Source organism: Acanthochromis polyacanthus, chromosome 18 (assembly GCF_021347895.1).
Source record: "Acanthochromis polyacanthus isolate Apoly-LR-REF ecotype Palm Island chromosome 18, KAUST_Apoly_ChrSc, whole genome shotgun sequence".
Taxonomy (NCBI): domain Eukaryota; kingdom Metazoa; phylum Chordata; class Actinopteri; family Pomacentridae; genus Acanthochromis; species Acanthochromis polyacanthus.
The window spans coordinates 1,845,386-1,989,564 of record NC_067130.1 but is presented as its reverse complement, the minus strand read 5'-3'; the positions used below and the strand labels follow the sequence as shown (position 1 = coordinate 1,989,564).

The window sequence follows — 144,179 nt, the reverse complement described above, 5'->3', positions numbered from 1 at the left end:
TTGACAATCCCCAGACTAGAAAAGAGACAGTTTTGAGAGGTAAGGTGAAGACCGGAATACAGAAAGGAATAAAAACAGCACAGGCGGATTTCGATATGAGGGTCGGAGAGGGTAAAGAGAACTAAGAAAAATACTGTAATCCACTGAGGAAGATGAGAGTAATCTGGCAGGTGCACTGGAACAAGCAGATGTTTATTCTCTGCCGGAGCGTCTCACCTCTCTGCTGATCTGAAATCCAGATTCCTTCTGGCCAACTGATGTTTATTTCACCCTAAAGGCAGGGAGGCAGAGATGGAGAAGGTAAAGGTAAGGGAGGAGTGAAAAGAGCACATTCAGGGGGAAGTCGGAGGGATTGGATGCAGGGTGAGGAGGGGAGGGAATGGTGTAAGAAAGAAGAGAGGGGGCAAAAGAGGTAAGGCTGCAGAAAGGAGGACGGGGAGAAAAGGCAGAAGGGTGGATTGAAAAAAGAAAAGGACGAAAGGGGAAACGGGAGTCAAGAGAATGGGAAAAGGTGAGGAAATGAAGAAAATCTGTATCTCCTATTTACTACTGAAGCTCTCTGTCTCTCTCTCTCACACACACACACACACACACACACACACACACACACACACACACACACACACACACACACATTCAGATAATAAACACATGAACCAGACTGTAGATAATTGCCTCATGGGAGAATGAGAACCTGGATTGACAGGTGGACTGGTGTGCAGAGCAGCAGAATGAGGAACGATTTCGATAGCAGAACACCGACACACATTTACACGACTGCAAGTAGACTCACACACACATATATAAATCTATATATTACATATAACTCACAGCAGTCAGTGATGCATAAACTGCAAGCAGCATACAAACGCATGAACACAAATCCTCGCAGCATATTGGTCACAAGTGTCCTTTATGGGAGACGGATAGATGGAGTGGATGGGATAGAGTGCAGGCTGGAATAAGAAGTTCAAATGATTAACTACACACACACACACACACACACACACACACACACACACACACACACACACACACACACACACACACACACACACACACAGAAACGCAGATGAATGAATGTGGACAGACCGGCCAGCAACCTTGTATGTCAGCATGAATAGATGTACACTGCAAACACAAACAGACACGTGCACGGCGAGGCGCATGTGAACACACACTGGTGTTTGATTCCCAGTATTGACAATCATTCCGTCAGTGAGGAGAACCATGGCTCATCAAAGCCTCGTTCAGAAAGGCAGTGTGAGCGTGAATCCCATGCAGAGGTTCCTTAAATATTTTAATCATCTCGGGTCAGTTTGCCAATTACAGATTCAAGAGGGGATTGTGAACAGAAGCCATGCGGACTCACAACTAGCTTGTTTATTGAACTGTTTAGGTGAATGGTAATCACACCCTGTTTAGCATATTTAGCTCTACAGTTTTTTTTCACTGTGATTCTAAAATATTGGAGCTGTTTCAGCTCATCTTGTCTAAATGCTTATCCTGGCTGGGTTCTGCTGGTGTGATTAACTCGGCACATGCCAGCACATCTGCTTCTCTGCCAAACTCCTATCAAGCTGAAGTTGTGGAGTTTCACTTTGCGTGTCGGTTTGGTTCATTCGGTCTAGAAAAAAGCAGAAAAAAAATGTTGCTTTTTAGTTCTGACGTGTTCACACGGGCTTTTTACAAGTGAACCAAAAGCTGCAAACATGGAAGTTATACCGACTGACAGGTGAAGTCATGCTAGGGAAAGTTTGCGTCATCCTGCGTCACCAGTTCTACACAGGTCCACGTGGAGGGAATAAAAATCAGGTGGTCGACATAAAACATGCAGGACTTTCTTCAACTTTCCTAGTGTCACGCAGCTCTACAAGAAGCTGCCTTTAAAGAGAGACCGTCTTCTGGAGATTCCTCCCAAAAAAAAGAAGAGCAGAGGCAGAGGAAGGTTTCAAACCAGTTTCTGTTTGTTAGTTTGTCTGTCAAAATCAACCAAGATGAACTCCATGGAGGATTCGAGAAAAGACATATTGCATGCAGCTTGTAAATATTGGTGTAAAGGGGGTGGGAGCTTAATAAGTTTTACTTACTGTTCACAACATGTATAAACTTTACCTTGTAAAAGCTCCAAATAAACTCAAACTCAAACTCAAACTCGAAAAGTTGTGCATCTCGAGAACTTTATTTAAAATTGTGAGATATATTCATGGAGTTTGCATGTTCTCCCTGTGCATGCGTGGGTTTTCTCCGGGTACTCCGGCTTCCTCCCACAGTCCAAAAACATGCTGAGGTTAATTGGTTACTCTAAACTGTCCGTAGGTGTGAATGTGAGTGTGATTGTGTGTCTGTATATGTAGCCCTGTGACAGACTGGTGACCTGTCCAGGGTGTCCCCTGCCTTCACCCGAGTCAGCTGGGATAGACTCCAGCACCCCCCATGACCCTAGTGAGGATAAAGTGATGTATAGAGAATGGATGGATCTTCTTGGCTGTGGTGAAGAACTGAACTCTCCAAGTGAACTTCTAGTCGTCAATCTACTGTAAACAAACCCATAGAACTGAGGAGATAAATGATGTCTGGTACATCTGAAGTGACAAGTACACACTGCCTTAGGAAGGCTGGTCCACATGGTGAAGCTCAAATGGTCTGTCCTTAAACGGCCAATTAATCACAACATACTCAGAGCTCAGTTCATCTGTTTTGGCATTTTTAGGTCTTCTTATAAAGCTGCTATAATCAACCAAGCACAACTTTTTTTTTTTTTACATTAAAGTAAAGAGTCTGTGGTTCTTCTAATGCAACAATTTCATTTTTTTATTGTGGAAAAATTGAAAATTTGGAGTGGCTTTCTGCACTTCATTCCCATTATGTTCCTATTTTCTGACTAAACACCTTGATGCTGTTTAGATTTTTTGGTCCAGTTCAAACAGTATTCTCAGCTGGTCAAACACAAACTGAAAGGAAACCGGTTCCATATCGGTGTGAATCCATCTTTAAGGTCAACAGGGAGAGTTCTTATGTCAGCACGTCAGACTGAGGCTGACGTTATTATGTAATGAAGAAAAAAAACGTAAAGTGAGGGAACACGGCAGTGTAGTAGGGGATGGGTGAAACATCTCTCATCACATAGGGCTTCAAAAAGTCACTGAAGCACAGAGCGAGAGACTCACAAAGAATGCGAAGGAGGAAAATCATCAGAGACGGAATGAAACTGACAGACACAAACAGAGAAACACGGAATGAAAGAGTAAAACAAAACAAGAGAGAGATGCAGGAGCACTCTGAGACAGGAGTTTAGAAAAAAAAAACACCCAGAATGACAGAGAACTAAAGAGGAGGCAGATGAGCTGGTGGGAGCAGTGGCTGAGTTAATTTCCTGAAGGATGTGTGGTATTTTGGATTGTAACAGAGTATCCTATAAAATCAATAATCAGGATTTTAGAGCAGAATAAAAGCTGCTATAAGTTGCTTTTCTAGTGGTAATATTGGCTTCTTGCTCTGACAAATGTCTGATATTGTAAAATCCATGTGAGGATTTGTTGCCTAATCTTGCCTGTGGTTAGTTTCATAGCTGTGGTTTTGTGTAATTTAAATGTACTATGTTTAACTGTAATTAATATGTAAAGCGCTTCATCGCGGCGACGAGAATTTCATTCTGCCAAAGGACGGCAGATGAAAATGAGTCAATCTTGGCAAAAATTGGGCTCATTTACATTTTTATTACTGCTGAAATATTTACACTGTGATAAATAAATACAAACAAAACGGCACAGACACAAAAAGAAAATGGGAAGACTTCATGTTTTGTTTCTTGTGGCTCTAATAAAATGATTACAGTGCAGGTAAACACACTAAGGGGAGGAAAAAAGGCAGGAAGGTCGACGGAGACGCACAGTTCTCCTGCACTTCACACTGTTCGCTGTCAAAGCCCTCTGACCTGAAACTTAAACATGTCATTTTATCACTCTGCCCTGAGCAGATATACTTTTTACATGCACTGTGGTCCCGCAATGCGACAGGAGAACCACAGCTGTCACTGAGAAACATGATGCAGTCGCCTGAAGACAGATGGGAACACACCTGAGCCCCCGTAAATTGCTGCTGGTAGCGGGAGAATGTCACATTTGGAAAGTGCTCATGTCTGTTCTGCTACGTCAGATATTCTCACACGCCACTTTTTCATTACTTCAGTGGTTTACTCAATGGGCAGCAGCAGTTAGAGTGATTATTATGTAGCTGCTGGTAGAGATAGAGGCAGGTGTTGGCGAAAAAAGCTTGAATGAGGTTTTTCTTTTCTTCAGTTTACAACTATATCAACAACTCGCAGCAGGGTCAGTCTGTAATTGAGGGGCTTTTGAAGGTCATGGTCATATATCTTGCATACATTTTTATTAAAAGTTAAAAAAAATTATGTTTTTATTTTTATTATGATCATGTCTTTACAAATTCCATCATTATTTATTATTGAAACAATCACTTGCCTGAATCACTTGGACAAAACTTGTCCAAAATGACTCGAAATTTGTCCAAAACGAATCAAAAATGAGCCGTAATTACAGAAAATTAGTCCGGAATGACATGAAATTTGTCCTAAATGACTCAAAAATGATCCCAAACACAGAAATAAAGGACGGGAAAGTGTTGCTGTCTCTGAAAACATGCGGATTGTGGAGAGAAATCCTGAGCAGCAGGAAGATAAACAACTGGAAAACATGTCTGCCTGTTCAAACATTCAAACCTTTGCAGCATGATTTCTGTTATCACACACACACACACACACACACACACACACACACGTTTGTTTTTCTATACCGGTGGGGACTTACCATTGACTCCCATTCATATCTAACTCCTAACCCTTACCCTAACCCTAACCTTAACCATCACCAAATCAATGCCTAACCCTAAACAAACGTTTTTGCACTTTTACATTTTTTATTAACAACAATATGGCCAAGAAAACGGTGTTGCTACCCGTGGGGACCTCATTTTAGGTCCCCACCGTAAGACAAGTCCCCACCTTTATAGCAAATAGTCAGGTCAAAGTCCCCACCGGAATAGCAGAAACAAGTACACACACACACACACACACACACACACACACACACACACACACACACACACACACACACACACACACACACACACACACACACACACACACACTCACATATTATGTTTTTCTATCATTGTGGGGACTTACATTGACTCCCATTCATATCTAACCCTAACCCAGACTAAAACAATGGCTAACCCTAAAGAAACATTTTTGCACTTTTACTTTTTTCAGTAACAACAACATGGCCAAGAAAACACTGTTTAAACTTGTGGGGCCCGAAATGAGGTCCCCACAAGTGACATAGTTTTCGGTTTTCCTACCGTTGTGGGGACATTTGGTCCCCCACAATGTAGCAAAAGCTAGAACACACACACACACACACACACACACACACACACACATATTGTGGGCATTCATAAACTAACATTCAGTCACAAACTACACACACTGTAAGGAATATGACTCTAATAAACAAACCCGATATGGAGGGAAACAAACAAACAGACACGTGTGCACACAGAGGTATAATGAACCCTCTCCTCAGGTAGTTTTCTCTCTCACTCTTCCACCCACAGCGCCTCCATGCAGTTTAATATATTAGATCTAAAATCTGTTTCCTATTCCACAGACTGGAGTTAATCCTCACTCCAAAGACTGATCATCTCACTGAGACACTTCACAAGCTCAAGTGAAAATCCAAATTAATTACAATCACTGGGTTTCCTTCACAGTCATGCGTGTCCGTATTTACAGTCAGACTCACCCAAACAGAATCTCATCCGTCTTTATCTCCCACTGCTCACAAGTACTGTGTTCTCAACGTTCACAAATCTGAAATATCACAACTCGGCTGATATTTTATCATGTTGAGACGGCATTTAAATATTAATACGTCAACAGGAATATGATTAGTAGCAGTCACTGGAAAGTGTTTGTATTTTTGAGGTGTGTTTGTGTATCTGTAGCTTCAGCCTTTTCAGCTCTTTCCAACAACCTCTCCCTGCATCTGTTTCCCCCTCTGTTGTACTCTCTCCATGTAAATATTCATTGGAGCTCTTTGTAACACTTAGTTCAGCTTTCTTTCCCTCCCCATCTGCCCCCTGAACACCGCTGCCTGCGCTACATGCTGATGAAGTTTACTTTGTTTCAGGAAAGTTGTGGGATACTTAAAGAAATATTTCTTTAACCCACAGAGTTTGACAATAAAAGTGGCCGTCAGCTTTGGTTATTCAGTGATCCTTCTTTCTTTGAGGCGTTAGAACACGTGCACTCCCTCACTTCATGGTACTTTCTTCTGAGGCACTGATCAAACTTAAATTAAGCGTGTGCAGGGGCAACATCTCCGTCATCCTCTGAGATTCCCCTCATCTCTTTTGTGTCTCGCTGCAGAGATGTTGCGTTTTGTAGAAAGCAAGCGTTTCATTGCGTCAAACCATAAACATCACGGTACTGCACAGCATGTTGTCATGGAAGTAGCTGAATTAATCTGTCATTGCCAAAAAGTTGAAAATCCAAGCTATAAAGACAGTAACAGCTTTGTATTGGTTTGGGAAAGTGATTAGCCTCAACAAAAAGAAGTGAAATGATGTTTTAAAGTGCATCATACTCCCTCCCTGTCCCGTCTTGGCTCTGCTTTGTCTCCTTGATAACATTAGCTACTAGTAAGCCGAGATTTAAAACAGTCCCCCATAAAAACACGACAGCATAGGTCACTTGTGCAAGCAGCTTATTATGAGCCCCGGCCATGCTTCATTGTGACAGCAGCACCCTGCAGTGGCTGTGGTAATTACGATGAGGGCAAAGGAGGACGTGAAGTGATGTAGCTGCACTGAAACACAAGGGGGCGCTGTTTCACACTTCCTAACATACAGCTAATAGATCACACCAATGATTTATGGGGAATTTAGATTTCTTCTGGCTGGGAAGCCATAAAGAGGTGACAGAAGGCAGTGAGGTCTTATGTTAAAGATGTTAAAGACACACATTTATTCAGTTATTCAATTCATTACCTTGAAATTGTTGCAGATTTGTGATAAAATGTGAGCTTCCATAGGTTCTTGGCATTTTCCATCATGTTTTACAGTCTAACCAACTATAAATTGAGAATTCTAGTGCAGAAGTTCAGTTTCTAGTCATTTTTTTTGGCAAAAACTAAAGAAGTTAGCAAGTTTACCTCTAAAGTCCATCACTGAGAGAGTTGTGCACTGCAGCTGCTTACAAGTCCAGCTAAAGCTGCAAAACCGTATTCAAGTGTTTTCAAGTGCCTGTGGTCACTATGCAAAGCACAATCAAAAAGAACGAGGAGTTCCACAGTGAAATAGCTCAAAAGTCATGGTCCAAAGCCAGAAGCGATCCCTGTCCTGGTGAGAATCGTGGTGTGAGAAGCAGCCGAGGTTCACCACCAAGGCCTGCTGATAAATACGAGCAGTTCTGGTACAAACAACAAGGCTGTTACCTCACTGAATACTACATGAGCCTGGTGTCCACAGACGTCGACCACAGAGGACTTAAGTTTTCCAAGATAAGCATCGAAAGCTGGACTAGCATTTTCAAAATCTCATGCATGATTAGAAAAGTGGAGTGAATTAAGATTGCATTAAAAATAACAGGTAGTCTGCAGAAAAACAGCCTAAGGCAGCATTGGACCTTCAAGACAATGCCCTGGAACATGGAGCCAAAGCAGTCAAGAAAAAAATAACAGTATCAGTGAGTCCAGACCTGAATCCAGTTGAGAATCTGTGGAGGGAACTAACACTACAATAATGACAAGGAAACGCTAAAACCTCAAAGACCCGGAGATGTTCCCTGAATAAAGGAGTGGTCCAGAATCCCAGTGGGGATTCAGAAAGTTTGCTACCAACTATAAGAGACATTTGATTACTGTGGTGGCAAATATAGGCTTTGCGACTGATTACTGAGAGAGTATGGATGTTTCTGGACATGACATTTTAAAATGCCATGTCAGTTAAAACAAAAAATGACGAACCACAGGAAGGACACGCAATACGTAATTATGATGCACAGAGTCAAGGGGAAATTAAATAATACACGCTGATTGCTATCGTAATATGTCAGATTTGATTGATTACATGCGGAACACATGCCCAGAGAGTAACTGATTCCTCTGATAAAATGAATAATGTCATCATGTTTGCAGCTCTGCAGGACGTAACGTCTCCTTGACCCGTGAGACCTGAGACAGGACCGAAAATGAGAGAGGAAGCGGAAAACGAGCGAGACGGCATGGGATTAAAGACCAAACAGAATTCCTTTCCTAAATGAGATCTTAATGTAGGAAATGACAATCTCTCCAACGCAGTGATGGATGGCAGCAACTATAACAAAAGATGACCTCAAAGAAATGGAGCATTTTTAGTGAAAGCTTTTGAAAAATAGAACTTCTGAGTAAGATTTTTGAAAACTGATGGATACCACTCGATATACATAAACTGCAAGTTCAATTTCAAAAAATTTCAGCCTCAGTTTATCATTTACACATTACAACTTCCAGATCACAAAAGCACAGAACATTCAGCGTCAGGTAATCTGGAACTACTTTATGATCAAAACAACAAAAGACAGACAAAAGAAGAGACGCAAAACAACAAAAAAGAAAATGAAATATTACAAAAACAAAACACAAAGCGACAAAAAAATGGACAAATGACATAAGCGAGACAAAAAAAGACACAAAATGAAAAAAACAAGACAAAAAACACAAATGAGACAAAAAGGAAACATAAACCGACAAAAACATGAGACAGTCGACGAAAGGCAGGCTAAAAACAGCACAAGAAACCAAGAAAAAAGATTACAAAAATGAGACGTAAAATGACAAGAAATGAGAAGAAACATTCGACAAAGTTACAAAATGACAAAAGCAAGAAACAAAACAACAAAAATGTGAGATGAATGACAAAAGTCAGACAAAAAACAACAAAACAAGATACAAAACATCAAAATAACAAAGAACAATCTAGTATTTCACTTTATGATCAAAACTTGTCATGATCTAGAAATTATTTTAAATTTATAGTTTTACTAATTTACAATCTGCAGTTAATGTCTTCTCTGTAATTTTTACACTTTGAGGGCCAGATTGGACCCTCTGGAGGACCGCTTTTGGTCCGTGGGCCACATTTTTGACACCCCAGACATAAACGATGCCGTGTTTCAGGAGTTGTACTACACAGGCTCGCTGCCATCTGTGTAAACAGTTGCTCCTCTGACTTAGTGGTTCGCCGTTTGGCTTCTGCAGCCATTACCAGCTGGTGACTGATGGAGCTAGCATGATGGTTAATGAGAAATGACTTCCCACTGCACTGGAGGGCTAGCTGTGAGTGTGTGTTTGTAGCTCTTAGAGGCTGTCTTCTGGTTCTAACACAGGCCCACTTATAGGTGTGTCACAGGGAAATGCATGCAGACGTTGTACACAGTGGATCTCAAATTTAGTTTAGGAGGAGGTTTAGTGGAGCAAAGCAAGTTTATAGGAGATGGAGATGAAACACTGGTGGTTATCTAACTTCTGTTTCTCATTCTGGTTGGAAATCTATGCTGTCATAAACCACTCTTATAGCTCTATTTTATATAAACTGCAAGAAGCCTCCCTGGCATAATAATCATATAGTATTCTCCCATTAGCTGGTATCATCATTCACAGCTGTTCCCAGGTGTTTTGTTTCCAACGTAGTTCTTAAAGTCGTTTTATTCTCTTCTCCTTTCGCTGTCTGCTGCCTCCTCTCTTAAAATCTTAAAATTTTAATTCATTACATCACCTCTCCTCGCTGTCTCCCCTCCTTTGTCGTTCTTCTGGTGATGGCACTCAGCTCTGACATTCTCCACGAGTTCACCAGTGCTATATGTGACTGATCAGCATACTCCCTCACATGTGAAACCCGCAAGATTTAATCCCGCCAGGACCTCTCCTGCCACTGCAGGCGAAAGCACAGTTTGCCTTCGCGCATGTTGTGTAATCAAAACCAAATGTGTGTTTTGTGCCGTTGCAAGCACAGTTACTCTGCAACATTAACATAAATACATTCCAAATAGGATGGAAGCAGGGAATTGATTTCTTGAAGGGAACTGGGTATCATGAATAATGACTTAGCCTGGCCCAGTCCTTGAAGTCCCTGATGGAAACCAGGCCAGCGTCTGGTTGATAAGACGGGCTGTTTCTGACATCTAGTGGTGGAACTTGCTGTTGCATTGAGGACACACTGAGGATGGATGACAATAGATAGCTGAATAAATAAATCTTTGGACGGTTGACAGTGAGTGCAGAGCTGCCATATTAGAAAAGAAGTGCAGGCAGAATGCTTTTTCTCCTCTCAAAAGGAAAAATCCAGAACTGACACCAGTTTACTAGAATTAGAAGTATTATTATAATGCAAATATATGCTTAAAAATACTGTTTACACTGTTCATACTGTCTATACTTTCCACAAAGTTTATACTCATTTTAGTTCAGGTTCCACTTTCAGCCCAGTTTGATCTCCGCTGGAAGTAACCAGTAAAACCATAGCATAATAATCAATAAATAACCACAACCCAAAATTTTTCCTTTGTTTTAGTGCAAAAAAGTTAGTTTTGAAATTGTTCACATTTAAGGAATTGTCGTTTTCAAAAAAATCATGAACAACCTGAAATTTCTTAAGAAAAATAAGTTCATTTTCAATAATATTCAGTCTCAGTTTATAAATTTAACATTAAAACTTCCAGATCACAAAAGCACAGAACATTCAGTGTCAGGTATCTGGAACTACTTTATGATCAAAACGACAAAATTCAGACAAAAAAAAGAGGCAAAAAACCACCAAAAGAACACAAAATATTACAAAAACAAGACACAAAATGACAAAAATGGGACAAAAAACAACAAATAAAGGCAATGACAAATGACAAAAGCAAGACAAGAAACACAAGCAAGTTAAAAAGGAAACAAACTGACAAAAACATGAGACAAAAGTCAGACAAAGGTCAAACAAAAAAGCGAGACAAAATACTAGAATGATGCACAAAACGACAAAAGAACAATGAACAATCTAGTATTTTATTTTATGATCAAAACTTGTCATGGTCTAAAAATGATTTTAAATTTATAGTTTTACTAATTTACAATCTGCAGTTAATGTCTTCTCTGTAGTTTTTACACTTTGAGGGCCGGATTGGACCCTCTGGAGGACCACTTTTGGACCACGGGCCTCATGTTGGACACCCCTGGTTTATGTTAATGACTATTTCTACTGTTTGCACTGCTCAAACCACTATTTTCCCCCTCTGTGAAGAGATTTAGATTGTCTATTTTAAGTTCTATCCACATCTATGTATTCTTATCCCCCTCTGTCCATTCTGTTCATACTGTAACATAACACTACTTCTGGTTAGAAGTTCAACTGCATCGTCTTAATATTCCATGCAATAACAATGAAGTTAATCTAATCTAAACTAATCCACTTTATTTGTCCCCTTTAACATCTTGTAAGACCTGGCCTACGAGTTTGTGCTTCAAATATCAGGGATTTGTCCCAAAGCCATGCCAGAAAGTTTAATTTAACTCCAGTTTCTCCTGTAGCCTGAGGCCCTGCCTGCTTAAACCATCTGATTTGGTTGCCTCCTGACACCTTCCTCTGGAGGTATTACAAGCATGTCAGAGGGATCACATATCTCATCTAGCCGGAACATTTTAGAACCATCCAGGTGTACCGTCAGTCTAAGAACAAGGATGCAACAACGCAACCTGCTACCACTGAAACCTGGATGAAGCAGAATATACAGCAGATAGACGCTGCATACAAAACAGCATCTCTTACATACTCAAAGTTATTATTTGAATATTATAATGGGGGTCTTTTAAGAGCTCCCATATAATTCATTTGTTTGTTTATGTCTTTTGATGTGAATATTATAAGTTAAGAAAATGTGTCATTTTAGATCTTCTGTTAGCTTTTTTTAGGAGGGAAATGTCACGTCATAATAGCACCAGCTCTGTTTGGTCTCCTGCAAATGAGATAGCGGACTGTCTCCTTATCAGTGAGCCTCCTGAGCTCCTGATATGTAAAATGCTGTAAAGAAATAAACAGGGTTTTAAAGAATTTGCCTATTATAGTGACAGTAAGGAAAGCTCAGAAATTCAGAGTTTTGCAGCGATGTATAATTGGCTGAAAATGAATCATTGTCATAATACTTTGACATGAAGTGAATTTATTCAGCGTACCTTTTTAAGCTCAGCAGCAGTGCCACTTAAAGTCTAACTCACCAGAGGAGGCAGCGGTGTAATTAAAGAAGGGTGCTTACTGCTTAGAGGGGTACTTCAGCTTGAATGATACAAGGTGCTCGTTATGGAGGATCGTTTAAATCAGGAGTTAAAGCAGCATAAAGAATTACAACTGGGAGCAATAGAGTCCACAAGTGAAGAGAGTGGAGTGCATTGTGTTTATTAGTTTTTGTGTGATGCAGTGGGACGACAGTACAGTTTTAAAAAAAGCTTGTGTATGTAGTTATATATCTATATTTATGACCACATACCTTTTTATTTTGCAGCTGTTGGCAGATATAAGTTTGCTTGATGATTGGAAATGAACTATTTTTAATTCCTGAAGAGTAGCATGCCAAAAAAACACTGTTCTAGATAAATAAAAGGGAAAAACAATAATTGCAAGTAATAATTTGACTTCCTCTGCTGTCGTGCTTTGCACAACTGTCTGAATCATAGCAGTTTTCCATGTAAAAATATACATTTTCATATATGTTTATCTGTATGAAAGATTGTAGTGGTTGTGCAAGAGAGTTGTGCAGAAGAGAAAAATAGATTTTTTTAAAGATATATCAAGATGGACACACGACATTACCTATAATGAACTCTTCAAACGACAAGATGACAAGATGAAAATGACAAAATTCTACAGTAAAATTGTACCTTTTATGGCACAAACTGCCAATTCTGTAGAAGTACCACAGTAACATGTGATGTCTCACCAGTAGGGGGAGCTAGTTGTGCTTCAATGACCTATTTCACCTCAGACACATTCTTCTTCTGCTTCAAGAGGCAGCAAATAGGAAAAAGTCAAGGAAAAATTAACCCTGAACTAAATTGTACAATTATATGTATCAACTCATAAGACATAAAAACAATGACTAAATGAATCATTTTTTTTAAAGAAAACACTATAAAACAAAGAAAAATACAAGATAAAGCACAATAAAAGAAGAGAGAAGAGGTGTGTTTTCAGCAGTCACTTAAAAGATTCTGAAATCTCAGCAGTTCCTATCTGAAAAGAGAAACTATTAGCAGCAGCTACTGCAAAGACTCGGTTATGTAAATTCTTGGTTCTGGGTCTTGAAACATCTAAGAGCATCTCGTCGAACTCAGCGCTGTAACTGGTGTCGAGTTCTGCTAAATAAGGAGCTTCCAGAACATTTCAAACCTTAAAAAAATAACATTTAAATCTACAAATCAACCCTGAAACACAAAGGAAGCCAGTGGAAATCTTAAATTACTCAATTAAATCACATATGGAGACTTATTTTAAGGAAAACCAATGAAATTCAATATGGAAGATGGTTTAAAATTCACAGGTTGATTTAAAGTTTCTAAATCTGTGTAGATTCTAAGGAATTTTATTTTATTTTGTTATTTCTTTTTGCAGTTAATCACAGGAGCCAAATGACAGCAACTCTTTTCTGTTGCTTTTGCTTAATCAGTGCTCTGAAGGTATTTCTTGTATTTTTTTTCTTTGAGGTAATCAAAAATAGACATTTTTGATTCAGTATTTTCTATTCTGAGTGCAAAGTATTTAAATCTGTATCCACACATGGACTACTAAAATACATGAAGTCTGTATATTTGTAGCAACATTTCGGTGTCTCAGTTCTAACCTAAGTGTCCCTTTTGTTAATTTACTTAATCTTCATCTGTTTGATTATCCTGCCTCACAGCAATTAGCCTTGGAGCTAGAAAATAACCCCGGCGTAATGCATGAGACATCTGTGACATAAATCCAACACTCCAGACAGACCATTTCAATGCATGAATCTCACTGGACCGGGCTAATTAATGGATCTAATTAGTATTTTATGGGTAAAAGCAGGTCAGTGGCTGATCTTCGGAACAACTGGAATGGACAACGATCTGTGCTGTGCTCTCAGGAGAAATGTTCCCATGATGCTTTACATCTTTCAGTGGTTATAAAATGGTTCAGTGTCATAAGAACTACTATGGATTAAACATAATGGCCAAAGCTTACATGAAATCCCGTCCAGCTCCTACAGATTTCCTGGGATATGGATGTTGATCCTTTTCAGTATTGGTCTTTTGGATAATCTTTTCAGTGCCTTCAGTTGTTTTTTTTTTTCTGTCCTTCTCCTCTTTTTCTCCTCCCTCTGTGTGATCACTGTATTCAAACACCCCAATCAATGTAAAAAAAAAAAAAAAAGCCCCTCCATCTGTCCTGCTGGCAAAGCATTCGCAAAATATGGTGTCAATAATTTAATTACATCTCAGTATGGTTCTCCAGTTGTGTACATGACATTTTAAATTGTTATTAAAAGGGACAGATTTTGCTAAATCCATTCTTTGATTGTTTTTTAGCCAAATGATCCCCAGTGTATCTAGAAGAACCCCAACTAGGAGAAACACCCATCTTCTAATTTCTTTCCCTTCTTTGTTGATCAAAAAGAATGAGATATTCAGTTTTCCAGGCTGTTATGATGTCTACAAATGATAAGTGTCTCCCCCATTCAGTAGCTAGTATAGAGCCACTTTAAAATGTCTCAGCTACTAGCAGCAAACACCAAATGCTTCTTTTTTTCTGGCTGCGTCTTTATGCACTCACAGCATCTGAGGGACTGAAGACTGAATGACTACCTTAATTTTTTATGGGAATGTCCCCACCAGAATACAGACAATACAGAACTAATGTGGCCAGCATTACCATTTGCTGCAGCAGAGGTAGGTCTACATGGTAACGCTGAGGGACAAGCAGAAATGGAGGAAACTCTAGGACCAGTAAAAAACTAATAATCAAGGGCTGGATGTGTGTTTTGTACTATATTGCAACCTAAACTCAATTATCTCTACTTCTTTTCCTTTGGTCAGTATTCACTGGCACTAGAAGTTTGAAATATAAACAGTCATGATGCAGGAACTTAACAAATGGAATCTCCATTGCATGAAAGCGTTGTTCATTGTGTAATGTGGAACCAAGCTGCTAACTTGCTTATACCATAAGTTAAAATGCTTTTATGTTGATCCTGGTTCAAACATGTTGTACTCCTGAGTTTTGTTTTTCTGCCATATTTGTGGTTTGTTTTTTTAGAAGCTGTAATTCAGGTGCTTTTAAAGCTAAAACCCAGCCTAAAACCAAGATTATATAAACCCCCTGTCAAAAGTTTTAGGACACTTTCTCATTCAAATAAAGTAGAACCTGTCCTACAACTTTTGACAGGGGGTGTATCTACCAAATTTGGTACACATATGCAGCACATCAGGCTGAACAAAAAAGTCAGTGACAGCCACATTCCAAACCCAACAGGAAGTGAGCTATTTTGCGTTGAATGTCAGATTTTGCCCATTTTTCATTTTTTTCTAGAGCGAACTCCTCCTAGGGGGAAACTCCAATTCACCTCAAATTGGGCCAGTACATACAGGAGGCCTTAATGATCCAAAGTTATTAAAATCTTTATCCAAAGTCAAAGGGCGTGTCCGTGGCGGCCTCTGGAATTTTGATCCTTCACCATGAAATGTCAAATGCTGTGTAAATGCCCTGAACATGCTCCAATCTGCCTGAAACTTTACATGTATGATCAGAGTCCTGCCCTGATCACATCCATATGATGAAATACACCCCCTGTCAAAAGTTATAGGACAGATTCTACTTTATTTGAATGAGACAGTGTCCTAAATCTTTTGACAGGGGGTGTAAGTAAGGTTAAGTGTGGTATTTTAAGCTAAAACTTGCAAGACACATTTTGGGAGCATGTAAGACTTAAATTAACTTGTTGAAAAAGAATAAAGCTTGGGACCTTTACCATACTGATTGTGCCTTTCATTTGATAGTGTTTGGCTATGAGCTCAGAGAATCTGTACATCCTGACACTCTGATTAGACCTCCTTTCAGGAATGTGTCGACATCTCCATTATACTGCCGTCACACTCAGGAAGACTTAACATCTCACCACACTTTTATTGGTCTGGAGACCTTTTGCAGCCTAATTCCTAATAAAATCCAATCAACTTGGGCAGAGCTTGAAACAACTGGAAACACCTTTGTGATGTGCAGGACTTTTTTTTTTTTTAACTATCTGAGCAGTAAAATGGGTCAGATGGCTTCAGTAAGCAAAAATCTTTCTTTCTGGTTCTATCGGCACAGCTCTTACTTCTGCTTCTTTCTGAAAGCAACTCATTATAAATCCAGTGACACTTCACTGCAGATTAAAGCATCTCCACATTCTACTCCTATTAATTAGGCTGGCAGTGTTTTGATTTACTGTGCAGGCGTATGCGTCTGGATATTCTGTTATCTCAAGGTGGTTCTACAAGGTTTTCTTCCTTGTTTGAGCCATTAGCTGAGCCATTTTTAGCGGGGAGGATTTTCAAACACTTGAGGCACTAATTAACCACAGCTTGTAAATAAAACTCGCGAGGCGTACCCAATACGTTTGAATGGGCGTTGTGGTCTCACAGATGTTTTGCTCTTTGGTGGCGCATTGATGCTGTGTTTGTGTGTGTGAAAGCGTGCCCATGTGTTTATGGTTTCAAGTGACAGTTAAAAGGCAGAGTGAAGAGCTCCATCTGGATGAAAGACATGTGAGCCAGTATTTCTTCTCTTTGTGAGTGTGTGATGCATGTGATAAAACAGGCCCATTACCACCCAATTAACTGGGCGTCCTCCACACATAGACACCATGCAGAATGGTAGAAATACGTATATATACCCTCAGACATACTTGTGTCTCTCTGCTCCACACTTCACCATTCAACTCTGAAGATTAAGGGGAAAAAAAAGCAGGTTATTCATCATGAGCCTGGAGACATGGGATATGGGACTGAGACACAGGTGAGCTCTGGAGACTGAAATACATGATAAATGAAGAAAACCTGTTATAATATCTACCTATTAATATACCTTTGATAGGATATGTTCTTACCTGTTCATCCAGCCGACCATCCTGAGGGGTTAGAAGATAATTACGCCTCACTGATGGACAATGTGATTGGGAAAGGTGGATGGAAGAAAGAGAAGAGAAACAGAAATCCAACCCTGTGGGTATGGCGACATTAATGACTACTGTGGTCACTCAGAGCCAGATACCACTCAAATATAATATATTCTACCTGGACATGAATGCACTAATCAGACCATGGTCTCATCATCGCTGGATGAGCCGTCAGTTTGAACCCTTAATGGAGTTGACCTAGAAAGAAAGAACTCTTTTCAGAATATCGTTAACAGGGAAGTTTTCTCTGCTACGAGTTACTTTCAGACTTGTTCAACTCCACTTTTTAGCTGATCATGGCACATTATCAGTGCCCTTAAGATGTGGCATGTTATTTTTTATGTTCTATTGATCAGTCACTGCAGTGCCAGGGTGTCCAACATGAGGCCCGCGGTCCAAAAGTGGTCCTCCAGAGGGTCCAATCCGGCCCTCAAAGTGTAAAAATTACAGAGAAGACATTAACTGCAGATTGTAGATTAGTAAAACTCTAAATTTAAAATCATTTCTAGACCATGACAAGTTGTTTTGATCCTAATATAAAATACTAATTTTCAGAAGTTTGGGTATTTTTTTAATTTTTTATTTTTTTTGCTGAATTTTTGGATTTTTTTTGGAACAATATTTTTTGGTAAATGAAGACAACAAGAGGGTTAAAATAACCACATACCACAATGTCGTATGTTTTTATTGTTCAATATAATAAATATTTTTGTTTGAAATATGTGAGCAAACTCTTGACTTTCCAATAAAGTATAAGACAATATATTCCATAAATCCAAGCTAACAAGCTAATTTAGTTTAGATCAGAGTATGATTAGTTGGTCAAGACAAAAGTCCAGTCTGACATGTTGTCATTCTGACATGAAGCATTTATGACGTTGAAATAACAGCTCTGTAATTCCAATAGTCCATTCGCTTTGCAAAAAAGAACTAAAATTCTAAATGAGAAGTAATTACATGTGTGGACTCTTCTGTCTTCCATATCACACTCTTGGACAAAAAAAAAAAAACGCTCATTGCTACACTGTGCAGTGAGCATCTGCTGTGCTGAATACAAGCCTATGTAACCAACACTGATCGGTGTCCAGAAGCAATTAACATGTTCCCAGAGAGAGACGGAGAGCCTTTGCAAAGGACAGGAGGACGGAGAGCCCATAGGCACTTGCCAAGCCCACAGAAGGAGGCGACGCTCACCTGAGACCGAGAGCAGCGTACTGTGGAGGAAAATTCACAGTTCACACTCTCCTCAGAAGCACATCGAGAGGCAGGAACGGAGAGAGGGAAGAGGGATGGAACAAAGGGAGGAGAAGGCGTCCCCAGATGGCGGGGCATACGGCGAGATGTGTAGAAGACAAAGCTGGCAAGCTGATGTGACACGGAGAGGAATACAGGGATGTGTGTGTGTGTGTGTGTGTGTGTGTGTGTGTGTGTGTGTGTGTGTGTGTGTGTGTGTGTGTGTGTGTGTGTGTGTGTGTGTGTGTGTGTGTGTGTGTGTGTGTGTGTGTGTGTGTGTGTGTGTGAGAGAGTGTGTGCAGGCCTTTGATCACCCCTCAGAGAATCATCACTCCACATTCCTTGTTTTTTAATGAAGATCTCCATTGAAAAATAAAAATCATGCACAGCATTGCCATTCCCTCTAACACATCTGAATCCAGCCCTATATATTCTATTATGTACTGTTGAAATAGATGCTTTCAAAGTTACTTATCTTCTTTCTATGTGTGGTTTTTGTTTGCCTGCAGAGGGCAATGAAACACTACTCTCTCCACATTTGTTCAAGCTCAGTAATTCTTGCACATTCATATGCAATTCCATTAGAGTGTAGGTATGCATGCGTTAAGGTTAAAGGTTTACACATTTATCCCAGTAACTCTGGATAACAGCAGTTTCCTCAGCAACAAGGCAGAAAGTATTGCAATGCTAACAAGATTTAATTTTTCCCTCCTGGTATTTGCTTGTCTTTTTTTTTCTCTCCGTTGTCTCTCGATATCCATCAAACTGTTCCTTAACCTCTCTCTGGGGGGTGTTTACCAGTTTAGTCTGACGGGCTGCTGTGAGGTAAAAACAGAACCTTTAATCGATCCAGCACTGATTGAGCTCCTGGCTAATTAATAATGGATCAGGTCGGCTCTGCGCTTTGCTGCGAGGTGCGAGGTTTCAAAACAGATCTCGAGACCTGATGGGGGGGAAAAAAGGAGAGTTTTTCATGCCCAGGCCCCATATTTACCTGGGTAATGCCACATTTCTGTAAATGTAGGTCAGGTGTGTGAAGAGGGTTCACTTGTGTCTTCTAGCCTGAATGCCCCCGAGAGGAAAACCATTCCTGAACTGTTTAAACATGTATTATCAGAAACAAATGCAGGCCAGGAACTGGACAAGTTTTAGAATTAAAAAAACAGACTTTTGCAACATAATCATGGATGCAGATAAAACACAATTTGATTTGATTTGCTTTTAATTTTAACATTAGAATTCATCTGTACATTTCTGACTAAGCTGAAATCTGATGACCCGATCCTGCTCAAAAACTCAGATTACCCTTCATCCCTTTATATTGGATTAAACCATTTCAAAATATACTGAACCTTAAAAATGACGGCCGTTTCATTCTTCTGTTGCGGTGAGCTGTTTTATACGATTTCCTCTTCCTCTTCTCCTTCACACCAGTCATACGCCATGTGTGCAAAAACTGTCCATTAGTCTGAAAAGTAGAAGAGAGCTCAGACGAAAGGTCAAGTGGTGTCAAAGAGGGCAGGAGGTGGTGTAACAGAAGTCAATTATTGATTAGTCCAGTGAACTGATATGAATACAGACGACCCAGACCGTCTGAGGACTTGATTCATGAATATGAAGAAGGGAAAAGAGACTAGACGGTATTTTTTGCTTAAAAATTCTATTTCCTTCATTTCTATCCAAGCTGTTTGTGTTCGTCTGGTATATCATATGTTTTTCTATTCACTGTATTTCATGTCGGCTGCACAGTGGGGTAGTGGTTAGCACTTTGGCCTTGCAGCAAGAAGATCCCTGGTTCAAATCCCGGCCTGGAATCTTTCTGCATGGAGTTTGCATGTTCTCCCTGTGCATGCGTGGGTTTTCTCCGGGTACTCCGGCTTCCTCCCACAGTCCAAAAACATGCTGAGGTTAATTGGTTACTCTAAATTGTCTGTAGGTGTGAATGTGAGTGTGATTGTGTGTCTGTATATGTAGCCCTGTGACAGACTGGCGACCTGTCCAGGGTGTCCCCTGCCTTCACCCGAGTCAGCTGGGATAGACTCCAGCACCCCCCATGACCCCAGTGAGGATAAAGTGGTGTATAGAGAATGGATGGATGGATGGATGTATTTCATGTCAGTATGATTCAGTGTGATGCTGTTATTGAACAGCCCTGAGCACAGATTTCACTCCAACTTGAGGTCTGTTTGTTTAATGACTCTCCACAGCAGATGGAGGGCCAGTGTCAACCACATTAATGCTGTTTTTATGGTCCCTGCTCGTGCAGACATATACTGTAAGTGCACATCAGCATGATAGTCCGCCTCAATCTCATCTAAACCGAAAACGATGCTAGGACTGTGGAACGTGGGGTAAATTCTCAAAATCACCTCCTAAAATTCTCAACCTTTGTCCATTCCAGGGGCAGAAATGTGAATGCTATTGAAATTCTGAGCAGCTGTGTTTGATAACTGATGTAAGGCTAATATTTTTTGACAAACCCAGATGGTTTCACACCTGTTTCTGTGGGCATAACAGGTTTTATTATAATGCACTATTATACGTTTGAATAAGCTACACATTTAAACTCTAATCTCGACAGTAAACAAGTCAAACATCAAGGTTTCTTTTTGGTAGCACAAGATGAGAAGATGAGATGATAAGCAGTTCAAAATTGGATTTAAGGCCTGGATGTTTCCACAAGCAAGAAAATGAAGGTGTATGATGCCAACGTGAGCAGGTGTGACCATCATGCCAGTCCATGCAACAACATTTAGGAATCATGAAGAAGATCAGTGTGTGAACAAACATGTCGGGCAGGGGGTTTAGGGTGTGCTTGTGTGGTTCGGGTGAATTCATGAGACATCTGGCATCCCTGAACCCCCGGCCCTCTATTACCAACACACACACACACACACACACACACACACACACACACACACACACACACACACACACACACACACACACACACACACAGACCTGAATAATGAGGTGTCATGTCTCTCTCACACCCTGGGACCTCCATTCATGCCTCATCCATTCACGTCATCTTCCAAATCCATCTCTTGTGCCGCAACTGTCCCATCTTACACACTCTTTCTCTTCCTTTTACGCACACACACACACACACACGCACGCACGCACGCACGCACGCACGCACGCACGCACGCACGCACGCACGCACACACACACACACACACGTTTGTACTTCTATCTTAGTGAGGACATCCATAGGCGTAATGCATTTCCTAGAGCCTTACCCTAACCTTAACCATCACAACTGATTGCCTAAACTTAATCCTTACCCTAACCCTAACCAAACCTCAATTCATACCTGTTCTCTAAAAACAAGTCTTCACCCTCAAACATGGCTGTTTCAAAGTGAGGACCGGACAAAATGTCCTCACTTTGTAAAAATGTCCTCACTTTGATAGTTAAATGCAGAAAATGGTACTCACCATGTAGCAAGTACAAGAACACGCACGCACGCACGCACGCACGCACACACACACACACACACACACACACACACACACACACACACACAGAGCATCAATACGGGGGTCAGATCATGGTGCTGAGAGATGACTCTTCTATTGAGAATAATTACAGCTGAGGATTGGCTGCTCCCTGGCCCCTTCAGTATAAACCGCTCCTATTGGTCAGGCCGGCTCACGCCTGGCCTACCAGCTGCCCTGTCTGTCCCGGGTGGTGTAGGTGATTATTATGAGTAATGAAGACATTATTTATCATAGCAGATAATTTGACAGCAGGGCTGGCTCTAGCTGCTTCCCTACAATGACGTCCATTGTTGAGGTGCTCCTAATTTATCCTTTCGTCTGTCTTGTGCTCTTGTGTGAAAACGACCAAACACTGAGGCGAAATGGGAGGAACACAGACGTGACACCAGGAATTACCATCTAGCAGCTTGATAGTCATTTAGGACACTGAGTTTAAAGTTTTTGGAAGGTATACACAATTTAAGAATGTGGCAAAAGTAATAATTAGGATCAGAATTACAGTGGGAACTGTTTTCCATGTCCATATAGTATGTTACGCTGCATTTACTGCCACAACAATGATGCAAAAATATGAAAAATACAACACCAAATAGAACTAATAAGAATCAATATGTAATTTCTATTAGCAGAGCATTTCTAGAAATGAAACCTACAAAAACTGCGAGTCTTCATTATAACAAATTGCTGATTTTACTATCCTATAATAAGCTTTATTGTTTCCTATATTGTCGTGATGGATACTAGTAGACAATTACCATTTTATCAAGTCCTTGTCCTAATGTTCTCCGTGGAATTGATTCAGCTGAAAAAAGGTGTTTATGAAACAAAATGTGCTAAAAATGTGGTCTCACACATCCAGAATGTGTTTGGAACTTTTAGCGTTTATCTATAGGACTTCCAACACCATTAAAGGAGCAAAGTGGCATCAAAAACGAAGCCAGAAACCTGAAATCTCTCAGCTACCTACCACCATTGTTTAAATATTCAGACTTTCTGACATCAAAAATTCACAAAGAAAGCACAAATAATATATCAAAACTATGTCAACACTGAGTATAAATGCATTAGAAGATCTTCTATCAAAGACTGGGGAGGTTTTTCCATCCCCTGTTCCCCTTTAAAGGGTAAGAATTCATCCCAGTGGCTAACAGAGCAGGAATGTGTGTGTCTTTGTCTTTAATGTCATCAATATTAGCTGTACGATTCAGTAGGTTAAAGCGACAAGGACACATGAAGACACACATGCACACAAGATGCCGTGTTCCTCCTGCCCCGTAACCCCGGTTACCTGCCGGCTGCTTCCTGCTGATGACAGCTTTATAACACTGCAAAAACCCGCAGATCCCTCATCACTGGCTGTAAGTTATGTGTGTGTGCTTCACCTGAGTCCATCCATCTGTGACAGCACACATTACTGAGTGGATAGACCGATCTAATCTAATAGACTTATTTTCTTCTTTATAGGCTGCTGAAATATTAGGGAACAGACAAAAAGCGAAACAATGAAAGTGGTCATAAATAAAGAAGAAAGGGAGGCCAGGTGACAAAGGAACAAACAAAGGGAAGGAAGCAGCAAATGCACAGGTGTAGGAGAGCTGGTAGATCGGACAGGGCAGGATAATTTATTCAGCCGGTATGTATGTGGTGTGAAGTATAATGCTATTAGCTGTGATTATATCAGGCAGCTATTTGAGAAGAGGATCTGCACCCAGCTGCTATCACAGATGTGAGGAGAGGAGAGGAGAGGAAATGAGGAGAGGAGAGGAAATGAGGAGAGGAGAGGAGAGGAGAGGAGAGGAGAGGAGAGGAGAGGAGAGATTTATATAACTTACCATGCATGCAACCGAGGATTTATTGTATGTATGGGGAGGAAACTTTTTCACTGTGTCCACACTCCTCCATAAAAATTTGAGTGTCCGTGTGCTTGCATCTCTTTCAAAGGAAGATGCTCTCCTATGGGTAAGTGCATGTGTGTTTGCATCCCTGATGAGCCCTGATGATTGTGTGGTTTTTCCGTGTGTGGACTTCATGCATCCTTCTATAGCAGCAACCTTTTCAAACCATGTACTTGCACACAAACCTGCACATTTGCCATGCATGTGTGCGTCGGTGTGTGACGATGTGTGTCGGTGTGTGCGTGCATCCTCACCACCTCCCCCCCCCCCCCCCCCCCCCCCCGGTTCCTGTGTTGAGGTATCCTTGTTCTCTGTATTGTGATGTTTTTATCTGTGTGTGATTGCTACAGCTCCCCTCAGCCAAAACACACAGCTCTCTGAAGGCACACACAGTGCCAGCTTTAGCCGCCCTCCGAGGAGTTTACGTCAATAAAATATGAGCCGCGGCGTACACACAGCCTAACAAACACTCACGCTAACTCGCACATTAACACACACACTGAGGCCTGCCTCGGCCTGTGCGTTTACACTGCTGTGAACATCAACACTAAGTGGAAGTTTGCACGCAAACATGGCGGCCACGGGAGTTACCTCAGGCCAGCTGCTCTGTCAGCCAGTGAATCAAGCGCACCCCCGTGTTCCCTGTCCATCATTGCTGAATCTGATTTGACTGTGCAGAATGTTTAATTGATGAGCACCGTTTGTCCTTTTATATCTCGGCCTGATCTTTCAAGACCTTCCCATCGCTGCCATCCGTGGAAGAGAAAGAAGAAGATTGAGGAGGAGCGGTGCGTGTTAAGTAAGAGATGGGCAGAGTTGTTCCCACATGGGGATGCGTGTGTGTTGGCTTAGCGTGGGAACTGTTGGTGCAGCAGGCTTGTTTGTTGGTGCATCAAGTGACAGCAACAAACTTCATGTGAAAGCTCTTCAAGCTGAAATGCTTTAAGTGGGCATTTCAGCACAACAGGGGATTGGAGGAAGGAGAGGGCACACACGGCATGCACACGCACAGGGCATGCACACGCACAGGGCATGCACACGCACAGGGCATGCACACGCACACGTACAGCAGACTAACACTGCTAAAAGAAGTCCATCACATCAGCTTGACAATTCGTGATGTAAAAAAAGACTTTTCACAAATGTAGGAAGTTATACTAATTACTAATAACAGAAAATTCATGGTGTGATAACAAAATTAAAGCTAATATTTTAATCCAAATTATTTTGAAATGCCTGTTTCGTATTTTTAAAAATGTTTTTTCACATTGATCTCTTCTCTTTTCTCCTTATTCTTCACCCTTCCACTTGCATTATTAGCCTCCCTTTGTATTTTTCTACTTTTAATTTTTCATCTTTTTTTAAGCAAGTAAAAGTCGATAACTGATTTGCAATCAGTATAAAACATTGGAGTCTGCTATTTTTCAAACAGACAATAAGAAAGACATTTACATAGAATTTGCTTGAGAGAAGACATTCCTTCAGTTTCTAGATCGCTTATGATTGAATAATGTCACAGAGATCTCCAGCCACCTCCTTTTTAGCAGACAACCAGACGATAAGTGTCTTCCTCTTACACTTTATTTGGTTTTAGTCGAAACAGACGCAGTAGAACAGTCTTTCTTGTGGTTTGCAGTGTTTCTTAGATGTGGTGATTTGGCTTCATGAGCTGATAAAATTTCATTGCCACATACTTTCTGCTTCTTTTTCCCATATCTTCTCATATTTGTGAAATTGAAGTTGTGATGGAACTGTTTCCTTGCAGAGGAAAAAGAGACGATAGTGTTATTAGAAAGTGCAACAGCTTTTATTTTACTTTTTTTAAAATTGTTTTTATTTAATATTTTTATTTCTTCTTTTATTTCATTTTTAAGGTTTGGATATCCTTGAACACTTATTTGAACAGAATATAGATTCTGATATTGTTGTAAAGAATCATGTTGGAGATGTGCACTCATGCTGGAATAAATCCTAATTGTGAAGCAACCCTTACCTGCAACGAATTGGAAATATTTTAGAAAAACACACTGAATTACAAGACTTTATAGAACAGTGCGCTAATTCAATTCAATATACTTTATTGTCCCACTTGGGGAAATTTGTCTTGGACTCAGAGCTGTGCTACCAGTATTGTGCAAAAAACACATAAAAAACAATATTGCACATAAGACACATTAAAAAAACAATATTGCACATAAAACAGTATTGCACATGCAATGCTAGAATTAAATGATTTTAATAGTAATAGGTCATGATCTAAAGTGAGCCGGTCTGAGACATGAAAGTCCAGGGCTGTAAATGAATCCCACTCCGGCCCTGCTCTTCCCTATGGGGACCTCCTCATTTTGATTTATTGTCAGGAGTGGAACTACCTCAGAGGTCCTCGAGCATGAATTTCTGATGAACTCAGACACAGTAACAAATAGTTTCTTTCACTTTGCTCTCAGTTTTCCTCTCAAATGGCGATGGGACGATAATTGTAACTGCAGCCTGAGGTGACATCAGCGAGCTTCCTCTTTAAGACACGCCCACAGTGAAACGGCATGATCCCTCACTGGCTTCCGACACAGTTAACTGTGTTTACCGGAACACGTTTAACAAATCAGAGGCCTTTTACTGCTCCTGAGAATATATGTGTCCTCCTTAACAGTCTGTCCACATTGCCAGTTACATCTGACAGTTACAACCTCTCTGGATTTTTCAGATGTCCATCTTGCATGTTTCTTACACAACCAATCCACGCCTGCCAGCCACATAAACGGTTTGTGCTTTACATGCTTAACTGCAAACTGGAGGATTTGGAATCTTTCTGTATTTGCCAACCCCAGCCTTATATAGCCTGTATACATGCATTCAATAAGTCATCTTAGCAGCAGGTAATCTATAATAACAGGTAGCAGTTGTCATGTCAACTAAAAGCATCCTGCACTGTGGCAGTTATTGTGCTATAAAGTATTTGTTACAGTGTTTAGTACTCTTTGCCAACACAGAGATAGAAAGAGAAAACCTGGGACTGCTAGGGTAGAGAAGATGCATCAAAAAAAGAAAAAAGCTCTGCTGGCTGATGCTGCAAAGAGTGTTTAAGATGTACCAGATTTATCTCACGATAAGGACAGTGGCAAAGAGGCAGAAACATCAAAGAGAGAGCTAAATATCTGAGTGAAACTTGGGATTCCAGGTGTAGAGTCCCAGTGCAGGGCTGACTATTTGTGAGGTTTAACTTTCTAAGTGAACAAATTTGTCCACTTCGACAGTCCATCTGTCCATCCATTAACTATACACCACTTCATCCTCATTAGGGTCACAGCGGGGCTGGAGGAAGTCTAGGTACCCAGAAAAGAAAAATCCAGGAAAAAGAGCTTCATCATTTTATATTTTAGCCTTACACATACAGTCCAGATAAATAGATGGTGTGTTGCTTTCCACTTGATTGACTTGTTTTGTCATAATGTGCCAGTTGAACCTCTGGATATACTTGGGGCTGCTTGACAACAAATTCTTTGGCTGCTTTTTCCCTCCAGTCTGCTCCTGCATAACTTTGACCACAAGTATAGTTTCAGGTTTCATGTCTATTTTCTTCAAACTAACAATAACTGTGTATTTGAGAGTGATCTCCTTGACAATACCTCTGACTGCACAACAGCACAAAGTATATATAGTATGCATATAATTTTCCTACACACCCAACACAACAGGCTTTGGACCCTTTCAGCAGCAGAAATGCTTGTGAAAAATGCTGTACCTTCTTCAAGTTTGAAGCTCTGCGCCCTGCTACAGTTCTGTCAAACTTTGCTAATTAGTATTGACAATGAGAATTGGATTAGTATTAATGAGTGTGTTATCACTTTAGATCCAGACTATTGGGGTATTTCATGGTCTGGCTGGGGGGACATCAAGCGTGGACTGACGTTTGCAGACCTTTATGAGAGTTAACAAGAATGGGTTTCCGGCCATATGTAATATCTAGTCAGACACAGAACTTTGTAGCCAATCAAAGTTATTAATAGTCAACTTTTTAATAACACATCCTGACTCCTTTCTCTTTACACGACCCATCCACCCTCTCTCATCCTCTTCTTTGCATCTTTTCTCCTCAGTTTACTTGTGTGTCAGTGTGAGGGTGGATTCATTTTACTTCACCCTTTCTACCTCTTCTTCTTCTTCAACTTACTCTTCTTCTTCATTTCTTTGTTACCTCAACCTTTTCTTCAGTTCTTTCCTTCTTTCTTTTCTTTTTTCACATGCACCTCTCTGTGAATGGACAGGGGCACTCATTAAAGCCATTCTTTATCATTTAATGAAGCCATTGGATTAGAGGTGATGCTTTGGCCAGTCGAAGAGGAGAGACGAGGAAGGGTGAGGGGAGTAGGGAGGACAAAAATAAAATCAGATGCAGGTAGCACCAGCTGAACAAACATTTGATCTCTAGTAACAGACAAAATGGTTTTACGATGTCTTTATTTATGTAGTTGTATGTATGTAGATTGCATTTTTTTATTCATTATTTTTGTCTGTATGATATAAAATAACTACACCTTTCATGGTTTCTATTAAAATATCCCCTCCACTCACTTTTGTGCAATTTGCACAAATTTAAAAACCACCTGCTGTTGAAAACTAACTTTGAGCACATACAGGTTATTTGGTTCATTAGCGCAATCAAATGAAGTTTCTGGATTCAGGGTGCAGTTGATTGGTTGGTTTGCTGGCTGGCTGGTTGGCTGATTGGTTGGTTGGATGGCTGGCTGGTTGGTTGGTTGGTTGGTTGGTTGGCTGGCTGGCTGGCTGTTGGGGTTGTTGGTTGGTTGGTTGGCTGGTTGGCTGGCTGGCTGGCTGTTGGGGTTGTTGGTTGGTTGGCTGGTTGGCTGGTCGGTTGGTTGGCTGGCTGGCTGGCTGGCTGGTTGGTTGGTTGGTTGGTTGGTTGGTTGGTTGGTTGGCTGGCTGGTTGGCTGATTGGTTGGTTGGATGGCTGGCTGGTTGGTTGGTTGGTTGGTTGGTTGGTTGGCTGGCTGGCTGGCTGTTGGGGTTGTTGGTTGGTTGGTTGGTTGGCTGGTTGGCTGGTTGGTTGGCTGGCTGGCTGGCTGGCTGGCTGGCTGGCTGGCTGGCTGGCTGGCTGGCTGGCTGGCTGGCTGGCTGGCTGGCTGGCTGATTGGTTGGTTGGTTGGTTGGCTGGTCGGTTGGCTGGTTGGTTGGTTGGTTGGCTGGTTGCTGCGAAGCCCCAGAGCATTGTACAGCTGTTGCTTCAAAACATGTGATTGGACAGCTGCACTTGTTGGTTAACAAGTCATAACTTCATATCTGAGAATAGGAAGACGTAGCCCTACTAGAAGCAGCTCTGCTGAGGAAATAACATCTGTGGATGTGGCAAATAGTTGGCAGGTATTATGTAAATATGTTACATGGTGATGTCTACAAGTAACAGAAGAAGAGCATGGACTTCAGACCAGGTGTTTCAGGCAGGTAAGGAGTAGTGTTTTCTTCAGGTGAGAACAAATCTCTTTGGTGTGGACCTTTAACTTGCACAAAAACCTTTCTACCACACTAAAGAAAAGGGAAGATCTACAAAGTGTAATATATACTAGAATATGTGCTCTTTAAATTGTAGTCAGGTAAAACTTTTGCATACTACTTCCATATGCAGAAAAATACAGAGTATCTATTTTTAAACAGACTTCCCCTCTTTATTTTTGAAGTTGATTGTCTCACATTGAAATGGAAAGTCAGATTTTACTGAGAGTTAAACCTAAAAAATAAGACACACATCTTTCAGTGACTATAGTTGCTTCTAAGGAGGTGAGGTAAAGAACAGATATCTGATCTGATATTCATATTCAGACAACATAAGAAAAAGTTTTGATATTCAGTTTGAAGAAGAGCAGGACTTCAAGTTTTGTCCTGATGTCGATCCTCGGGGGGACAGAAACATCAATGAGGTGTTGGAGCTTTTAAGTGTGGATGCAGACTGTGCTGTATCCTCCTGACTCCAACCAAGGAGACTGTGCTGTGTACACGCCGCAGTGTCAATATTGAGATATCTCAGCTTAAAGAAACAAGAGAGTAGGCCGGCTCGTCTCTCTACGTCTAATTTTCCTCTGCCTGTCTGTTTCTTCTGCCTCTCTTGCTGTCTTTTTTCCCACCTCATGTCTCATTTTCCACTTCCATGTCTCTACTTTCTCTCTTCTTGCATTTTCCATCTGTCTCATTGTCCCCCTCTGCTGCTGTTCATATACCTGAGCCTTTCCTTTCCTTTTTACCATCTTTTCTCCAGTTCTGTCTTATTTAACTCCATCATGGTTGAGACCCCTCATCTTCTGTCATAACTTCTCTCCGATTGACCTTTTTTTTCTTCATTTGTCTTTGTTGTCTTAAGTTAAACTGGACAATGCAGCCAAAAAGTAGAGCTTGTATCACTTACAATGACTGTTGCAGATTTTTTTTGGTTGCTACACAGCAATCTGAGCCGGATCAGTCGGCCGACAGCAGCAGGTGTCTGAACCTGCTGTTGCCAAAAAACAGGGAGACAGTGAAATGGCCGGCGGCACTGGAAATGGCAATCTGTCTGTGACGCTGCTATTATCTCCAAGCACTAAGTTACACAAGCTGCAAATTAATTCATTTTGGGCAGTTGGATATCACTTTCTAGACACTTTATAACCACCGTCAGAACGCACAGTGATCTGCAAATGAGTAGTTTTTACACTTTCTGAAGAGGATGAAGCATTATTTCAATGAGAAAGTGTAAAACCAGAAAGATAAAGACTGATAAACAAACTTGGGGTATTTTAAGGTATAAACTTGTTCCACTTTTGTAAGTTAGGATTATTTCGCATCACCTACATTTGAGACATGTAAATGAGACTTCAGCAGGGGATTAACTCCTCACAAACCCTTACGCAAGGATCAGACTACATCATCCTGATAACGGTACGATCCAACAGCGCTCGTGTGTCGAAAATGAGAGTTGGTCCTGACGACTTTTATCCTCTCCTTTCATCTTCCACAGAGAGTCACAGCCGCCATGTCACACCTCAAAAGGCCCTGACAGTAAGATGGCATAACTGAGTTTTCTAACCTTCCCTCACCTACTTTGACAACCATGTGGCACTCTGGGTCTCATAGCTGAGTTTATGAGCCCAGAAATCTCTGTGTGGCTCCCTTGGCTAATTCATCATTATGCAATCTGTGAAAAACTGCAAGCTGTTATAACAGGGGTTTAGTCTGGTGTGTCTCCCTGGAAAGTTATGCAGCAGTTTAAGGCACCGCAATAAAAAAAAAGACTGCAATGTCAAGTAGTCCGAGGGTGGTGTTAGTTGATTGTGATAGACCTCTTCTGGCTTTTTGATCAGCATTCTTTAACAAGAGGAAACTTTGCCACTTGTGAGCAAAAATCAGTTATTTCTGGTAAATGTTGGTGCATTTGCACATATGATCTTGTAATACTGGGTCTGAGAGTAACCCTGAGCCCTTCAGTGGAAGCTACAGTCAGAGCCTGCAAGACAAACAGTCCAGAGAATGAGAAATGAAGTCTTTTTATTAATGGAAAGAGGCCCCATAGAAGACCAGGACACATGCAGGGGTTGAATGAACGCATTAAAGTGGGAGGTGAGAGAAGAGCGAACGGTGCTTGACCTTCAATAATCTTCCAGTAATATTCACAAAAATGTACTGGCAGCACTTATTCTGTTTTCATGAAGCCATCAGGATGTTCTTATAGTTCTGACTTCCACTGATGGATTGTGCTTTCTCATACTTTACCTGCTTTTAAATCACAAACGAGACTGACTGGAGAAGTCACAAGTTAGTTTAGGGAAGATAATTGAATGCAGTAAATAATGATTTGGTATTCATGGACAGACAGACAGATGCTGCCTGCTGGTGAACACAGTGGACTTCTGTCTGATTATGAGCTTATGAAAGGCTATTTTTTTATCTCCATCTAATTCAGCACACACTATAAAGCTCAATACTTATCTCATAGAAACTGAAAGTGAATATTTAAAACGAAAATAAAAAACATCCAAAAGAGATTATATTTTCAGTCCCTTTCCTTTTTTATATACTTTTGTTCTGCGTCCTGATCTACTTCTTCTGTTTCCCTCCCTAAGTCTGCCTTCTTTCTCTCTCCTCCCGCTCTTTCATTCTCCCCCTGAGTTTCTCTCTCCTCTCTTTCTCCCTCCTCTCTGCTTCCTCTTTCACCCCCACCCCCAACCTATAGGGATAGAGACTCAGTAGAATTACCATCCTCTTGATCTATAATTACCACACAACTCTCTCTACCCCTGGCTCTCTTTCTCCTTGCTTACTTGCCAGCCGGTCTCCGATTGTACACAGGATACATACGTACAGCATCATTTAAACATTTTTTTTTCCAGCGCGGATTTCAACCTCGTACTGTTTGCGGAAAGGAGAGTTGGTGAGAATTCAACAGAGGATGTCGAACACATGTATGACAAACGCATGGTGCCGTGACCTATATATCGCATGAGCCATGAAGAAAACAGTTTTAAAAAATGATGCCATCACATATTTCCTCCTGATTAAAGGACATGTACCAGATACATGCTAACACTGAGTATAGATATTATTTAATAGTAGCTGCGAACAGGAATGCTAATTGCAATATGCAAGTGCTCCATTATTCAGCTATCTCAGATGTCTTCCTTGTCAGCTGTGCCTTCCTTTCTGGGCTAACAATTTCCCTTTCATGTTAGCTTGTTATCTAATCGTGGTATAGTCAGCTAATACCCTCTTAAAGCGTGTGAAGTATGTATTCGGCTCGCTGTCATAAATGCGATGGCTTCAGTGTTAAAGCCGTACAGTTTTGGGTTGAGTATGGATTTTTTTGCTCAAGCTGAAACTTTGCAAAGTTCATGGATGCACCCTTAGCTGAATTTCGCTGTCTAGCTCTCACAACTGTCAGGCCATGCATCATAGACATTTCATATTTTGGCTATTTGACAGGCTATAGGCTAGCTACTAAGATACTTTTGGAGCGAGCGGATTTCATCATGACACATTCTGTGAGAAAGATGTTTTTGTCCCTTTCAAACACGTCAAAACAGAAAAGTAATATCTATAGATAGTGCCTGCATGATCACAATTTGCATCCATTGCCAACATTCAGATCGTTCTCCACTCCCACCCCTACATCCCCCCAACATATCACAAATCTTATTTTTACATTATACACCAAATCTGAGGTAAAATTTTAAAATACTTAGGCTGCGTTACAAGAGAAATGGAAAGAATCTTCAGGAATGGCTTCCTATACCTAATATTCTTTCACGTCAGCTGGCATTTGGCATCTTTTATTAGACCCTCCAGAAAAACGCAGGCAAAAGTCTTTAATTCCGCGGGCTAAAATCCTTGATTAAGTGAATAAATATGCGGGGTTTTATGCCATTTTATGCGGGGAAATTGCGGAAAGTTGCAAAGTATGCGAATAGCTGTGAAATATGCAAAAAGATGCGAAATATGTAAGAACTGTGAAAAAAAGGTGATTCTTCTTCTACATCCTGTTACTAGGCTACCACTGAGTTGTTGTTTGAGTCCTTTGTGTTCAGCAAACCTTTTGCTGTGTTTCGTAATGGAGAAGTGCTGCAACACGGTTGATTTTCTTTGGTGCTCCAGAACGATGTTGCACGGGGGGCAAAAAAGCTTCCCCCCACTTTCGTGCAGTAAATCTGGGTACTGTTTTGCCCGGTCTCTGGCTGAAATATTCGTAGGTAAATGTGGTCTTTGAGCATTCGCCATTCTTGTTTTTTGTCTCTGAGCCCCGTGCTCCGCATCAGCTCGTGCTTCTAGTGTGTGTGTGAATGCGTGAACTGATGACGTCAGGCCGGGCGTCACATTAAAAACTCACAACTCCATTTATATTGGTTATAGTTTTCTCATTTTATGTGGAAATTGTGAAATCAAGCGGGACCCGCTTATTTCTCTTTTTTTTGTGGAAATGTGAGATTCTTGCGGGAATTATGCGCTGCTTTGCGGGGATTATGCGGCCTTTTGGGAAATAATTGACCCCCGCATAATCAGCGGCATTTTGGTGATTAATGCGGGAATTCATGTGATCGCATAATCGCGTTTTCCTGGAGGGTCTATTTTATGCTGTCTGGAGATGAAGACAGTGAAAGACGTGGAAACAGCGACTCAGTCATGCAAGTTAAATTTTGTTTATGTTACAATTTATATGCCTTAACTCTTTTTGAAAATGTAAAAAAAATACCTCAAGTTAGAGTAAAAAAGACTTCATGAGGATGTTTTTCTTTTTCTTTTCTTTTTTTTTTTTTAGAATTTTGCTGCTCACATTAACTTACTTCAAAATACACACAAAAACACATTCTGAAAACACATTTGCATTGTGCAATTTAGCGTGAAGTCACACTTGGCAGTGAAATGCTCTCCTGATTAAGGTGTAGGACAGAAAAACACCAACACCTTTGGTACATAAGGGAGCATCTGTGGCAATTTACGCTGCTATCCATCACCTGATGGAAAACTGTTCCGTTTTAGTTGTATTCACACATTTACAACACAGAGAATGAAGCGTTTCTTCCCACTTATCCTCATTCTTTTACGCTTTATGTTCTTCAACATTGGCCTTTACAATAATTAAACTATTAATGATAGTAATGAACATTGTTTCAATGCTGTTAGAAATACAACACATGTGCAAACTTCTTTACAAAGAAAAATGTAATAATACAATTCTGTAGCAATAATTTGTTTTGTTTACGTGTATAATTTACAATTGCTAAATAGTTGCACTGACGATACTCCATAGTGGACTTCAACAAGTATCAGAACCAATATTTACTAAAGCTATTGTACTAATTAGACATTCCTGTGATTACACAGATTGGTAGAGCTATGGAAATGAGCAGACATGCATGGTTACATGAGCAGAACACTGTTTTTTGCATTTACATTATGAACAGACCAGCTACAATTACAACCTGTTTTATATCACATTTTTATTTCACAGAATCCTGATTCATCTTTGCTCTAACCTGTCTTGCATGTTTACATCGACCAAGCGGACCAATCACGGCTGCTGTGGTTGCATTTTCTGGAAGATATCTTCCAGAGTTGGAGAATATGTCGTACCTACAGCAGAAGTCCAGATCAAACTTAGGCTTGCATCAGGGCAGACTGTGTTGGACGGCTTAAAACTCACTCCCACTCAACACTAGTTAGTTTGGAATCACACTTAATGTGGCAGACCGTCCAGACAAGCCACAAACAGAGTGAGAACGAGCAGAGAGAGGGAATGGAGTTGAGCCATCGTTCACTTTGCTGCATGTTGTGAGATGGAAAGTTTGGGTGTGAAGGTCAGCCTGTTGTAAGGCAACATGCAGAGAACCAGAGCCTGAGTTCCAGCACACAAACATTCACCTTTTCATCCGTGATAGTGGTGTTTCTCTAGGGATAGCCATGCCAGTCAGTCCTTTCATTTCAGAGTCTGGACCTGTTTCAGTCTCAGGAATTATTTGATGGATTGGCATGAAATTGTGTACAGACATTTGGGATTCCTAGAACAGGTATCCTGCTGGCTCTGGTGATCCTCTCACTTTTACTCCAATGCAACCAGCAGAGCGTCATTTTAAAGTGTCCAGTTTTTGGACAGTGAATAGTGAAATGTTGGTTGAGAGACGGCAGGTATGGCACCCAACATGTTTGTGCTGCAGTGTGACCATTTGGCTGCCAAAGAATGACTTAATCTGGTTAATAACTCAACTCTGCCACACAAAAACTAAATACCATTCCAGCTAAACTGCATTCTCAATTAAGTTTTGAAAGGAAATGATTGTAGGAAATGTTTCTACATCGAAAAACCACAGTCTGTGTTTAGGGTGGTGCTAGCATAAGTCCAACACAGGACTTTAACCCAGAGGAGTTTTGTTCCAGTTTTACAAAAATATCAAAGTTTAGATTCAAATAGACCCTTCAACAGCATGTTTGAAGCTTCTTTTGCATTCCTAGGGTCACCAAGATAACAAGACCAACTGCATCTAATATATATTTGGTTAGTGGAAATGCAGCAAAAGTCTGGAAAGCAATAGAATAAATGGCAAATACTACTATGGCACCCAACATGTTTGTGTTGCAGTGTTACCTTTTGGGCTGCCAAAGCGCCACTTAATATAGCTATTAACACAAAACTGTCCCACAAAATGTTAATTCCATGATAACGAAACTGCATTCTCAATTGGAAAGAAATTGGTAGTAAGACACATCTGAACTTTAAAAAGCCTCAATGTCTATGAGGTGGTGGCATACGTCCAACTCTGGGCTTTAACCCAGGTGACTGGAGTGATAGTGTTATTTTTAGATTTTCATTTTCACTTCAACATGATCCTTTAATAACATGCTGAAAGCTTCTTCTGCATTCCCATAGATAATGTGTGGCTAATATAGATTTGTTTGGCTGAAATGGAGCAACAGTTGCAATAGAATAATACTAATACTAGTATGGCACCCAACACTGCAATGTGAACATTTGGGCTGCCAAAGTACCACGAAACCTAGTTATTAACCCAACCCTGTTGCATAAAAATTGAATTCTATTACAACTAAACTGCATTGCCAAATGCATTTTGAAAGAAACACATTTTGTCCCATTCTGGTGGTAGCAAACGTTTCCACTTTGAAAACGTCACAAAGCATCTGTTAAGGCTGGTGGTGGCATTAGTCAGTACTTTAATCCAGGTAAGTGGACTTTTTGGCCCATGTAAAAGGTTTAATTTTACAAAAATATTAGGCTTTTAATGTGTTTGGGTCACCAAGATAGGAACTCCCACCCTACCTAATACGTATTTGTCTTTCTGAAATGGAGCAGCAGTCTGCAAAGCAATATTATAAATTGCAAACAATATCATTGGTTGAACAAAAACATCTTTGTGATATGTCACTAACAAATGTAATCCAGGAGGAAATAGGTTTCTGTCCAAACATAATGCAGAATCCAGTTCAGTTGCACAGGCGGCAGGGCTTTCAGGGTTTTACAGGATTGTCTGATATCAGGATTCTTATTTGTCTATAAGATTTCCCAAATAGAAAAGACATGAAGCTACAAATATGATTCAACTCATGCAGGAATCCATGCGCAAAAGCCGGACATGCACTCCGATTTTACATATGCAATCAAGACAAACAAGCTGCTTAATGACATGTAAATTAACTGCATTTTTTAAAACATTTTGCCTCTCATCCACCCACTTACATACTGATGTACGCTGCAGCTTATCTTTTCAGAGGGCAGATAATGACTCAGGACAGGTTTGTCTGACATAATACTCGACTCTAAGCTGATATTAGGAAAACGGAGGATGACAGTTTTACTGGGATGGAAACGGAATAAAACTGGTCTTTTGTATGATGGATTCAATAAAGCCGTATGAAGCAGTGACCCAGCTTACTTCCAATCTGCGGCTGATTCGAGACCCAAAGCTGCTGCTGGTTTTTAATCGGTGTGTCATTGGATAAAAAAAAAACGAGTCAGTCAGTCAGTTGTTTAACTATGACGAAATTAATAAGACAGTAGATGAGGCAGTGAGGGTAAACACAGTTTGTAACCTACACTTCTATTCTCCTCAGCATCTATTATTCATCGGCCGAGATGATTCTTTCATGAGGCAAGCTAGTTGCACATAATTCATAACGCAGGCTGTGGAAACTAGGACAGAGTGAGATACAGGCAGAGAGAGGAGGGAGGACGGGGGAGGAAGGAAGGGGAAGGATGAGAGGAGCTGACTGAGGAAGAGGGTGACGAAAAGGATGAAGACAGAGAGGGTGTCAGGATGAGGGGAGGTGAGAGGGAAAGAAGACGAGAGGCAACAGGATTTGGGTTTACAGAAACACAGTTGAATGAAGGGGGAAACATTGCTGCATAGTCTGCTCCGGTTCAGCACAGACAGGGGGAGAGAGGAGCAAAAAAAGATGGGAATTGGAAGGTGAAAAAGATAGGAGGGGGAGAAAGAACAAGAGAAAGATGGGGATGAGAGAAGAGAAAGAAGAGCTTAAGACAGAGGAGGGGGCTGTGTCTCGTTGATGTGACAGACGTCTCTATCAGGCAGAGGGGGGAGGAGTCTGCAGCAAAAAGACAAGTTCATCATTGGCGCTTTGTTTTACCGAAGCAAAGGGACAATACATTTGTTCGAGCTTAACTATGCAGCCTGGTGGGCACACAAATGGATTCCCTGCACGTTTAGCCCCCCCCCCCCCCCCCCCCCCCACACACACACACACACACACACACACACACACACACACACACAAAATCTGTAGCGCGGAGAAGCCATCTTATAAATATACCAGCAATGAAAGCTCCATTATCGTCCTAAATTTGAGATGATTCCAGTTTCAGTTGAACTCGACTCTTTCCTATGTTTGAAGCATCTTCTGTATTCTTTGCTTCACCAAGACAGGAAGTCGTACCCCACCTAATACGTATTTGTCTGGGAAGCAATATAATAAGTTGCAAACACTAGCATTTGTTGACATTTGTTGGAAAAAGAAAAGTTAATCATTGGCGCTTTGTATCACTGAAGCAAAGGGACAAAACATTTGTTCGAGCCGATAAAAATCTGTAAAATCTAAAACAGTTTAAGACAACTTATTTTTTTAACGTGGAAACACCGTGACTGGGTTAATCAGGAGAAAAATGTATTTTTTTTTATTGCTTTTGTCTTGAAAAAAAATATTTCCTGACTCCTGCGCAGTTTCTAATGGAAAAAAGCCGTAATATGTAGAACAATACTGTAATTTTTGCATTTAGTTCTCGAAAGGAATCCAGTGTTTCCCAGTTAAATGTATATATTGCTGTAGTGGTAATGGAAACATATTGGAATATTTATAACAAGTAACATGGCAATTTCTGCATTTATTACATGATAAAAATACAATTTGTTACTTTTGTGTTAATAACAGACATGCTTCAATATTTATGTCAGCTTTAATCGTAATTTTTGCTAAAAATACACACAATAAATGTTACATGCACTAACTGTTGTGAAGATATTGGAAAAATGTTGTAACATTCATAATAAGTTACACAAATTTTATTTCATATGGTACTTTCATGTTCATTTTCAAATGTTTAAAGGCTCAATACTTTTTTTTTTACAGTAAAATATGTAATGAAACATGTTTATTCCCCTTAAAATCTGTAATACTGATACATTTCTTGACCATAAATGTAGAAAATGTTTTGCAGTAATAGTACGGTAGCATTCTGCCAACCACAGCTGCCAGAATTTTCCTTAAAAACAACTTTTTTTTTTTTACAGTATATAGTGAGGAGAAGGCAGTAATGAAAGTTCCATCATTATAATTTGAGACGATTCGCCTTAAAGCAATTGTGTCTCCTCGTCTTGTAAAGCACTGCTCGGGAGTAAACTAATTTTTAAAAAAAAAGTCTGCATGGCGCGAAACAGTCGACATCCTCGTCGGTGTGAATGAAGAAAGAGACGAGCAGTTGAAGAGGTGAGACAAAAGTTGGGACTGCTTCTCTTTGGTCTGATGCCAGGAGCCGAAAGATCAGAATTCAAACATCATTCAGCAGCAGCTCTGTGAATGTATGTGTGTCTGATAGGGAGATAGCGATGTGGGAGGGGGCAGACAGACACACAGAGATCACAGAGAGTGTGCACTTTCTCCACCCTGCTATACAGCTGTGGGCCATGTACACAGCAGAAAGTCACGACCCCAAAGTACGGCACACCGTCTGAATCCCAATGACTTTTTGACTGAGATGGAGCACTTGTGACTTCGCATGATGCATGTGTGTGTGTGTGTGTGTGTGTGTGTGTGTGTGTGTGTGTGTGTGTGTGTGTGTGTGTGTGTGTGTGTGTGTGTGTGTGTGTGTGTGGATGCTCCTGTGCAGGCGTATGGGGGACAGTATTCCTCTGGGAGCTGAGAGCAGAAAAAATAGAATGCTGAACTGTGACAATGACACACTACCATGGCACACACAAGCATGCACACGTACACAACAGCCACCCTCAGAAAGAGGTGTGAGCGTAGGGCAGGACAAGGTGACCACAAATAGAGTTGGAACAAGGCTAAGCATCTTGGCACACGCTTCTGTATATTTGTGCCATATCACTTGGGGAAAAAAGTTCTTGAGATCGTAGAAAATCACAGACAGATGTATCCCAGAATGTCTATTTTCAAAAACAACACTCCATCTTGAGGAGGGCGCCGCAGGTTCAGGAGAATATGGCGACACCACGCTGAGGTGTTGTTGAGCGATGCCTTCCAAGTCCATGCTGTATTCTTAGCTCTGGAAAGTTGACGAAGGCCAACGAAATTCTCTCAAAAGAAAATTTCTTTTGAGTGCACTTTTGATGGAAATTATTAGAAAAAATCCACTGATGCAAAAATGACTTCTTGACACCCAATAATTGATGTCTCACATCTATTTGTGTTCATTTAAAATGGATAAAAAGCAACATTTTATAAAAGATATTCCATTAAATACCAAAGGCACTTTGTGAAAGAGTTCTGTGCAGCTTTATTGGATATTAGAATACATTTTAGTCTATAAGTTTTCTGCTGCTTACTGTTCTGATTAACTCTCACTATTCTATTCATATTTTTTGGCAATTAAACGTTCTGTATTTTCCCTTCAGACAAATTCTTCATATTAATCATAAATTTTCTCCCTACTTGGTGTAGATTGCCCTTCTATATCTAATCATCTAAAGCATGGATGTAATTAGGCAACTTCATAGGTAATGGGGTTCACAAACTGCTTCCACCGCCCTCAAGTGGCCAAAAAAACTGTTGTTGCAGGTTTGAAAGGGAAAATTCATTGATTACTTTAACAGTAACTACAAGAATAGTTCATCCATTTTGCCATATCCAAACTAAGACAACATAAGAAACCAAAGGTGTCCTCTTCGTCTTCTTTTCCACAGCAGTGGTCACAACATTAAAACCACCTGTCTAACACTGTGTAGATCAACAGAACAGCTCTGAGCCACCAGACCTCTGAAGGTGTCCTGTGGTATCAAGATGTCAGGAGCCGATCTTTGAGGTCAGTGAGGTGTTGGCTTGTTTTCCCCACACATCCCACTGATGCTCGATTGGATTGAGATCTGGGGAATTTGGAGACAGAGTCAGCACCTTGAATTCTTTATCATGTCCTGTGCATGTGGTCTACAATAGATAGGTGGTATGAGTTATCATCCTGAATGGCAGGACTCAAGGTTTCCCAGCAGAACATTGTCCAGAGCATCACTCTTCTTCCTAAAGGGCGTCCTGCTGCCATCTCTTCCCCACATATAAAACACACCCAGCCATCTACATGACATAAAACAAAGCACGATCCATTAGAAAAAGACACTTTTGTTCATTGCTCCATGATTAAGCTCTAATGCAGACTTGCTGATTGTGTTTTTTTAGAGTTGTCCACTGACCAGTCTGCAGCTCTAAAGCTCTAAAGCAGCAAACCTGGACACAGTGTGTGTTCTAGCATCTTTCTATATTAGCCAGCATTAAGGCTGTTAGCAGTTTGGGCTACTGTAGCTGGGTCAATATATAATTGCGGGACGTTTTGTACCATAGTTGAGATTTTTGATGTTTTCAAGTCTAAAACCAACATGGCCGCCTATAACCAAACACCACATGGCATTTTAGAGAAAGATTCTTCTAAATATTATATATACAGCTGAGTAAAATTGAAACTGAAAGTTATTTCTAAATATATTGTATAAACCTGTTGACTACTTCATATTAAACAAGTCAGAAAGCCTTGGAGTCTTCCAGTCTTTTCTTCAGGAGGAAATGACATCATGTGGAGCAGGTCATGTGATCTGGAATTAACACTTCCTGGAGAGGAGTTTTTGGAACAGGGAACTTAGTTGGAAGTGATATCTTGGACACGGTTACAATTTGTTATTTGATATAATGCCAAAAAAGAAATATCTGTCATGATTACCTCACAGAACACAATCAAAAACAATTCTGAATCAGCTCATTTTATTATTGTTTAGCTCATTAGAAGGTGGTTGGTATTAAATTGGGACGGTTATTTAGTTGCCATTTTAGTGATATCCAGTCATTTTTTATTAATAAGTGACTGTTTCCATAATAAATAATGATGGAATTTGTAAAGACATGATCATAATGAAAATAAAAAAACATTAGTGTTTTACTTTTATGTAAGATATATCCCATGGACTTCAAAAGTCCCTCAGATATATACTGACCCAGCTCTTCTATGGGAGGAGACAACATCAGCAAGTATTTGTTTCCCACATGCATCACTGAGCTTTCAGTGCCCATGATCCTGTAGCTAGTTCATTAGTAGTCCTTCTTTGGACCAGATGACCTGCTGTACTGTTGTGGAGATGCTCAGATCCAGTCATTCATGTCAATACCAGCCTTAGCAAAGTCACTCAGATCCTTCCACTTGCTGTTTTCCCTTTTCTTTTCAACATGTCAATTTCTCGACCTGATGGCTCACTTGCTGTTTAATATATCCCACCCCTTGATAGGTGTCATTGTAACGAGATAATCGACACTATTTGCTTCATCTGTCAGAGGTTGATTGTTGTGACTGATTGGATATACAACTGTGAGCAGGATTTTACATGTGTTTAAACAAGAACGACTTCTTTCAAAAAGGGACATTTTCTCGTTTGTTTCTTTGTTTGCTACAAACACAGACAAAAAATTGCCGTGGAGCAGTTACTAGATGCAAAGTCATTACACCACGGCTTTGTTTTTCCTCTCCTAGATACATTACATCATTTACTGTGTGTTTTTCAGCTCACCAATATTTGCTTTGTAAGAGTCGGTGGCATTGTAATGCCATGAGCACATTACTGTGGTTTGTAAAAGCTTCCTGACTGATCAGTTCACATTTCACTTTTCTCTCCATCTCTTTCTCCAGTTTATGTGAGTTAATATATGTCTGTGTGTGTATATGTGTGTTTGTGCGCTGTATTTATTATTATTATTATTATTATTCATGGCCAGCCTTGTATTTTATATGCATGCATGCAGCGTGCACAAATCTGTGCTTATGTCGCAATATGCAGATACTGATTCAATCCACATTTGAGCATTTCTGCCTCCAATAACACAGTGAAGCACTTATAGCACTAAAAAAAGCACTGTGTGAGTCTCTCATATGACAGTGTAAGTTTCACATATTAGTCTTTAAAAACAGCAGTTCTCAGACTGAGGGTTTCTCTAAATGTTAATAATACCATTGCAGCATTGAAAAAAGAGAGAATTATTGGGATCAATAATCCTACTAGACAATTAAATAATCCTCCAAGCATAAAGTAAAATGAAAACAATTATAGATTTTAATATACACCGTACATTCAGTGAGAGCACTGAGCTCTGAAGTTCTCATTTTCTCAGAAAGAAATGAAAGAATTTGCCAGAGGGGTGAAGGAATGTCTGTTGGTGTATTGTTGGCTTGCTTTTAAACTCTAATAGGATTGTCCTTCCCGTCAGTATTTTGAAACTATTCCTGCTAAAAATGAACTTAGAGAGAATCACTAAAACGTCTGTTCTGTGGAGAAATATGTGCAAAACTGCTGTGCAAATACGCAAAAAAAATCTCATGAACCTTCACTCCCTATGTTTGAGATTAAAAAGTGTCTTCCTCAATCTTTTATGTGATAATTGGAGTTTGTTTGCTCAATATATTCACAAACTTGTAACTTATTGCTCAGAATCATCTCAGTAACAGACAGACAGACGGTCACTGTGGGTCAACCAAGGTCAGGAGTAAAACTCCAACCTTCTCTTGATGTCTCTAACGTCATTGTAGAAGGGCTGTTTGTCCCATTCTTCACTTAAAACCTTCGGATTAGCACTCAGCTGAAACTTTAGAGGATCCTCTGGCTAGCAGCACACCCCTTTTAGATCAATAGCAGGAGAAACTGCCCCCTTCAAGGATCAATAGTGGCACTTAACACCAGGGCTGGGGTGAGGTCTTCTCTTTGGGTTAGTTTTTATTTTGTCACAATGTACAGCGAACAAAAAACAAAAGAGTCGCTTTCTATTTTAAATCAGGAAAATAATGCAAAACTACCAACTGCATAATACAGAGAATGATAGTTTGATAGTTTTTTTTGTAGGCTTCAAAGAATGTATGGTCTATTACAGCTGTGACCAACGGCAAATGATGAGGAAATGTGACTTACATTCATGTCAGAGTTGGCTGCTTTCCAGACCCATGCCTCATTGCACCTGATAAAGCAGCTTTAATGTCATATGCTGTGAAAAGGGAGATTATTCAGTAACCTTGATCGCGTTAATTCACACCGATATACCACCAAGAGCTGCTGGTCAGGACAACACTGGTCATAAATGTCGTGGATCACAATTAAAACAGAAAATCAACCTCTGTGTCTTTCACTCTGAATTCAGATGTATAGACCAGATGCTAATTTACTTTGGGTCCATTACTTCACACAAACCGCCCTTCCTACGGAGGTGTAAATGCTGATTGATTCCTTGAGAAAAGAGAGACATCAAAACACGAACCATAAAGCTGCACAAGGCACAGAAGACTTCACTCTCCCTGTTTTTTTGTTGCTTTTTTTTCTTGGAAACATGTCGCATCTCAGTACTGTTTAAGAATCCAGTTATTAGCAAGCAGATAATCGGTACACGGGCAATCTGAAGCAACATAGAAATATAAATATCAATCCCAGAACTGGCTCCTATCCCTGCACAGGTTTCACATCGCTCTCACTGTACGCCTGCAGCTGTTTAGCGATGATTCATTTGACAGGATGGAGTATCTTCTTGCTGCTCCGTCTTCTTGTTTCCTGCTCGCTCTTATTGTCCTTATCTATCAGCTTCCAGTTCTCCTTTTTCCCCTCCTGATCCCCAGGTAGAAGCATTCTGACACCCGCTCTGAGAAAACTTCATGCAGCATTTCAGACGATGACTCAGTCGTCAGAAATACCTCCCCGTGTCTGCGTGCGCTGGCACTGTGCACGTGTTAGCGGGTGTGTGTTGATGCATGTGTGTGTCTGAGCATGCTAATTGTAATGGTGTGTAGGTGTTTTTTTTGTATTTTTATTTTTTTTTTGCAATTTGAAGCACAGATTCTGCAAAGTGCCCCGAGGGTGTGTGTGGGTGTGTGTGCGTGTGTGTGCGTGTGTGTGTGTCTGGTAACTCTTTGTTTATATTGGGGTCAACTGACATCACACTTCCTGTGCACCAGTGCTCCCTGTCTGGGAGTGTGCATCTGTGTGAGCGTGTGTGTGTGTGTGTGTGTGTGTGTGTGTGTGTGTGTGTGTGTGTGTGTGTTACAGAGTGATGAGCATGCACACGGAACCCTTAATAAAGCTGTCAGCAAACGAGTGACTTTCGTTTTTTTTCCCTCCCTCCATCTCTTTCACACCACTTTGCCTCCTAATGCCTTTATCTCTTCACTCTCTTGAAATGAGTCACAAAACAGAAATTTATTTCTCATCCTCTCCCCACCTCCTCCTCTGCAGACCCCTGTCATTAACTTTCTTTTTTTGTCTCCGCATCTTTGTTCTTCTTCCTTTTCCCACCCATCCCACTCTATCTGCCCTATTCCATCTCTTCTGTCTGCTCCTTTCTTCCTCTTTCTCCTTCCCTTCATTCTGCCATCCATTTTCACACCCCGCTCTCGCTCTCTCCTTGCTGCTCCCTTTAGGAATTGAGGGATTATGGAGATGAGAATGCGTATTGTTAGGGACAGGGCCTGTCTGTGATCCTCTGGTAAAAAAGATCCCAATGCCCCCCAACAGGAGAGAGCTGCATCACCAGAATAAACAGCATGTGGCTGTAAAACGCTCATACCTGCTGCTGTAAACGCAACCACAGTCGCACAAAGACCCCGAGCACACAGGCAGGTACCGAGACAATGCATGCTCAGACTTTCTATATAATGAGACAGTGACATATACAGTGAAACAGATGCAATCGCACATAAACAAACACCTACACACAGACACAGAGACGCCTAACAAAGCTGTCATAGCGGGGATGCTAACTAGACGAGGCAATCACCAGGGGGTCTTCTCACTCTTTTTTTTTATCTCTACCAGCATTTACTCCTTTGAAGTTTTAATTCCCCCCCTCATGTTTACTAGTTGTGCTGCTGTTTGTTGGAGAGGAGAAGATGGGAGCATTCAGAGAGCGAATGTTGTGTGATTCGGTTTGTTAGCGTCTACACTCATGTAATGCAGCTGTTTTTATTTCCCAGATCCAATAAAATGAGTGTCAGGGTATGGATTATGTCTGTCTGGGTAATTAATGGGGCAACACTGAGCTTGAATGTACAGTCTTCGTTATTCGGAACTGATAAAGCGGTCAGAAAAAAAGAATAAATCAAACTACTGCCTGTTTCTAAGATTATTTGTATTCCGGTGTTTACTGGGCTGCATGTTATTCATGCAACAGGAGAAGGTGATGAAATTGAAGCTGGTCTGAGGCAACCCCAGGGCAAAACGGCTATGACACATAGCACATGGATGAAAATGCCCCAAGCAGCACAGTACCCGCTTTGACCCCAGATGTTTATCACACGCCATCCCTGCCTGTCTGCACCACCAATAATACAAACATAATAATGATTTTTTTTCCAGAAAAAGAGAGGTCAGAAGTTTCCATGATCGATTCACAGACGGTGCCTCTCTTCAGATCTTCCTGTTTACCGTCTCGTCAGCAGGTGTTGTTGAGTTTAATATTAGATTTTAAGGTAAAAACTCCATCTGCATAACGTCAGTCAGCTTTATCTCACACCACACAATGAAAACTGATGAAAGTCGTTCAGAACCTTTTGCTGAATAAAAGTTTAACTCAAACCTGTCTGCTCCTCTGTGCTTTTACCCTATGGCCTATTTGTTTGCGTTTTTGGGAAACTTACATCTTAAAAAGTCCTGCTTCCTTCTGTTTCTGTACAGACAGCAACAAGACAATAAAAAAAAGTCTGAACCTGAAGATTGTTAGACAAGAGATAAAGTCATAAAGGAGGCATAAGTTCATGCTTTCTAAAAGGAGTTGTGATTGTCAAAGATATAATATCTGTATATAGGAATTTCAGAGTTGTTTGGATTGCGATAAAAAGGAACATTTGAAATACATGTTAAACCTGCGCTATTCCGGGTGTAAGTAGTGTCTTTTGCATGCTAATTTATTCTGCTTAAGACAAAGCCAAATGAATCATATAGGGTCATCTCCCCAGAGTTTTCATATCACAAAAGGCATCTTTTTTTTTCTTTTTTTTTGCAATCCTTTATAGGCTTGAAATAGCCTAGCCGTGCTAGACAACCCACGGCAACGAATTTAATTCTCTGCCAGGGTGGGTCTAGTTACCCTCCATAAGGCTCCAGGCTGGATTCTCCTAAAACTGGCCGGACCAATCACCATGAAGTGTAGAGTCAGAAGGCGGGCGTAACTAAGTGAGGACAGAGGCGCGACGATTCTGACAGAAACAACCGGAAACAACTAGCCTAGCCGCGCTAGACAACACACGGCATCGAATTTAATTCTCTGCCAGGGTCGACAACAAAAACAACAACAGTCGTTGAGCTCCATTAGCACCGACTCTGAATAATCTTTCTGTTAACATGTCTGTAATATACTTGAGCTTCACCCATTGACTGTATAAATAAGGCTTCACCGAACTACCGCATCCTCTGATTTCCGGCGCTCTAGGAGCCTATTCGTTGCGCTGGTTGGTTGTATACCTACCCAATTGCTGCAGAGTGATTTGATAGACAACCTTTTAGCCCGCCTCCCTCCCTGTCGAGCGTGCCTAGACCCTTGTGCCTTCAGAAACATGGGTGTAGCGTGGCTAGGCTAGGCTTGAAAGGCAGTCAGCGTGAAACAACTATGGTGACTTATTGTCACAGCAAAATGAAAGTACTGAAGTAAAAGTTCACACACATCTCTTGCAGTATTTTATGAAGTCTGTATGTTCCAAAAGCCCAACACATGGCTTCAGATGCTACTTCCATTTCTACAAGTGATAATGACATTTAAACTGATTTTATTTTGAGTGTTTCTTTGAGATACACTTCCACAAGGCAGCTTAGAATTTGTAAGTCATAGTTTCACTTTTTTAACCGGCTGATGTAGATTTAGGCTAGAATAATGGGTTATTCTCACTACAGCGCTTATTGTTGAGGCTGACTGGCATGGTGGAGGGTATAACATTGATTATTTCGTTACAATGACACTTGTCATGGAGCGGGACACATTAGGCAGCAGCCCGAACAGCAAGTTCTTGATGTGTTGGAAGCAGAAAAAGATTAGCAGCTACGAGGATCTAAGCAACTTTGATAAGGGCAAAGTGATTTAGCCAGCCGGAGGCGTGTGCGTTGTTTATCTGAGGAGACGACGGCAGCAGGCTGCACTGTGGATGGTGAGCGAGTCGTCTGTGATACTCTGGGCCATATTCTGCTGGGAAATCTTCTGGATGTTCCTTTGACATGCACCACCTACATAAACACTGCTGCAGACCGCATACACCCTTCAGAGCGGCTGTATTCCCTGATGGGTGTGGCCTTTATAACCAGGATAATGCTCCGTGCCACGCCGCTAAAATTGTTCAGGGATGGTTTGAGGGACGTTACAAGGAGTTCAAGGTGTTGACTCCAAATTCCCAAGATCTGAATCCGGATAAACGTCTGTGGGATGTGCTGGGAAAACAAGTCTGATCCATGGATGCCCCACCTGGCAAATAGCAGGACTTAAGGGATGTGCTGCTGAAGTTCTGCAGCCGTCGGGGCGGGGGGGGGGTGTTGTGGAGTCACGCCTCGACAGGTCAGGACTGTTGTGGTGGCACAAAGACGACCGATGCAGTGTTAGTGGTGGTTTTAATGTCGTGGCTGATCTGTGTGTTTGTGGCATCGAAGCAGAACAGAAAGCCGTCTCCTGTATAACTGCCTAATCTCATGTTTGCATTTTTTTATTTAAGTTGCAGCAGAGAACACATCTGAGACAACATCAGATGGTCCGAGATGATGTGTGAATATTTGATGATGCCTTTAATTATTTTTCTTCTCCTTTCTTGTGGCAACATCAGAAGTGAGAACTTAATAAAAATTTCCTCTGGTTTACATATACGAGTCTATGATGGAGCGCTGGCATCCTCAGAGAGCTTTTTATTTTGACATCTGTCCATTGCATCCAGCATGAACCCTGAATTAGAAATGTGGGTCCATCCATCCATCCATCCTTTTTCTAAAGCGCTTATCCTGTTCAACACACACACATATACAAAAACACATGCAAGCACAATGACAGCCACTATCCTGTGTGTTTCTTTGTTGTTTTTCTTATTTATTGAGAAAAAAATTGGATGGTAAATTGGAAGGCAGGCTCATCAGCCACTTCTTTTATACCGGCATTAGCTGGATGGCTCAGGTCTCCACAGAGGTTGCATCGAGGGGATTGGAATAAGCTGAGAGAGGAATTTGGACTCTTGTAGCGTTGAAACTTTATTCTATTGTGCATCCTTCCAGTCCCTGTGCATGTCTAATGCTGTTAATAATACTGCTAAGAGGTCTATTTTTTCACAAACTGTACCGCACTGCACCACTGCACAGAGCACGAAAACCTTTCTGCTACCTTCCCAAAAAAGATTTCTCTCGGGTTTTTTTTTTTTTGTCCTTGATGAATGAGGTTTGTTAATTACTTTGATATATTTGCAGCTACTCACAGTATATCTCGCTGTGTGAATTGTAAAACTGCTGTTGTCTTCTTCAAACAGCACAGTTCATCACATCTGGGTGAATGGAGGTTTTTTTTTGGACCCTTGATTGAAATCAGTGGTTTCAGCAGTTTTTAGCCTCGGTGTCTCCCTGCCCATGAAAGAAACATAAAGCCATCAGGTCTTTTTAATGTCTCTTTTTACTGCTGTCCTATATGTCTGGCTGCAAGCTGTTATCTCTGCCCCTCTGTAGTGTCGCCAGCTGTGCCGCCGCTCCCCTGGCAAGTAAATGATGAGGCCTGATGAGACGGGATGGCATTGTAACGTCTGGTTTTTAAGTAAAAATTTGTTTTGCATCCCAAGTAGCTGCATTTAACATAAAATATGGATACTGTAATGTGGCGTGACATATGGCCAATAGAAAAAAAACCTCCGAAACAAGAAAACTGTTGCCGTGTTGACCTTCAGGAATCCTTGGTGGGGTCAGTAAACCAGCGGATCAAAGTCGTGGCTTTTTGCTGTTTGTATACCAAGCTGATACATCACGTTTAATTGATAAGAGTCAGTTCTCACCATCATAGTGACCATATTTCTTTCTATGACCCATAACCGTGTGCTGAACCACTGGACTCACCGTAGAGCCGCTGAATGCCAAAACATGTAAATGTGAGTGTAATGAATGATCTATTGAGCACAACAGGCTTATTTTTTCCAGTGATACGCTGTGAGCCCGTGCACAAGCTGTTATCAGAGAGCCTCTGCAGCGTCCACCAGCTGTGCCAGCTCTCTCCTGGCAGGCAGAATAGTCGCAAAACCATCTGTGTCTGCAGCCATCAGGCAGCGACACCAGCGCGGCATATATGTCCTCCTTTAACGTGGCGTGCTATACCTCCGCTTCCTCCACGGCTGGCGAGGATGCAGCTAATGCTATTCAGACAGTGATACGCAGGGTTTGCAAACGTCTCTATTTTATTTTCCCATTTGGGTGCAAGAACAGATTAAATATTTTCTCATCACTTAGCAGGTTAAGCCTAAGAGATGAAAGATTCTCCTTGTCCTTCTTATTTCCAGCAACGTAAAGGTTGATTGAAATAATAAACCTGCGAGGTAGAAAAAGCTTAAGTTTATTATACATGAAAGAAGAAAGAGAAATGTTTCAAAAGCAAAGTAAGAAGTGAATTTGCTGAGACAGACTGCCCCTGCCCTGACTCTACTGCCCTTAATTACTGGCACATTTTTGCTACACAATGGCGCAATGAATCAATTTTGCAGGGTATGGAAAAATATAGGTCCCTGGCGAACACGACGGACGATCCTCCATACCTGAAAAGACCCCAGTGAAATCCCAGACTGTGGCAAATTGTAGTCTGTTGTACTCAGGAGGCTCTCTGCATGACATGGACTCACATCCACCAGACTGCTGATTTTTCCTCTGGAAGGAAATTGCAAGGGTTTATCATTTTCACCAAGACTTAAGAGCCAAAGTGTTTGATTCGTACAAGTTCAATAAGACAAACAGATGATGTGCTGTCACATTCGTTTCATTTATCTTTCAGAATTTCACCGCTTTGTGAAGGGCAGTTGTCAGTTTCATCTCTGGAGGAGCTGCTAACTTTCTAATTCACTTTTCCTTTTCAGAGTGTCAGTATTTGATATGTTGACCTTCTAGCCAATTTTCCTTCCATTACGCTGCACCTCTGCAGAATCTAAATATTCTCTTGTCACCGTTTTTTGTCTTTCCAGTTCTTCAGTGTGGATTTAATAAAGTCAGTTCTCACGAAACGAGCTCACTGTCCCGATATGCAAATGGGACTACGTGAAGAGTTTTGAAAAGTGCATGCACCCAAAAAGAAATGGATGAAATGAGAGGAGGTGGAAAAACAGACACTTCAATTTCTCCAACAGAATGAAGGAATATAGAACATTTTTCTTACATTATTCTTACACATTGTTTTGGTTGATATTAAAACCATTTAAAACCACCAGCTAGCATTAAACGTTCCCACATTACCACAACATTAGCTAATAATGCATTTAGCTCGTTCTAATAATGCGTTATAATTTTCAGTAATGTTCTTGTTAATTAAATGTACTATTTAGTGTCAACATTCGTGGGATGTTGTCAGGAACACAGATGACATCCACACAGGAATAACTTCTCAAACATTCAAAAAATGTTTTCCAGATGTTATCAAGGCCTCAGAAGAGAGATTTTTTTCTTTGTTTTTTTTAAAGAGAACGTGACGTATTCAAGGTAAAATGTTTTGGCTTTTTGTTGAGAGAACACCGTATACAACCTATAAAATGTTCCCACAATGTTCCATGAGAAGAAGGCAGAACGTTCTCAGTGCAACATTCAGTTTTGAGAATGTTAGGGCACAACATTTCTGGAACATCTGAAGTTATCTTGCCTTTAATGAAAGCATTCTAGGAACTTAAAGAAAGCTTTTAGCTGAAAACATTAGCAGAGCTTTCTCAGAACATTTTCAAAACAGAAAAAATGAAGCTGCAGCAGAAGTAATAACATTTACTTTTGAATTATTCAGGGTTCAGTGACATGAAATGAGTCAATGAATTGCAAATCTAAATCTTTACATGCATGTGCTTTGACATCTGTTCAGACCCCCAACTTCAGATTACACTATTACACATACTGTACAACATACAATCACATGACCATCATGGGACCTGACATCATGTGTGAGCATGTGAATGAACCCATTAAGACCGAACACCTGGAACCCGTTCAGAAGAAACCTTTTGGATCAGAGACAAAAAACACTTAAAAAGTCTTCACCCACGTCCAGTTGCTTTGATTTAACACCGCCGCTGACATACAAACAGATAGAAATGCAGCCGTGTACACCAGAATATGCTTTTATTCTGTGTGTAACCGGGAGGCGAGTAGAATTTATGGTTATTCCCGAGGGAACTTCCATCCGTACTCTCCCGGCTTTATCCCCAGCTCCACACACGCCTCCCAGTCTGTCATTGCTCTGCAGGGACTCATTCGTTTTCACATGTAACATTTAAACTGAGCATCATGTGTGGATGCATATGTGGAGGTCAGAGGAGGTGGAATCAGGAGGTAAATATGGAAACAGTTTGCATGGGAGTGTTGTTGAATTCATGAGTGAGTATTACATGTGACTGACTCTCGCTGGAGGGGAAACATTGATTTTTCTGATTGCAGATCATCTGAATATTGACTTCTGATTGGTCAATCAACCTGCTCTGTGGCTAAACGGGGAAGCTACTCCATGCAGCTCCTGTTGCTGTCAGTTAAATTCCTCTGGATGACTAAAATGCATCATGGCCATTAGCAATCTTGGTTTTTTACTTTTTTTGTGTCAGTGTTGCCGCTGAATGCTGCTTAGAGACATTTCTGTGGTTACTTTATCTGCAGTGTGTTTTATTAATGGTGCTATGGTTACAGAGTCTTGGCCTTTGGATTTAGAGGATTTCTTCTCAGTGTCGATACTTAATCGATAAAGGAATTAGCACTAAAAATCTTAAATCAATACTTTACATCAAAAGCTGTCTTTTGTTAGCCGCCATGCTCAAAACAAGTGCTTTGAGTTTGCTCCAAAGTGGTTTCTTGACCCTCCCAGGCTTTGCTTTACACTCCCCTCTTCATTTGGGACTGATTTCCTGCTCTTTGTTCACTGGTTGCACACTGCTGACTGAAAATCTAATTTGTTCAGTAGCACAAAACTGTAGTGATGCTGCCAACGAACCCCAACAAACAGCAGCGTTTTGTCACGTTTTCCTTCAACTGCTCATATCCCGCCTCATATTTACTCAGATTTCAAAAACTAGCATTGTTATCTTTATGAATACTTGCCTTATCGACTGTTCCTGCTAGTGAGAGGATGGGAGTGTTAGCGATCAAGGTTTTCTGGCTGCATTTTGCTGGCGTAGCGTTCTGTCACTCATTGATCTGTTGTCAGATCAATGCTATTGATGCTATACTGCTAATGTCGTGCAGTGGGCCTCTTTGCTTTGTATTCAGACTTCAAAACATTCAGAAAACACCACAAACATTCTAGGCTGCAGGTAGTTTTTAGTGCATTGCAGCTCTGTGCATTGTTGCATTGTTTTGATGTTCACATATGTGATTTCACGGATTTCATGGCATTATATGGAACTCTGCTTCTCTACATCTGCATGCTATCTTTTCTATAGGAAGTCACCATATGCTGACCGGATTTGTACATAGATGGATAAGACCTGGACATAGGCTGGAAAAAACGGAGAGACAGCAGCATTTTGTTACCGCAATTGAACTAGACGAACAATTGATTGGATTAGCCTGGATCCCCAGGGTGTGAGTACGTATGTGTAGCCAGCATGATGTGGAAGTTGTAGGTTAATAGGAAGAGGAAATAAAGGGCTGCAGCGATGGGAGGGTGTGTGTGCTCATGTCTGTCTATACTTAGGAGGACTAAACATCATCAGAAAGCTCAAACAGAATAGGAACATCCCATCAATTATGATTTAATTCTACAGCTTGTTGTTCAATTTTTAACGGCTTGATTGCAGAGACGCGGGGGTTTAGCGACTCGGCTAGACGTGCTGTATAATGAAATCCTTGCAGTAATACAATCTCTACTTTTGAAGTTTGTAGACCAAACTCACTGTAGGCTCTGCTTTAATCACATTATAGGGATCGGTATATAAATATAGAGCGTGGTGACACGAGAGCGAAGTGTAGGAGGGAGGAAAAAAGACGAGGAAAGGTTAGCACCCGGGAAAAAAAGAGGCAAGAATGCATCACATGTCGTAATGGTGGGAAAAGCTGAGGGAGACGAAAGCGAAGCGTCAGTAAAGAGCAGAGAAGCTGATGTGAGAGAAGACTGGCAGAGAAGAGAGGGAGAGGAGGGGTAGATTGGGAAAGACAAAAAGGATGAAACAGATAAAAAGGAGAGGGGAGCGGGGCTTGCCTTTGGGAAATGGAGGAAATCGATAGAAAAAGATGCCAAAACGTTGTGGGGCAAAGGAAGGAGGGGGTTTTTAGTGTTATATAACTCCAAAATAGCAGCCCTGGTTTTGAGAATAATCAGAATTCTGGAGCAACCTCATCTCTCCTCTGAGCTGACTTCTGTGTAATCAAACCGCAGACGCTGTCTCCTGCGAATGGGATTGCATGAACCTGAGGGTAAGTCGAGGCATTGTTTATGCATCCCAAAATGTCAAAAAAAAGAAGACGTCAACATTTCTACACTGACGGATTTCCGCATGATAAATATTAAATGACGGGGGGCCAGAAGCTCCTCTGATAGGAACCAGTCTCATCCCACTTCTCCATCAGTTATGTTTTAGGATTCAACACAAAATCAGTGTTTTTATTTTTCCTGTTTAAATCCAGCCCTGCCGATTTGTCTCTCCATTGTTTATACATTGTTATTTTCTTCCCATTCGGCACGATTGTCTGCCCACACACTTCCACAATGGAAGGTAATGAATGGTGCACCCGTGCCTCTGATTGCTCTGCACAAAACATTTAGTTAATGTGCTGATTTTAATGCATTATAAACCCCTGTACAGTAGCATTGTATTTTCATACCGCTCCGGTTTAAAACAACTCAAATAAATGTATGAACTGACTGATTAATTGCGTTTCTTTCAAACCTAAGCTATGCTGCATTGTGCGTAATCAGAGTGTATTAAGCAAAAGTGTCCTTCGTTCCATTTACTAAGAATCTAAATCAAAGGCTCGGCGTCTTTATTTAGTATTTATGCAACATCTTCAGATCCTCAGCCTCTTTTTTTTCTCCTCCACGGACTGCACATAGAATAAGTTATTCCTCAGCCCCTACACACTCTTTTTCATATGAAGTATATATTCTGTAGGTCCTGAGTTTGGAGATAAAATGTGTGAAAAGAGAGCAGTAGGATTTGGAGCAGCATGCAGAGGGGAGCAGCCAAAATAGAGAGAGAATATCAGCAGCACTGCCTGCCAGCCTCACTGAGCTGCTAAGCAGGGCTTAACGATGCCCAGGGGGTTGTGTATGTGTGCGTGTGTGCATGTCAGTGTGTGTGTGTGTGTATGCGTGCTTTCCTTCTTTATAAGCCCAAAACAAGAGCTCCATGTTTTGGGGTCAAAGAGAGGCCAGAGAATTTGAAATGCAGAACTTTGTTTGAGAGCTGATAACTTGTCGAGTGGAGCTACCAAACCACCAAAGGCAATGCAGGTTGTTTTAATTGCAGCGGGACGACGGGGAGAAGTTGTTCTCATTTTTTCGAACCGTTTGCAGTGGTCTCTGACGGTTGTTAAGCTCGGCTGTGTCTTGCAGACAGCGTGGTGCCGTAAGTGTCTTGTTGAGACTTCTTTCAAAGCAGCCAGTTCTTGCTGCAGAGTCGTGATGGAGTTGTCAGTCGCTGTTTTTCCTTCTTACCTGACAGGAGGAAGTTTCACCATGAGGGTTGAACAGCTAATGATGTTCACACCGTCTCCCAGGTTCTCTGTCATCTCCTCAATGAACAGTAAACTTAGCCGACCTGCAGGAGCTCTGGACTCAGCCTCCTGCCCTCTGTAGAGGCTGCAGTGGACTAGTCAGGGAAAGAAAAGGTGTAGCACCTGAAATAATGACGGCACATGTGCAACAGCAGGGCCTGAAGGAACTGGAATATCTAAAAGGAATGCAGCCATAAGTCAAGTTAGCAATTAGACACATGGTTTTCATGTTGTGTAATGTAAATATGTGTGCCATCAGAAGAGTCCATCATCTTTTTAGGGAACATCACACATCCACATTGTCCAAGTTTTAACTTTACACTACCAAAGTTCTTTCAGGGTTGCAGAGTCAGATTTGCAGTTAATTTAACATTCCTCTGAGCGATGTTTTTATAGTTTCCACCCATCGTGCCGATGGCTCAGCAGCTCCAGAGCAAAACAAACCCTGTAAAACAGCAAATATTGCTCTGGAAACATCGTGTTCAAATGCCTCTCCACATATTGTCATGGCCTACTGGAAAACCCCACAATTCCTTGCAGCAGAGGCCAGCTGGTCAAGCCCCAAAGCTGATTATTTTGGAAATTGGGGTGTGTGGTGATTGCATGTGTGCAAGTGCATGTGTGTTTGTGAGTTGGGGGTTAAAACCATTGAGAAATGTCACATTTGTATATAACATGCATAGCTTGTGCATTAAAATAGATATTATCAATGATAAGAACCTGTACTTTATAAAGAAGCTTTATGAAGCTGGTGTATTTTTCTTTTAACAGTGTTAAACAATCAATAGGTAGAAATATGCAAACATTAGATGGCACCTCTTTAAGTTGCTTTCTTTTTTGTTATTAAAACAACCAACATGGACCACTAATATTACAGTTTATTGATTCCAGAAGAAGAAAATATCATCATGTGAAAGAAGCAATAATGTGCTTTAAATTTATTTTTGTGGAAGTAACACTGTAGATTTAAGTAAAACATATACAAAAAGAAAGATTATAGAGAAAGATAAAAGATATCTGCTGGTGGGAATCTTTTTTTTTTTAATCTTATTAACATATCCACATGGTGTATTTTTTATTGTCTGGGAAACTTTAGAAGCTCAGTTAATTAAATTAAAAATGCATCAAGGCAGATTCTATTTATCGATTTTATTTTGAGCAGTTTGCAGGATAAAAAGCTGCTGCAGTCGGTTCCTTTTTGCATGTGAGAACGTGTGAAGTGAGGTCTTCTCAGCTGGTAGACGGTCACTTCTGACTTCCTGCTTCTGCAACAAACGTGTCTTTAGCGTGCCGACAAAGTGCCGCCTCTAACAACTGCGTGTGCATGCATGCATGTGTGTGCCAGTGTGCGCTCCACTGACCCTGTATGACCTTGCTTCCCCTTTCCCTCCCCTACTGTCACGAGTGGGCAGACACTAAATCACAGCTGACTGTTCCACCCCCCGAGGTGCCATCACATCTGATTGCACCAAACCACTGGTTTTGGAAAATGCTTTAATACGGTGCTCTATCCAACTGGGAAAAAAAGAGAAGAAAAATCCTACAGAGATGTTGAACCACCAAAGAAAAGAGGAGGAAATGGTTGAGATTCCTACTAGAGTGTCATGTTCATTTTGACATTTTACACTGTATTCTCTGTGTTTTAGTTTGGTGTGTGTTTAGATCTACTAGTGAGCCGGATTTCATGTCACTGAAGAAGGAGATTAGAGAAACCTATACTGGGCATTACAGAAGGTAATATGATGCAAAAATACAAAAAAAGCATTTACTGAAGCTACAACATCATCCCTGCATTTCCCCTTTAAGTGGTTTCATCTCTATCTTTGCTCACAGTAAAAAGTGCATCAGATGACTGTGACACTTGGAGCCTCAAACCCACAGAGGCTGTAAAGCTGCAGCTCCATGGAGCTTTACAGCCTCTTTCAGCTCATTATTTTGGTTGTCTGGAGCCCAACTTTGTTATCTTTGCTCACTCTGATATCCACATTTTTACCTGCCACAGTAGGCAGTAAAACAGCTCTGATGAATGCATTGCACACTGTAAAATGCAGACACAATTAGCAATAAGATGTTGACTTTAGCGGAGTATTTATCAGCTAAACAGGCAGACATTTGGAGTTAGTGGAGATCAGCCGTAACTAAAGGGAGAGTGACTGTTAGATAATGTGATTTCAAACAAATGCCAACATTGATCCCTGGCTCTGGTTCTCCGGTTGATCCATGTCCACATGTGGTTAGAGCAGGACCAAGCAACTGGGGGGAAATAATGAGTCATATGCATGTAAAGAAAATATAGAAAAATGCAGTAGTGACATTTCTGATGTGACAATGGAATGACATCTTATTCTAATTCTGTTAGAATACATCCATCAGAGTGACGCTGCTCGACACATTCAACACATTAATGCATTTAGAGAACATAACGTGTTGCTGTTTGGTTTCCTGATTTAGCCTCTCGTCTCCTCCGGTATCATCCATTTCTTAGTGAGTTCCTAATTTCCTACCTATCCATCCTTGCTATTATGCAAATCCGCTGCCGCCAAACTCCATTACTGCTGATCTGAAAATGTCTCAAATTGACCTCTCCTCTTCCATCCATTTACCAAACACCTGAGAGGATAAGAAAAATCCACACTCAGACAAACGAGAAGATCCCTCGCACCGACGGCTGACGGTGAAGGTTTGGAGGTGGATTATTTTCTTTCACTTTCCTCCGCAGACCTTTTATAGAATTAAAGCGACACCTCCAGGAGACAACAACAGTTTCTGGCATCCCAGAACCACCTCCACACCCGCTGTCAGTGCTGATCAGACCCCTACACGTCTACAGTACACCACCACCCTGGCATTACACCTACAGTTAGGCTTGGCGAACGGCGTTTTTTAAATCATTTATTGGAAAAAGACGAAACAGTTCAAATCAGAAGAGGGTAAAAATTCAGAAGCAGGGGTGTGTGCACCTGCTGGGGTGATGTGGGAGGTTCAGGTGAGTGAGGAAGGAATTAATACATATATGTATTTATTCATATATGTGCAAAAAGAGCGTAGGAGGTGTCAGCAAGGAAAGCCGCAAGAATATCACCAAGAGTGATCAAAGAATCTAATTGTACCTCTGGGAGTGAAAACGAGGAGGGAAAAAGCAGAAGGACAGGCAGCAAGCACAAATAAGATAAAAATAGAAGCAACAACTGAGAAAGAAGGGAAAAGAAAGAGACACTGCATCCATTAACCTCCATGAATGAATGTGAGGAAGCGTCCAAAGTAATTAAACATGACATTATCGAACCATCAAACGGCATCTTAAAGTTTTATTTCCCTGTAGATCTGAATTCATTTGACACACTTTGTGGAATCATGAGGATAAAACACAGATTAAAAGGAAAATAATACAGCAGGAATGTTTTACTTCACACATTTTTATTCAGCCAAAGAACAGAGTGTTAATCACAGTTATGTGTTGGGAGTTGGCTACGGTTTGTGTGTTTTTGTCGGTCTGTTTCTTAACGTACCTACAACAGCTAAATAAAGAGGCTTTTATGAGCTCATTTAAGATCAACCGTTACTGATTAACCTCTCTGTCTAGACTGTTGAGTCAGTGCTGAGGATAAACTATAAACACGCTTATCATCATGTACAGCACTGAAATAATACAATTAAACTGATTCTAAAAAATAAAGTCTTTCTGAGAATATTCCAAAAATGTTCTGAGTAAGTTCTGCAAAGATTTGTAATAGAATACCAAATGCAATCATTTTTTTTCTGCAAAACAAATCTACCCACAGGTGAAAATAAGGTAACTTTAAACCTTCAAAGTTCTGCTAAGAGTTCAAGCATGAAATTTCCATTTCTATCCCAGAATATTCTTTTAAAAGGCAGCTTAACCAAAGCTACGCTCTTCGTGCTGCAGAGAACATCTGTCCTTTAGTTGTTGTGGAATAATGTGGGAAACTTTTATAGGTTATATCTGTTTCCTCGGCAACATCCCAGTAACATCCTCAGAACACCAAAGGCAGAATGTTTCACTTTTGTTGATATATGACATCACAGGAACGTCATAAAGAACGTTCTGTCATCTGAGGTCCTGATAACATCTGGAGAACATTTTTTTGAAAGTTGGTTTGAGAACATCCCTCCGTTGTCATGGAAAATCTTCTGTATTCCTGAAAACATCCTGAGAATGTTGATGATAAAACATTATTTTAGCTTCAAAGGAACGTTATTGGAAATAAAATATCTTGAACGTTGGATTTAAACTATTATGACAACTAGTAAGTTTAACCTGTGATGTTAAACCTGCAGACCAAGCAGACAAACACGTAGGAATTCACTAGACCGTACCACTATTCAGAACCAGGTTTACAGAGTATTTTTCTCTTCACTGTCACCAGTGTGAAAGCACATGTGGGGAAAAGACCGCTGTGTTTTTGCAAGAATGAACAGCAGCAGGAAAACATCAATAAAATGCCTTCGAAAGCAAACAAGTCTTGACACAGAGTTTGCTGACCCGAGTCCCAGAAGGAGACAGAAAACGCTCGGTCACTAGTCCGGACTAGAAACTGGACTTTAGAGTCTCGGTGCCAAAGCGGTTTAGATGTCGACAATTTAACCAAATGACCCTCTGACTGATGAAGAACTGAGCTGCATGCCAAACTACAGCTAGCAGGAAGTTCTAAGAAGATTTTCTTTTCAAAAATGTTTCTCACAAATGGTCTAAGAACATTTTAAGAACATTTTAGTTTCCAGTAATCATCCTATAAACATAATATAAGGTTTAAATGTCAACGTTTATAGGATGTTGTTGGGAACACAGATTATGTTCTATGATGACAAAGAAGAAACCTTCTTCAACCTCTAGTCAAACCAGGTTCTCCAGACTCTATTGAGGCCTCAGATTGTTTTGTTGTTGAATAAAACGTTCCTGTAATCTGATATATTAACAGAAGTGAAATATTCTATGGATGTTTTTTTTTATGTTGTTGAGGAACATGTTCAATGTTCAGTGATAACAAAGGAAGAATGTTCTCAAAGCAACGTTCCTAACATGTTATCCAGAAGTTACTGAGACTGAGGCCTCACATGACTGTTTGTTTTGTTGTTAACAGAAGACGTTTTATAACGTTCTTGTATTGTAATATGTAAAGGTAGAACATTCCTCGCCTTTTTGTTGAGGGAACGCATTATAGAACGCTCTCCTGTAAAAAGTTTCCCTGATGGTAACAAAGGAAGGATGTTCTCAGTGAAAACATTTCTTAATGACGTTATGGAGACCTCAAATGACAGAACGTTCTATAAAAGAGGTTCCTGTGATCCCAAATGTGAACAAAGTAGAACATTCTGCTGAAATGTTCTGAGGATGTTGTAAAGGAACCACATAATAGAACCTGTAAAATGTTCCCACAACCGAGGCCTCAGATGACAGAATGTTTAGTAAAGTTACGGTAATGTAATATTTTAAAGGTAGAACATTTGTCTTTCTTGTTGAGGGAACACATTATAGCACGTTTTCAACAATGACAACAAAGGAAGGATGTTCTCAGTGCAACATTTGGATAATGTTTTCAAGATGTTATTGAGGGCAGAACATTGTGATACTTTCTTGTGGTGTGAGATATTAACAAAGGAGAAAATTTCTTTCTGCAATGTTCTAAAGATGTTTCGGGGGTATTTTTGAGGGAACACATCATAAAAACTATAAAACGTTCCTATAATTTTCCAGAGTGTTGCATGAACTTTCTCAGTGTGACAGTGAGTTTTGAGAGTCCAACAATGTTTATGTGTATATGTTTAGTTATTCTACCTTTCAGAGGAATACTCTGGAAAACTTCCTGCTGAAAACATTCATAGAACTTTGCAGAACCTTCTCTGAATGTGTTTAGAAACAAAAAAGAAAATCTATCTGGGACTTTTTCCTCTGTCTCCATGGTTTCTATCTGGATTTCTACTCTGATTTTTTAAAAAAAAAACAGTATTGCCTTTCAGAATAGCCTATCTAACCACCGGTGGAGAGCACCATCTGAAAGGTGAGTCACAGCGAGGGAAGTCTACAAGGTCGCACCCTGAGTCGTCATCTACCCTGAAATCATCCATAAAGCCCTCAGACAATAGCGAGCGAGATGCAGAGGGCAGGAAATGCTGCCTGGAGGCCGAGCTTAAGGACCATCCTAATGCTCCTGGATGAGTCATGCGGCTTCGCTCCACTTTCCTTTTCATAGCTCTTTGTGTTATTGCTGCTGGTGTGAAAGCTTCACCACCAGAAGAGAAGAACAGAGTGCAACGCTGCCAAATCGCCAAGTAAACCCGCAGGGTCAAAGAACACAGAAGCTGATTTTAATGTGTAAAAAAAACCCTCCTGTACACCGTTCACTTCTGTTTCTACACACAGAACATTAACAGCACATCTAAGATTTACAAAAACACTCTGTATAGGGAGATTAAAATGCATTTTAGGTAATAACGGTGCTTGTGCTGACCCAGCAAGATGCACCAGGAGCTTCTTTGAACATAATCTCACGATATATTGCAAAGTGCTACAGTTACATTATTTAAATGAAGCAAAAAATGAAAAATCTTCAACTAATGATCTTTATTCTTCAGTTAATTTAGAAGGCATTACATTTTTAACAAGAAAAGCACTCAGAAAGTGCAGTACTCCACAAAGGTCGCTCAGTCGTGTGATTTCCGATAGATAAGTCCTGATAAGTCCTCAGTGGTGGATTTGTAGTAGAATCACAATCATTGATCGTCAGCAGGCAGCTGATGTAGTGTTCACTGGTTGTCATGGTTACAGTGATGCTGTGATGCTATCTGGCAATGATACAGAAATCTGTAACAGATCCGTGGATCCAGACTATAAGCTGCATCACTGCTAAAATCTGATCACTTCGTCCTTGAGTCATTTCTGTCCAGACATGAACTAAAGTTTACAAGTAGAGAACGTGTTCATGATGGAAGCCTTCAGTTTAGGATGACTCCCAGAACTCTGGAGTCACTAAAACACACAAATCTTTCTCACAATGAAAACAATCCTGTAGTCATTTTGAAAGATTTTTAGTCATTTTGGACCAATTTATTTGTAATTTAGGTGAAATTTGAATCCTTTTGGGCAAATTTTAAACCATTCTAGACCAATTTTAAGTAATTTTGAAACACTGTTTAGTTAAATCCGTTGATCCAGAATAAAAGCCAAAATCTAATCATTTGGTCCTTGTGTCATTTCTGAGCTTCACTGAAAATTTCATCAAAATCCACTAGTTCATGGAGTAATGTTGCTAACAGACAGACAAACAGACCCCAGTAGTCACATAACTCCCCCTATGATCAACCTCCTTTAAAGAGTAATAAAAGTGCTTTATTGAAATGATTGGACAGATGGTTTTATGTAATAATCTCCACTCTGTTCATCAAACATCCACTTTTTCTGTGTCGTTTTAATCACCCATAAATACAACAAGAATTTAGGGAAACTTTAATTTAGTGACAAATAATCGACAATAACGGAGTCCAGCAGCAGTGGGGTTCACCTGTGGAGGGTCTGTGATTGGAGGGACTTTGCGCTTCACTCCGCCCCCCTCCGGCGCGCTGCCCGCCTTCCCAAACCAGAGCGCACTGAGCTGCTCATTACCTCCTCCAGCCGCAGCAGAACATGAGCTCTCATCTGTCCGAGAGGACGCATGACACAGAGACAGATGGTTCCACTCCGCTTTCTGGTCTTCTGCTGACCCAAACTGCTGTTGTTTACTGAAAAAAGACATCCCCTCTGTTCCCGGTTTTGGTTCTTCTTCTTCTTCTTTTTTTGGATGCGCCATGCTATCTCGTTGGTGGAGTTGTGGCATCCGGCTGGCGGCATGGACATGGATTTGGAGTGTGGCGTTTCTCGGAGCGTGGTGCATCCCCGCAAACGAAGGTGAGCCGGTGCAGAGACGCTTCTTTTTCCTCTGTTTTTCTCTGCTGGTTAATGACACGGCTGTCTGGGCGCACGGCTGGGCTTTAATTGGCTCTGAAAAGTCCTGCTCGGTTAAAGGTCCGCCACCGTCGGTCTTCGAGTCTGACGCCGTTGGAAAAGAGGTCGCTTATAAAATGAAAACGAGCGGATAATCTTTATGACAGCTGTGTCCCCCAAGTCTGTAATGACTCCGTGTTCCGAAACGGTGAAAGGTGATATAATAAAGAGGGACCTTTGGACCAGAACACGCGTCTCTCTGATAACCAGTCCTTTGAGGACATGGCAGCCGACAGACGCGCAGTGCGCTGCGAAAATCTCTGGATTAATCTGAAACATTTTCCAGTACAGCTAGTAGGATTCTCACCAGTTCCTATGTGACACTGATCCGAATGGGCATTTTTATTAAAATAATTTAAAATAGCATTACAAATAAGACACAAAGCCCCGCTGGGATCCATATTTTCTTGATCTGGTTTTGTGGTTTAATGATTTTTCACTAATATTTCAATTTAATTCACCTCCTGGCTTTTTCATTTCTCAGATTAACGCCTGATTTTGGACTTTTATTGCCTCATTTGTGTTTGTTCCATTTTTAAAAGCACATCAGGTTGAGTTTACTGTGGAATTGTGTCATTAAAAATGGCCTTTGTTGCCTTTTAACCCCTGATTCCAACCTGGCAGACAGTGAGTCACCTCCCATAATGACACCGTTTTCATTTGGAAACACTCATAATTCCCCACATTTGCAATTCCTATATGCGCACAGCAGGTAGCAAACTAGCAATTTTCATGTCTGCTGAACTAATGTCCACCTGCATTGTCCAGGAATCCCAAAGAAACGTGGACAATAGTGAAGTTAAACACACGAAGCTGTGAAACAAAGGCAAAAACTAAACTAAGAAAAGGAGGATAAAACAGGGTGTCAGATATTGTTCCCACGCTATTGTCTGCAGAGTGAGCAGCATTTTAATAGCTGGAGATGAATGCCATTGTTTGGGGGCCATTAGACAGCATTATCCGGGAAAGAGAGAACATTCGTCAACCTGAGCATTCTCCAAACGGCAGATTTATTTGGTCCAAAATAGCCTCCCAATGTGTGTCCATGGGAGAGTTGTGCAGGTCATCAGGTAAAAAGTTCAGCCAGATTGTATGGATGATGTCTTTGTTTCAGTGTCTTTTGGGTTAAAGGACCAAACTGTGGCTTCAGGCTTTTAATTTATGCATTTATTCTTTACTGGATGAGCTACATTTTGCCACACGTCCATAAAAGAGTGAAAAATAGTCGTTCAATTACTGATGAGGTTTGTGGTCTCAACCACCGATACCAGAAGTTGCAGTAAAAATACTTGAATCCCCGTTTTTGTTGAAAGACAGGCTTGTTAAAGGGAAGCTTCAGGCTGCAGTGAATGAACAGAGACAGGAAGAGAAGTTTTTCTTAAAAAAACACACATTTGATCATTTACATCTTAGAATTGCTCAGACATTTGTTCTCTTTGTTGTTTTCAATTATCAAGCCGATGCTCAGTTCTGCTCTCCGACAGCATGCTTTAAAAAAAAAAAAACAGTTTTAGTTCTTTACAAGTGCTCTCTCTTAAATTTGCCTAGAAAAGCCCTGAACTTCTACTTAACCTAAAATAAGACTGCTCAGCTCCTCACCCATCAAGAATCCTTCGCCAGAGGCTGCCGTTCGACACAAATTTTAGATTAATTTGGCACATATTTGCATCGCGATGGATAATCATACGATTGCACGCGTAATTGGAGAGGAGACAGAATCCCGTAATTAAACTAGCCTAATTCTCTCATTGGAATGATTTTTTTTTCTTTTGTAATTGAAAAAAACGGGATTCAGCACTTTTCTTCCAGGTTGATTTAGATAAATATGGGGAATCTGTGTGGATTTTGACCACTTACTGGTTCTGCGACACCAAAATTGCACGCAAATGCAGCAGTTTTTCAAATTAAAGTCCATCTAGATGACTTCCTTACAGAGGAACAAACAAATGAAAAGAGGGAAATCCCGATACTTTCATTAATGCATTCATGTTTTTGTAGCTGAAGGACAGTTTTCCTGTTTTGCTGGAGCTTCTGATCAGTGATTCCGCCTCAGAAAATCTCTCCATCCCACTGCAGGAGCCAGATGTCTCCCGTCAGTTTGAGGGATTGTAATTGTGTTTGATTAATCCGAACCTGACATATGATGAGGAGATGAGTAATGTGAGCCCACGCATTAGGGATCTTAAAACCCGCTACTTTCCTCTGGTCGGGATATTGATCAGATGAGGATGGGGAATCTGAGAAAATTGCAGCAAATGGCTCGACAGAAGTGCATGTTTGTCTTTCTGAGAGAAATCAGGCCTCTAAGCCCAGAGCCATTCATGCTAACATGTAAATGCCACGATCGAGCACCATGACGAGTAGTTAGGAGGGAAAAAGAGGCGACCGTGCTGAAGAAATGACATGCTTTGTACTTGAAGCATGAGTCTGTTGAAGACTAATGGGGTCAAGTTGGAACTTCCCGGATGCTAAGGAGGCAAACGTTTGAATATAAATACCCAGAAAGCCTTGTGCGTCGCAGCAGAAATGTCTAGCCGTCATCCCAAGGAGAATCCTGTCAGCTGAAAATCCACTCAACATGTTTGAAATATGTATCCTTGAAGTAAAGTCACCGAAGACTTTAAATCACTTGATTCGCTCGGCGATGATGACTTTTAATAATAAGTTCTGTAGATCATTGTCATCGCCGAGCGCTAACTTGTTAGGTGGTTTGATCCTTGGAGAGAGTGAGAGAGGGAGTGGAAGAGGTAACGTATCCCTTATGATCTAGTTCAGTATCACTTATCTCTTCTTTATGGCCTAATTAGTTGTCTAATCGCCTCCTAAGGACATCTTTTATTATTCTCAGCAGAACAGTGGAGACAGTAAGACGAGGTGTGTGTGTGTGTGTGTGTGTGTGTGTGTGTGTGTGTGTGTGTGTGTGTGTGTGTGTGTGTGTGTGTGTGTGTGTGTGTGTGTGTGTGTGTGTGTGTGTGTGTGTGTGTGTGTGTGTGTGTGTGTGTGTGTGTGTGTGTGTGTGTGTGTGTGTGTGTGTGTGTGTGTGTGTGTGTGTGTGTGTGTGTGTGTGTGTGTGTGTGTGTGTGTGTGTGTGTGTGTGTGTGTGTGTGTGAGTGTGTGTGAGTGTGTGAGTGTGTGAGCCAGCTTTCGCCTCATGTTTTCTCCTGCATACATCAGTGCATCATCTCGCTGCAGGTTTTTCGTCTCTTTTTTTTTATGGATGTCTTGCTGTTTGCATTGGGGCTTGGTTTGGCTGTTTTATAGCGTTGCTTATCATAACACATGTAACTGTAAATATCACTGAACAGCTGCTTATGATTGTGGCCAGTATTTATGGATTATTGGTTGAACTTTGAACAGTTTATTGATTGTTCCATGTTTATGTTTAAACCAGAGGAAGAAGGTCTCCTAATGGGAAATGTGTTTTAATTTGTGGTGGGAAGCAACTGACGTATCAAATCTTACATTTTGTGCCCTTCATTAAGTCCGAAATTTGCAAATGAACACAAATTATTCATGACTTAAGGTGGAGAGATTCTGAGAAGAGAAATTTGTCCACTTTGCATGCAACTGTAAATTTGCTTTGAACATACTGCTCTATGTGAAAGTCTAAAAGCTTATCTATGGACCGTTAAGTTGGACTTTCTCTTTTATTGTTTGGGTACACATGGTGTCCGGCACAAAACGAGTCCGACGTTATCACAAAGGAGATAAAGAAGCTGAACTCCAGCCTTGTAGAACTGGAGACGCGTTTATAACTTCATTCGGTGGCGACTGGACACGTTTTAAAGCTGCGTAAAGGAGAGCTGTTTTATGTGTTGATGTGATTGATGAGGTGCCTTTGAAACTGCTGCTGACAGTTTGTTCTGGCTCAGTCATCTGGATAGAATGATTTGCCACCTGCCAAAGTCTCTCACCTGCCTGTTTCTCCCACATCCAACCAAAAGCGACCGCTGCTAACACCCTGATATCATCCAGATGTTGTCAAACCAACCAGCCACCCGAGATAACGCTGGAAACCGTGTTCACGTTGACTTTAGTTTGGCCTCCAAATGCATCCAAAAACTCCTCCATGCGCACACAGTTACCTCAGTTTGATGCTTTTTTTCCCACCAAGACCTTCAGTGACTTTGTTGTAGACGAAGCGTTGATAGGGGAGCTAAGACGCTGCTCATGAGGCTACACCGCTGCCGGTATTTCACAAGGAAGATATGGAAACATGTTTTGAGGAGCAGAGTGGTCAAGTAATTGCACTTGACAGCTTTCTGCTGAGAGGCTGAGCAAGGACAGGACGTCTTTTTCTTTTTCTGTTTTTCTTTTAAATGGAAGCGTCTGAGCTGCTGGTTGTGCTGCAGACGCTCAGTTGTGTGAGAGTATAAAGCTTGAGGGGGAGTTTTTGGTCAACAAGATGCACAGATGCTCAGATCCAGTAAAACGAATGTGAATATCCACTCTTGACTCATGCACTTGCTCATTTTTGGCATTTAGACTACTATACACTGAAATTTCAAGCAAATTGTCACACATTAATAGCAGGGTAGCATATTCTACAAATGGGAAAGTGCTCTTTTATTCTGACAGATGTTAGACATACTCTGGGGAGATATTGCGTTCGACTTACTTTGTTTTTTAGTTCGGAATTTCATTTTTGACAAATGCACACCAACAGAAATCCTTTAACTTGGGCTAAGAGTTGCTCCGAGGAACTGATCTGGAGCGATCGTCCTAAATGGTTAAAAAAAGAAAATCCCAAATTTTGATTGAAGTGTCTTGACATTTGCCAAAAACGAGTTCATACATGACTCTACATTTGCCACAAATTATTCAATTCTATCTACAAAGTTTGAACATGTCCCCAAAATGGGTTAGAAAGTGTTCAAAATGACTGGAAACTGTCAAGAATGTCTCTTAATTAGGTCACAGGTTTAAGAATGACTCGAAATGTGCCAAAAATGACTAAAAATTTGTCCAGAAGTAGTTATTGTCCAGAATGACTCAAGATTGTGCAGAAAGACTTAAATTGGTCCCAATCAAATTAAAAATGACTCAAACTTCGTCCAAAATGAGTCCAAAAGTTTTACTTCATTGAAATGCCAATACAGATTAATGTTGGTTTTTAGGCCTAAATTTGTGATTCAAGTTTCATTAATTCTCAAAATTTCCATTTGAATCTGCACAGAAATGAGCCTTCATTAGCTGAAGACTTGCCTTGAATAAAAGAACTCCACCAGAAGAGGTCTCAAGTGCGTGACGAGATGGAAACCACATGAATAGAGTGTTTGAAGCTGTGTTTCAGGAAGAAGAAGCCTATTTCTTCTTTTCTTTTGTATTTTCTTGAATTCATTGGTTCTTTGTCTGTACCTAAGAATCTTTATTTTCAACTTTTAACAGTGAACCTGCTGGACTCTCGCTCTGTGATGGGAGATCTAGGATGGGTGGCCTACCCAAAGAATGGGGTAAGTAAAGCTCCCACTAATGTGCTTAACTTTTATGTAATATTCTGAGTAGAGATGCTTCCGACATAATGTAATTTAAATGACCTTGTACTGTTCCGAAGATTCATTTAACCAAATAATTCATCAGCAGTGATTACAAAAAGAAACTCCTATATTCAGTTGGTACAGTTTAGGTAGTTTAAGAATTAAACTCTCTCTTCAATTGTGCCTGAAGACACTTAATACTTTATTATTTTACTCTGAAGCACAGGTTCTTCCTTTGTTTTTTTTATCAAGGTTAAAGGTTGTTTCATTTCCAAGAACTCTCAGTTCATTATCGGAGAAAATTGAATTCATGAATAAGATATTGAAAGTCACCACGGAATATATTATTCTCAAGCCAGGAATTGAATTTCCATTTCCAAGTATTCCCAAGGTGAGGGCTAATTAGAGAATGACTTACTTGAGTTATAAAATAGTTATTTTATGACATTAGAATGTATTTTAATGAAAAGGAAATGGTGCTTCAAACTATTTATTAATGCATTCTTGAATTCTAACTCGGCTTGTGAGACAACACAATCTGCCAATTTTTCCTTAGAAAAATTGAATTTCCACAACCTCCGAGGAGTTTGTATTGCTGTGGCCGGTTTAAACAGGAATTCATCCATTTGATCCACACGGAAAATCTCTCATAGTCTCAAGTCGTGTCTGAAAATCCGCAGCCGTACACACCAGACCGATACTGCTGACCGTGGCGTTTTCTCTGGGTATTCACTCTGTGGCTGTATGTAGATGGCAGAGATAGTGCTGACAAAAGCAGCCGTATGCGCAATCATATTAATGAAGATGTGATTATGGTGTGTGTGTTTTCAACAATGCAGCTGCATAAATAACCACATTCAGGGCGGACGGGGAGAGAGAAAGGAAATAAAAGGCGTGATAAGACGATGTAAGGATCTCATAATGATGTCCTAATTAGCTGTTAGCTTGGTATTCAGCTACTGTACATTTTAAGATGACTTTTTCCTGTTTAATTTGTTGTCTGACACTGAAATTATAATAGCCATTGTTTGTTCAACAGCACCCCATCTGCAGTGTACTCTCAGACACACATTCACACTTCCAGTCTTGGCTAAATGAGATGTTGAAAAAGTTTTTATTTTTTTAAGTCTCGTCTTCCAGATGGTTCATTTCATCCCCGGTTTTCTCCTCTTCCCTTCATCCCCATCATTGCCTGCCCTCTCATCCTTCACTTTCTTTCTTTTTTTCGGGCTTATTGCTGCCCCTCCCATCCGTCCTCCTCCCTCAACATTTGCTCGACTCCTTCTCCCCGTTTTCTTCTTATTCTTGTCATCTGCTTGTCTTTTCATCTCGCCATCTCTCCTCCTCTGCTTCGCTTTTCCGAAGCCCCGGCGTGCTTTGAAAGTTGTCAAAACGTGCATTTAAACCAAATGGAGCAAAATAAGGGCTTTAAAATGCGTTTGGAATCTGATGGACGACCTTGAACACTTGGATAAATTTCAGTGAATTCAGTGACGCTAAATAGAACGTAATTAACGGAGGAATGTTTTGAAGCAGACGAAGGAAACACTTAAGTAACATCAATACAGTTTAACACGAAGATTCAGTTGAATTCATGTGATCAAATGATGCTTATATGGTTGCCTGGATACAGGATCCATCACTTTAACTAAAGGCCAAAGGGCCGACTCACTGCATCCTGTCTTTACTCCCTATTTAATGCAGAAAGTTATGACCAGAAGTAGTGATTCATGTCTCTGCTGCTTTGACGCTTCAGTTGCTGCTAACCAGCTAGCTCTGGCTCTGTCCAGTCTCATGTTTCCCCACCTGCTGCTTGGCCAGGTTGCTCTTGTGGCGGTTCTTGATGCATTTCCAGTGAGTCTCTCATCCCATGAATGGACTCCACCATCCTGGACGGCAGCTGGAGGTACTAGTTAGTCATCTGATTACAGGAGGGACAGGAAGCAGTTTTCATCTGCTGCAGGTCCTGGTTGGAGTGGACCTCCAGCTTCCCAGAGAGCAGAACAATGACTGCTGCCTCCAGCTTTTGGCTAAGATGACTGGGAGTCTGTTCAGCAAATACCAGACGGCATGAGCAAGGGCAGAAGCTGCACTTTTGAAACGCACGACAACATAAAAGCAGAATACAAATGATCTTAAGTTAAGGACCGCATTTCCATTGTTGTAGTTAGGAAAGGGTTCGATTTATTTTTGTTTATTTAGAAATATAGGACTGGAACCGAATATCCAAATATTAATTTTGAGATCTGAAAACTCGGAGTCCCTGAAACTGGCATTAGCAGCCAAATACTGCCTGTGTGTTCCGGCCACTTCCACCCCATTGGAACCCATTTTCTCGAAGGCTGACTGCATTGCGAACAAAACCAGGAGTTCACTGTTGCTCAAAAATGTAGATATGCTCATCTTTGTGGCACATAACATAAAGACAGTGTAGGTAGGCTACTGAAATGTCCGTTGTTGTAAAAATATGCTGCTGTTTCAGTTGCACAACTTCTCTTGTTTACATTTTTTTTCTAGAAATGTCCGTTCGTGTAAATATATTCAGCTGTTTTGCACTATATTTGTCATCAATTGGGCCCAGATATCTGGAGCCAAGAAATTGCTATTCGGACCAGCCCTAGAGAAATACGTAAGCACTGAGTTAATCCACAATGTAGTCAGATGTGGCTTTCAAGGACAATGATCAAAGCATGACCAGGCACTCCCTTGACTGGTAACTATAGCAGTCCGCCTTAAAATGCAGCTTCATTCAACAACACAAAGCCAAAGAAGACAACTGGCTGCTGGATGGTGCAGGTTTATTATGGCTGTAATAACCTGGAACCTGAAAGTCCACAAGTTCATCGTTTGTGTCCAACAATGTGATTCTTCCCTTTAAAAATGTCCATCAACTTCAACAAGCTCTTCAGAAGGAGGGAAAACATGCCGCAAACGGCATCGACAATCTCGTTAAGTCCATGCAACACAGATATGTGGTAACACAAATAATACACACCCATGTGAGTGACTTGTGATTGCTGCTGTGTGACCCCACTCTATCTGCCCATTATCATTTCCAGCAGAGTGCATACTTAGCTGTTTGATGTCCATTCTATGGTGAAGATGCCAGTTGGAACAACAAATACTTATTTCCCTGTCATGAAAGAATGCTTCGTATTAGAATGAATAACACATGCTGCATTTACATTTTTGCTCAATTTAAAACACCGTTAGTGAAGCGAAAAGCAGGTCTTATGCCAAACTGAGATCATCAGATCATGCATCCTTAGTTCTTCTGTTCTTAATAATTATTCTGTCTTTTTACACGATGCCAGTATAAACTGAAAGCACAAATTGGTTCCCAGGAAGTTCCCTTTTTTAAAAATCTAATTTAGAAGTCTTACTTTAAAATACCATCAATCATAGTTAGCAAGATATTATTATTTTGTTGTTGAGACCTCCTAATAGGTGGCAGTTGGAGGGTGATGTGCTGTGAGCAGAGAGAATCAGAATAAGATGGAGAGTCGCAGACGGTGACAGACTGAGATGGACAAAGTGTGTGTGTGAGAGGGAACTGGAAAGAAACCAGGATTCCTGTGACCTCGAGAACACAAGTCCACGGCCTCCTCCTGCTTTGACCTCCAGGATCAGGAAATCACTGCTGAAAAATAACGAGGGCAAATGGAAAGTCAGGACGACGATGATAAATTATAGATGCAAACAGCAGATTTAGTTTTATTTTCTCCCTGGGGTTGATGATATCAGGGGAGCAGATGATCAGACAATGATGCGTAAAACCAAAATGATTGGGAAGAAATAAAACACCTACATTCAAAAAAGCTTCTTGGAAACCATTCATTTGAGGTACATCAGCACTGGTATTTTAAAATGGTAGCTGGTTCTTCCAATTAGTCAGTCCTACATTCTCAGCGTTACTATTAGTGTTGCCCAGAAATGAGGGTGAAGATGAAGAAAACAAACATGGAGAGTTTAGTTTCCCTTCCCACTGGGATTATTTTGCTGTCAACTCTCAGTTGTCTAATGCCTCCTTTACTTCCTATTCCCACTGCATATGGAGGAGTGATTATTTGTAGATTAGTTGGATACTTTTATCCGCTGCTTTGTTGAGCATCATTAACGGAGAAGAATAAAAGATGAAAAAAAAACTCAAAAAAGATGACTGACTTAAAGAGATGGATTTCAAAATATGGATTATTATTATCCCCCGCCTCCACGAAGTGGAAAAGGGGGATATAGGTTTGGCGTCCGTTGGTCCGTCCGTCCGTGCGAGATGAAGGGGACAGCTTTTCTAGGAAACTATTACAGCTCGGATTACGAAATTTATTGTGTAGCTTCACACCATGGACACCTTGATCAAGTTCGAAAATGAGACCTGTGCGATAATATTTAACAGAGTTATGGCCCTTGATCACTATTTTGGATATAGACTCATAGACATCACATGTGGCGGGGGATATTGATGACCATGTCGTCTTGTTTTTGCTGTCAGATCTGTCTCTCTCTTAGTGTACCATCAGTGTGATAAGTCTAATAACCGTGCTGTTCTGTCTTCAGCTGGGCCTGTGAACACCCTCTCAAACCAAACTCAGAGACCCCAGAGGTGACCAAGAAGCTCTGATGAAACACTCAGTTGCTTCACTTCAATTCTTCCATTAAAACTTTTTTTCCAAAGAAAACACAAAGACCACAGCCAGCTGACAGTTGATCACGCTCTGAAAACCCAGAGACTTGAAGCAAACCAGCTCACTGTTTTCACACTTCTGTGAACCTGTTTAAATTGACTCGATGCATGACCAGAATATGAACGGAGAACACGCCTGATTAAAAGCCACGGCGCAGCTAGGCTCTGGTTTGCTTTTCTTTTGCCTGAAAAAATTGCTCTTTGACTTTAATGCAGTAATTTTCTATAAATTTGAGCTTTTTAGTTGCAGCAAACATTGAAATGATAACTTCTGCATCACTTTGGGAGTTAAACTTTATATAAACTGACCAGATATTTATGGTGTACCTGATATTACCTGGGTCAGTCTATAATTGAGGGACTTTTGAAGTTTGTGGGATATACTGTGTCTTGCATACACTTTTATTAAAAATCAAAAAAAAGTTTTTTATGATCACGTCTTTTCAAATTACATGATAAATAATTGTGGAATTTGTGACCCATCCAGAACGTCTTGAAAATGATCCATAAATATGGAAAATTAGTCCAGAATAACATAGAATTTGTCCTAAATGATTTTAAAATAATCCCATGACGCACAAAATAAACCAAAATGACAAGAAATTATCAAAACTGACATAAAACTTGATAAAAATGACAAGAAAATTGTCCAAAATTGCTCAAAATTTGTCCAAATTACTCAAATTGTTCAGGTCAATCTATAACGGGGACTTCTGAAATCCATGGGATATATCTGGGATACATTTTTATTAAAAGTAAAAAAAAAGGTTTTAATGTTCATTATGATGATGTCTTTAGATATTCCATAATTATTTATATAGAAACAATCACTTATTTATAAAAAATGACTTGATATCACTAAAATATCAGCTAAACAACCATCTGAATTTAACACCAACCACCTTCTAATGAGCTAAACAATAATAAAACGAGCTGATTCAGAAATAGTTTGGATTGTGTTCTTTTTATTAAGTTCAGATTATTATGACAGATATTTATTTTCTGACAATATATCACATTTTTTATGGAAAATGGCAAATTGTATGTGTGTCCACTAAGCTCCCCGTTACAAAAACACCTCTGAAGGAAGTGAATCATTACATCCAAAAGCGGTGATACCTGTTAGTTTGCTTGTTTTAGTTGCTTAGCTTTGACAAGTGAGTTCTTCAGACATTGTTTTCTGACATACAGAAAACTAATAAAATAGTTATTTCTTAACAACCTTTAGGCATTGTCCACACAGCACTAAATGCTCGTTGGTGTTTCAGCTAACAGCGGTTTTGACTTCATTTCTTCACGTCTCTGAATTAGGGAGGTCACAATTGAGAGCGTTTTAGATAATAAGCTTAGACTACAATGTGATGTGCTTCAAAATCTAACCAGACTGTTCCGACACCTCCATTTACCGTGCGTCATTCAACACCTGCCGTGCTGCCTGCCTGATCTGACCACCAGCAATCAGCGAGTCATTCAACCCTACTTTGCCACCAATCTTTTGCTTGAACAAGATGAGAGAAAGGAAGCTAAAAATAAAGCAAAACCTCACCAGATTGATGTAATCAGCGATTCGCTTGGTTGAACCGCCGGTTAAAGAGCTCCCTTTCATCGCCTGGCTCCGCTGCTTCCGTGTGCTCAGTTGACCAAATATAAGGGCAGGCTGGCGTCAAAGGTGCTGAACACTCTGCAGAAACTCTGGGAAATGGTCGGGCACAGATGCTAAATGACGGCCCAGTGACACCTGACAGCTGGCTCGACATGTCGGGGCCTTAAACTGTCCCTGCTGAGACAAAAAGGAGCGGCTGTTTGAACAGTTCAAGAAGTGTTTGCTTACAGATTTGTTTTTGCTGCAGCTCACATGCTGTTTGCATACCGGGAAGGAAGGGTGGGTTAAAAGGACAGAATTAGAGAAATGGAGGAAATTAACAAGAAGAAATGTGGTAGGATAGAGGAGAAACGAGGTAGAAGATGAGAAATCAGAGGCTAGAAGTGGAAAAAGGAATAGAAGTGGGTGAGTGTTTTTGAAGAGAGGACACCAAGAAATTAAAGAAGAAGAATGAAAAGGGAGACGAGAGATCTTAGAGTATAAAGGTAGAGATGAAGGTAAAAATAGAAAGCAAAAGTGCTTGAATGATTAAGGAGCAAAAGGCGCAGTTCTATGACAGTGTCGCGACGGTCAGCGGTAATGGGTGGTAATAATAAGTTAGAGACAGCTTTATAGACTTAGAGCCGGGAGGCCACTCAGCAGAGCCACGGGGGGTCCGCTGACGGATGTGACACAGGCAACATGCCCACACACATAAAAGTCAACAAAACCAAACACTAATGAGGAGCTACAGAGCCGCCCGGGGAGAGTTCTGTGTCGGGAGCAAAGTGGAAAAGGTTAGGAAGTCGCAGAGAGACGATACAGAAGGTCTCAGCGTCTTTAGGGCCGATTAGCACCACTAGAACACAAAACTATCAATCTGTTGGCTTTGTGGTTGCTCATATTAAAGCATCAGTTCACCCAAATTGCAAAAAATGCTCCATCTGCACAGATTTCTTTGGTTTTGTATGATAAATGAATGAGATGTCTGCCCCTAAAGCTTCTAGTATGCTTCAAATATAACATCAGGAAGTGGAATATTGTTGCTTTGAGTCCAACAAAACACAACAGAAACGGGTATTTTATCCTGGTTTGTCGGGTTATTTCACCGTTCTGTGTTTCTCCAGTTGTGGTCGTTCAAATAAATCCCACCCATGAGACATTTTCTGAGTATCTTGGATGTTTGTTTAAGATTTCTGGAAAACCATCCCCAGGTTAATCTAAGTAAGAAAGTGGGGGGGGAAATGTCTTGGAATTTGAGTGATTTGACCCTTTAAGCAGAGGTGGTGTGAGTACTCAGTTGGGTGCACTGAAGATTGTAATGTCGTCTTTTTTTTCTTTTTTTTTTTTTTACAACAAATGAAGGTTACTTTATAGATTCCTGCAGAGAAATGCAGTCAAAGCTGCCATTAGATGAGCCCATGGTCGGTGATTAGCTTTTAAAAGACGCACTAATTAGTGCAGGATATTTTTTTTCTTCTGCAGTAACCCACATTATCAACATGGGTGGTCCTGACCCTGCAACGTTGTCGCTTTGTGTTGACGTCTGAGGACCTACTAATACCCAGCACAGCGTTCTTTAAAGTGATCAAAGCATGTTGCGTATGAGGGGCATGTAGCCAAAAGTCCTCCTGTTAAAGTCCTCCCTTTGTCCTGTTAGATCAAATAGTCTCTTCTCCATAAATGTCATTACACACTTGACATACTTTAAAGGAGATCTATCACCGCCAGTATCCAGGATTCCACATCACAGGAAGAAAGGGTTTGATGGTAACTTTTATCTGAAGTGCGTCTTTTGTTACTCATTTCAGTGCAGCCGGATTATGTTTAATAACTGTTTGATGACTCAGTTTAAAGAATTGGCTCACGCAAAGTATCATGTTCCATTTACATTATAATCTAACAGTTAATACAGTTGAGCTGCAGAGTGGGAGGACTTCCAGAGGCAACAATGGCAAACCCACACTTCCATACTGGATCCATTTGGCTCTGGGCAAAATGAGAGAAGGTCATCTGTTCAGTTCCCTGCTGGGCTGCCAATAATGAGTGTGTATGTGTGTGTGATTCTATGTGTGTGTGTTAAGCTGTGTAAAGCTCAGAGCAGGCTGGTGGATCTGTGTGATCTAACCAGTAAGAGGCTTAATGTCTGCACTGGGACTGACTGGGCTGAAGTCTGGGAGAGATAGGAAGTCGGTCACACGCACACTGACATGTTTGGATGCCTTCACTCGTTAGTGTAAGACACTTAATGCGAGCCTTGACCTTAAATTTTAGTCTGACTTTAACTCAAGGACAAAGTCTAAACCCTCAAAAAGCATTTTCAGGAAAGCAGGATGGTCAGAATGAACTCCAACGTCCCCACTCTCAGGGGCTGAAAGTGAAATTGTTGCACACAAACACCGCATGGACTTTTTTACAATGGTTTAAAATGCTTTCTCTCATTCACAAATTGTGCAGAAAGTGAATAATTATAAGGGGGATAACAAAAGAGGCCGGCCAAAGCAGCGAGGAATGAAAAAAGACAGATGGAGAACTAGACAGAGGAAAGAGGGAGAGAGAGGACAATGACAGAAGGTTGTATACAACAGCTACAGCAAGGATTGATTAATAAGGGCTATTAAGCTATAACACCAGATCATAGTCTGGTCCCTCTGGCCATATTACAGTGACATGATGAAGCGCCTGTATTAGCCATGGGAGAGTGCTAGTGATGCAGATAATAGCCATGTCCCAGGAGAGCTGCAGAGGGAATTAATGCTGCTGTCTGACACACACACACACACACACACGCACACGCGCTTTAACACTGACGGAGTAATTTACATATATGCACACATAGGCAGGAATGGACTCACTTTTTCGAGTTATGGCTCGGCAGCACGCACAGATGAGCTCACAAGTGCACGTTACTTTTATTTCTGACGGGAGCTCAACCCCTCATTTACTGTAAATGTATATACACCCCATAATGCTATCGCCTTCTCTTCTGTCTGCTGTAGGAGGAAATGAGGTGGAAGGGAGGAGGATTATTCTGTTATCTATACGTAGACACACACATATGCGTACACACACCTTTATGATTTCCTCGCCACTGTTAAGCCGTGGCTTTGCTGTAGCTCGTTCTCAGTGCATCTCTGTGGTTCTCTGGAGGAGGATCAGTTGACGTTTTCAGATAATGCAGACAGTTTAGACACTGAACCCAAAAGTGTAGTTTTAATTTAGACTGAAAAGTATAGGATACCTTTTTACAAACCCCCCTTTTTGACAAAGTGAGCCAATGTTCTGAAATGCTAAATCTAGCCTCAGCAACCACTTTAAGGAAAAGTCTGAAACTCTAAATCAGACGTGAATCTGACTTAATTTTTGCAGCCATTTTTTTCATTCTTAGTGCTAATGACACCATTGTCAACAGTGGTGGAAAGTAAGTAAAGTAAGTCAATTTACTCACGTTCTGTCCATTATCTGCTTAACTCTTCTACAGAGGGATATAGCAGATAGATTTATGAATATTTTGTATAATTTTCTAATAGTGAAACCTATAATAAGCTCATAAAATTTACAGGTAAAGACTAAACCTACACTTATGACCCTTTTTAAAAAGCACCGTCTAGTCAGAGCCCAAATTTCAGATGTTTATTAGTTGTGAACAGTTTCTTCAAAGAGACAATGCATTTAATTGGGCAAAAACTGTCTAATTTTCACTACAGATACAATAAAACTCCCAAAATATAAATGCTAATTTGTAAATTAGCTGTTTCTGCTTCCCTGTTTTGGAGAAACTGGTGCCTGGGTCAGTGCTCACTGGACTAAACTAACTAACTTTATATAAAGTAGTTAAAACTAGCTCCACCTGGGACAGATAGGGTAGTTAAATGCTACTTACAAGTCAATGCATTGGTATCACCAGTCTAGTGATGCCACAAAGAGCGAAAGTACTTTTGCTTTTGATTCCTTAAGCATGATTTTCTTAAGTATGCATATACTTGGTAATGCATTTCTTCTTAAGCTAACTAAATACATGTTTCCCATCAGTTTCCATCTCCATCCATTAACTTCCTCTTTGTTTCTGTGCCTCAGTGGGAGGAGATTGGAGAAGTGGACGAGGACTACGCCCCCATCCACACCTACCAAGTGTGCCGCGTGATGGAGCAGAACCAGAACAACTGGCTCCACACCAACTGGATCCTGACCGAGGGCGCCCAGCGGGTCTTCATCGAGCTCAAGTTCACCCTGAGAGACTGCAACAGCCTGCCCGGCGGGGTGGGGACCTGCAAGGAGACCTTTAACATGTACTACTATGAAACGAACGGGGACGAGGATGAAATGGAGGACGGGGAGATGAGAGACGGTGTCGGGATCACGGAGGAGGAAGACAGGGCGATGAAGGAGAGCAGGTACATCAAAATCGACACCATAGCGGCCGACGAGAGCTTCACCGAGCTGGACCTGGGTGACCGCGTCATGAAGCTGAACACTGAAGTCCGTGATTTAGGTCCTCTGAACAGGAAAGGCTTCTACTTGGCGTTTCAGGATTTAGGCGCCTGCATCGCTTTAGTGTCGGTGAGGGTTTTCTACAAGCGCTGCCCGTTCTTGGTGAAGAGTTTGGCCGAGTTCCCTGACACCATCCCGGGATCGGAGGCCTCACAGCTGGTGGAAGTGGTGGGTCGCTGCGTCAATAACTCCCTGCCTCTATACGAGCCTCCGCGGATGCACTGCAGCACTGAGGGGGAGTGGCTGGTACCCATTGGGAAGTGTGTTTGCCAGCCGGGATTTGAGGAAATCAACAGATCTTGTCAAGGTGAGAGGAGAAGGTTTGTTGTGAAATTGCGCTAAAATGATTTTTTCAGCTGTTGAGTGAACTGAACAACCTTTCTGATAATCAGTTGTCTGTGTGCAGCAAAAGCTCCAGCTTCTCGGGCAGTTTGTGGTCCTTTTGGGTTTGTGAGTTCACATGCGCATGTGTTCCCTTTGGTTCCATCTTCATCCTGTGTGTATTTTCATATCCGTGTTTATTTTTGGTGTTGCGTGCTGGAGTGTGTGCGTGGATCTGTTTATTCTTCCACTAAGAGTGTTTCTCGCCGTGCTTGTGCGACTCTGTGTTTCTTCTTCGCTTTAGTGGAGGGTATTCCCCCGAGCCCCGCAGCACTTTGCTGCTCTCATAAAGCCGCTGTTCTGCTCCGACTCGTGCCCAAACATCCCCACCGCCGACCTTAACTGCCATTTCCACGGGCACCCAGGGCCTCTGTATTTTTCTCTCCTTCCGTCCTTTCCAATCTTCCTCTGTGCTGTCTTTAAATTACTCAATTTTCCAACCAGACTCTACTTATGCACCCGGGTGCAGCGTTTGAATGGCATGGAGAAAAATTCAGTAAAAATTCAAGAGATCGCTCCCTGCACAGGCGTGGAATTGTGTGGTGAAGTATGGTAGCTCTTCAGGTGATGAACTAAATCAGGAATGTCCAACTCTTCTTAATTCAGGGGCCACATTTAGCCACATTTGATCTGAAGTGACCAGTAAAACCACAGCATAATAAACTATAAATAACCACAACTCCTAATTTTTCCTTTGTTTTAGTGCAAAAATGTTCACATTTAAGGAATGATCTTTTTACAAAACATTGTGAACAACCTGAAATTTCTTAGGAAAGATGATTTCAGTTTCAATGCTCTTATGCTTCAGTTTCCACTTTACAACTTCCAGATAACAGAGTGTCTACAAAGGAACATTTAGTCACAACTATCTGGAACTGAACAATGTAGTATTTTACTTTATGATCAAAACGACGAGTCAGACAAAAAAGAAGGACAAAATATTAGAAAAATGACACAAAATGACAAAAACGAGAAACAAAATGACAAAAAATGAGACAAATGACATGAAACAAAACAAAAAATGAGACAAAAAGACAAAAAAAATAGACAAACAATACAAGCGAGAAGAAAAGACACAAGACGACGAATCTCGCAAAACACAAAATGATAAAAATAAGATAAAAAACAGTGAGACAAAAAGGAAACACAAAATGACAAAAGACAAAAAAATAAGACAAAATATTATAAAAATGAGGCACAAAGTGACAAAAGAACAGTGGACAGTATTTTACTTTATGATCTAAACAACTTGTCATGGTTTAGAAATTATTTTAAATTTCTAGTTTTCCAAATTTACAATCTGCAGTTAATGTCTTCTCTGTAGTATTTTTCTTTTTTTTTTTTTACACTTTTCAAAGTTGTCCAGCGGGCCGGATTAGACCCTCTGGAGTACCGGTTTTGTCCTGCAGGCCGCATGTTTGACACCCCTGAACAACCCATAATAACCAGCTTGAGGAGTACATAAGAAGATGTACTTGATTCTTTTGCTTTTTGTGATTTTTTTTTTTTTTTATTTTTTATTTTTTTTCCCTCACATGCTTGTGGAATATCGCATTAGTTTCTTTCCATTAAATTCATCACCAGAAGGTTCAAACTGGAACTTTTCCTCTTTTAAACCTCTCTATGCTGTGATCATTACAGTGCTAAAACAGTCACTGATTTAGAGCGTGATTCCTTCCTTCAGCAGCTTTACTTCATCAGACACAGAACCTCTGTGGGGATGTCATTAGGAAATGGCTGTCAGTAGGCCACTGGCCTGCCTGGAGTCATCCGGCTGCAGACTGTACAGTCAGCCAGACTGCTGTTACACATTCATGGCTGATGAGGCTAAAAAAGCTCATCATGTTCTAGTTTCTAGCTAATGCTCATCACAGTACCCGAGAGGTAATGATTGTTTGTATCAGTGATGCATAGAGAAGATGACTGAAGGAAACCTTTTCTTCATGAGGGTTCCACTCCATGAATACTCAGAAAGAAACGTACATGCTGAAGATTAAAGAACTTCTGAACAGTGCTGTGATTACCACTCATTAGCCCGCAACCTAATTATGCACAGCTAATTACGCTTTCCAGACTTCTGCCATTTAACTAATGTGGTTTGACCAGTTGGGTCAGCTGAGAGAATATTCAGAAGTACGGTAGAGGTGCAGGAATTCATTAAAAACCGTGCAGTCATGTTACTTTTTGTGTCTCGTAAGCACTTTTGCATGTACAGAAATGAGCTATGTGACTGAAATTTTTTGCATGTTATTGGGAATGTGCAGATCTTTCTTTCCTCTTCTTTTTAACTCGGGCTTCAGTTGTTGGTCGTGGGTAATGGTGCTGGTAAATAATTCATGTTTTTGCACACCAGCAGTGGATAAGTTGTTATATAACTTGGATCGGATGGATCTGATTCCTTCACAATGATTCTTTAATATTTTATCTACAGCCACAACCATTTTCAGCTGTACCACATGTATCGTGCTTATACTCAATTATTAGCTTGCTAACATGCTAATACAAAGGAAAAATATTTTGTGCGTCATTCGTTCATAATCAACATAGTATGCACATGTACGAGTCATTATGTAATCAAATCAATTTTATTTATATATCGTGTTGACCAAAGTGGGGTCAGGCAGCAAAAAACATTGTGAAAATAATAAAATAAGAAGTGCAAAAAAGCAATCACTTTGTAAAAGAGAATAAACTGAACTAGGCAAAACAAGATAACAATCCATAAGATTCAAATTTAAGATAAAATAAAGAAAAATAATGAAAATCAGGACCATAGAAACCACCAAAAGCCACCGATATGTATATGTGGTGAGATTTTTTTCTTAAACATGTATTTGAGGACAAATTATACCAAAAGCAACATAGAAAGGAAATAGTTTTTCCCCTTTATGTTGCAAAGTGCATTGAAATCCTTCATATAAGTCGATGCAGTTAATTTAAAACAATGTCATATTTTAACTGAATTGTTTAAAAAGATTTGCCACACATATAATTTAGAAGCTGAATAGTGTTTGTGTTTCATCAGACATCAATAAAAAACACTCGAAAGAAAACCCTAAATGTAATGTTCCCGAGTTTGGACTTCTGTTCACAGAGGGATGTGAGGGTGTTATTTTAATGACACTGTCTTAAAATCTGACCTTCCTAAAGCAAACTAACCCTTCATGACCTGTTTTCTTTCCCTCTTAGTGGCAGGACAAAGTTTTAAGGTTTTCCAGCTTTTATTTTAATGAACTTCAGGATGTTTGGAGTTCCAGGTAGATGAAGTCGAGTGAAATGCAAATATTTATGGATATGAAAACATCTCAGGGGTGCTCACGACAATATCATTTATCTGTGTTTTTTTGTTTAGTTTTTTTAATTGTGGTGCATGTGTAGAAAAAAATAAAATAAGCAGGACAAACTCCTCACAATTAACGAAGCTAGACGAGGATATGTTTGTTCCCTCTCAGTTTCATATGCAGATGAGACCGTTTAGCTGACGGCCTTTGAAAGCGTCTACAGAGGGAACGGTGGCAGGGTTTCCTCTGGCAGCTTTCTAACCATATGTGTGCTCAGTAAACACCTTTTCATGTGCGTTTCAGTCACTCAAGTTGGATTCAGTTTGTGAGGCATTTAAAGGGTGTCTGGACTGTGAGGAGTTACATATCTGGTGCTTTTTTTTTTTTTTGAGGGAGTGGAAGTTTGGATCATGTCTGGAGCTGAGTCTAGTGCAGGAATGTCAAACTCATTTTAACCCTTATGAGGCCATGTTTCTGAAGAAGTACATGTACTAAAACATATACTAAAACCACCTAATCTATAAAAATATCGATCAAGTCTTCCGAGGTCGCATTGTTGTAGACGTTCGCCATATTGAATTTCGGCCGTGTTGTTACGGTACGCGGCCTCGATAAGAGCTTCGTAATTGCGGCTTCTTTATAACGGCTCATATGGGTTTATCATTTAAAATAAGCAAATTTGGGGCCAATGTTTTTATCTTACCATTGGTCGACTTAAACGTACGGGTGTGTGCATGTTTTATGTTAATTAGCGAGCCGAGAATGTTCGGTTTCGGCTGTGTGTACGAGTAAGCGTGAACTGATTATACTCGGTCCCGGCTTTTTAAGGGTTAATCCAGGTTCCACATTCAGCCCAGTTTGATCTTCAGGGAACTGGACCACTAAAATCACAGCATAATAACCTATTAATAACTCCAAATGGTTCCCTTGTTTTAGTCCAAACAACACATTCTGAAAATGTTCACATTTAAGGAATTATCTTTTTACAAAACATCTTGAACAACCTGAAATTTCTTCAGAAAAATAAATTTAATTTCAGCAACATTCATCCTCAGTTTGTCATTTCCACATTACAACTTCCAGATCAGAGTGTCTACAAAGGAACACAACATTTAGTCATCTGGAACTGAACCGTATAATGTTTTACTTTTTGTTCAAAACAACAAGTCAAACACAAAAAAGACAAAAAAAACCCCAACAAAAACAGGACAAACATTATAAAACATTTGACAAAGTTACAAAGCGACAAAAAGTTGGACAGAAACGAGACACCGAATTACATAAACGACAAACAAGAAAAAAAATGACAAAAAAACACAAACGACACACAAAACGACAAATAAATGAAAGTAAGACAAAACAAGCAAATTAAAAAGGAAACACAAAATGAGACAAGCGACAAAAGTCAGACGAAAAAAACAGCAAAAGCATGGCAAAATATTACAAAAATGAGATGCCAAGCGACAAAAAATGAGACACGAAACAAAACATAAGAGAAAAAATTTACAAAGCGACACAAAAATGGAGAAAAACAAGCGAGACAAAAAAACTAAACGACAAAAATGATTCTCAAAACAACAAATGAAGCAAAACACAAAATTACAAAAAGGAGACAAAAACACAAGTGACACAAAAAGAAGCACAAAATGAGAAACAAAATAATACAAAATATTACAAAAACAAGACAACAAACAATCTAGCATTTTACTTTGTGATCAAAACAACTTGTCATGGTCTAGAAATCATTTTCCATCTACAGTTTTCAAAATTTACAGTCTTCAGTTGATGTCTTCTCTTTCATTTTTACAAAGTGGTCTCGTGAGCCGGATTGGACCCTCTGGAGGGCTGGTTTTGGCCCACAGGCCACATGTTTTACACCCCTGGTCTACTGACTTGATTTTTACCCTTTTGTGTCTGTTTGTCCTGTTAGTCGTGTTTTTCAAGCTGATAGAGGTGCTTAAAAAGAGATGCTACGTTTTATTTGTTGGACTGAAACAGTGGGTTGAAGGTCAGAGTGGTGTGTGTGTGTGTGGATCCTGCCTGTGTTGGATGTGTGTGTGCCTAGTAGATCATGATTTAACGTAGCCTTTGTGAATGTAGGACAGAACTCATTATGGACAGTTTTTTTTTCTTCTTCTCTCCTCTTGATTTATGTCATTCTCACATCGTTTTCTGCTTCACTCATTCCCTTTCTCTCATACCTTAGTTGTCCATTACCCGTCTCTCTTGCTCTTCTTCTTTTCCTTTGTCTGTCCCTGTGCCTGCCTATCTTTATTGTTTCTCCATCCTCCCTCTTCTCGCTCTCTTTCTCCACTGCTGCCGTCTACATTAGCACTCTCCTGCCTTTTACGCTTGCCACTGCCTCTCACTCTGCTTCCCTTTCCTTACCCCTTTTAAAAATCTGTCCGTCTTTCTCCATCAACACGTCGCACAGCTGTCTGTTTCGCCCTCACACTCCTTCTCGCGCTTTCCTCTCAGAAGTACGTCTCTATTTGTGGGAAACATTCAGCCATAAAACACCAGAATAAAGTGAGCCGTTTCCACATGGGGCAAACGTTGAAAAATGTCCGTACGAAGAGCTGCTTCAGTTCAGTTTGAAATGTCCTCAGTTTGGTCCGTGCTGTTGAGCTAAACAATTCTCATCAGATATTTGTTTATGTCTGCATACTTTTGCTCTTTAATTCTTGAGCACAAACTCCACCCAAAACATTTTGGCTTTGCACCAGTTGTTGTCCAGCAGCTGCAGCGTTCTTACAGGAAAGCCGTGTCAGGAAACGTGTTTGATCGACGTTAAATTTCGTGCTTTAATTGAACTCACTGCATGTATATTATGATTTGTTCACACTGTGATCAATCAGCTGGCCCCATGTGGACCTGAATCTGAGCATTGGTTTGATTTCATCCAGGGACAGTTTCAGTCAAACTCATTTTCAAATAAGAATAGAAATAGCATTTAATAAATATACTTTTTAAAAATGTGTTGTTTTCCTGTGAGTAACCAGTCGTTTCTTATGAACAGTCTGCAATATCCGAGAATGCAATTCGACCAATTAGGCACTTATGAATATTTTTATTTTCTTTAAATAAATGAAAAAGAAATGGCTCAATCAGAAATGTTTTACTCTCCTACCAGTGTTGGGTTTTTGCTACTATTCTGTTCTGCTGTTTGCCATCTTTTATGTTTCATTAGCTTTTTTTTGTCATTTATCCAATTAACAGCTTGAAAATAGTCGTACATCTTGATATTTGCACATTTTTTCGTGTCAGTGTAAAAATAGCAGATGTATAAGACTACGTCGTGATGTTGTCCTCGTTGTACAAGAACTAATTTAGTGTCAGATGACATGAGAAGATAGGGGATGTGATTGTGTGAGATGTATAGATGTACGTACAACTTTCCAGCTTGGATAATTGGAGCTAGCCTGCAGCACTGTCGGCCCCAGTAAGAGTGAAGGGGAGGAGGGGGAAGTACATCTGTGGGTAAATGGATGGGTGGATGGATGGATCGGAGGAGCACAGAGAGGAGAAGTGAAGGCAAAACAAGGGGACACGAGATAAATTGAAGATTTCACACCACGGGGTGTGAGGGCAGGGAGACAGAGAGATGGATGAGTGTTGTTTCAGGGGTGATGGCGATGGAGGAAGGATAACCGAGCATAGAAGTGGGCAGATGGATGAAGAGAGAGATAAGTGGGAAGCGGGTGTCTTGCAGATGTGACTGAGGCTGAATGAATACCAGGCAGAATGTGGGAATAATGGCTGAATGGAGCGATGGAAGAATGTATGAATGATGGCTGAACTGAATGCGAGCAGAATGGACCGACTGGTACCCCGGTTTTGACGACAGTGTTGGCAGGATATGGCATTTACTAGTATATGCAGCATGGGAAACGTGGTTTTATATACATATCAGTTGGTTTCTATGGGTAGCTGGGAATGAACCCAGCTTGTCTGGCTTAATTTAAATACAAAATATCAAAAAATAATGAAAAATACCCATCACAGTTTTCCAGATTCCAAGCTGACTTTCAGATGTGTTTATTCTGAGAAACCCTAAACCTGAAGGCAATGATTTTGCAATCTATAAAACCAAAAATACAGTTAAATCCTCATGTTTGAGAAGGTGCAACCAGAAAATCTTTTTGTTTTCTTGATAAATGGCAAAAAAAAGATAATGTATTGTGAAAATTGTTGAAGATGAGCCTGCTGTTGGTCGATAATGTAGTTCAGCTCTAAACAGGATGCTCCAAAAGTAGAATACCTACTGCGATATTCATGTTCAGGCAACCCAAGTCATGACAATAGCTTCAGTGGCATGTTGAAATGGTGGATAAAGGCTGGAAACATTGTTTGAATAATTGGATTTTGAAATGAAAGAGCATTTCTCTGTAAAATATTGGCCCAATGAATAGCTGGGATGGCAGATTGAAGGTTGAATGGGATGCTGCGTGGGATAAGAGTTCCCTGAATGATGGAGTAATGGCACATGAGCTGATTGAACTGTTGTAATGATAGCAGTGCAGCTGAATTACACACTGGAGTGATGGGATATGGATTTAAATGGGGCTGCGATGAAGGAATAAGGGCTGGGTTCCATGTTGGGAAGATTGAATAAGGGCTGACCGGAATGCTGGAATGACGGGATAAGAGCTGAGTGCCGTGTTTTTAAGATTAAAAACTGAGCGTGGAGTGGAATCCTGGGATCGGCAGCTTCGGATTCAGGCTGTGTTGAATTCACGTGACAAAAGAAAAAAGACTTTGGAGGCACAATATGGGCAGTGAAGTTGGGGGAGGGTAGGGGAGGAAGACGGCGGATCAGGAATACAAATGAAAACCACTGCTGGTATCATCAATTAAAAGAATTACCCGGAGTGAGGAACCGACTCTCGCTGGAAGAATAATAAAACCGTAGATCATTTTGTTAGGGATTGTCGTCTAATTGTGTCATGGGTAGAGCCGGGTTTTCCCCTGACGATGCTTTGTTTCGGTGCCGGGCCTCCCCTGGCGTTCCTCTGTGTTTGCCTGCCTGTCAGACGTCACTGCAGCATATGTCAAACTCGATCTGGTCACGGCGGCGCTGCTGCCATCAGAAACCGTCTCACTGCCGTAGTAATGTGAGGAAGCTTTCTGTCTTCCCTCTCCAGGGAATTCTGGGATAGCGGCTTGCAGCGTGGGAGCTTGTGGTTGATGTGGTGACGGGGGATGCACACATGATCACGGCAGCGTCTCGTTTCAATAGGATTAGCATCACGTGCCGATAAGGATCTGACTTCTAACGCTGCCTTGCTGCGGGTGTTTGGGTTTTTCTTGTTGTGCCTCTGTGCTGGTGACAGTCGAGGCCGGAGGCGTTGTGGTTGTTTTGGGCGGCTGGTGCTCAGGTGGAAGAGCCGGTTGTCCGCTAATTGGAAGGTGTCTGGTTGGATCCCAGTTAGAGACACTCAACCCAAAACACCTTGCAGTAAAGCTTGGTCACCACTGCTGTGTGATTTTGTGTTTTTGAGCGTTGTGAAGCATGCTGATTACCACTCAGGTACAAAAGTGCAGAGCTGATCTCGAGAATATGGCATCTCTTCACACCTGGAGAGGATTTCTTCACATTTAGCACAGACGTTCCCCTGGACTCGAGGAGGAACTGATTCCATTTTGGCAGATAAAGGTCAAGATCACTCTGACCTCAAGTATTAATAATTCAGGAATTCATAGACTAATTATGGACACATTCCACTTGAATGCAAAGTAGGATTAAATTACATTTTCTTCACAGAAGGTCAAATCTGGACCAGAATGGATGTAAATAACTGTAAGGTAGAATTATTTCAAGTTATGTCTATTTAATAGTCTGTGTAGCTAGTGTTATTTTATTTTCAAGTTATGCTGACCTACATAATCATCTTACATTGTATCTGCAGTATTTTGCACTGTGCTCATTATATAGTGCTGAAAACATTTACCTCTGTCCTAAAAGGAGGGAAAAGGCTTTATTTGCATCGTGTTATTTATGCAAAGCATTTTCCAAATGGCAGAAACAGTATTTCATCTGTTCCAATTCAAATAAAAAAAGAATGAATAAAATTAAATCTTGAAATGCTTTTCTCTTGCATGGATTGGACAACTTAATTTATCGTTTTTAATTGTTTCTTCCTACTTAATTATCATCTGTCAGCAATAATTGAAATCGGTGTTTGTGAAGCAGTGGTGTTGTGGAAGTAAAAATCTTCATTAGAACTCAGTGGACCTGAAATACTCAGTGACAGTGTTGTCAAATAATGGAACTGCTCATTTTGATAGAATACTCTGAAAAATATCTGTATTCATTAGCATTTTTGACACAACAGGGAAAATACTGCCTCGCATGACTGCATGAGGTACATTTTTACATTAATCAAAAGACTCCTTAAGGTGAGAGCGAACACATTTAAAAGGCAAATAAAGAAAACAAAACAGCACAATCTTATTATTCTGAGCTCCCAACCCTCTCTGCTAAGAGTCCCTCAATCTAGATGGCAGTAAAATACAAGTTTAAAGAAAAGGGAGCACAATCTTACACATTTTCAAATGTGAGTGAGTAGAAAATATGAACTAAGATCCTATTAGCCAGAGTGAATGAGAGTGTAAATGAGAAAATGCAGCCATGTGAGTGAAAAGATGCAGCGTTTTGTGGTCTCCGACAGTGAAAAGAGCCAGAAAGAGCAGCTGGTATCAATACATCGACGCTGCGAAAAATGAGTATTGAAGTGTTCAGACTCAATATTTATTGAAAAATCAGCATTTTCGACAAAACCACCCAGTGACGGTGGAAGTAAAACGCTTTCTCGCCCGCGTCCGTGCCTTTAAAATCTTTTATCTTCGTAGCTAAAGACTGTTCAGTTACCCCTCGCTGAAATAGAAGTTCTGTCGTGCATCGGCTCGGTGAATGATGGCACAAAAATCTGCAAGTGGCAGGAAGCCATCATCTCCTGAAGTATGAATTGACTGTATTTATCAAGGAAAGAGACGCCATTCATCTTTTTAGACGTGGTTCAATTGGAAACTCCTGATGGCTTCTTTCACCAAACGTTCTCTCTTCCTCCATCTTCGTCCCCACCCCTCCTCCATCACCCCATCAGCTCAGCGTGGTGATGCTGTCATGACAACTAAAGTGCTTCCTGAGTGCTTGTTGGGTAAACTGACTTTCCCAGAAGTGCTTCCTCCCTTTTTACCCTTCCCTCTGTTAGCATGCATACACATCCACGTGTTACTTTCTATACTTGCAGGGACTTTAGTTGACACAGTGCGTCGCGTGGCCCCGAACATGAGCCCTAAACTACATAAGATGCATAATATTCATTACCACAACGTATAAACAAAACTTCCACCTAACTCAAACACTACCCCTTAAAACCGACGCTTCTTTGGGAAAATGCGTAAAAGCCAGAATGTCCTCGCAAAGATGCAACAGCAAGAGCTCACACACACACATCGACACACATTCCTGCAGTCGGTGAAATATTAATAAAATGCTTCATTCAGCAGAGCCGGCTTCTTTCCATGAAAGCCCGGTCCTCTGCAGAGCCCCATTCGGTGGCTCAGGACTGGTCGGACTGGCAGTTACGGACACTTCCCATGCATTTAGGTCAGGTGATGAGGTTCCCATATGACACAGTTCATAAAAAAGAAAAAGAAAAAAAACAGTGACACGTTGTCGTATCTTTTTGCCTCGCACTCGAGTGTCTGACGTCTGGAAACAAAAGCTGCAATGCATCCACAGTTCAATAGATTCATGAGAGAGCACTGAGAATGGATGCATATTTTTAGACAGGACTTTATAGAAAAGCTGAGTTGTTATAGACATATACACCCCCTGTCAAAAGTTTTAGGACACTTTCTCATTCAAATGAATGAGAACCTGTCCTAAAACTTTTGACAGGGGGTGTACATTTACAAACCCACTCTTTGGCATTTATGGACTTTAAAACTGGGATATATACAGATATAGAATAATAAATTGACATATGCACTACCAGTCAAACGTGTGGACACACCTGATTTTAATCTAATTATTTTATATGTTGTAGATTAATACTGAAGACATCAAAACTATAAAAGAATACAAATGGAATTATGCTGTAAACAAAAAAGAGTAAATCTTCAGTATTAGTCTACGATGTAGAAAATAATAAAAATAAATATAAAACATTGAATGAGATATTTTGATAGCTTACATTTGCTTAATGATGGAAACATTAATTCAACTATTTTGCTGTGAGGATTTAACATAAAAATCAATGTAAAATCACACAACCAATGCTGCTTTTTCTGTTATCACTCAACTGAAGCAAAAATATTTTAGTGCTAAGCTTGAATTTATTAAAATTGTGAATTTATTTTTATTGTCATTTTCAAACATTATTTTGTATATTTGTATATTTTTTGAGTTGTTAATATGATTTGAAATTAGACATCCACATTTACTTTTTTGTAGTTTTATTTATATTTTTGTGCGTTTTAAAAATATAGAAAATAAACTGAAATCCAAAAAAATGAAGAAAAAAAGAAAAATCTGGAAAATGACACATTTATTGTATATTTAAAAAAAGTAAAACAAAAAAAAGAAAATTGGAAAACAATGGAAAAACCTTGTAAATGTCACTGAATTGCGTTGTTGCTTGCATCTTCCGACTGATACAAAGGAAAACATTATTATCTTTTCCTAATAATCACGCTAAAAATCAGCATAGCAAGCATCCATGTGGTGAATGAAAGGCCGGGCCAAAGTATTTCCTAATTGGTCAAAAGAAATGTCATTAGATTCCAACCTATTTGATGCAGAATCATTAAGTTCCACACATATGTGACCCTCCAGGCTGAGATCACACGTCTTCAGAGCATCACAACACCGCTAAGATCCCGACCCTGGAGCACCTTATTTGTGGGTGAATGCGGTTTTATTTTGCGGTTCTTCCTCCACTGACCGAGTAAATGGCTGTCAACTAAACGCTGAAATGGTAATAGGACACGTTGGTTGACTTATTTCCTCAGTACATCTGGTCAGCGTAACTTGACGTTTGATTTATCGTTTCTAGTGTTTAATCTTCCCCTCTCCACTTTCACTGGACCAATAAATTGTTTTTTGTTGGGGAAACTGCTCTGACCCGCCTGACCTCTGGGTTTCTGCCCGATTGTGAGAATAAATGTCTGCAGAACAATGAGCTCCTCTGTCATCCCGCAGACAGGAAGAGCCCATTGACTTGATTGTATATTATTATGGTATTATCATCTGCTCTTTGTTTGTGTTCTCACAGAGACGCACACAAATATGAGCGTCTGTTGGCTCGAACACACGCGAGCAAAAAACACAGCGAAACAAAAACACGTGAAGGTATGAAACCCCGAGACGTGCACGAACAGACACGCACCGGTTGTGTTTATGTTTCTTCGAGCAGTAGGTTGCTGCGGGACAAACACAGGAACAGGATATTTACTGTGTTTCCTGGACTGGTTTATTAGCTCACAATAGAATCTGCTAACAGTATAGGCGCTGCATTGAAACTCAGACTTGTCACTTTTTTGTGTTTCTTCTGTCATTGTTGACTTTAACGTCAATCCTACTGACTCTGTGTGCAGTTGGAGGAGTGACGGGGAAGATGGATGTGATGAAAGCGTCCTATATGCACTTCTGTTTGACATTTGCTGGGAGAACACGGCTGTACTGGGAATAGTGTATAGCAGAGGTGTCCAACATGAGGCCCGTGGTCCAAAAGTGGTCCTCCAGAGGGTCCAATCCGGCCCTCAAAGTGTAACAATTACGGTGAAGACATTAACAGCAGATTGTAAATTAGTAAAGCTATAAATTTAAAATCATTTCTAGACCATTAAAAGTTGTTTAGCTAATTCAATACTAGATTGTTTATTGTTCTTTTGTCATTTTGTGTCTGATTTTGTATTATTGTTTTGTTTTTGTTTTGTTTTTTGTCTGACTTTTGTTGTTTCTCGTGTTTTTGCCGTTTTGTTTCTTGTTTTTGTCATTTTTTGTCTCATTTTTGTCGTTTTGTGTCCTTTCGTCATACTTTTTTCTGTTTTTGTTTTTATCTTGTTTTTGTCATTTTGTGTTTTGCTTTATTCGACAAAAAACAGCAACGAAATGACAAAAACATGAAGCGAACAACAAAAGTCAGAAAAAAATAGACAACAGAAACATGACAAAACATTACAAAAATGATGCACAAAACGACAAAAGAACAAAGAACAATCTCATATTTTACTTAACCCTTTAAGCTTCAGTCAATTCCAGCCGTTTTCAGTACAAAAAATCGCTAATATTCTATTTTTAAATAAAAAAAAATTACAAAAAATACAGGGAATATTGGATGCACATCGGGAGGTGCATTTCCTTGAAAACAACCGATTCGTGGATTTTGTACCGACTTCAGGACATGTTTTGGACAAAATAGTTTACTGGCTTGTGTCATCTGATGTAAAAGGTTGGATTATGGCCGTTTTTTGTGGAATCTTTTTTTCTGTGTGTAATAATGAACCCGGAAATGTGAGTCGCGCTGTGTGCGTTGAAGCCGTGTATAGAGAACGGATGGATGAATATTCGTTTTTGTCGGACAAATGTGTTTTTCTCACCCGCTGTGGTAATCGCATCTGAAAGTGGTTTATACCGGCGGATTCATGAGAATCTAAGCTTTCCATCGGTGTATAGTGTTTGTATAATCGGGTTTGCAGCCTTCGGACATTCTTGAAATTCCTATGCAAATTAGTAGGTGTACCGCCGGCGCACTGAAGCGTAAAGGGTTAATGATCAAAAGAACGTGTCATGGTCTCGAAATTATTTTAAATTTATAGTTTTACTAATTTACAATCTGCAGTTAATGTCTTCTCTGTAATTTTTACACTTTGAGGGCCGGATTGGACCCTCTGGAGGACCACTTTTGGACCACGGGCCTCATGTTTGACCCCTGTGTTAGGTATATAAATAAGGAGCCAGTAATATGAGGCGTGATTAAACAATAACGAGTAGACTTTCTGCTTTTGTGTATTTGGATCCATACTGCGTTCGCCCATATAAATGAATTTAAATCCAATGCTGATACACGGTATGTGGTCCTTAACTTTAACTTCTGGTTTTTATGCCCCCCCTCCCCCCATCTCAGTCCGTCTTTCTCCCTCCGCCTTAATCGCTAACTCTCTCTAATCCCACCAAACGACGGCCAGTCATATAAATCAACATGTTTACAGTGAAATGTTTCCAATTAAAGAGGACGTTCGTTAAGAAGCATCAACGGACGCCACCGGATCCTTAATTGCCTGGGATGCCAGTGTGTGATGCATATTAATTACGTATTAACCTCGCGCATCGCGGACGCACGCACACAGACGCATGCAGGCGCATTAGTGTGTGTTGCATATTAATTACCCATTACCCTTTGTGCTGTGCATTAAGAGCTGCGTGGCATCAGACAGACAGCTTGCCCAAGGGCAGCACTCTCACGCACACACACATTCACACCACCAACACCCTCTATTCAGGTTGCATTCACAATGAGGAATGATCCATTAGTCAGCCAGCCACCACCACAACCAATCTCATGACAGGAAGGGCTTTTCTGTGAAGCGTATGTGTGATTTCTGACATAAATGTGGATTTCTGAGTGAGTGTATCAATTTAAGGAAGAATTTGGGATGTAAGAGTTTGTTTTATTAGAACACATCTTGTAAGATATGAGGGATAAAGAAACAACAAAAGCAGAGCAACATTTTTTGGGGGAATTTAGCCACTTTTTGTGCTGAAATAACCACTAAATCATAAAAACAAACCTATATCTGTCTACAGAATAACTGTAGTGTCCAATTTTTAGGTTTATTCTCTTTAAGTCAGGGGGACCAGTCCGACCCGCGGGATGTAAAGTGTAAAAATTACAGAGAAGACATTAACTCCAAATTGTAAACTTGTAAAACGCTTTTGCCGTTTCTATATATTTTACACTTAGTTTCTCGCTTTTGTCATTTTCTCTCATTTTTTGTCATTTGTCGAAGTTTTTGTCTCTTTCTTGTTTTGTTTCGTGTCGTTTGCCTCATTTTGTGTCTCATTTTGTAATATTTTGACTTGTTTTTTGTCTTTTTTTGTGTGACTTGATTATATTGAGCATAAAGTGAAATACTACATTGTTCAGTTCCAGATATCTGTGACTAAATGTTGTGTTTCTTTGTAGACATTCTATGATCTGGAAGTTAAAATGTGGAAATGATAAACTGAGGATGAATGTTGTCAAAACTGAACATCCATCCATCCATCCTCTATACACCGCTTTATCCTCACTAGGGTCATGGGGGGGGGCTGGAGTCTATCCCAGCTGACTCGGGTGAAGGCAGGGGACACCCTGGACAGGTCACCAGTCTGTCACAGGGCTACATATACAGACACACAATCACACTCACATTCACACCTACGGACAATTTAGAGTAACCAATTAACCTCAGCATGTTTTTGGACTGTGGGACGAAGCCGGAGTACCCGGAGAAAACCCACGCATGCACAGGGAGAACATGCAAACTCCATGCAGAAAGATCCCAGGCTCAGGCTGGGATTTGAACCGGGGATCTTCTTGCTGCAAGGCGAAAACGCTAACCACTACTGCACTGTGCAGCCCCAAAACTAACTTATTTTTCTTAATAAATTTGAGGTTGCTCATGATATTTTGTAGAAAGATAATTCCTTAACATTTTCAGAATAAACTTTTTTTCACTGAAACAAAGTAACAATTAGGAGTGATGGGAATTTATAAGTTATTATCCTGTGGTTTTACTGGTCCGGCCCGCTTCAGATCAAATGTGGAACCTGCACTAAAATGAGTTTGACACGCCTGCTTTAAGTTCTTCGGTCCCATATTGAGTTGACATTAGGACAACTTATCCTGACAGTTCCACAGTTGGACCTTTAGGTTAGCCTGCAGCTGTGGTTTGGTTTCAGGTTGTACATACATGTTTTAAGCGTGGCCTTTTAATCGCTTCATCCCACGTTCAGCCTCTAACTTGCTGCTCTGACCTTCATGCCCTCTTTTCCCCTCCAAATCTGTCAACACATAATTAAGTGAAGACGGTGTAATTGCTGCGTGATAGAACTACGTAGTCATTTGCACTCTTGCCGTCATGTCATGTCAAACGCTACATGCGTGTGCTTCATTCGTTTTCCTGTCGAGCATGGAAAACCCATTTCCCCTTCAATGGAAATGAGCTGGAATTAATGATATTAAATACCTCCACATCCACTCTGTTGGTGCTTATTAGTCAACTGGATTGGACTTTTATTAAAGTGACACACGATGGAATTTTTCCTTTTTTTTCCCCCTTCACACCAATTTGCACATTTTAATTGCAAATGTTTATATCATTCTCATAATCATTTGCAACTTCCAGGGGGAAGGAAATTTTCATGCATTATTTTAATTTAATCAGAGCACATCAGCTTATCTTTGACACCACATTATCAGTAAACGTCTATCTGTGTATGCTAATGTCTGAACTGGCTGAGATGTTTTCTTACTTTACATTGCGACGTTCTCCGCCAACAAAAGCCGACTTAATCTGCATTTACAGTAAATGTCAGAGTGATGTTAATATGTTTGCTATCAGCGCTGGAACTGAGGAAAACTAAGCGGTTATTTCAGGGGTGACAGCTGGAGGTGACTGGGGCCAGCAGACTAAAACAAGAAAAAAAAAAAATCCAGACTTCAACAGGAAGTCTAAGCAGGGAGCCATCGGAGCGCCACTCTGTGCCCACGCCATACTGTTTGAGTGGCAGATGATCTTTGGGGAGTGAAGCATCGGCGCACCAGGTGGCAAGAGCAAACCAGAAAAATGATAATAATAAGCATTGTGTCTCTATTTATTAGGATTCCTTTTTTCCCATTTTGCTCATCTGTCCTTTTTTTTTTTTTTTTTTCTTTTTTGGTGCTTGTCTCCACTCTGCCCCCCCCCCCTCCCCCCCCAACATGTGAAATGAGCTGCCACCCTGTTTTTTATTGATTTGGCCTTGGGGGGTTTGGAGGATGAAGTCAAGGAGAGCCAGAGACCAGACAATGGCAATAAATCTATATGCAGCCATAAATGTGTGTGTGTGTGTGTGTGAGACTCTGGGCTGAAAAAAGAATGAGGTGTGTGTCCTACTGCCCTGGATGCCAACCCCACAGCTTGATATGGTTTTAATTATGGTAAAGCTTGATATGGTTTTAAATCATCAGCTGCAATGAGAGAATGAGGATTGAATAAAGATTACATTGAAACTGCACATTTAGTTGCTATTTTTCCAGTTAAACTCCAAAATACAACTAAAAAAATGCTAAAAAAAATGAACATCTTCTCACATTTTACCCTGAAGACATGTGTTTCTGTATGTCATCACATGTATCTGCTCATTCCAAACTAATCCGTCTTCATAAATGCCTCCAAAGCAACGTCTATGTTTAGATTCCTCCATGCCTCGATTTTTTTTTTTTTTTTTTTTTTTTTTTTTTTCTTTTCCTACGAGGCTTCCTCCTGTGTGCGTATGAAGCAGAGGTGAGACTCGGAGTGATCCAGGGCAGAGGGAGAATTTTTCAGGCCTAATGTTCCATGACAACAGACCAAGGTTCCGTCAAGGTGAATCAGAGCCACCTCCACCGAACGACTGAAGCGCACACGCAGATCATCCAGCGACTCCTTCTTTGTCTCCTCCTTTCTCCTCTCTTCTCGTCCTCATAAACTTGGCTTTTGTCTCCCCTTTTTTTCCCCCCATCTTTTATCTTTGTTCTTCATCTTCCTGTTGTATTTCCTCCATTCTGAGTCTTATATCCTGCTGTCCTCCGACCTGAAGTTTGGCAATAACTAAGAAACAATAGGTGAAAAGAACAAACACGAACCTTCTTCTCTCGTGCAGCCGAGAGGAGCATTCGTTCGTCGTCGGCCCCACAGTTTTCTGTTGAACTTTGCTTGTATTATTTACCCGTCAAGAATGCCACGGTAAAATCAGGAGGAAAAGGATGCCATGATAAGTCAGTGATGGGTTGGCTTGGGGGGTGCAGCCATGGCAACAGAGATTGTTGATGTATTCTTGCGTGTTAACATTCCGAGTGCATCACCCTCCTGTCTACCTGCCCCACTTAGATCAGCCGTCTGCCTGAGTGTTTGTGTGGGAGGAAGAGAGACATTCTGCCTGTTTCTGTACTGCGTCTTCGTCTTCTTCGTCTCTGTATTTGTTTGTACTGTATACGCTGCACATATGGGGCCAATATTGCGAAGCAGATGCAAAGTGTGAAGTCTTAATCAGGAGCTGGGTTTAAATCACTGAGCTAAAGAGGGAAAAGCCCACTGATGAGGAGAGAGGAGGCTTTTTGATTAAACACGGAGAGGTTGCACAGGTTGACTTGAAGGAATCAGATTTCAAAAGAAACAAAGGAGCAAACACAGATGTGACAAATGTTTCTTTTAATTTCAAACTATTGTGTTTCTGTGCTGAGGAGCTTCCAAAACAACCAGCGAGGGAAATATTTCTACTGCTGTGATGTTGACCTCTTTTTTTTTTTTTTTTTTAAAGAAATAACCGTCCTGTCCTGCTTTTCTCTCCCTTCTCTCCCACTTTTTTATCTGTTCACCTTTTCTCCCCATGACCTCCTTCCCTTCTCCTATGTGTACGTCTGCTCTTTTCGTCTCCTCTCGTCTTGATCCGACCCCCAAACACCCCATGGCATCCTCTCCCCTCTCCGTCTTTTCAGTCTGTAAAGTGGGGTTTTACCGCTCGCTGCTGGAGTCTCTGGCCTGCAGTAAATGTCCACCTCACAGCGTGGCCCGGCAGACGGGGGCCACCGTTTGCAGCTGTGAAGATGGATACTATAAGATTGACTCTGACCCTCCTAATATGGCCTGCACACGTGAGGATCTGCTTCTACTTGCACCCATCTCCACGTTTCAGTCTTTTTTCCCACCGAGATGCTCTTCTATGATGTGATTGGCTGTTTTTTTTTCTCTCTCTCAGGTCCTCCATCTGCTCCACGTAACGCTATTTCCAATGTCAACGAGACCAGCGTCTTCCTGGAGTGGTCCATCCCCATGGAAACGGGCGGCAGGAAGGACGTGCGCTACAACATCCTGTGCAGACGGGTTTTGCCGGACGGACGGGGCTTGGAGGAGTGCGGACCAAACGTGCGTTTTCTGCCTCGCCGCCTCGGCCTGTCGAACACCTCGGTGATGGTGGCCGACCTGCAGTCACACACCAACTACAGCTTCCTCCTGGAGGCTGTCAACGGCGTGTCAGAACTGGCTAAAGACCACGCCAAGCAGTATGTGTCGCTAAATGTGACAACCAATCAGGCAGGTATGTACTCTCCCCCATGAGAGCTCCAATCAGAAACACAGCTGCCTCGTATTTTCCCAAGCTTATTCTGAACTTCCCAACAAAAAAAACATTTTCTAATGATTCCCTTTTGTCCCCTCCAACCTGGAATCCAGACACAAATGTCTGGGTTCGATAACAAAAGCACCAGATGATCAAATTATCACAGTATTTGTCCAACAATTCTGTCGCTGTATTAATTTTCGCTCATGCGCCATCCCTGCAGGGAATGAGAGAACATTGCACAGTGGAAAGCCTTCTTTCTTTCTTTTTTTTCCCTCTGTTGTTGTTGTTTTGCATTCAGATATGTCATTGAAAAAGCAGCTTGGTCCCCTCAATTAGGCAATACATTTCATCAGCAGGGTTTGCAGGAGTCTGTGGCTGTAATGAAAGCTCGTGATTGGCAGGCTGCTGTGTGCATGGGCGGTCCTGTGTGGTAACAGGTGTTCTTCTGCATGCCTATCAATGGCCATGAATCGCCCCGATGACACGCCAGTTTACGTGTTAATTTTAGGCTGTGAAGTGCTGTGTTTGATCAACTCTGAGCAGAGAAGAACACTTGAGCTGCTATAATATTTTTATCTGTGATGCCGGAGCAGCTCAGGAAATCTTTGCGACTATAAAATGTGCTTAAGCAAGGCAGTAAATGAGCAGCGCTGAAGCGGCCAAACATAAAAGGCTGCGCTCGCATCGGACAAGGACGGAGTCTGGCTGCTTCACATAGCTGTAAATATTGGATGCTTTGTTAGCTTCCCCTTTTAAATGAAGATGAGAGTTTCATGTCTGCTCTGGGAGCCCATTTTCATGTTTACAGGAGGTATGCGCTTTTGTAGTTGGTTTTATTCGCTTGTAATGAAATGGGTAGCACACAGCGTAATGAAATGAGGAAAAATATGAGATTAATGCTCTCCTCCCTTTGGCTTCCATCTGGAGGGAAGACGAGAGACAAAAGCAGCGTTGAAGGACTGCGTTTGTTCCGTTTTTTGCCCAACAGATGGTTCACTGGCAGCCAAAGAATACCAGGCCATCGTTGGAATAGTAGGAGGAGGAGTAGGAGGAAAAGGTCAGGTGGAGGAAGTGTTGAGGAGAGAGGAAGAAGACAGAGAAGGCAGATGGTTGTGACAGTAGAAGCTACTGACAGTCCTCTAACTGTGTTGTCACTGAAGCTGTCAGCAGGCTGAGTGGATTACAGTCAGACTACGCAACTCAAATTCAGTTTATTGGAGTTGTAGCTGGATTAAAGTTAGCCAGTCAGTGGACCAAGTGGAGATTAGGGATTACGTCAGATTACACATGGCTGGCAGAGTCCCAGAAGATAAATGGTGCTGCTCTCTGGCATAGTGCTGCTTCAGGCTGCTGTAGGTGAGGATGTGGTTTAGTTTACCTTCAATGTACAGTTTTAGTGGCAGTGAGCACAGCTGGAAAGGTGACAAGCAGGTAGCGACATTTAATTCCAAACAAACGCTAAGCTGACAGTACATTTACACTGTAGCTTGAGTAGAAGAAACAAAAAAACATCACTCAAAGTTTGTCTTGCATTTGGATACAAGTACTTTTAAAGCTAAACAGACAAAGACACTTGAAACTAATTTATTTCCAGCTGGCACACTGTGTCCATGTGTCAAAATAACAGTGGGAGACTGAACAGTTTTAACATTTTTGTTCAAGAACAGTGACAGAGGGTTGCACTAGAATTTTATGACTTATAATGTCAAGTTAGTTTCAGAAGTAGTAATTAAACGGTCATAAACTCAAACTGTTGAACCATTTTTCAGTGGATATTGACACGACTGTGATAGTTAATGGCTCCAAATATGAGAAAAATACAGAAAATCTGTGCAAACCTGTTCTTGTGCTTTTCAAATGACCCATGTTGCAGCAAGTATTGTGTTTACAGTGAACTCTAAATGACATTTTTGACCACATCAATGCAGTTCAAGTGATTTATCTGTAAGGATTTACTGCAAGAGTTCACCCCTCTTACCCTAGGCGTTACGCATTAGCTCAGCTATTGACAGAGTTCATGAAATGTAATGAAAGTTGACCTAAACTTGTAACTGTGAACCTTTTTGTTAGCATTTGCTGCGCTTGCATAGTCTCAGTTGAGGATTCTACTGGAAAACAAAAGCAGTGGTTCCTAGCTTCAGAGCAAGGACGACTCAAAGGGTTGTAAGGATACATTTGAAGGGTTGCAAGATGATTAGCAGGATAAGAAAGAGCCAAAATACACAGTGCCAAATCTTAGCTTTTAGCACTTTCCTAAAAATACCCCCTGCAGCCTGTTATTGTCAAGAGGCCATAGACTGAAAGATTGTACTCACGAAGGCTCTTATTTCACAGTTAAGTGTCCTCCTAAATGGCAGTAAAAGTTTCTAAGAGTTTCCTGTTAAAACCTATTCAAAAAGCCGCTGAGAGCAACGTTTTGCAAAGAACTACGATTAAAGAAAAGGTGATCACTCAGTCAAGACAGATTAGTTTTACCTAGAGAAGTCCAGTAATGACTCAAAGACCAGTTTTGCTAATTTAATATAATTGATGGTTGCAAAATAGGACTTTCTTTATTTAAAAATGTTCCATTTGGTGAGGTGGCTGCATCCTTTACCAGCTCCACTACCATCAAAATACCAGGATAATTCTGCTTGGGGGTGGATCTACACTTATCTTTCTAACTGCTTGTTATCGTCGTCTAAAACACCGACTCAACGGTGCGTATCAGCAGCAGCAGTAAGGTCGACTGTAAGCAGGTCTTAGTGGCTCTGAGTCCTCTAAATTCTCTGACTTGAGCTGCTTTTAGCACTAAATGCCTTGAGAATCACTCTTAAAAGAAAAACTTAGGAGCTGTAAAGTTCGTGACACAAGCCGTATTTTCAGAAGTTTCTCCAGACTCAGTCGGTTCAGAGGAACTTCTAGCCTCAGGATGTTTTGTGAATATAGCCTCCAGCTCTTTGATGCAGCCTGAACAAACTGCTGTTTGTGTAAAGTGACACTTAAAATCAACTACTTGGAGATCTTAGCGTGAAGTGACTCAGCAAAGTAATCAGAACAATCATTTTAACAGTAATCCTGAAGCGGTAATTGCAATGAGCAGTTTAACACGCTCTGATCCGTCCTCGCCTTTGTGTCAAAGACGTAATTACCCAGTGAAGACCTCGATCAGCACCATGTAAACAACTCTGCTTTGCCTTTTGTGGTTTTTTTTGAGTGTGAGACTGCTCTTTTTGCTTCTGCTTTTGCTTTTGCGGGGGGAAAAAAAAAGCCAAAAAAACAAGATACCGAGGCAAAACTGCAGAGAGATGGGGGCGACAGGAAGACACAGACAGAGCAGGAGTCAGAGGATCTGCCGTTTGATGTGTGGGAAGTGTCGCACACGATAAGAGATCCGTGAAATAGGTGATTTCACAGTGTCCCTGTGAAGCCCTGATGAATAATAAAGTGTTGGTGCTCGTCAGGACGAGATCAGCAGAGGTGAAAGGCAGGAGAGGAGTCGGAAAGAGAAGGACAGAAGAACAGAGTGGAGGTGAAAGCGACAAACTGTGCAGGAGAAATGATGAGGAGGTTAGGATCGGGAAAGAGGAGATGACACGGCAAGAAATGGTAAATAAAAAGGAAAAGGTAAGAGTGAAGAATCAGAGGCTGAGCATGAACTGCTTGTACACATTCAGAAACATTAAGAGCTCCGGTGCAGCTTAGTGCTTTTAAAAAGGCAAGTCATGTTTTTTGCACCGCTTTGATGTTGCCTTTCACACCAGTACATAATTCTGATAAGGCTGCCAGCCAGCAACCACTATGAAGCAGAAGAAATTATTTTTTAAAAGAAAAATAAATCACCAAATTGACTACAGAGCTACTCCTGCCATCCAATTACCTTCCTGGGTGTGTAAATGTTAGATATTTGTTCAGGCCTTTGAGTGGCAGTAATGGCTATGATGTCCATTTTACTCGAGGAGAAACCGTCATTCATGAAAATTATACAAAAAAGGAAGCTATGAAATCTAATTGGCTTTTAATGGTTGATAATCACAGAGCCTGCACCATCAGCGTGATTATGTACGCGTCCTGGCAGCGTGGCTTTAATACGTCCTTATTTTGGGTTATTTGTTGCTCACGGTGCTGCAGCTCTGCGTGGTAACGGCACACTAAATGCTCCCATATATTGTCCTTGCTGTTTTGAGCCATTAATCAAGTGAATCGTGATACATTACCTCGTGGGTGGTTTAAAAATACGTGCTCAGCCCTGTGTCCGAGTGTTTGGATTCAGGAACACATGGTCTAAACGGCCACAGGATAAAAAGCATCTGCTTAATAATGTGTCGACTACGGCTGGACCCGAATATTTGGTCGCTACGGCGGTATCCGGATATTAGTTTTGGTATCTGAATATCTCCCCCTCAGACGTTACCGGGTGGAACGAATATGCGGCGTTACTGTCTCATCTCGGCTCATCCATTCGTGTTTGTTACCACCACCCGAATGGCCGGGTGGCTGCCGACTCTGACGTCACGCTTCGCTTCGTTGCATAAACACAAGACAAGATGCCGAGACCTCCGCCGTTTGGGAATTCTTCAGTTTTACTGAAGACAAAACGAAGGCAGTGCGCAAAATTTGCGTCCGGGAGACCAGACGAATGGATCCGAATATTTGGGCCGTCTCCGCCACCCCCCGGACATTTAGGGGTCGGAACGAATATTCGGATATTCGTCTTTAATAGGGCCCGAATATCCGGAGACCAGAAACCACTATTCGGGCCAGCCCCAGTGTCGACGCCCTTCATGCTGCTAAAATGGAATAATCAGGACATGGAGTATCTGGGGTGTTTGGGCCTTCATAGATCAAGCTTGTTCTGGCCGTTGTTGGACACATTAAAGAAGAAACAAGGTGGCTCACCATCATGCATGTCTTTTTTAATGATAACAAACCAGTATCATTAAGCATCTCTGCAGTAGTGCATGGTCTTTCTTGCTTCTTTACGCATCTTTGACTTCCCGGTGTTTGTCCACTGAACATAGTTATTTTATATGGTCAATATTTTGCCATTTGACCACAAAAATGATTCATCTGTAAGGAATTGCCACTAAAATTCACGCCTTTTACATTAAGTATTCCCCATCAGTTCAGCTATTCACAGGGTTCATGACATTGTTATGAAAATTTGACCGTGTTTTTACTAATAAACCTTTCTTTTTTAACGTGTGCTGCTCATGTATAGTCCCATTGGAGGATTCCACTCAAAGATGAAAGCATTGGTTCCCAACTGGAGAGCAAAGAGCCCTCCAAGGGGTTGTAAGGACAAATTTGGGGGGTTGCGAGATGATTAACAGGATTAGAAAGAAGGGAAAACACAGTGCAGCATGGTCTATCATGTACCAAATCTCTGCTTTTGCTTGTGCAATGCCCATCGCGTGGTTGACAAATGGTCCCACATGCAATCTCTTCTTATTAAGGGGCCATAAGGCTAAAAGGTCTCAGAGGTCACCCCATCGGACGTATTCTTGTTTTTAGAACCTTTATGGATTATTGAGCAGCTAAAATGTGTTTGGGTCAGCTGATAATAACGAACTACCTTCATTGACGGTCCCAGATCGCTTCTTGGCTGCAAATTAAATCAACTGAAAGCATCATAAAGAGATCAGGCGGGTTAAAAGTTAAGTCGCAAGCAAAAGAGATGAGAACAGCTTTTGTACTTTACAAGCTTAATAAAGGCATCTCTGTCCCCTATCTCTCTTTCATTCTGCCTCCCGATCTGTCTTTCTGCCATTCTCCGAGGGTAGTTATAGGATAATAAAGCAGATAGTTGAAGGTCTGTATTGATTTTAGCGATGGTACAGACAGATAGCGGTCGGAGAGGCTCATGTTCAGCGCTGTGATAATGTTGCTCTTATCTGAGGCCAGAGTTGTTACACTGAAGGGCTGCACTCATCCACTGAATAGCTTTTTCTAACCCCTCTCTCTTTGTGGGAGGGGGAAAAAAAAATCTCATATCAGCCTGATAGAAGACAAAAGATGGCCTCGTCGGCTGAAATTATGGCAAAACACCAGGAGTTTGTGTTCATTTGTGTTGTGCGTTGCCGTGCCGTAGGTGCTCATTAGCGGATGTGACACGCTGGAAGTGTTTAAAGTGGCGAGTGCGATTCAGCTGTCTGCTCTGTTGCTATAATGAAAGTGTTGCTGGGGTCCTGTCTGCACTCTTTCAACATCTTTCCTATTTTTTCCCGTTTCTGTCTACCCGCTGCCTCCCGATCCTTTCCCTCTTTTCCGTCAGCTCTGTCTGCGTCGCTGTTTTTCCGGCCTGATTTTAAAACACTTATTTACTCTCCGTGCTCGACGCGGCTTTGGGTGGATATGAGCGTCTTTGCTTTTCTGCATTTGGTGCAGAAGAGGGAAGGGAGAGTTAGCGCTAAGCAGGAAGAGTCTGGGAATGTTTGATCACTGTATCTGTCTCTGATCAACATTTGTTGTTTAAAAGTCTGTGCAGGAAATACAGAAATGACACAGTAATATAAAGTTAGATTTCCAGGGGAATGAAAATGCACATTTTGCATGGAATTTTCAAACGGGAAATGAAAATAAACATGGACTTCTGCAACATATTTACGATTTTATCTGGTGTTGAGCTTGTTAGATAAATAGATTGAGGTTATTCACAAACAAAAAGCAATTTGTAGACGAGCTTAGGCTCTGGAGTTAATGTTTTATTGAATTATTAAATTCATTGGAAGAAAAATCAACGTATCGGTTAAAAAGTAACTGATGACTTCAGCCTCGGTTTAAATCAGGGGTGTCCTCCAGAGAAGACGTTAAATTTGGGTTGTAAATTTATAGAACTGTAAATTTAAAATAATTTCTAGACTGAGACTAGTTTTTTGATCAGAAAGATTGCTCATTGTTCTTTTGTCGTTTTGTGTCTCATTTTGTCCTGTTTTTGTTGTGTTGTGTTTCCTTTTTGTCTCACTTGTTTTTTTGTCATATTTTTTGTCTTGTTTTTGCAGTTTTTTGCTTTATTTTGTCTGACTTTTGTCATTTATCTCATGTTTTTGTCATTTCGTTTCTCATTTTTGCTGTTTTGTTTCCTTTTTGTCTCACTTGTGTTTTTTGTCTTATTTTTGTCATTTTTTGTTTTGCTTTATTTGTTGTTTTGTCTATTGTTTTTGTCATTCTATAGTTTTTTTTGTCTCGCTTGTGGTGTTTGTCCACTTTTTTCCTGAGTTTGTGTCTTGCTTTGCTATTTTTTTGTCTTGTTTGTGTCATTTGTATAATTTTTTATCATTTGTCCATTTTTTGGTTTATTTGTAGCTTTTTTGTCAAATTTTTAGCCTCTTTTGTTTGGTTTCGTGTTGTTTCTAATTTTTTTTGTCATTTTTTCCTCCCTCCTGTCATTTTGTGTCTTATTTTTGTCATTTAGTGATCTGCTTTATTTGTTGTTTTGTGTATTGTTGTTGTCGTTTGTGTTCCTTTGTCTTTCTTTTGTTTGTCCATTTTTTTGTTGCTTTGTAACTTTGTCTTTTCTTATTTTGTTTTGTGTCATGTGTCTCCTATTCTGTCTTTTTTCCTCATTTTTGTCATTTTATCTGTTTTTTTTTTTGTAATATTTTGTTTTGCTTTTGGTGGGGTATTTTTTTTTTGTTTGTCATTTTTGATCATAAAGTAAAATACTATATTGTTCAGTTCCAGATAGCTGTGATTAAAATGTCGAGTTGTGGTTATTTATTATTTATTATTGTGGTTATTATGCTGCTGGGGTTTTACTGGTCTGGTCCACTGGAGACCAAACTGGGCTGAAAGTGGAACCTGAACTAGAAAGAATTTTCAATACAGGATGTCAAATCAGGTGTATTTATATAACTGAAAATCTGAAGTTTGTATATAAAGCCCTTTACACCCTCATATGACGCCCTCTATTCAGAACTTTTGATTAAATATAGCATGGCCAGCTGCATCCATTCTGAGCGGATTTAAACTTAGATTTTGGTGTATTGTTACCCATAAAGCTGCTGCTCTCTCATCATTGAATCCCAGCCCTTTATACCATTTAAGCATTTGTGTGTGTGTGTGCGTGCGTGATTCGGTCTCTGGTTTCAGGCTTTTAAGATGTTCCAGATAACACTTCTGTGCAACCATCCACTCAGGATACAGTTACTGTGTTTGTAGCGATGATTTATTCCCTGTGGAGTTCTGCTGAGGCTATTGAAACCTAAACGGTGTTTAGCATTTGCAGCAGACACACACACACTTGTACACTATGAGGAGGTTGCCTGAGGGAGCATTTTGCCTGGTTAAAAGCTCTTTATGTGTCGGAGACTCTCCAACTGTCCCTCTGAGAGAAGGACCGACGACTCAGGTTACAACAGGATGGCTCCATGACTGATGCAAACTCACTCGACTGAGCTCACTTCACTTCAAAACGGAGAGAAGAATTTACCCAACAACCTGTAGTGAAAGTTTCTCAAACAGCCAAAGACAAAAGGAAGTGCGTAAATCTCGTAAATTCAACATTACGGCAAAACAATCTTTCTGGAACTGGACGTGTTTTGTTGTTGTTTGCTTTGTCGCAGGACGAGAACAGCTTTAAAGTGTGTGTTGTGTCCTTTTGCAGGCTGCCAAAATCAGAGGACTACACGCTCTTAGCCTGATGTGAAGAGTCATAGAGTCGCCTTTATGGGCTCCTCTGGTAGCATCTGCTAAATAGCAAGATATAAAGGGACGGTTTAATTAGACGCAGGTGCACCTTGTTGCCAGATTGCAAACATGTTTTTAGAAGAGCTGCTATGCAACCGAGAATCATCTCGCTGGTTGAATGAGAACTCAGTGGAGTGAGAGAGACCAGCTCAAAGATGTAAGAAGTCCGAGTTAACTGAAGAAACACACAGCAAATTACCTCTAGATTTTAGCAGAAATATTCCACACAATATGGAAAACCTCTTCCTCTTTCCACTCTTTTTCTCATTCCTTGAGTTTTCATCAACATTTTAATATTTCATATCGTACAACAATCGCAGCGAGCCCTACGATTAGCTCCACGCATGTAAACATCAAAGGATGACGCGTCTTCAAATGAGCGACATCTTACAACATCAGCGCCATTTCTCTTGTGTTTAATCAGACTTTATTAGCTTGTTCTATCAGTTTTATTTAATTTTAACAAGGTTAAATACTGGAAATTAAACCGAGGCGCTGGGTTGCATCAGATTAAACTGCTGGGTTTTTACTATTATGGCATTCCTCTAAGGGGGATGGATGTCGGTGGCTGAAACTGTGCTGTCTTTGTGTCTTTGTGCAGCTCCTTCCCCAGTGAGCGTGGTGAGAAAAGGTCACACGGGGAAGAGCAGCATCGCTCTGTCCTGGGCCGAGCCGGATCGCCCCAACGGCATCATCCTGGAGTACGAGATCAAGTATTTTGAAAAGGTAAAGAAAAGGAATGTTCTTTTTTTTTAGTTCCTTTAACAAAGCGGTGTCCCTTCCTTTTTTCAATGGCCTTGAGCCGCCTGTGGCTTCTCTTCCTGGGACTCTTGATATACAGATGTTGCTGAGCCTGTCACCAAACTATTGATTTTAAATGCTGCTTTATGTGCATCTCGTATACGGTGCGCTGCGTCTATTGACAAAAATTCACAGGCTTTGTGATTTGTGGAGATTATAGTTGTTCTCTTGGGAAATATTCCCCCTCATAACTTTCTAACAACACGGCATATGAAAAAGTTTATGAAGTTGGCAAATGCAGACTTAGTTTGTCCTGTTTTTTTTATTTTTTGTTGTGTTCTGTCAATGTCACCTTCACCTGAATGCACGTTTCTCTAATCTGATACGAACATCTCTCCTTTGATGAAGACGGAACCACAGGACAGAAATGTGTGGTGAAAGTGAACTTTAGAAATAGGTTTTGAAACTTCTATGGTGCTTTTTCGTTCTTCCAGCTCTGAACTCTGCATATTTATTATATTACAGCTACAGAAACATTTAGACGACCACTGTTCAAATTATCCCTCAGACATGCAGCTGAATATACATTCCCTTGAAGTAGTCTTTTTAACTTCCATCTATTCAGAAAGCCTTTATTCCAAAATGACTCTGTCATGAAACAGCACCAGCAGGTTTTTTTTTTTTTTTTTTATAAAGGTGGATTTGGACAGAGAGCAATTTGATGCTTCTATTCAGATCATTGTTCCTGTGCCCTTCCTCTTTTCTCTCTGTCATCCTCTGATGTCTTCTTTTCTGGGAAGGTCAGAATAAAGGTGCACAGGAGAGCTGGGTTTGTGGTCAGTGGTTAGCTAATGGCTTCGGGCTAATGGAAGGGGCATTTAGCTGTGTTTAAACCTGATGTGGTTACAGTTGGGAAACTGATCCGAACACGAAGCATTTAGACACACTCACATACACCCCAGGTAGCCTGGCTGTGGAAATGTGAAGAGGAATCTGAATGCAAAGAAGAAAAGTTTGCAGAATTCAGCAACAAATCTTTTGCAGTCACGGCTAAAAAATATATGCAAAGCATGTGAATCATCATCGTCTGTCTTTGTCCCGCTACAGGAGCAGGACTCTAGTTACACCATCATAAAATCCAAGGACACGGAGATGGTGGTGGAAGGCCTGAAACCCTCTTCAGCCTACATCTTCCAGGTGAAAAATGGGTTAAAAACTCCAAAACATGCATAATTCTAAGTCTACTGTATAAATGCATGAATATACACTCACCAGCCACTTTATTAGGTACACCTGCTGTAACCCACCAGGGTAACTAAATGATAAGGACCAAAATTAGGTTTGTTGGAGGATTTACAGGAAAGGAAAATGAATAAGTGGAGCCACAAGATGGTTTACACTTGAACTACACCCCCTGTCAAAAGTTTTGAGACGGGTTCTCATTTATTTGAATGAGAAAGTGTCTCAAAACTTTTGACAGGGGGTATATATAGAGCTTTACGTGAAAAATAAATCAAGTTCCGTCTGTGAATTGCTCAGTGGACAGCGTTCAGTTCTCTAAACATAAAAGTTGCAAAATAACATCAAAATTCCAAACTGGGTTGGTATCTTCTTTCGGTGTTCCTTCAAATGTTCATTTAATTGTTCCTTTCAGTTCCAGGTTTGCTCAGTTCAGCTAGCTTCAATCAAAGGGGATAATGTCGAGTCAGGAGCAGTTTCAAGGTGGCAAACGGATGATCCTAGCACACAGCATTTTAATGATGAAATGAAGAGGGTAATCCCATCCTCAGCAACACGTAATCTTGATCCTCTCCTTGGATTAAGAAGGCATCTCACTCCCTGGGGTTCGTTATCACATCGTTTCCAAGGATTTAAGAACCTAGTCAAGACTCTGCCAGAAGTAACAAACTCCTGGTGCACAGGACCGTGAATCCCACTTGGCTCATTGTGACACTCTAGCTCGTTTTACCAAACTCTTCCATGAAAAGGGCGGGACTTATTCTCCTCTAACCAATCACAGGCGGCCCAGAAGAGCCAAATGCAACCGGCATTCTCACTTTAAAAATCAAACAGATAATAATACAGTAGCATAGCATTATCAAATTATCTACTGGCTTACACCGTTCAGCTGCTTGTTAACATAAATAGCTAATCAGCCAATCATATGGCTGCGATTAAATGCATTTAGGCTTGTAGATTTGAACTTTGGGCCCCTTAGTACCAATTGAGCATCAGTTAAACTCCACAGCCTACCTGAGTATTGTCATCTCAAGCTAGTTTCTTTAACATGACAATGAGTCCACTGGACTCCCAACATCCTCCACAATCACCAGATCTGAATCCAGTAGAACCTTTGGGATGAGGTGGAACGGGAGATTCACATTATGGATGTTTGGCTGACAAACTTGCTGCAACTGTGTGATGCCGTCATGTCAGTATGGACCAAAAACAGCTTGTTGAAAGTCTGCCACCAAGAATTAAGACAGTTCTGAAGGCAAAAAGGGGTCTGAGCTTTTACTAGCAAGGTGTACCGAGTAAAGTGGTCAGTGAGTGCACACATGGAGCTACAGAGATGATGTTTGGATTGTTTTACATCGCAGGTACGAGCCCGGACCTCAGCAGGCTACGGCGCTTTCAGCCGACGCTTTGAATTCCAGACCAGCCCTTACCGTGAGTACAGCCGACACGACAGTAGAGTTCAGCTCGTACAGAACTCCCACCCGCTCTCCCAGGCTGAATCAATACACAGATGCCAGGTGTGGTTTTTGAGCGTCTAATCCCGCCTCTTTTTTCTGTTGGCAGTCACCGCCACCAGCGAGCGTGCTCAGGCTTCGATCGTGGCCGTGGCCATCACGCTGGCGCTGGTCCTGCTGGCAGTGGTGGCTGGATTCCTGCTCAGCGGACGGTACGGCAAAAATACACACACGGAGAAGAATAAACACAAGCAAGGAAGCTTTTCTGTAATGATATGTTTGCAGGTGTAAGCGCATGCAGGCTTGTAGCGTGTGCCCACACACAGGTGGAGAGGGGAGCCGTGTTAAACGCTGCCAGCCGCAATGACATGAAGGAAAAGTGGGAGTGTGTCACTGAACGCCAGCGTGCTAATTATGACACAGGATGTGATACAAAACTATTAAATGTGCTGCTTTATAGGCGCTAAAACTGTTACTGGAACTTATTGTAGCATGAATACTCATGTTCAGGTTAAAAGTGAGAGTTTTGGGAGTTGAACCAACAAACTGCTTTTTACGAGAACAAAATCAGCCTGAAGATGAAATTCTGAAGCAAAATATTGCTCAGAATTTAAGATTTCCCTTTAATTAATAAATTAAGTTGTTTATTTTTTATTAAAACTCACATTTCTGTATGCTCCTGACTCAGAGGACATCCCTTTATCCTTGTCTGACATCTTGGAGAAATTATAAATATCGAATCTCATTTTTGTCCCAGATATTTGGTTGAGCAGCATTATGGGATGGATTAGACCCATAGCTTGAGGGTTGGACTTTTGTAACGGGTCAGGATTAAGGCTCGCTTTTTAGGTTATAACTGCAGGGACGGAACACGTCAGCGGATTTTCCTGACGTCTGGAGACTCAACCTTGCGCTCTTTCAGTCCAGCATTTTAGCCACTCTGTGTGCTGCGTGTTATTTACTGCAGTCATGTTGTGTTTGCATGCCTCCAGGCTCTTATCTTAACCTTGTCTTTTAATTGGTACACCTAGTTTTCTGCTAATCTTTTTCTCACAATCAGATATATAAAGAAATGCAGTAATAAAACTCTTGTCAGTAAAAAGGTTCTTGGACTGATTCTCAGCCATATTTTCACATAAAACTTGTTGAATTAGCTGTAATTGCAGGTTGTGTGTCGATGTCCTTTAGCTGAACCAGGGGTGTCCAACATGAGGCCCGTGGTCCAAAAGTGGTCCTCCAGAGGGTCCAATCAAAGTGTAAAAATTACAGAGAAGACATTAACTGCAGATTGTAAATTAGTAAAACTATAAATTTGAAATAATTTCTAGACCATGACAAGTTGTTTGGATCATGAAGTAAAATACTAGATTGCTCTTTGTTCTTTTGTCATTTTGTCTCATTTTTGTAGTATTTTGTCTTATTTTCGTCATTTTGGGTTTTGCTTTATTCGGTGTTTTGTGCGTTTGTGGTGTTTTGTGGGGGTTTTTTTGTCTCGCTTCTGTTTGTCTACTTTTTTTTGTTGTTGTTTCTCGCTTTTGTCATTTTTGGTCTCATTTGTGTCATTCTTTTGTCATGTTTTTTGCATTTTTTTGTAACTTTTTTGTCTAATTTTTTGCTGTTTGTCTTATTTTGTGTGTCGTTTTTGTCAGTTTGTGCCTTGTTTGTGTCATTTCGCATCTCATTTTTGTAATATTTTCTTGTTTTTGTTGTTTTTGGGTTTTTTTTTGTCTGACTGTGGTCATTTTTACCATAAAGTAAAATACTAAGTCAGTATTCAGTTCCAGATGTCTGACTAAATGTTGTGTTCCTTTGTAGACACTCTGTGATCTGGAAGTTGTAATGTGGAAATGATAAACTGAGGATGAATGTTGCTGAAATGGAACTTATTTTTCTTAAGAAATGTCAGATTGTTTCGGATGTTTTCGAAAAAGAGAATTCTTTCAATGTGAACATTTTCAAAACATACCATTTTGGAGAAATTAGAAGTTGTGGTTATTTATAGATTGTTATGCTCTGATTTTACTGGTTACTGGAGATGAAACTGGGCTGAATGTGGAACCTGAACTAAAGTGAATTCGACACCTCTGATCTAAACCATAATTTAGCAACAAGCTGGGAATATTTTCAGGAATCTCTCTTACTATTGAAAATATCTCAAATTACTCAGAATATGTTGTATTTTGTTGCCCACTTATCTCTTCCTTCATGCATTTCTATCAACAGTCATCCTCCAATATGCAAATCTGTTCATCTTTTATTGTACCTACATGTTTATTACTTCTGTGTCTCCATCTGTTTAACTAGCAGGTTATCATTTTATTAATTTAGTTCATCCTTGTTCAATAATTTAAGCACAGAGATGTTTAATGTGTAGCTCTAAACACACCGTGGGAGGACTGCTGATGTTCAGGGATTGAAACAGTGAATCAGAAAGACACAGAGGTGATTTTGGTTCAGGGATGAGGATCGCTCTGGGTTTTTGTGCGTGGGGGAGGATAGACGGAGCAAATTTCCCAGTGATGGATTTAGGGCACCACAGCCCCCTTCGCCCTCCTGCCCCACCCCCCACCCCACCCCCCGCCTCTTCATGCATGACTCTCCTGCATGCATGTGTAGACATCCGGCACACATGTGTGCACACTGACATGCATGGGTTAACAACACACACATGCATGAAGTTGGAGGGCCGGCGGGGCTCAAACCGCTTGACTCAACAGATCCGGCAAACTAAACGCCCTCCGGCAGAAGTACAAAACACACATGCACACACGCAAACACACACATAGACTGCCCCCTCTATGAAAATACCCAGCTACAAACCCCCTCTGGTCCAGTCTGGCTGCCCTGCAGAGAGCCGTGATGGGAGCGACTTGGACGTGTGGTTATGTTCTGTTTGTCTTCAGGAACTAAAACATGAGGAAAACTGCGCCGTCTGCAGCAGCTCGATTCAGACGACAGAAATCGGTCAATTTACCCCACAGATAGAGTAATTTGTGAATCCGTGTCTGTGTTTGCTAGTGCTGTTTGTGTTTGCATATAGGATCACGTTTAGAATCAATCCTCCTGTTTAATCTGGGTTATCAGCGATTATCTCTGATGCCATTTGTCTAAATATTGGCAGGCGGAAGCTTTTTAAGCACTAACGCACACAGAGAGACACACACAAAACATCAACCATCAAGGTTACAGAGTCTCAGAGGATATGATGCGAGAGCAGACAAAAGCAATCCTGAGCTAAATGATAAATATCTTTAATTGAAAAGTGATAGATGTCTCCATCCTGTTCCAGAAGTCAGAGTTCATGTGTCGAAAAGGGCTTTTTAGAAAAAAGATGTTATGTGAAAACTGCAGCCCTTTGCTTCGTCTAAGAGGCTGCTAGTTTTCTGCCTTTTCAGCAATATTTTTGAACCCCCTTGAAATGTGGGTTAGCAGATTCTTTGAGGAAATAAAAAAGCTTATTTTGCACTTGGATCAGAGTTTGATTGTGCTCTTTGCTGACCAGGGTTTGCTCTGGGTCTTGGATATTTTGTGGTCAACATTTTGCGCTCCTTTGTACTAGAAATTGGAAATATGTTTTTCAGAAATGATGCACAATGATTGCTACTCTCAGCTGAAAGGCGGTTTCTGTGTGTGTGTGGATTTAGGAGTGTGTGCGCGTTAAAGTTCACGTCTCACCTTTTTGACAGAGTTTATTACAGGACATGAAGGTCTGATTCTGTCTTTACCACTTTATCAGCGTATGTAACTGAGATAAGTGTGTTTTTCTGCAACGACTCGGGGCTCTGTCAGCGTTTTAACGTGTGTGTTGTGCATCACGTTGACACTGATGTGTTTTGGACTCTCCTCCTCAGGCGGTGTGGCTACAGCAAAGCAAAGCAGGATCCCGAAGAGGAAAAGATGCATTTTCACAATGGTCACAGTAAGTTAAGAAACTCATCCTGCATGTGTGTGTGAGCAAGTTCATCCAAAGTTTACGTGTACAGTAGCGGGTTCAGACAGCGGTCACGTCTCTGTGAGTTTGTACATCTCTGTAGGCATGTGTGCGAACAAACCAGTACAGTGTTTTGTACCAGGAGCTATTCTTTGAAATGGCAGAGCTCCAAGCCCGCCACATGGCCACCGCCATGGCGGCAGAGAGAACACAGAGCTTTGACGATTTATAGGTTGTGACAGCTTAATATATTTGTCCACATTTTCTGGCATTGTACCCCGCTATCCATCTGTTGGCATCACGGACAACTATGATGAGTACATCAGCTCCGGAAAAGTCAGGAGAAAAAAATACCTCCGAGCCAGTATGTGTGGGAATACTGTCATTGTGATTCACACCATGAAAGGAAATATTTAAAATTAGCGTGCATTTATTACTAATGATTGAAAGGCGGTCGTCATTATGGTGTAATTAGGTGTCTGAATCATTGTATTTAGTCTTTCTAAGTAGCGTCAGTAAGAGCTTAAATGATACAGTTATAGCCACATCACGATAATAGCAGGGACATAACTGACAGCTAAAGGGACAGGTACGTCAGTGCAAAGTTATAAATAGTTCTGATTACAGTTGGAAGAATTAGCAGAATGTTCTCACAGGTTTTATAGAAGCACCTGAGTCGCCTTTATTTGCAACTTTGTCTGCAAAAAATAAACTTTTAATGAGCAATCATCACTTTTCCCAACTGATAATACCAATTTTGATGCTAGCAAACTCGATGAAATGCTCTTTTTAAATGTGGGAACAGAAAATGTGACCATTCAAGCTGTTATTATTGTTATTATGTGTATGTTGTATGCCAGATACAAGCCTCACTATATGTTAATATGTTGTAAATGACATGTAAATGGTAATGAGGCCATGTGTGCGTCTGTTCAGTAAAGTTCCCAGGAGTCCGCACCTACATCGACCCCCTCACCTACGAAGATCCCAACCAGGCGGTGCACGAATTCGCCCAAGAGATCGACGTTTCCTTCATCTCCATCGAACGGATCATCGGTGCTGGTGAGTCCAACCGGTGACGACGTTTAAAAAATCCATTCATTCCTGTTCTGAGCGGGAGATTTAGCCACGATAATGAATCAGAGATTAGACTATTGTTCATTTTAAACTGTTCAGTCAGCGTTCTAAAGGAAAAGCATTACTTAACCAAGCATAATTCTGCCATGTTGGGTAGAATTTAATGATTTTTCTCATTGCCTCCTCTGTAATGCATTATATTTTCTTCAACCGTCTATAAACCTGCCACTTTCATAACATAGACGCATGTTTTTACACAGACAATTAAGCCAAACAGTGTGCTGGAAAATGGCAGTTCACACAGCTATAAATGGTGTTTGTGCTCCGCTGACAAACAGGCTGATTCGTGGTATTTGTTGGCTTCACTGGAGCTGTAACTACGCTGCAGTGAAATGCTGCATTCCAACACTCCCACTTCACATGGAAGAAATAGATTCTACGGGCTTTAGGGAAAAAATATGGCAAATGTGACTAAATAATGGGTTATATCAATCAATTAATTAACAGAACAGCACTTGTATATGATCGAGTTTAAAGTTTATGTCTCGTATTCGGGTCTAGTCAGGCTTGATTTACCATCTGACAATATTTTCGCAGGTCAAGGTTGGCTGAAATGTTGAGGCCACACTTAAGGTCTATCTTTTTGCCTCAGGAGAGTTTGGTGAGGTGTGCAGTGGACCGCTGAGGCTGCCCGGGAAAAGAGAGATCCAGGTTGCCATTAAGACCTTGAAAGTCGGTTACACAGAGCAGCAGAGACGTGACTTTCTGTGGGAGGCATCAATCATGGGCCAGTTTAACCATCCGAACATCATCCGTCTGGAGGGCGTGGTCACCAAGAGTGAGTCGCAGCACGTCGGTTTATCCTCCGCCTTGTGTGTTTTATTCCAGCCTCACTGTACGTCACCATGCAGATAACTGAGATATTTATCAATCTCAACATATCAGGTTTATGCTCTGCTTCCCGACTCTGCTCTGGTTTCTTCTACTTCTGTCTGGGTTTTCCATCATCCATCAGGCTCAGATGTACTCCATCGGTCAGGTCCCAGTAGTTTATCAGGCTCAGTGGAGTTTTACTTTAGAAATGACCTTTTTCTGACTCACACATCCAGTTTATGTCATCGCTTCAAGTGCCACAGTCAGGAAATGTCATATTTGTTAGAAATCTCTGCTCTATTGGGTTTTCCAATAGATAGCTGAGTTTGAAAAACACCTAAAAAAGTTCCATAATAGTTTCTGATTTAATTAGCGGTAATTGTTTGGCTTCTTTTTTTTATAGTCTTGTATCAAAAATTGTATAGATCTTAACTCAAGAGTTTTGGAATGATTATATGGACCAAAGTTGCAGCAAATAGTTAAATAATTGATTATAATCTATCAATCATTCAAGGCATTTTTTAAGCAAAATGACAACCATTTAATAATTCCCTTTTCTCCAATATGGACCTTTTTCTGTTACATATCATTGGAAATGTAATATCTTTGGATTTGGACTGTTTGGACAAAAGAAACTTCAACGTGCTTTGTTGTTGGATCTTGACAAACCAAAATCCAGAGTGATGAAAGCAATGAAGTAGAACTTATTCTGACAAGATGAGACCTGAATAGCCTCTGTACAGCCATAGGTTCCATGCTGTTATTGGTTTTTACCTCTCTGATTGGACCGTGCTTTAAAATCAATACTCATATCCATCAGCTTCTTTATTTTAGTCTTGTCCTATAAATTCATTACAATTGAGCTATACTGGAAAGCCTCAAATTACTTTCTCCCTCTGTATGATTTCTATCAGATTTATAGTTCCCCATGTGCAGATTTCCTCATTCTCGTGCATGTAATTCAGTGTTTTTTTTTGTAAGAACATGTGTTTTTGTGCTTTCTTAGGCAAGCCTGTGATGATCATCACTGAATACATGGAGAACGGATCACTGGACACCTTCCTCAAGGTAGGACCTGAACAGATAAAGACGTCTAAGAGAAAGGCTGTATGGAACTGAGAAAGGGAAGGATTGTATGGATGTTAGTAAAGGAACAGGAGGAAAGTAAAAACAACCCCTCTGATTCTCTGAAATCAACTGAGAGGCATTGTTAGCGTCATTAAAATGGTACGAAGTCATTTCTCGATCAGACATGGGTGGAGATGCTCTACTTGCTGATATGCCAAATTGAGAGGACAATTATCACAGAGGTGGAAGAGCATTTAATCTTCTGGAAAGAAAAAAAAAACATCTTTGAGAGACACAGCTCTGTAGTCAAAGAGGATCAGTGTGAAACAGGAGACTGCTCCAAAGCTGTCATTATTCCAGTTCAGTAGCTCATCGGTGGACACGTTCAGGCAGAAACTAACCAGAGATGAATATGTGATAGATATGAATATTTGTATAAAATATTGGTTGATTGTTCACAAAACATTGATGGAGGTCTCGTGTTGCAATGAGAAAACAGAGTTACTTAGATGTGTATTCAGGCTGTTTGAGTATTATTTCTCAATAAATGAGCAACAGCAAATAAAGAATAATCAAATGAGCAGTTTTTTTTACACATTCTACGTTTTTTTTGACATCCACTGGCCCTGAATGCGACACGGATCACTTAACCAGGAAATATGGAAGTCATGTGAGCACTCAGGCCTGGAATAATGTCGAGCAGACTTGACTTCACTGAGAGTCGAAGCCGGGCTGTAATGAAGAGGCAGGCTGGCAGATTTTCTGAATTAGGCGATCCCTCTCCAGAGCACTTAGCAGTCTATTCACCGGTAACAATGGCCCAATGCTCAGGTGGCAGACGAGGCTAAATCCTGCATGGGAAGGAAAGAAAAAGGGTAAATTCCTCCAGCGGATGGTCAATGGTGGAGATGAGAGAAATAAGGTCATATTATTCAGCACAACAATGGCAAGATGGTTTAGGTGTATTTCAAAAGATAACAGGAAAGGAGGAGAATGAGATGCTGTGAGATGTGCAGCCTGGAAATATCACAGATGACTCCTGAACACGACATCCTGATGGAGCGCAGAAGGAGGACGCTGTGAGACAAAACCCAGACAAAGGAAGGAGGAGATGTGCTGTGGTCAGTGGAAACCGCTGACATGACGGTCCTGTGTGCCTTTGGGGAACAAACCTGGATGGCAGAGGGGAAGCCAGAGGAGACGAGGACCTGCAGGCGGAGCTGCGCAGAAAACCCTGTGAAGTAATTACATGGATGGCTGATGTGCTGAGGCCGGTATAAGTGACACAGCCATGAGAAAACCAGGGGCCGGACCGGGTCCTGGATTAGCCGTCACAGCTCCGGACAATGCACCATGAGGCTCATAACTCACATCTCTGGCTTAACATCTCATTTCACATGTAAGTGGGATGTTCTGCTGTGGCTGGATGGAAAGAGGAGTGGTGGTAGTGAGGGAAAAAAGGAGAGTTCTGCTGTAGCAACATGTCTGCTGTGGAAATATGAAGAGCAGATGAGGGGAAGGCTGCAGAGTTTACATTTGGATTGGAAGGAGCTGAAGCCTAAACTAACAACAGAGAGCTGCCACCGGGAGAAAACTTTGAGGAATCCTTGTTGGAAGGTCTTCTATAGCAGGAAAAACTGTAATTTACTGTTTTATCTTGCATGAAGCTAGTTCTGGTTCTGAAGCAACATCTTCTCTTTGCATTAAAGAGTCAACTTTTGGAAGCTGTTTACACACTACAGACTAATCACACACCCTGAAAAAAGGAGAACGTGCTTCATTTGGTAACATGCAGTTGAATTAGTTTTATCCAGATTAAGTTAACATGTAATGTTGGTGCCACTGGTGTAAGTTGGATTTACTTAAATCATCTGATTCCTCTCTAGGAACAGTTTGCTGTCGCTAGTGTTTGCTTTAGTCAAAGATAAAATGTAAAACGTGATTTTGTCATTAGCCTTAACGTTGTCTTTACTCTGTTATCCCATTTGAAGAAAACAGGACATACTACGTCATGCTAAAGAAGCAGTAAGTCTCATTTCTGCCTTTTCTCTGAAGTTAGAATATCTGTTCAAAGGGACAAACGTGTCATTTCAGGTCGATGGAATCCACAGAAGTAAATGAGACTCTTTTGAAACCAAACTTTACTTCAACTTTAGCTCAAATACACTTTACTTTTTTACAGTGCACATGAACCCTATCACCCAACAGAACATTAATATCAGACAATTCTGCCAAATCCATTCAATAACAACATCTTTCTTGTAGGGCTGGACCCGGATATCCCGAATATCCGAATATTCGTATCCGGATATTAATTTTGGTATCTGAATATTCGTCGGACGTCACTGGGCAGAAAGAATATGCAGCGTTACTGTCTTCCCTCCGCCTTCGGCTCATCTCGTCCTGTGATCACATCAACATATACACATATGTCTATAACATATACACATATGTCGATCACCCCCTCCTCCCCCCAGACGAAAATATTCGGAGCTCGTCTCTTCCCTGCGCCTTCGGCCCTTTTCGGCTCATCCCGCCGTGTTCTTCGGCTCGTCTCGGCTCCTCCATTCGTGTTCGTTTCCACCACCCGAATGGCCGGGTTGCTGCCGACTCTGACGTCACGCTTCACTTCGTTGCATAAACACAAGACAAGATGCTGAAGACCTCCGCTGTTTGGGAATTCTTCAGTTTACTAAAGACTAAACGAGGGCAAAATGTGGACCCGGGAGACCAGACGAACGGATCCGACTATTCGGGCCGTCTCCCGCCTCCACCGCCGCCGCCAACCCCCCACCCCCCTCCCGGTCGGACGTTACGGGGCGGAACGAATATCCGGATATTCGTCTTTAATAGGGCCCGAATATTCGGAGGCCAGAAACCACTATTCGGGCCAGCCCTGCTTTCTTGACATGTTCAGAATTATTCAAAATATTTTTGGATGTCAGTTCCTCTTCAGGTTGGTTAAAGGTCAGCTTAACTTGGTTAAGACTGTAGAAGAAGACTGTCTGGTCTGTGTCAAGATGCAGATTCTGACCTGCAGAATGAAGTTAGGCATGCTGTGTTCATCATCATAACCTCCACTCCCTCTGTTTGAACCTTGCTACAACATAAATACTACTACTCGCATTGACGCTGAATATTATCGTGGTAGTTTAAAAATTAACAACTTGAATTAAGCTTTTGTCCTTGGCAAAATAAAGGTTCTTTACCACTCATTGTTTTTCTTGGATTTGTAAAGACCACGTTATTTCTATCTTTGTATACAGATTAGAACTGAAAGTTTAAGTCAGAGCTGTTGGAGAGGAATGAGAAAAGTGACTGACTTAGAGGAGACCTTTGTCTGAACCGGAGACAGATTTCAGAAAACATGGTGTGATTCAGGGCAGCAGGGCAGCGCTGAGCTCGGGGCAGTATGAGAGGAATCCTTAATCTTGGTCTGACTCCAAAGCTGGAGGAACAACCTGAGGTGTAGGTGAGGGTCTATTATTTAAAGAAAAGGGCTCCATAAAAGTCTGATCTTCACTCCATGTTTGTGGAAGTGTATCACGGCTCGGACAACAGAGATGGAGCTCAGAAAATGATGCTCATCAGGCTGGAAAAGGTTACAAAACCATGTCCTAAGTGTTTGGACAACACCAATGTACAGTCAGAGATTGAGTACAAACGGAGCACATTAAAGACTATTGTTAAGACCAGACTCTATCCAGAAGCTGTTGTCTAACAAATATTGTGTGTAATAGTTTGTGTTGTCACAAAGGAACCAAGGGGAACCTCTAAGTAGTTAAAAACCATCTGATGTTCATGTTCAGGGGTCTACCATTAGGAGAAACAGAAAATGATCGTGTGCATGGCAGGGTTGTAAGAGGAAGGCCACTTTTCTCCAAAAAGAACATTTCTACCCGCCTGAATTTAGTTAGAAACCACGTCGACAAGCAAGGTGATTATGGAAAACTGTTTTATTTACAGTAAGACCAAGATTATTCAGCTGAAATGGAAAGCATTATACTTTGAGGCAGGAAAAATCAGCATTCCAGCCTTACCTTACCTCTTTGTGAAGCATGGTGGTGGTAGTATCATTGTTTGGACCTTATTTTGCTACGTCTGGGCCTGGATGGCTTTTCTATAGATGTAACGATGAATTCTGACTCGTACCCGCAAATGCCAAAAGAAAAATGTCCAAACATCTGTCTGTGAAGCGAATCTCAAGGGAAAGTGGGTCATACAGCAAGACAACCATCCAGAGCACGAAACCGTTCTACCGAAGAATGGCTCAAGAATACCGTTAATGTTTCAGAATGGACAAGTCAAAGGCTTGACCTTAATCCATGTGAAATGTTGTGGAAAGATCTGAGGAAAACCAGCAGCATCCCGGAGTGGAAGCTCGTACAAAAATTCTTCTTCTAGTTATTAAAATGACAGATACTGAAAACACGGGTTCACACATATTGCATCATTTTTCTCTATAAATAAATAAATGGCTAAATCTACTATTTTTTCATATTAATTAGTTTTTATGTGGTCTTGTTATCTAATCTTAGGGCTTCTCAGAGGTTCTGATTCTGTTTAAGGGCATATTTATGCTGAAATTAAGTCTTTTGAGAGTGTGCTGTGTTCACGTGCTTATTAAACTAAAGAAGGCATGCAGACTTACCTTTGTTATCGACTTTGTTGACACGCTATAGCTTCATTAGCTTTGTGGTGATCAATGTCTGTGACTCTTTCGTGCTGCAGGGGAACCTTTTCCAGACTGTTTTTCAGGGCAGATGTTACATATGTCTTGTGCCTTTTCATTATGCATCTGTAAGTGTGCAGAACAAACACTGTGAACTTAACCAGATTGTTCCGCTGCAATTCTCTGAATAATTATTATTATTACATAAGTGGTGCATACATTATATAAAGTTACAGTCTGAGGCAGTGCAGAGACTATTCTGCAGAACAAAAAACTGCATCCTTTAAACTTTTGTCCTCTTATATCATTCTTTTCTTCCGCTATATTCAGTAGTTTAACTAAAGCTATCAGGCCAATGATCACTAAGAATGCGTTTTCCTTTTTGTCTCTTCTCTTCTATAGAAAAATGATGGTCAGTTTACAGTCATCCAGCTGGTTGGGATGCTGCGTGGCATCGCTTCTGGCATGAGGTAAACACAATCCCAACACACAAGTATCGTATTGTATGAGTGAATAAGTCATTAATTTTTATTTCTCTCCTTTCTGTTAATAAATGCAGATACCTCTCTGACATGGGCTACGTCCACCGCGATCTAGCAGCTCGTAATATCCTCGTCAACAGCAACCTCGTGTGTAAAGTGTCCGATTTTGGTCTGTCAAGAGTTTTGGAAGACGATCCGGAGGCTGCGTATACAACACGGGTAAACCTGCACAGGATTCAGCTCATAATGAATCATCATTTAAATGAGTGAAATCTAAAAGGCTTGTTACATTGCATCTTAAAAGTATTTGTTTGGCTGACTATGACTCAAAGATATTCAATTACCATGACAAAAAAACACAGAAAAAGCATAAAATCTACATTTTTAAAAGCTGGAGCGAGAAAATTGTATTATTTAATCAATTTTCTGCTGATTTGACCGTTTAATTAGCACTGGTGTGAGAGAGAAAAAGGCCACAGTGTTGTCTCCATTTCTGTTTCATCCAGTGTGTATGTGAGTGTGGCTGTGCCGTATCAAACTTTGGATTAAGTGGAAAACTCAACACAAAAACTCACATGCATATTTTCAGAGCGGCGCGACAGCAGCAGGCTTTAAATTGAGCCGTGCATCCCGGGCTGAGTGGCGTCCTGTCAGCCAGAGACCGGCTGCTTCCTGCAGGAGGACGGCCAATTAGTCCTCAGCTCGCTCTCCGCAACACTCAATTAGCACCGAGGCTTGCTGCCTTAGTGCCAGATATGCTGTCACTCACCTCTCTTTGCATGCTCTGCTCTCTCTCTCTCTCTCTCTCTGTTTCTTTCTTTCTTTATCACCGCCTGACTCTCCTTCTGTGACAGCAGTGAGGATAACATAATTCACACCCTTCAAATAATCAGACCCTGAGATATCCTGCTGCTGTGTTCATCAATACCACATCAAGCTAATTTCATTACTCATCAACTGAAAACACATTTTCCTGTGGAACTCAGCAGTCTTCCTGTGAACTTTTTTTTTTTTTTTTTTTTTTTTTTTTTCATTTTTCTTCGCAATGAAAGCTGATGAGAGAAAATGAGCGCGTGGATCTCAGGCCCCCCGACAGTTAGGACAGGGATGAACAAGAAAGTGAAACTCGGTAGCATGAATGCTCCTAAATTGGGATTCATTAGTCTTATGTGTGGGTTCGACCACATGCGGCAGAAGTGTCTCAATTAAGGTCTGTTCTTGGTTTTCTCTCTTCATATATAACAAAATATCCCATTTCTGAGTGTCTCCAGCTGTATTTATCCAGCAGCACGTCATCTGTACCAGCGTGGGACTGTAAACATATCACAGTTATTTATGCAAAAGCAGCAGAACAGACAGAAGGCTGAAATTACTTCTTCTGAGTCTGGTTTCTTTTATATCCACAGACGTGTTCGGATGATCCAGTAAATATTGCCTCATTATTTTTTTTAATCACAGGGAGGGAAGATTCCGATTCGCTGGACGGCTCCGGAGGCGATCGCGTACAGGAAGTTCACCTCAGCCAGCGACGTGTGGAGCTACGGGATCGTCATGTGGGAGGTGATGTCATACGGAGAGAGGCCCTACTGGGAGATGTCCAATCAGGACGTAAGTTCAAGAGATGTACGAAAGGAAATGAAAGCTTGTAATACTCATTGAAATACCAAGTTGATATACTTTTTTTTTTTTAATTCTTTCAGTGTTTTAACTATGATGGAACCCTAACCCAAAGCTAAAACTTAATAATTACCAGTACCGTTGTTGTGGTCTGAACATGACCACAATAACGAACACAATGACAAAAAATGACACAAAATGACCACAGAAAAACACAAAATGACTCGGTGAGACAGAAAATGATCATATGAAGACACAAAATGATGAGAGACACACAAAATAACAAAAAAATTGCAACATGACCACAAAAACACTTGATCACAGACTAAAAAAGGGCCACAAAAGTGCACAAAATGACCAGAAAAAGATCTGAAATGCCCACAAAAAGGACTGAAAATGACCATAAAATGAACAAAATGAGCAGGTCATGTGATCTGGAATTAGCACACTTCCTGGAGGGGTGTTTTTGTAACGGGGAACTTAGTGGAAAGGGGTTTAATTTTCTATTTTCCATATAAAATTTGATCTATTGCCAAATAAAATAAATATCTGTCATGATCATCTCAACTTAATGAAAAGAACACAATCCAAACTATTTGTGATTCAGCTCATTTTATTATTGTTTAGCTCATTAGAATGTGGTTGGTGTTGAATTCAGACGGTTATTTAGTTGATATTTTAGTGATATCCAATCATTTTTTTATTACTAAGTGATTGTTTCCATAATATATAATTATAGAATTTGTAAAGACATGATCATAATGAACATAAACGTTAGGTTTTTACTTTAAATAAAAATGTATGCAGATATATCCCATGGACTTCAGAAGTCCCTCAGTTATAGACTGACCCTGCTAATTTGGAAACTCCTTACATTCAGTAAGGTGATGTCATCCAGCAGATCATGAAAGAAGCGTAGCTACACGGGTACTGAGGTGTTTCCATTAATTTGCCATACACCAGAACAGCACCTGTAACCATAGTAACCGTACACACAGTTAACAGCCATGACCTCAAATGCATATGAAAATTAAAACCACAGATAGCTGTATGTTTTTAGATTTTGTTGACTAAAATTACTCTAAAATTTGATTTAAAATGACACGAGTCGAAAACAGGTGCCAGAAAATTCCACTGCAGCTTCTGAGTGATGCCAGTGACATTAGCATGATTGTGCAAATGCAATATAAGTGTAACATTTGATTCAGACACCACACATGCACCCACTGGCCACCCTCCCTCCCACCCACCCACTCACAGAGGCAGCATATGCAGGCTCAGCCCTCCACTGACCTCTCCATCCCCTGCTCCAGACTCCTCCCTCCTTTTGGTTATTAGGCTGTCTGTCTCCACGTCTAGAGCGAGAGAGGAGAGGAGAGGAGGAGGAGGATGAGAGGAGTGCAGAGGAGAAGACGTTTGATGTTTAATTGAAAGCGTTATGCTGGATTTTCTCTGATCTGCACAAGAAAGTGCAGCCTCTCACACTCGCTCTCTCTCTCTAAGCTCTCTCCTTCTGTTTCCCAGTTCTCTCCCCTTTTCCCTTCTCACTCCTCTCTCTTGTCTCCCTCTCTTTTTTTTGTGCATGTGTGTCTCTAAAAAACTGCAATCTCTGTCTTGTATTTGTTCTTTTTCCTCTCGTCCGCCCTCTCTTTCTTTCTCCCACCTCGGTCTCTCTGATCTTTCCTCCCTGCCAGTCAGCTTTGTGCACTTCTTCACCCTCTCAGCACGCACTGATCATTTGATGCCGTGGTTCTCTCTCATGCTTTAGCGCCAGCGTGCGTATGCATGCGTGCGCCCTCACGCGTGCACGTGTATTGGAGTGCTATCATGTCTGCCTTTTGTGTGAATTTGACACAAGTAAAGGCTGTCATGAACTCAACAAATCAATTCCCTGCAGTGTCTTACACTGGCAGAACTAGGCTGAGAACTCCATCCTGCTTCCACTGCAGGGTCTAACGGAGGGAGCTGGGCTTTATTTATTATTCATCCAACTCAATTCCCCCCCTAAAAACATTTCTGTGATTCGGCGCTGCATCTTGTTACTTGAGGAAATGATTAAGTGCGCTGTGCAGCTTATGAAATAAACAAATAACACTTTTATGTTATGGGAGTCTGTTGATCCTTGCAGGGGGATTTTTTTTTCTCCTTTTCATGGATGTTTTGAGTGGAGGGTCAAACAGAGAGCAGGTGCATCCCTGGAGCGAGTATCAGGATTGCAGATCTTGCTCTAGAGAACTTCATTTGGAAATGATTTAGCCTCGCTGAAGTGTGTCAGAGACCTGCTGAGGAAAAGTTAAAGTGTTGAAGTGTCGAACTGTGTTCTGTCCCCTATATATCCTCCACACTAAGCCCATGCAGTCGGTTTTTATTTCAGGATCAGGTGTGGGAGTGTTGCAGTCATTTTACCTCAAACTGGGTCAACTCTAATTAAATGATCACTGTGCTTTTAAACATTAATCAAGATTCCGTAGCTGCATGGCTAATTTCAGTATAATTACATGTAATATGACCATATTTAGATCAAACAGGAGATGGTTTTACAGCCTGAGAAGAAGGGACAGTTGAGCTTTTTTAGCCTGATTAGCTGCTTCTGTCGGCTGCAGACATAAAGTACGGAGGGTTTGAGCTTCTCTTCAAAGGCCAGGTGTAGTAGGGTGAGGATAATCTAATATTAGTGATTGATGTCTGGATTTTATGATGATAGCCGGGGGTTTAGTGCTCTGCTTTTATGTATTGTGTTGCAGCTTTTGTGGCAGGTCTTTGTAATCTGTTGCATGCATTGTTTAAGCGTGTGTGTGTTCTTGTTTCATCCTGCTAGTAGACAGCAAAGTTAAAGCTGTGCCTTTGTACTGCTGGTATAAATTGACTGTTTCCCTCCCCGTCCTTTTTCTCAATGTGTAATTTCGATAAGCTCACCCATCAGCGGATCATTTGGACCGTCCTGAGGTGTTGCACCATCACATGTCTTTTTCAGAAGCTAACCTCTGCCTGTCCTCCTCCGTCTCTCAATCTGCCTGCAGGTAATAAAAGCCGTGGAGGAGAGCTATCGGTTGCCAGGTCCCATGGACTGCCCCGAGGCCCTGTACCACCTAATGATGGACTGCTGGCAGCGAGAACGCAGCAACCGGCCCAAGTTTGATGAGATTGTTTGTCTACTGGACAAACTCATTCGCAACCCCAGCTCATTAAAAAAGCTGGTCAACTCTTCTCACAGGTAGGACGTCACGCTGCAGCGTCGGCGCGTTTCAGTAAACCCAGGCATTCAGGAACCAACAGTTACTGTGATTTACAGGATCTGAGTGACTTAAGTTTGAGATTTTGTGAAGTTAAAACTTTAGAACTGCATCCATGATTTGGTTCCAAAACATTCAGACAGTGTAACACCCAAAATTGCCTAATTATGAGATGCAACAAGAGCAGCAGAAATTTAATTAAGCCGCCTTCATCATATCTCTCACATCAGTCAACAATACTGACAGGAGTGGCAGGTTTCACAAAAAATGACAAATTAATTAATGTGTCGATCCAGTTTTCAAAATAAGACGGCATAAAGCTACAAACTAGCTCTGAGTGAAACTTTGCCACATGTGACGCTGTTTTTATTTTCTCCAGAACAGCTCACGTTGCCTTCAGATCAACCGGTTCCACTTGTATTTAGTCTCTGTGAGAACTTTAGAAGCTTGAGACCGCTGTGCATTAATTTAGCCATTCATTCTTAAGAGAATTAAACCCAGCACTCCAAGCTAATAGGATCATCATCATCCAGATGAAATGTAAACACTCTTTATTGGAGTCTTGTGTAGCTGCAGAATTAGAATAAGGATGGATGTCATGTCTGGCTGCTGTGTGAGAGCAAAGAAGGGAGAGAAATAAAGGAAAGTGGCTCAGTGTGGTTAGAAATAAGGAATATATTCATGTATATTTATTGCATTAGTGTGCACCCTTCAGGCACAACATTAAAACCACCTGCTGCCAAAGCAGCTCTGATCGTTGTTCCATATCCTTGGGACCTCTGTGGGGGTCCTGGGATGTCAGCAGTGGATCCTTTGGGTCCACCGGGCTGCTGGATGGGGCTTTCATGGATCAGACTTGGACCTGGTCTAAAGTGGTCCAGATGCAAAAACACGCACCAAAATCTCCATGTTTTTACATTTGAACAGAGAAAATAATGGTTTTCCATATCAAACACGATGTTTTATAGAGTTTTTATTGTTTGTTCAACAAACTATTTAAGATTTGACCCACTTAAGCTCACTGGGTTTTGATCTGAACCTGGTTTAATGTGGCAAAATAGACAGTGAAATAACAGTTTTACAAATCAGAAACTGCAGGTTAAACCATCTTCCATCTCTGCATGACGGTCTAGTCCAGAATCTAGTTGACTGACTTTTACCTGTCAGTGGTTTTTATGTTGTTTCTGTTTATCTGTATTTCAGTATGGAATGGCTATAAGGGCTGTGAAGCAAATATTTCTTCAAACACTTCTTTGGAAACAATGAGATAATGTTTGATCTTTTGTTGACTGCTCTGTTTCCTGCTGAGACAGGCATTAAGAGGAAAATACCTAATAAATCAGCAGCGTATCTAACAGCCCTGCAGTGGCGTATGACAGTCGTGTAGATTAAAGGGAAGCCACACCACACTCTTGTTCTAGCTGTAGTGTGGAGAATATTGCTAACTAGCATGAGCATTTCTGTTTGATAGCAGGGAGAGCTCTATTTGTTAGCGCGAGGAGTGAGCTGAATGCCAACGAGTGTGGAGAGGACATCGTTTTCAGCTTGGCGTGATGGTGCATAACTAGCATGAGGAAGTCTCAGTGGTGGCTGTCAGGACTGCTGAGTTCAGCTGTGGGCTCTAAAACGCCTAAACATTTATGATAATCTGCTTTAACTACATCCCAACAGTCGGTGGCAGTTTTTCAGAGAATAATCCGTCTTTTACTGCATCTCAGGGTCTCCAACCTGTTAGTGGAGCACGCCAGCGTAGAAGGGGACGGCCGCACTCGGAACCAGACCGTAGGAGAGTGGCTCGACTCCATCAAGATGGGCCGCTACACTGAACTCTTCATGGAGGGAGGTTACTCTTCACTGGAAACAGTGGCTCAGATGACGTCAGAGTAAGGCCACGTATGCACATGCAAACATACATGAGTGCTAGAGATCTGTTCCCACTGCTAGGTTCCATTCGTATGATTTTCAGATATTTGCGTCTCAGATTTCTGCTTCCGCTGCAGTCCAGTATCGCAGTATTTTAGTAAAAGAAGCAGTTAAGTGTTGTGAAGGTCAAAGGAAAATGAGAATGCAGGATCTATTACAACCCTGTGAAAGCGCTCCGTAAAGCTGCCGTACTGTGAGCTTCTATAAAGACAGATATAGCAACAGAAAATTGGTATGACATTTATGCATAGCTCCGGGAACGTCCAGAAGCTACCATAACAGTGTTGTAACAGCTTTTTAATTGCTTCAGTCAGGCTATATGTAAGAGCTGAACCCTTTGACGAGATTATATTTGCAAGAAAACTGCTCTTAACATCAGCGCAAAACTGGCACTGAAAAGTTCGTTAGCTAAGTAAATAAGAAAGCAATCTCATTTTGTTCTTTTAATCACTTTCATTACACATTTCCTTGTTTGTTGGCAGAATGCCTTAAAAATAGCGGCCTGTTGTCTGTTTTTCAGGGATTTGCGAAGAGTAGGAGTGAACTTGGCTGGACATCAGAAAAAAATTATCACTAGTATTCAGGAGATGAGAGTCCATATGAACAACACTAACTCTACTGTAAACATCTGATGCATATGTACAGGCACACACACACACACACACACAGACACACATCCACACATGCACACACACAATATATGGACCTAGTATGTAATCAAAAGACTCGGTTGGACCTAGAGCGGCTTAGCACTTTCTGCGGACAAGGAAACCCAGTGTTCTATGGATCTAAACTGGAGGATCTGCATTTCGGTGGTTCTTGTGTGTGGAGTTTGCTTGTGGTGTCAAAGGGGATATTTGACATTGCAGCGCTGAAACCAAACTGAACTGGACTGAGTGGTGCCACGAGGAAGGATGGTGTCGACGGTGAGCGGAAAACCTGAACTTTAAGTGATGCTTTTCATTCCAACTATTCCAGTTGTGTGCATTTTTTTTTTTTGGGGGGGGGGGGGAGATTCTTACATTCTTTGCACTGTTTGGATCCTGCCAGATCAAAAACATGAAACAGAGAACCACAGATCTGGCCCTGAGAGGCAACCATCACTTCTTTGACTGAACTTTTTTCCAACCTGCCTCAGGTGAACTGAGCCCAGCGGACCTGAACAGGCTTGTTCTCTACAAGTACAGTTCCATCAGGAGTCGTTGAGTAGAACACCATTCTCAGGCAGGGTAAACGCATAATGGACCAAGAGCAATCATTACTGTCAGCCTTTGCCATGTCCATGTGCTTTCCTGTCTCTGGCAGGTCTTCATGCCACAAATCTGCAGCTACAATCCAGGTCACATAAGATTCAGATTCACGTTCATTTGCTTTACTATCTTCCAAAGCAATGCAGGACAGTAGTCAGAATACATCCTTCATTGTTTAAAGATGCTGAAATTTACAATGGGGTCTCATTGAACCTACAAAAGAAAAGCAAAAACAAAAAAAAACGGTGTCAAGATCCAGAGCTTTAGGCATTAGGATGCTCCCTAAGGCTGTCCTTCTGGCTGAATGTATAGCACTGATAGAATGTGAATACAGAACCATTCTGGTCTTTAAAACCAGCCTCTGAATGAAGCCACAGATTGTACAACAGATTCAGCTGGCTTTCTATCAGGTCTGCTCTGAAAATCTGTAAGAATCTCCACTAACATCTTTATGGTTTCCTACAGAAATCACTCAACTCCAAAACTATGCAGATTCTAATTGAAAATCACTTTATTAACGGGACACTTCACGCACTCGGATTGCAGAGAAGCTTTGTGCAGGTTGTAGCGACCAGCATCACACATTCAGATCACCTGCTTCACTTCACAGTCTAGTAGATCTGTTTACTGGAACCTCCATACATGTTTCACCCACATTCTGATGAACGTCCATGTGTGTTCTGCATCGGACATTGGAATTAAAAGCGCATTTTCCAGTGAAAATGTCACGCCTCCAGTGGGATTCAACTGGAACAATCAATTCCATTTTGGGGAAATTCACACAATGTTCAGTCGAGCCTGATGGGACGTTTTGCTCGTTTATTAATGGAACTGCCACTCAGACTCTCATGGAACGGATCCCCCGGATTATAACGGGACTGTTTACCGGTATTCTTACGGAACCTTCACTCAGATTCTAATGGAACCCTCTGCAAGGATTCCAACGCAGCCTTCAGTCAGGAGTGCACTCGGATCGTCATCGAGCCTTCACTTAGAACCAACAACCTTCAGGTACCTGCAGAAAAACCCTCAGCAGTCTGTTCAGCTTCGCCACGCCGCAGCGTCTCTCTCACACGCATGTCTGCCACACCACTAAAAACCTCAATCTGACAGGACTGCTGAAAACAAGGAGGCAATATACAACTTGATAATCATTTATTTATTTATAATTGTTTGGGGGAAAAAAATAGCAAAAATTCTGTGGACGGTTTGTGTTTTGTCATGATACTCTTTCTTGGACTACTGAGCAGCTCTGCCTACATGTCTGTCATGTATATAATGTATTATATATTTAAAGCAGGGAGCATTGTTCTTCTGTCTGCCATCATGTGGACAAATTGGTATTGATCAAGCATCTCAGAGTAGTACACATTAGTAAATAGTGACGAATATTCTAAATCTGCGTTTTTCTGCTACTTGGACCTGGGCCACTGTCAGGTGGGGGCAACCAGCACATCTGTCCCCACAGAAAGGTCCCACAACGGGTATGCAGGAAGAGCAAATATTCATCTTATGTTGTTGGTGATTGTGTTTCATTTTAAACTTTTGGTGCAAGACCTAGGAATATTTTTAATGGCCCTAAAGAGACGGCGAGGAATTGTCTCTAGAAGTATGTGAGAAGTTTGCACAGGGACTGATGTCTGGACTTCTGGTGTGTTTTAAATGATGTCAATGATCAAGCCCTTGCTTTACTTCTCCTCGGTATGTTATACGTCGCTACTCAGTGCTTTATTGCTGAAACTTGACCCAATGCACCGCTGTGTTCACATGAGCAGAAGGTTCTCACACTATATCTAATCCTCTTTGCAGATGACATGCTGGTATTTTTCTTGGTTCGTGTACTTCTAGTGCTGGGGCGTAAAGTGGAAATGAGATTGTAAAGGTAGTTTTTTTTTTTTAAAGAGGTGGTATCACCTGACTGTATGAAGAGAGCAGAAAAGCACACAAGAAGAATGTAAGGTTCTAAAGAGGTTATTTCACTATTTTAAAGAACATGTTTCACTCTTTAACACTCAGACCCTCCTTGGAGTTCAGAAAATGAAAGGTGGTAGAAATGTCACTCGTGGTATTTAAGGTTTTCCGCCTGCTGTCAGCCGTTCCTGATTGGTTTCATGAAATAATGTAAGTGGGGATTGATCACGGTTGATATTGTACATGGGTATGAGTTTCTAAGAGTGGAAATGTTCTGCCAGAGTGAAAGATAAATGTCTGCACAGCCTCTTTAGTCTACTTTTATCACGTTGGAGTCGTGGCTCTGGCTTGTACATTAATATTCTATATAGTAGTTTTAATTATTTCAGAAAGTAGCCATTTAGCAACTTTAGATCTGTGGTTTTGCACTTTTTTTTCAATCCACAGGGTATTTTTTTAATAAAGCATTTTTATCTTCAAAAATGCAACCAGCTCTTTGGCAGTAAAATAAAATGCATATGTAGACTATTGTGGCTATGCAGATATTTAAAATAGCAGGGGGATGCATCAGTAATATGATGCATAATATAAGGCATGTACAGAGAAAGAAGTCGCGTTGGGTGCTTTGATTTTACCACCCAGCAACTTTCCAATTGAGGTTTCCTCGGTCACGAATACGCCGAACATTTGATGAAGTTTCACAGTGTTTCTGATCCTTATTGGCTTTTTACAACCACACTTTTTCAGCTTAATTTTGCAAACCAATGTCTGGGGCATGAACAATTGGTGACTACTACACCCTTACAAGTGCCTCTCATGTTTTGAGCACCGTTATTTCCTCCCCTGCTAAAATGCCCCAACCATGCCCTCCAACTTTCTGTATGTTTCCTTCCTGCCAACGATGTCTGCAGGCACTAAGACGAATGTCGGACAATGTGTATGTTGGAACTAATTTAATTTGCACTTTATGAGAAATCTGTTGCCCTTTTCTTTGACTAAAATGTCTCTAGGTGACTGACTTTTCTGATCTATTTACTGGATAATTACTGTGTTCCCAGATGCTGATTATGTCACTTCATATTCTCAATGCTTCCCATGATGTAGAATTTGACTATTAAGCACAAAGCATTGGTGATATTTTAAAAAGAATCAAAAGTTAGATGAGCATCATTGATGTAGAGCACTGTTTTTCTTGTGTATGGCACAATGATACACCTTCAGAACGTATGCACAAGGTTCGACAGGCATCTTTTAGGACGGACGGCGAGTGAATGATGTAACTTTTTTATTTAACAAGAGGTCAGTAGCACTAGCCCATGATGTCAACAGACTTCAGCCAGACGGAGTGTTTGTGGCATTTTAGCGTTACCACTGTTAAGTACAAAGGTGTGAAAACAGGTATTGATTTGTCGCCGTGGCTGATAGGTGTTAGCTGTGCAACAACATTAACATAACATTAACTCAAATGATTTCTTCTCAGCACTTTTGCAACGACATGATGTTATCTGGAGTCTTATTCAACAGGAGGAAAGGTCAGCTGGAGCTCCATCAGACATACAGTGTTTGTGCATGAGCCAAATGTGTGGTGTCAAATTAAGTTGCATTTGGTGTAACATCTGAATCAACACCATTTGTTGTTTGGAAGGGAGTTTCAGAGGAGGTAATCTAATCTATACACATCAATATACATGGAAATTTCCATAAGAGGTTCTTGTATTCATGCACACTCGGGTTTGATGGAATTGGTTCCATAATAAAAGCACTGCATAAACCGCTAGAGAGCAGGTTTGACTGAATTCTAGCAAATGTACAAAAGCAATACCTGATATTATTAGCAAAAATCACATTTGTATACTCGGATGTATGGGGATATAACAACAATTAAAGGTTGCACTAACATCTGAATGGATTTAAGACGTGCACATTCTGAAAATACAGGTTTGGGCGTCTTTGAAAACCTCATAAATAAAGAAGTGGGTGGGGTTGTATCGGGGGCAAGAGTTTTGGTAGTAAAAGTCCTAACATTGTCCATTTACTACCAGCATTTCCAGTTCTTTGATGGAGTGAAATTTCTTTCAGTTCATCAGCTCAGACAAGGAGCAACTGTGCAAATAAAGTCCTAGACAAATGTACAACTCACTTCTGGTTGCAGGCATCTTCATCATAGCACCAGCTAATGAAGCCTGTAGGTATTGTAGAATTTATGCCATATGATGGATGGCATTGTGAGGGGAAAGTGTTTGATAAAAGCTACTGTGGTTGAAGCACATTGAAGAGTTCTCTGACTCTCAAGTGTTTGTTGAGTAACACTGAGACTTTTTTGTTGAAAATAAAAAATGCAAATTTGCAGTGGGACAGACACTTCTCTTAGCGATGCCCCCCCCACCCACCCACTTCACAACTGTATAGTTAACTTCTCAGGAAGTGGAAAATAGGTACATTCATGGGTTATCACACATCTGGTCCTAGGGAAAAAAATGTGCAGCTTTTCACTCAGTGTTAACTTCTAAAACAGGTATGCGGTTATTCGGATTTCCCCAGGTCGAAGACGTTAAACATTAGCAGTAAGTCACGCATAAGGTTTTGAACAACTGAATAACTGTTTTGTGATTCATTGAAAGCACAGTAAAAATACTTAGCTATTGATGTGCTATTGGTTTGTCTTTGAGACTGTCATGTATTCTGTTTGTGTTGATGTTTTTGTAGTGTGTTTCCAAATTCTATATTTTTGCAATAAAACTTGGAGAAAAAAAAATTGATTCTTGATGCAGATTTTATTGTCTGATAACCAAACTGACACAACACTCAGATGGGGGGGGGGGGGATCAGTGATTGCTTAGACCTAACAGTAAAATTCTATGTTCTTATGTTCTTTCTATTGAATAAACAGGTTGTCTGTACATGATAAAGCCATTTTTAACCATTCTAGTGGTATAGCTCGAGAGATGCTAATGTTTGTTAGTCTTCAGTTCAGACAGAAACATCTCAGCAACTATTAGATGGGCTTCCATTGTGTTCCTTACATCTTACTGACTTTGACATTCCATCAGAAGGTCAAATTTTTTATTTGTTTAATGACTAAGTAGCTTCAAAACCAACAACATTCACACCATCTGCAGCAGTGCTTTGCTTGACAAGATACGCAAGAAACATTAGCATGTTAGCGAGTTGTGTTCGTCGTAAACTATAAAATATGAAGACGTTTACTTCTGCCCTCTCAGGCGCAGATCATTTGTTTCCACAGCCGTTGAAATACTTTAAAATTAAAAATTTCAACCCTAGAGTGTTGTTGGAGGACATAATACTTTTTGACTTTTTGACATTTTTCAAAATTTTTGATTTTTGTTTTGAAATTCAGTCAGTGACGTTACCATGTACTGTATGGTTCATTGAATGTTAGTGGTAAAAATCCAAAATCCAGGAAATGTATATATATCATCACTTAGCACAACTACTCAGCCATAATATGTGTGAGTTTCATGAACTACCCGTGGTTAGTTTGGACGTTTCGACCACAAATATGGAAGAGGACCGAGCTGCAAGTCTGTATTTTTCCAGCTTTGGAGAAAAGAGAAAGTTTGATCTGCTGATTGGTCAGATGCCACGATGTAGTGTGATGTAACACAGAGTGATCTTTGCTGATTGGCTGGGAGGAAACCACATGCTTCTTGTTGTTATACAGTCATGGTGAAGTGAAGCATCTTTGCAGTATTTTAAGCTGAACATTTGAAAAAAATCAGACGTGGGAACATGGAAGACTTTGTTGAATTTGCTCAACAGGACCCCAATATGGGAGCTTTACGTCAGAGTGTGTTAAACCCTGGAGAGTCCTCAATGAGAAAGACATGCACTGGGGAAGAGTGGAAGTACTGTATGTTACCCAGAAACCAACAAATCCTGAATTAAAAATTAAATCTTACGTCTGCAAAGTACTATTTATTTTATCATTATTATGAAATGCAGCAACTCTAATAGTAATTATTGTCTAAGGTGTGTGTATGTTCTAATGACAACCTGAAGAACAGCGATAGAAATAATCTTATGCATGTATCCTCACAGGGAGGCTTCACACAGTAATTGCAGTCTGTTTTTTTTTTTTAATTTAATAGAAGGCCTGAAACATGCAGAGATTGTAGATTGTGCAGATTTCTCCTTTGTGTTCATAGCACTGATTATCCTAATAACCGCTACACTGTTTCCTCTCATTTATTCACACAGGCAGGTTGTGATTTGGTTCATGGGAAGCAGCAATTCACAAATAAACAGTTAACTTCCTAATTTCAGCGCTGATGGATGGAACATATTAGTTTACCACAATTAAAAAGCAATCAGTGAATAAATGCTTTATAGCTGCACCTGTGAGCGTTGTAGCTTCTTAATTTTATTGCCGGTTATACTGGCCAGTTAATAGACTAAATTACGGCCTTATTGTTAAGAATATTTGTCTGTGTTTTTGCCCGTGTTTGTATCTGTTGGTTTTTGTATAATTGGCTACTTTGGATAGACAGTGTAATTGCTGAAAGATGTTTCCCAGCAATCTAATTAGGCATGGTTTATTGGTTGAGATGCCAACTGTCAGGGTAACGAGGGAGCTGGTTACCGGTTTCTGTCTTTGTCTAGGTGGAGACTGTGTGGGGGAGGCAGAGGCAGATGGAAGAACGAACACAAAGACAGTTTCTGATCAAGGGAGAAAATCCACTACTGCCTAAGTAAAGATAGTAATCCCAAACCACACTTCGTATCTTTGTGCAGAGCTATTTGGTGAAACTGGCTGTCGGTTGTGTGTCGCGGCTGACAGCAGAATCCAGTGAAAACACGGTTCATCTCCGGGTTAGAGCCGTAATGAGCTGCGAGCTTCTGTAAAATGTGTGATGTTTTAAAACCCGATGATGCAAGTGCTGGTAATGATGCGTCTGTCAGATGTGGTGGAATTAGCTGCTGATGTCAGCAGCTCGAGTTATTGTGTGATCGCTTCCTCATACAAAACAGCCAATAAGGTGGAAGCCCTGCCAACAATAAGCATAACGCCTCATGTACGGCAGGATGTCTGGATTTAGTGAGAATATCCTTAAAAATCTACATGTAAAGGCACTTCATGTCTTTCTTAATCCCTTTCTGATTTTACAATAAAAACTAAATTGCCCTCTTTTACATAAAACTCCATCCTAAACTATAGTTATGATTTTAGTGATAACCTTGAGTAAAGCGTGAAGGTGACGCTCTGCTCTTAGTGCTACGGTAGTTTATATGTAAATATCAGCTGTAAATCGTCGTGTGTGTGTGTAGAAGTGTGCGTTCTGTGGAATCAAACCTGGCCGATCTCTGGGGGAATCCACTGCCTGCATGGCTCAAGGTGATTATTACACTCACACACAGCGAGAGTATGAAGGTGAAATTAGCCATCACACCATCAGCATGGCTATTACCAAAACCTCTGTATCAGCGGCTTGGAGAAAAGAGCTGCAGGGTGTGTGTGTGTGTGTGTGTGTGTGTGTGTGTGTGTGTGTGTGCGTGTGTGTGTGCGCGTGTGCGTGCGCGCGTGCGCGTGCGCGTGCGCGTGCGCGTGCGTGTGTGTTGGGATTGCACTGGGGCCATATTCCCACTGCTGCTGACTGGGATTGTTCCTGGATGGATGGATGGGTTTCTCGCTCTGGGCTGGTCCGGCTGCCTCGGTCTACGTCTGCACGTCTTCACATGTCTTCTGTCTGTCCCATCTGCCTCTCTTTGTGTTGACCTGCTCACTCTGCTGGGCGGCTACATGGATGAAAACCTCCTCGTATCTGCATGAAAATCCGGTTTGTGACTCCATCTTTTTAATCCCAGTGTGTCAAAAATAAAAATAAAAAAGTGAAAGCAAACAGTTTAGCTGTTAGACTGTCAGCATGTCAGTCTAAAAGTCAGGTATCCCAGGGCACAATGAAGTAATTTTCTCCTGAAGAGGTGTCAGTGGTCGCGGCGTCCCGAGGGTCATTTGAAAATCATTGCAGAGATGCCTCTTTAATCATTATGAATGACCTTCAGCAGAACCTTAGCTGTCAGTTTAGGTGTGATTGTGCGGGTGTGTGTGAGAATCAAGGCATGTCTGTGGGTGTGTTCGTGCATTTCTCTGCCTTATATTTGTTCTGGATGCGGATTTACTGTTTCTGTGTTGGATGTTTGATGTGTGTGTGATGATCGTTACATTTTATGCAGTTTGTTTTTGTGTTATTTTGAAGCAGAATCTGTGTTGCTTTTTTAAATGCTGAAGGGAAATTAGAAGAGTAAGCTGTGGAGTTGCACTTTCATTACTTTCTCCAATTGAAATAGCAACAACTTGCATGTATTAGTCTAGAGCAGTGGTGTATAATATATATATATACATATATATAGACACATATACATATATATAACGCTTGAAAGCAGGGGTGTCCAACATGAGGCCCGTGGTCCAAAAGTGGTCCTCCAGAGGGTCCAATCCGGCCCTCAAAGTGTAAAAATTACAGAGAAGACATTAACTGCAGATTGTAAATTAGTAAAACTAGAAATTTAAAATCATTTCTAGACCATGACAAGTTGTTTGGAGCACAAAGTAAAATACTAGATTGCTAATTTTCTTTTGTGTCTCATTTTTGTAATATTTTGTCTGTTTTTGTTGTTTTTTTGTTTTGCTTTATTCTTTGTTTTGTTTCATTTTTCTCTCATTTGTTTCCCATTTTTCTCGCTTTGTAACTTTTTGTCTAATTTTTTGTCTGTTTTTTTGTTTTGTCGTTTGTCTCATTTTTTATGATTTTGTTTCTCACTTTTGTTATGTTTATTTTTGCAATATATGCCTTGTTTTTGGTTTTTTTTGTCTTATTTAAAGTAAAATCCTATATCATTCAGGTCCAGATGACTAAATGTTGTGTTCCTTTGTAGACACTCTGTGATCTGGAAGTTGTGATGAGGAAATGATAAACTGAGGCTGAATGTTGATGAAATTGAATTCTTTTTTCTTCAGAAATTTCAGGTTGTTCATGATGTTTTATAAAAAGATAATTCTTTAAATGTGAACATTTCCAGAATGTACTTTTTTGCACTAAAACAAAGGAGCCATTAGGAGTTGTGGTTATTTATAGGTTGTCATGCTGTGGTTTTACTGGTCCGGTCCACTGGAGATCAAACTGGACTGAATGTGGAACCTGAACTAAGATGCTTTGACAGCCCTGGTCTATAATCTCATTTTCACGTGTTAAAATCTGTAGTGCATACCTGTAAAATACAACTTTCTCTTCCCTTGTTAAGGGAGTTCTGTGTAAATTTTCCATCCACAAACAAGAATATTCAGAAACTACTTCAACAATGGAACCCCAGTTGTCTTTACGTAGTATTCACACAGGAAGTATATTATCTGCTGAATGAAAGCAGTGTCTCTGGAGTCTCTTACCACCTGTCAGTATTACAAAGAGTTCCACTACGGGCAAATGTAAGAAGATGATATTATCACTGATATAAATCAGAATTCCCACTTATTTCCCCGCTCTTGTCCTGGAATCATGCTTTTTCTTACATCCAATTCCGGCCGTTCCGGCTGTCAGAATGTAATTTTTAAAATCACTTTTGCAGCAGATGCGAGCCCAAGGTGCATACGGACAGATAAAGCGTCTGTCGTCCGTGCAGCAGCCACCCTCAGCAGCCATTAAACCGTTACTGGAGGTCTGACCCGGACCAAATAAGCTGCTGGTAAATAGCCTTATCCATCCTGCTACTGATCCGAGGAGGCTGCCATGAGAGGGCTGTGTGATGTCAAGTGGCTGGCAAGTACACACGTTTTACACACAGACTCACACACACACACACACACACACACACACACTTCGCGTGGCAGGTCTTTGTGTGGCACTGGAGATAATTCAACACACACATTGGCCTCTCTCTCTAACACACACTCACTCTGTCGCCCACGATATCCTTCATACAAAGGCAGCCAGGGGACGTATTTGTCACTCGCCCAGATGTTTTTCCAAGGTCCTTTATTCAAAGCAGTCAATCATACAAGCGGAAACGTCCCTAATGTGAAGTCCCTTTGGTTTGTGTGTGTGTGTGTGTGTGTGTGTGTGTGTGTGTGTGTGTGTGTGTGTGTGTGTGTGTGTGTGTGTGTGTGTGTGTGTGTGTGTGTGTGTGTGTGTGTGTGTGTGTGTGTGTGTGTGTGTTCGGGTTCATGCGTGCAGAAGGTCAGTCAAGGTGAGATGAAAGTGCGGTTAACCTGAGCGGTAATATATTAATAACAGCTACAATACAACACAGACGGCAGCTATTCCTCTGCTCTAATGAGGTCTGTCACTCCGACACACACACCTTTAAATTGACTTGGCCAGGCACACACACACTCTTTTTTATATTTCCAAAGTTCATTCATGATTCTCTTGAATGCAAGACATTCCTGTCCAAGTGATGAAAATGGACCACAGTCATTTATGAAAATGGATGTTCTGTGATGCAAAGACAGAAAAATATATGTTATTATTAACATTATTAGTACAAAAAAAGAGTTTCTAGTGCAGGGGTGTCCAACATGAGGCCCGTGGTCCAAAAGTGGTCCTCCAGAGGGTCCAATCCGGCCCTCAAAGTGGAAAAATTACAGAGAAGACATTAACTGCAGATTGTAAATTAGTAAAACTAGAAATTTAAAATCATTTCTAGAATAGGTTTTTATTGTTTTCTGTTTTTTGTCGTTTTGTGTTTAATTTTTGCCTCGCTTTCGTTGTTGTGTATTTTCTGCTCATTTTTTTCTCGCTTTTGTCATTTTTTTGCCTTGTTTTTGTCTCTTTCTAACTCTTGTCTAATTTTTTGGCTCTTCTTTGTCTTGTTTCGTATCATTTGTCTAATTTTTGTCATTTTGTTTCTCGCTTTTGTTGCTTTGTGTCTCATTTTTGTGATATTTTGTCTTGTTTTGTTGTTTTTCTCTTGTTTTTTGTCTGACTTTTGTTTGTCTCATATTTTTCTGTTTGCTTTGTTTCTCATTTTGTTTTGCAAGTTTTCTCTGTTATTTATAGGTTATTATGTTATGATTTTCATGGTCTGGCCCTCTTGAGATCAGATTGGGCTGAATGTTGCCCATGAACTAAAATATGTATCTAGAATATATTAAATAAGGCAATGTCTGAAGTGTGTAGTGTTGAACTGTGTTTTTATTACAGGATTTATGCTGTGATTGTCAGGAAAATACATTTTTATTCTTTAAAATTGAGTTTTTACAACCTCATCAGATCAAACACTTCAGTTTTTTGCTCCCAGGACACAAAAAATCCACATCTCCAAAAGAAAAAATGGTAATTTTCTTTAAAAATCCACTGAAAAAGATGTGTGTTTGAATCTTCAGCAAACCATTTTGGCGTATACAGATGCTTCATGATAAAATCAACAGACTTCACCGGCAGAACAAACCAAAGACAAAAACAAACCAGATTCACTCTTTGGTTCAAACATTCCCAGAGAGAGCAGCGTGGCATAATACGATGCGTGAAATGATCGTGTTAGAGAAGCGCAGGGAAGGGGAAAAAAAGCAGCCAAACACCAGAGATAAAGGCAGAAAGGATTGAAGAGTTTCATGTCAAACCTTGCATGATGTGTGCCGCTACACCGGGAGGTTGTTAGCCCCCTCAACCTCGCTCTGTAATGAAGAGGTGCTGCCTGCCCACTGAGCTGTCTCGTCTCATAATTATTTTGACATTACCCGCTGAGAGCTGGAAGGGAATTATCCTCCACAGCGTCTGTCCGCCATACATTGCCCATAATCAGCCTCGCCATGCAT

General features: G+C 40.9%; 1 protein-coding gene across 1 annotated transcript; it reads left to right on the top strand.

The window, feature by feature from the left end:
- The first annotated feature begins 63,390 nt into the window (after positions 1-63,390).
- LOC110950181 (ephrin type-A receptor 5) lies at positions 63,391-137,169 on the top strand. Its single transcript, XM_051938337.1, has 19 exons — positions 63,391-63,929; positions 69,414-69,478; positions 79,843-80,563; positions 99,650-99,805; positions 99,910-100,248; positions 109,541-109,665; positions 110,788-110,877; positions 112,281-112,350; positions 112,483-112,585; positions 116,225-116,292; positions 117,241-117,366; positions 118,034-118,219; positions 119,261-119,322; positions 124,397-124,464; positions 124,554-124,695; positions 125,935-126,084; positions 129,114-129,307; positions 131,045-131,209; positions 131,770-137,169. Exons 1-19 carry the CDS (start codon positions 63,830-63,832, stop codon positions 131,879-131,881), a joined length of 3,042 nt encoding a protein of 1,013 aa, XP_051794297.1. The 5' UTR covers positions 63,391-63,829; the 3' UTR covers positions 131,882-137,169.
- Positions 137,170-144,179: the final 7,010 nt, after the last annotated feature.

Coding starts and splice junctions, on each gene's coding strand:
- LOC110950181 (XM_051938337.1), top strand. CDS start 63,830: ATGCTATCTCGTTGGTGGAGTTGTGGCATCCGGCTGGCGGCATGGACA. Junction 112,351..112,482: donor ATTCCAGACCAGCCCTTACC/GTGAGTACAGCC, acceptor TTCTGTTGGCAG/TCACCGCCACCAGCGAGCGT. Junction 129,308..131,044: donor CTGGTCAACTCTTCTCACAG/GTAGGACGTCAC, acceptor ACTGCATCTCAG/GGTCTCCAACCTGTTAGTGG.